This window comes from Equus asinus, chromosome 29, assembly GCF_041296235.1.
Source record: "Equus asinus isolate D_3611 breed Donkey chromosome 29, EquAss-T2T_v2, whole genome shotgun sequence".
NCBI lineage: Eukaryota > Metazoa > Chordata > Mammalia > Perissodactyla > Equidae > Equus > Equus asinus.
The window spans coordinates 3,290,932-3,435,110 of NC_091818.1; positions in this window are offsets into that span (position 1 = coordinate 3,290,932).

Sequence of the window (144,179 nt, forward strand, 5' to 3'; positions counted from 1 at the left end):
AAGGTTATTCACAGAGATCCTATTCTTCGTAATGGCAAGCTCCTGTTTTTTTGTTTTTTTTTTTCCTTAGCTTCAGTTTTTCTGTTCTTTGCAACTTTTAATTGGTTTTGTTTTGGCCCAAGTGCATTGCTGTGCTCACATCTGCTGGCAATGCTCCTGTATTTGCTGTGGAAGTCTGGCCCTGTCCAACGTCCCTTCCCATCTGCCTCTACTCTACCTCGGACGCCTGCACCAGAACAACTGAAGCAGTGGTGAGGAGGCCCAAACCGAGGATTCCACCCAGCCCATACTGGGCCACAGACCCAGAAGGTGCGGACCTCACCACTGCACCACCGGCCGGCCACTTACATGTTCAGTGGCAACGTGCAGTTGAGTGCAATGGGAGTTAAATATACTAGTGAGCCCAACTCTAGCACTGTGTAGATGAGGCTAGGTTGTTTTTCGGGTCCATTGTGATGTCAGAGGATTTGTCATAATTGTGTCTCTGAGGTCCAGCATGCTTCCTGGATACAGGTTTCAGAGCCTGCTTGGAGCAGTCTCATAACTCACCCTTCCCAGTTAGCCCATGCTTGACCTTCGCTGCCGTTTTTCGGCTTGTGAATTTCTCTGACTTTCAAACGTTCCAGCAGAGTCTGTCTAAAGACGGACATCATCTTTCATTGTGGATAATTCAGGTGTGATTTCTGTTCACCTTCCATTTTCTGGGTCCTCTTTTTCTTTTCCATAGTATACTCGTCATGGTCTTTCTCAGCTATCTCCCTTAGACATGCTTATCAGTCCGTTCTCCTTCATTCCGAGTGATTAGTTTGTATTTCTTTAATCGCTGTATGTTCTCTAGGGTGAGGTGTGAGTGCTTTCGTGACTCTTGGTTGTTGTCCTTGAATTTGCACCGGTCACTTGTAGGACTCTTGGCTATCCTAGCCTAGGTCAAACTAAGCACTGAGAACACGTGGTCATGTGGGTTGGTTTGACATCCTGAGATCAGAAACTCCAAATTCGAGGTGGTCCTGGCAACCCCCTTCACGGACACAATGTTTCCAAGACAACTTAGACAAATCGGATGAATTCCACTCTCCAGGAAAGTTATTTTTCTGTCTCTTTTCCGGATTTGGGAAGTTTCGAACTTGACCCCTGATCCTTGAACGTTCCCCTAGATTCCGTCCAGATACGGGCTTACTTAATTTTTATAGGGTGTGCCATTTGTTTGCCCTACATCCTCTACCCTGGCCTGTTTATTTTTCTTGAAACACAACTGTAAAGTTCTAATTTTCGCGCAACTTCCTTACATATGGTGTCAAAACACATAATCAATAATCCTTCTACGGCAAGAGGTAGGGGGAGAGAATTTCGATGGAGGCAAACAGAGCACACTAGCCTGGGAGGGCAGCCTTCACGAAGGAACGAAGCCCTGTGGAAGAGGGTGCTTTTCAGCACCCTTGTAGAGCACTTCCAAACAAAGAGACATACCCCAAGCGTGACAGGGCTCCATTCCTTCAAGGCTTCCAAGACATCTCTTGGGACACATTACCATGTGCCCAGTGGGCCCACGTGACACCAGAGCTTCGGAAAAAGAGACTGACCTTCAAAGAATGCTATGGGCCTTGGAAAGGAGGCATCGATTCTTCTCTTCAATGTCCTCAAGACATCTTTCTTGACTTTGCATTATGCTTAAGGCACGAGGGCACTGTAGGTGTGATGAACGCCAAGTCCGGCCACTTGTTTCCAATGAAGTTGCAAGCTTGAATCAGCATGACCTCCCCATAGACTTGAATAGATGACAATGTTCTCCTCTCCGTGCCTGTCCCTCTATTCTCACTTGTGGCCTAGGGTTCCTTTCTTATCCCTTGCATCAGACTCTGTTTTATCTCTTCTAGTTTCTGTGCCTGCTTTCTGTTTGCCAAACCTGTTTCTGGGTATCTGTCCCTTTAATAGCCTAGCCTAGGCCAATCCTCAGACTGTAACCATGCGGCCACCCTGGGGGACATGTTCACCGTGATGTCATAAGCGACCTCAAAATTCGAAGTTGTCCTGACAACCTCCGTGCACACAGAGTTTCACAGCCATCTCAGACCAGTCTGACTCCTCACCCTGTCTAGGTAGGATAGTTTTCCTTTTTCTGCAATTGTTGTCAGTTTCTATCTTTCTCCTTGAACTTCGAAAGGGCTCCTACATTCTCTCTAGACACTGGTGTCACTCCTGTAAGATTATCCTGGGTTTTATCTCTTATATCTTGGGTAGATGGCAAAATGGGTGGACCTTACCCAGAAAAAGTCCTGGACTCCCTCACAAGTTGAAGTTGCCCAGGGAATGTTCTGATGCACGATGATGGTGTCATCTCGTGGCACTCTGCCAATTCCACCTTGGCAGGTCACAAGTTTTCCTTCCTTCTGCCTTTGGGAAGTGTACCAGATACTTCCATAGATTGTAATATTCTTATGGTTCCTTTTCTTGTGCGTATTGATAACGTATCCTCACAATTGCTGCTTATTTATGATCTCTGCCCGCACCATACCATGAAATCTATATTTCCTAACACTACTAATGTGATATGCACTCGTAATGTGAAACAGTGAGGCCCGGGCCGCCCAAGCGGAATGTGGGCACTTACCTGCTCCACCACAGGGCCGGCCCTGAATTGTACTTTTGGACCAACCTTTTGCCTGAACTTGGGAAGACGTGGGCCTGTTTGGATTATTCGTGAAGGTGATTAGTAATAACATCATGGACGGTAACATTTTCCGTTCGTTCATGGGTTTAGGACTGATCATGTTCTCTTCGTAGTATTCCTCTTCACCTATTTGGAATGGTCTGCCTTTCTGTAGCATCTGTAAGCATTTGGAGGTGATTTTCCATCCTTGGAAGTTCACCTTCCGTAAACTCTTTCCGCCCCCAAAGCTTTATGACATCATTCTGGACCCCTTTTTGGATTTTTGATTTGAGGTGAATTTATAGCCATGGCCCTGCATTAGAACGTACTATAACTTCCAGATTCACATCCTCATTGCTTTAGACTTCTGTGTAGCTTCCATCATCTTCACCAGTGTAAGACTAATCACAGGCCCTCACCACACACTTGTGCCTAATCTTCTCTTTCACCCTCCGTCACCGCCCCTCTTTGCCTCTGGGAGCCCGCATACAAATGTTCAGTGCCACCTGTTGGTTAGTGCTTGCTTTTTCTTCTCCTTGTAAGTGAGATTCTATGGTATTTGAATTTCTCACTGGGGCTTGTTACACTTCCCCTAAAACCCTCACAGCCATTCTGGTGGTCACAAATGGCTGGATTGCATCATTTGTTCCGGCTGAGTGGTATACCATTGTGTGGCTATAGCCCATCTTCCTTCTCCAATCATCCCTTGCTGGACACCAGGGTGCTTTCCAAGTCTTGGATATCAGGAGTAAGACTGTGGTGAACACAGCCATGCACATGTCTTTATGCGGTAGTCTTTCTGACTTTTTTGGATAAGCAAGCGGCAGATTAATAGCTGGGTCATACGGGACATGGATACTTAAATTTCTGAGGCAGTTCCACACCTTTGGCATCGTGGCTGCACCGGGTTACACTCCCACCAGCAGTGCAGGAGGCTTCCCTTCTCTGCACCTCCTCTCTGACACTTGTTATTTCCTGTCTGCTTCCTTCTAGCCATGCTGACCACAGTGAGCTGCCATGGCCTTGCAGTTTGGATTTGCATTTTCCTGAGACTTCATGATGGTGAACAAGTTTTCATGCACCTACTGGCCCTCTTTCTGTCTTCTTCGGAGAAATCTCTGCTTCCATCTTTTGACCAGGTTTTCATTGGCTTGTTTTTTTTCTTGTGGAGACGTGCGAGTTGATTGTATCTTTGGGCTTTTCACCCCTTGTCCGATGTGTGGTTTGCAAACATCCTCTCCCAATTGTTGTGGTGTCTTAGTATTCAGTTGATGGTTTCCTTGAGTGGGCAGAAGTGTGTGCATTTGATGTGGTCCCGTTTGTTTCTTGTTTCCTTTGTTGCCCTTGCCCAGTCAGACATGCTTCTTCCAAATAGGCGGCTCAGACAGATGGCAAAGAGCACTCTGCCTAGGTCTTCTCCTACAAGGTTCACGGTTTCAAGTCTGCCATTCAAGGCTTTAATCCACTTCAGGTGGTGTGTGTGCCAGGTGTAACATCATGGTGTACTCTCGTTGTGTTCCATGTGGCTGTGCAGGCTTCCCAGCACCGTTTATTGTAGAGACTCTCCTTTCTCCGCTGTCTCCACTTGGCTCCCTGGTCCAAAATGGGCTGTCCATGTAAGTTTGAGTTGGGCTCTGGGCTCTCAATTGTTTTGCACGGGTCTTCATGCCTGTTTTGGGGCCCAGACTGTGCCGTTTCGGTACCTAGCGCTTCGTCCTCTATGTTGAAATCAGAAATTGTGACACGTGCTGCTTTGTTCGTTTTCCTGAGGATTCCTTTGCCTAGTCAGGGTCTCGTGTTGCTGGCTAGAAACTTTAGGATTCTCTCTTCTTCTCTGTGGCAAATACTGCTGCAACTTTGACTGGGATTGCATGGAATCCAGAGATTCCTTACTGCGGTATGAACCTTTCAAGTGTGTTAATCCTTCCATTCCTAGATCCCTCGATATCTTTTTTTTTCTTGTGTCTTCTTGAGTTTCTTTCCCCAAAGGTTTGCTAGTTTTTGAATTAACATAGAATTCACCTGTTTTGCTAAGGTTATTCACAGAGATCCTATTCTTCGTAATGGCAAGCTCCTGTTTTTTTGTTTTTTTTTTCCTTAGCTTCAGTTTTTCTGTTCTTTGCAACTTTTAATTGGTTTTGTTTTGGCCCAAGTGCATTGCTGTGCTCACATCTGCTGGCAATGCTCCTGTATTTGCTGTGGAAGTCTGGCCCTGTCCAACGTCCCTTCCCATCTGCCTCTACTCTACCTCGGACGCCTGCACCAGAACAACTGAAGCAGTGGTGAGGAGGCCCAAACCGAGGATTCCACCCAGCCCATACTGGGCCACAGACCCAGAAGGTGCGGACCTCACCACTGCACCACCGGCCGGCCACTTACATGTTCAGTGGCAACGTGCAGTTGAGTGCAATGGGAGTTAAATATACTAGTGAGCCCAACTCTAGCACTGTGTAGATGAGGCTAGGTTGTTTTTCGGGTCCATTGTGATGTCAGAGGATTTGTCATAATTGTGTCTCTGAGGTCCAGCATGCTTCCTGGATACAGGTTTCAGAGCCTGCTTGGAGCAGTCTCATAACTCACCCTTCCCAGTTAGCCCATGCTTGACCTTCGCTGCCGTTTTTTGGCTTGTGAATTTCTCTGACTTTCAAACGTTCCAGCAGAGTCTGTCTAAAGACGGACATCATCTTTCATTGTGGATAATTCAGGTGTGATTTCTGTTCACCTTCCATTTTCTGGGTCCTCTTTTTCTTTTCCATAGTATACTCGTCATGGTCTTTCTCAGCTATCTCCCTTAGACATGCTTATCAGTCCGTTCTCCTTCATTCCGAGGGATTAGTTTGTATTTCGTTAATCGCTGTATGTTCTCTAGGGTGAGGTGTGAGTGCTTTCGTGACTCTTGGTTGTTGTCCTTGAATTTGCACCGGTCACTTGTAGGACTCTTGGCTACCCTAGCCTAGGTCAAACTAAGCACTGAGAACACGTGGTCATGTGGGTTGGTTTGACATCCTGAGATCAGAAACTCCAAATTCGAGGTGGTCCTGGCAACCCCCTTCACGGACACAATGTTTCCAAGACAACTTAGACAAATCGGATGAATTCCACTCTCCAGGAAAGATATTTTTCTGTCTCTTTTCCGGATTTGGGAAGTTTCGAACTTGACCCCTGATCCTTGAACGTTCCCCTAGATTCCGTCCAGATACGGGCTTACTTAATTTTTATAGGGTGTGCCATTTGTTTGCCCTACATCCTCTACCCTGGCCTGTTTATTTTTCTTGAAACACAACTGTAAAGTTCTAATTTTCGTGCAACTTCCTTACATATGGTGTCAAAACACATAATCAATAATCCTTCTACGGCAAGAGGTAGGGGGAGAGAATTTCGATGGAGGCAAACAGAGCACACTAGCCTGGGAGGGCAGCCTTCACGAAGGAACGAAGCCCTGTGGAAGAGGGTGCTTTTCAGCACCCTTGTAGAGCACTTCCAAACAAAGAGACATACCCCAAGCGTGACAGGGCTCCATTCCTTCAAGGCTTCCAAGACATCTCTTGGGACACATTACCATGTGCCCAGTGGGCCCACGTGACACCAGAGCTTCGGAAAAAGAGACTGACCTTCAAAGAATGCTATGGGCCTTGGAAAGGAGGCATCGATTCTTCTCTTCAATGTCCTCAAGACATCTTTCTTGACTTTGCATTATGCTTAAGGCACGAGGGCACTGTAGGTGTGATGAACGCCAAGTCCGGCCACTTGTTTCCAATGAAGTTGCAAGCTTGAATCAGCATGACCTCCCCATAGACTTGAATAGATGACAATGTTCTCCTCTCCGTGCCTGTCCCTCTATTCTCACTTGTGGCCTAGGGTTCCTTTCTTATCCCTTGCATCAGACTCTGTTTTATCTCTTCTAGTTTCTGTGCCTGCTTTCTGTTTGCCAAACCTGTTTCTGGGTATCTGTCCCTTTAATAGCCTAGCCTAGGCCAATCCTCAGACTGTAACCATGCGGCCACCCTGGGGGACATGTTCACCGTGATGTCATAAGCGACCTCAAAATTCGAAGTTGTCCTGACAACCTCCGTGCACACAGAGTTTCACAGCCATCTCAGACCAGTCTGACTCCTCACCCTGTCTAGGTAGGATAGTTTTCCTTTTTCTGCAATTGTTGTCAGTTTCTATCTTTCTCCTTGAACTTCGAAAGGGCTCCTACATTCTCTCTAGACACTGGTGTCACTCCTGTAAGATTATCCTGGGTTTTATCTCTTATATCTTGGGTAGATGGCAAAATGGGTGGACCTTACCCAGAAAAAGTCCTGGACTCCCTCACAAGTTGAAGTTGCCCAGGGAATGTTCTGATGCACGATGATGGTGTCATCTCGTGGCACTCTGCCAATTCCACCTTGGCAGGTCACAAGTTTTCCTTCCTTCTGCCTTTGGGAAGTGTACCAGATACTTCCATAGATTGTAATATTCTTATGGTTCCTTTTCTTGTGCGTATTGATAACGTATCCTCACAATTGCTGCTTATTTATGATCTCTGCCCGCACCATACCATGAAATCTATATTTCCTAACACTACTAATGTGATATGCACTCGTAATGTGAAACAGTGAGGCCCGGGCCGCCCAAGCGGAATGTGGGCACTTACCTGCTCCACCACAGGGCCGGCCCTGAATTGTACTTTTGGACCAACCTTTTGCCTGAACTTGGGAAGACGTGGGCCTGTTTGGATTATTCGTGAAGGTGATTAGTAATAACATCATGGACGGTAACATTTTCCGTTCGTTCATGGGTTTAGGACTGATCATGTTCTCTTCGTAGTATTCCTCTTCACCTATTTGGAATGGTCTGCCTTTCTGTAGCATCTGTAAGCATTTGGAGGTGATTTTCCATCCTTGGAAGTTCACCTTCCGTAAACTCTTTCCGCCCCCAAAGCTTTATGACATCATTCTGGACCCCTTTTTGGATTTTTGATTTGAGGTGAATTTATAGCCATGGCCCTGCATTAGAACGTACTATAACTTCCAGATTCACATCCTCATTGCTTTAGACTTCTGTGTAGCTTCCATCATCTTCACCAGTGTAAGACTAATCACAGGCCCTCACCACACACTTGTGCCTAATCTTCTCTTTCACCCTCCGTCACCGCCCCTCTTTGCCTCTGGGAGCCCGCATACAAATGTTCAGTGCCACCTGTTGGTTAGTGCTTGCTTTTTCTTCTCCTTGTAAGTGAGATTCTATGGTATTTGAATTTCTCACTGGGGCTTGTTACACTTCCCCTAAAACCCTCACAGCCATTCTGGTGGTCACAAATGGCTGGATTGCATCATTTGTTCCGGCTGAGTGGTATACCATTGTGTGGCTATAGCCCATCTTCCTTCTCCAATCATCCCTTGCTGGACACCAGGGTGCTTTCCAAGTCTTGGATATCAGGAGTAAGACTGTGGTGAACACAGCCATGCACATGTCTTTATGCGGTAGTCTTTCTGACTTTTTTGGATAAGCAAGCGGCAGATTAATAGCTGGGTCATACGGGACATGGATACTTAAATTTCTGAGGCAGTTCCACACCTTTGGCATCGTGGCTGCACCGGGTTACACTCCCACCAGCAGTGCAGGAGGCTTCCCTTCTCTGCACCTCCTCTCTGACACTTGTTATTTCCTGTCTGCTTCCTTCTAGCCATGCTGACCACAGTGAGCTGCCATGGCCTTGCAGTTTGGATTTGCATTTTCCTGAGACTTCATGATGGTGAACAAGTTTTCATGCACCTACTGGCCCTCTTTCTGTCTTCTTCGGAGAAATCTCTGCTTCCATCTTTTGACCAGGTTTTCATTGGCTTGTTTTTTTTCTTGTGGAGACGTGCGAGTTGATTGTATCTTTGGGCTTTTCACCCCTTGTCCGATGTGTGGTTTGCAAACATCCTCTCCCAATTGTTGTGGTGTCTTAGTATTCAGTTGATGGTTTCCTTGAGTGGGCAGAAGTGTGTGCATTTGATGTGGTCCCGTTTGTTTCTTGTTTCCTTTGTTGCCCTTGCCCAGTCAGACATGCTTCTTCCAAATAGGCGGCTCAGACAGATGGCAAAGAGCACTCTGCCTAGGTCTTCTCCTACAAGGTTCACGGTTTCAAGTCTGCCATTCAAGGCTTTAATCCACTTCAGGTGGTGTGTGTGCCAGGTGTAACATCATGGTGTACTCTCGTTGTGTTCCATGTGGCTGTGCAGGCTTCCCAGCACCGTTTATTGTAGAGACTCTCCTTTCTCCGCTGTCTCCACTTGGCTCCCTGGTCCAAAATGGGCTGTCCATGTAAGTTTGAGTTGGGCTCTGGGCTCTCAATTGTTTTGCACGGGTCTTCATGCCTGTTTTGGGGCCCAGACTGTGCCGTTTCGGTACCTAGCGCTTCGTCCTCTATGTTGAAATCAGAAATTGTGACACGTGCTGCTTTGTTCGTTTTCCTGAGGATTCCTTTGCCTAGTCAGGGTCTCGTGTTGCTGGCTAGAAACTTTAGGATTCTCTCTTCTTCTCTGTGGCAAATACTGCTGCAACTTTGACTGGGATTGCATGGAATCCAGAGATTCCTTACTGCGGTATGAACCTTTCAAGTGTGTTAATCCTTCCATTCCTAGATCCCTCGATATCTTTTTTTTTCTTGTGTCTTCTTGAGTTTCTTTCCCCAAAGGTTTGCTAGTTTTTGAATTAACATAGAATTCACCTGTTTTGCTAAGGTTATTCACAGAGATCCTATTCTTCGTAATGGCAAGCTCCTGTTTTTTTGTTTTTTTTTTCCTTAGCTTCAGTTTTTCTGTTCTTTGCAACTTTTAATTGGTTTTGTTTTGGCCCAAGTGCATTGCTGTGCTCACATCTGCTGGCAATGCTCCTGTATTTGCTGTGGAAGTCTGGCCCTGTCCAACGTCCCTTCCCATCTGCCTCTACTCTACCTCGGACGCCTGCACCAGAACAACTGAAGCAGTGGTGAGGAGGCCCAAACCGAGGATTCCACCCAGCCCATACTGGGCCACAGACCCAGAAGGTGCGGACCTCACCACTGCACCACCGGCCGGCCACTTACATGTTCAGTGGCAACGTGCAGTTGAGTGCAATGGGAGTTAAATATACTAGTGAGCCCAACTCTAGCACTGTGTAGATGAGGCTAGGTTGTTTTTCGGGTCCATTGTGATGTCAGAGGATTTGTCATAATTGTGTCTCTGAGGTCCAGCATGCTTCCTGGATACAGGTTTCAGAGCCTGCTTGGAGCAGTCTCATAACTCACCCTTCCCAGTTAGCCCATGCTTGACCTTCGCTGCCGTTTTTTGGCTTGTGAATTTCTCTGACTTTCAAACGTTCCAGCAGAGTCTGTCTAAAGACGGACATCATCTTTCATTGTGGATAATTCAGGTGTGATTTCTGTTCACCTTCCATTTTCTGGGTCCTCTTTTTCTTTTCCATAGTATACTCGTCATGGTCTTTCTCAGCTATCTCCCTTAGACATGCTTATCAGTCCGTTCTCCTTCATTCCGAGGGATTAGTTTGTATTTCGTTAATCGCTGTATGTTCTCTAGGGTGAGGTGTGAGTGCTTTCGTGACTCTTGGTTGTTGTCCTTGAATTTGCACCGGTCACTTGTAGGACTCTTGGCTATCCTAGCCTAGGTCAAACTAAGCACTGAGAACACGTGGTCATGTGGGTTGGTTTGACATCCTGAGATCAGAAACTCCAAATTCGAGGTGGTCCTGGCAACCCCCTTCACGGACACAATGTTTCCAAGACAACTTAGACAAATCGGATGAATTCCACTCTCCAGGAAAGATATTTTTCTGTCTCTTTTCCGGATTTGGGAAGTTTCGAACTTGACCCCTGATCCTTGAACGTTCCCCTAGATTCCGTCCAGATACGGGCTTACTTAATTTTTATAGGGTGTGCCATTTGTTTGCCCTACATCCTCTACCCTGGCCTGTTTATTTTTCTTGAAACACAACTGTAAAGTTCTAATTTTCGTGCAACTTCCTTACATATGGTGTCAAAACACATAATCAATAATCCTTCTACGGCAAGAGGTAGGGGGAGAGAATTTCGATGGAGGCAAACAGAGCACACTAGCCTGGGAGGGCAGCCTTCACGAAGGAACGAAGCCCTGTGGAAGAGGGTGCTTTTCAGCACCCTTGTAGAGCACTTCCAAACAAAGAGACATACCCCAAGCGTGACAGGGCTCCATTCCTTCAAGGCTTCCAAGACATCTCTTGGGACACATTACCATGTGCCCAGTGGGCCCACGTGACACCAGAGCTTCGGAAAAAGAGACTGACCTTCAAAGAATGCTATGGGCCTTGGAAAGGAGGCATCGATTCTTCTCTTCAATGTCCTCAAGACATCTTTCTTGACTTTGCATTATGCTTAAGGCACGAGGGCACTGTAGGTGTGATGAACGCCAAGTCCGGCCACTTGTTTCCAATGAAGTTGCAAGCTTGAATCAGCATGACCTCCCCATAGACTTGAATAGATGACAATGTTCTCCTCTCCGTGCCTGTCCCTCTATTCTCACTTGTGGCCTAGGGTTCCTTTCTTATCCCTTGCATCAGACTCTGTTTTATCTCTTCTAGTTTCTGTGCCTGCTTTCTGTTTGCCAAACCTGTTTCTGGGTATCTGTCCCTTTAATAGCCTAGCCTAGGCCAATCCTCAGACTGTAACCATGCGGCCACCCTGGGGGACATGTTCACCGTGATGTCATAAGCGACCTCAAAATTCGAAGTTGTCCTGACAACCTCCGTGCACACAGAGTTTCACAGCCATCTCAGACCAGTCTGACTCCTCACCCTGTCTAGGTAGGATAGTTTTCCTTTTTCTGCAATTGTTGTCAGTTTCTATCTTTCTCCTTGAACTTCGAAAGGGCTCCTACATTCTCTCTAGACACTGGTGTCACTCCTGTAAGATTATCCTGGGTTTTATCTCTTATATCTTGGGTAGATGGCAAAATGGGTGGACCTTACCCAGAAAAAGTCCTGGACTCCCTCACAAGTTGAAGTTGCCCAGGGAATGTTCTGATGCACGATGATGGTGTCATCTCGTGGCACTCTGCCAATTCCACCTTGGCAGGTCACAAGTTTTCCTTCCTTCTGCCTTTGGGAAGTGTACCAGATACTTCCATAGATTGTAATATTCTTATGGTTCCTTTTCTTGTGCGTATTGATAACGTATCCTCACAATTGCTGCTTATTTATGATCTCTGCCCGCACCATACCATGAAATCTATATTTCCTAACACTACTAATGTGATATGCACTCGTAATGTGAAACAGTGAGGCCCGGGCCGCCCAAGCGGAATGTGGGCACTTACCTGCTCCACCACAGGGCCGGCCCTGAATTGTACTTTTGGACCAACCTTTTGCCTGAACTTGGGAAGACGTGGGCCTGTTTGGATTATTCGTGAAGGTGATTAGTAATAACATCATGGACGGTAACATTTTCCGTTCGTTCATGGGTTTAGGACTGATCATGTTCTCTTCGTAGTATTCCTCTTCACCTATTTGGAATGGTCTGCCTTTCTGTAGCATCTGTAAGCATTTGGAGGTGATTTTCCATCCTTGGAAGTTCACCTTCCGTAAACTCTTTCCGCCCCCAAAGCTTTATGACATCATTCTGGACCCCTTTTTGGATTTTTGATTTGAGGTGAATTTATAGCCATGGCCCTGCATTAGAACGTACTATAACTTCCAGATTCACATCCTCATTGCTTTAGACTTCTGTGTAGCTTACATCATCTTCACCAGTGTAAGACTAATCACAGGCCCTCACCACACACTTGTGCCTAATCTTCTCTTTCACCCTCCGTCACCGCCCCTCTTTGCCTCTGGGAGCCCGCATACAAATGTTCAGTGCCACCTGTTGGTTAGTGCTTGCTTTTTCTTCTCCTTATAAGTGAGATTCTATGGTATTTGAATTTCTCACTGGGGCTTGTTACACTTCCCCTAAAACCCTCACAGCCATTCTGGTGGTCACAAATGGCTGGATTGCATCATTTGTTCCGGCTGAGTGGTATACCATTGTGTGGCTATAGCCCATCTTCCTTCTCCAATCATCCCTTGCTGGACACCAGGGTGCTTTCCAAGTCTTGGATATCAGGAGTAAGACTGTGGTGAACACAGCCATGCACATGTCTTTATGCGGTAGTCTTTCTGACTTTTTTGGATAAGCAAGCGGCAGATTAATAGCTGGGTCATACGGGACATGGATACTTAAATTTCTGAGGCAGTTCCACACCTTTGGCATCGTGGCTGCACCGGGTTACACTCCCACCAGCAGTGCAGGAGGCTTCCCTTCTCTGCACCTCCTCTCTGACACTTGTTATTTCCTGTCTGCTTCCTTCTAGCCATGCTGACCACAGTGAGCTGCCATGGCCTTGCAGTTTGGATTTGCATTTTCCTGAGACTTCATGATGGTGAACAAGTTTTCATGCACCTACTGGCCCTCTTTCTGTCTTCTTCGGAGAAATCTCTGCTTCCATCTTTTGACCAGGTTTTCATTGGCTTGTTTTTTTTCTTGTGGAGACGTGCGAGTTGATTGTATCTTTGGGCTTTTCACCCCTTGTCCGATGTGTGGTTTGCAAACATCCTCTCCCAATTGTTGTGGTGTCTTAGTATTCAGTTGATGGTTTCCTTGAGTGGGCAGAAGTGTGTGCATTTGATGTGGTCCCGTTTGTTTCTTGTTTCCTTTGTTGCCCTTGCCCAGTCAGACATGCTTCTTCCAAATAGGCGGCTCAGACAGATGGCAAAGAGCACTCTGCCTAGGTCTTCTCCTACAAGGTTCACGGTTTCAAGTCTGCCATTCAAGGCTTTAATCCACTTCAGGTGGTGTGTGTGCCAGGTGTAACATCATGGTGTACTCTCGTTGTGTTCCATGTGGCTGTGCAGGCTTCCCAGCACCGTTTATTGTAGAGACTCTCCTTTCTCCGCTGTCTCCACTTGGCTCCCTGGTCCAAAATGGGCTGTCCATGTAAGTTTGAGTTGGGCTCTGGGCTCTCAATTGTTTTGCACGGGTCTTCATGCCTGTTTTGGGGCCCAGACTGTGCCGTTTCGGTACCTAGCGCTTCGTCCTCTATGTTGAAATCAGAAATTGTGACACGTGCTGCTTTGTTCGTTTTCCTGAGGATTCCTTTGCCTAGTCAGGGTCTCGTGTTGCTGGCTAGAAACTTCAGGATTCTCTCTTCTTCTCTGTGGCAAATACTGCTGCAACTTTGACTGGGATTGCATGGAATCCAGAGATTCCTTACTGCGGTATGAACCTTTCAAGTGTGTTAATCCTTCCATTCCTAGATCCCTCGATATCTTTTTTTTTCTTGTGTCTTCTTGAGTTTCTTTCCCCAAAGGTTTGCTAGTTTTTGAATTAACATAGAATTCACCTGTTTTGCTAAGGTTATTCACAGAGATCCTATTCTTCGTAATGGCAAGCTCCTGTTTTTTTGTTTTTTTTTTCCTTAGCTTCAGTTTTTCTGTTCTTTGCAACTTTTAATTGGTTTTGTTTTGGCCCAAGTGCATTGCTGTGCTCACATCTGCTGGCAATGCTCCTGTATTTGCTGTGGAAGTCTGGCCCTGTCCAACGTCCCTTCCCATCTGCCTCTACTCTACCTCGGACGCCTGCACCAGAACAACTGAAGCAGTGGTGAGGAGGCCCAAACCGAGGATTCCACCCAGCCCATACTGGGCCACAGACCCAGAAGGTGCGGACCTCACCACTGCACCACCGGCCGGCCACTTACATGTTCAGTGGCAACGTGCAGTTGAGTGCAATGGGAGTTAAATATACTAGTGAGCCCAACTCTAGCACTGTGTAGATGAGGCTAGGTTGTTTTTCGGGTCCATTGTGATGTCAGAGGATTTGTCATAATTGTGTCTCTGAGGTCCAGCATGCTTCCTGGATACAGGTTTCAGAGCCTGCTTGGAGCAGTCTCATAACTCACCCTTCCCAGTTAGCCCATGCTTGACCTTCGCTGCCGTTTTTCGGCTTGTGAATTTCTCTGACTTTCAAACGTTCCAGCAGAGTCTGTCTAAAGACGGACATCATCTTTCATTGTGGATAATTCAGGTGTGATTTCTGTTCACCTTCCATTTTCTGGGTCCTCTTTTTCTTTTCCATAGTATACTCGTCATGGTCTTTCTCAGCTATCTCCCTTAGACATGCTTATCAGTCCGTTCTCCTTCATTCCAAGGGATTAGTTTGTATTTCGTTAATCGCTGTATGTTCTCTAGGGTGAGGTGTGAGTGCTTTCGTGACTCTTGGTTGTTGTCCTTGAATTTGCACCGGTCACTTGTAGGACTCTTGGCTATCCTAGCCTAGGTCAAACTAAGCACTGAGAACACGTGGTCATGTGGGTTGGTTTGACATCCTGAGATCAGAAACTCCAAATTCGAGGTGGTCCTGGCAACCCCCTTCACGGACACAATGTTTCCAAGACAACTTAGACAAATCGGATGAATTCCACTCTCCAGGAAAGATATTTTTCTGTCTCTTTTCCGGATTTGGGAAGTTTCGAACTTGACCCCTGATCCTTGAACGTTCCCCTAGATTCCGTCCAGATACGGGCTTACTTAATTTTTATAGGGTGTGCCATTTGTTTGCCCTACATCCTCTACCCTGGCCTGTTTATTTTTCTTGAAACACAACTGTAAAGTTCTAATTTTCGTGCAACTTCCTTACATATGGTGTCAAAACACATAATCAATAATCCTTCTACGGCAAGAGGTAGGGGGAGAGAATTTCGATGGAGGCAAACAGAGCACACTAGCCTGGGAGGGCAGCCTTCACGAAGGAACGAAGCCCTGTGGAAGAGGGTGCTTTTCAGCACCCTTGTAGAGCACTTCCAAACAAAGAGACATACCCCAAGCGTGACAGGGCTCCATTCCTTCAAGGCTTCCAAGACATCTCTTGGGACACATTACCATGTGCCCAGTGGGCCCACGTGACACCAGAGCTTCGGAAAAAGAGACTGACCTGCAAAGAATGCTATGGGCCTTGGAAAGGAGGCATCGATTCTTCTCTTCAATGTCCTCAAGACATCTTTCTTGACTTTGCATTATGCTTAAGGCACGAGGGCACTGTAGGTGTGATGAACGCCAAGTCCGGCCACTTGTTTCCAATGAAGTTGCAAGCTTGAATCAGCATGACCTCCCCATAGACTTGAATAGATGACAATGTTCTCCTCTCCGTGCCTGTCCCTCTATTCTCACTTGTGGCCTAGGGTTCCTTTCTTATCCCTTGCATCAGACTCTGTTTTATCTCTTCTAGTTTCTGTGCCTGCTTTCTGTTTGCCAAACCTGTTTCTGGGTATCTGTCCCTTTAATAGCCTAGCCTAGGCCAATCCTCAGACTGTAACCATGCGGCCACCCTGGGGGACATGTTCACCGTGATGTCATAAGCGACCTCAAAATTCGAAGTTGTCCTGACAACCTCCGTGCACACAGAGTTTCACAGCCATCTCAGACCAGTCTGACTCCTCACCCTGTCTAGGTAGGATAGTTTTCCTTTTTCTGCAATTGTTGTCAGTTTCTATCTTTCTCCTTGAACTTCGAAAGGGCTCCTACATTCTCTCTAGACACTGGTGTCACTCCTGTAAGATTATCCTGGGTTTTATCTCTTATATCTTGGGTAGATGGCAAAATGGGTGGACCTTACCCAGAAAAAGTCCTGGACTCCCTCACAAGTTGAAGTTGCCCAGGGAATGTTCTGATGCACGATGATGGTGTCATCTCGTGGCACTCTGCCAATTCCACCTTGGCAGGTCACAAGTTTTCCTTCCTTCTGCCTTTGGGAAGTGTACCAGATACTTCCATAGATTGTAATATTCTTATGGTTCCTTTTCTTGTGCGTATTGATAACGTATCCTCACAATTGCTGCTTATTTATGATCTCTGCCCGCACCATACCATGAAATCTATATTTCCTAACACTACTAATGTGATATGCACTCGTAATGTGAAACAGTGAGGCCCGGGCCGCCCAAGCGGAATGTGGGCACTTACCTGCTCCACCACAGGGCCGGCCCTGAATTGTACTTTTGGACCAACCTTTTGCCTGAACTTGGGAAGACGTGGGCCTGTTTGGATTATTCGTGAAGGTGATTAGTAATAACATCATGGACGGTAACATTTTCCGTTCGTTCATGGGTTTAGGACTGATCATGTTCTCTTCGTAGTATTCCTCTTCACCTATTTGGAATGGTCTGCCTTTCTGTAGCATCTGTAAGCATTTGGAGGTGATTTTCCATCCTTGGAAGTTCACCTTCCGTAAACTCTTTCCGCCCCCAAAGCTTTATGACATCATTCTGGACCCCTTTTTGGATTTTTGATTTGAGGTGAATTTATAGCCATGGCCCTGCATTAGAACGTACTATAACTTCCAGATTCACATCCTCATTGCTTTAGACTTCTGTGTAGCTTACATCATCTTCACCAGTGTAAGACTAATCACAGGCCCTCACCACACACTTGTGCCTAATCTTCTCTTTCACCCTCCGTCACCGCCCCCTTTGCCTCTGGGAGCCCGCATACAAATGTTCAGTGCCACCTGTTGGTTAGTGCTTGCTTTTTCTTCTCCTTGTAAGTGAGATTCTATGGTATTTGAATTTCTCACTGGGGCTTGTTACACTTCCCCTAAAACCCTCACAGCCATTCTGGTGATCACAAATGGCTGGATTGCATCATTTGTTCCGGCTGAGTGGTATACCATTGTGTGGCTATAGCCCATCTTCCTTCTCCAATCATCCCTTGCTGGACACCAGGGTGCTTTCCAAGTCTTGGATATCAGGAGTAAGACTGTGGTGAACACAGCCATGCACATGTCTTTATGCGGTAGTCTTTCTGACTTTTTTGGATAAGCAAGCGGCAGATTAATAGCTGGGTCATACGGGACATGGATACTTAAATTTCTGAGGCAGTTCCACACCTTTGGCATCGTGGCTGCACCGGGTTACACTCCCACCAGCAGTGCAGGAGGCTTCCCTTCTCTGCACCTCCTCTCTGACACTTGTTATTTCCTGTCTGCTTCCTTCTAGCCATGCTGACCACAGTGAGCTGCCATGGCCTTGCAGTTTGGATTTGCATTTTCCTGAGACTTAATGATGGTGAACAAGTTTTCATGCACCTACTGGCCCTCTTTCTGTCTTCTTCGGAGAAATCTCTGCTTCCATCTTTTGACCAGGTTTTCATTGGCTTGTTTTTTTTCTTGTGGAGACGTGCGAGTTGATTGTATCTTTGGGCTTTTCACCCCTTGTCCGATGTGTGGTTTGCAAACATCCTCTCCCAATTGTTGTGGTGTCTTAGTATTCAGTTGATGGTTTCCTTGAGTGGGCAGAAGTGTGTGCATTTGATGTGGTCCCGTTTGTTTCTTGTTTCCTTTGTTGCCCTTGCCCAGTCAGACATGCTTCTTCCAAATAGGCGGCTCAGACAGATGGCAAAGAGCACTCTGCCTAGGTCTTCTCCTACAAGGTTCACGGTTTCAAGTCTGCCATTCAAGGCTTTAATCCACTTCAGGTGGTGTGTGTGCCAGGTGTAACATCATGGTGTACTCTCGTTGTGTTCCATGTGGCTGTGCAGGCTTCCCAGCACCGTTTATTGTAGAGACTCTCCTTTCTCCGCTGTCTCCACTTGGCTCCCTGGTCCAAAATGGGCTGTCCATGTAAGTTTGAGTTGGGCTCTGGGCTCTCAATTGTTTTGCACGGGTCTTCATGCCTGTTTTGGGGCCCAGACTGTGCCGTTTCGGTACCTAGCGCTTCGTCCTCTATGTTGAAATCAGAAATTGTGACACGTGCTGCTTTGTTCGTTTTCCTGAGGATTCCTTTGCCTAGTCAGGGTCTCGTGTTGCTGGCTAGAAACTTCAGGATTCTCTCTTCTTCTCTGTGGCAAATACTGCTGCAACTTTGACTGGGATTGCATGGAATCCAGAGATTCCTTACTGCGGTATGAACCTTTCAAGTGTGTTAATCCTTCCATTCCTAGATCCCTCGATATCTTTTTTTTTCTTGTGTCTTCTTGAGTTTCTTTCCCCAAAGGTTTGCTAGTTTTTGAATTAACATAGAATTCACCTGTTTTGCTAAGGTTATTCACAGAGATCCTATTCTTCGTAATGGCAAGCTCCTGTTTTTTGGTTTTTTTTTTCCTTAGCTTCAGTTTTTCTATTCTTTGCAACTTTTAATTGGTTTTGTTTTGGCACAAGTGCATTGCTGTGCTCACATCTGTTGGCAATGCTCCTGTATTTGCTGTGGAAGTCTGGCCCTGTCCAACGTCCCTTCCCATCTGCCTCTACTCTACCTCGGACGCCTGCACCAGAACAACTGAAGCAGTGGTGAGGAGGCCCAAACCGAGGATTCCACCCAGCCCATACTGGGCCACAGACCCAGAAGGTGTGGACCTCACCACTGCACCACCGGCCGGCCACTTACATGTTCAGTGGCAACGTGCAGTTGAGTGCAATGGGAGTTAAATATACTAGTGAGCCCAACTCTAGCACTGTGTAGATGAGGCTAGGTTGTTTTTCGGGTCCATTGTGATGTCAGAGGATTTGTCATAATTGTGTCTCTGAGGTCCAGCATGCTTCCTGGATACAGGTTTCAGAGCCTGCTTGGAGCAGTCTCATAACTCACCCTTCCCAGTTAGCCCATGCTTGACCTTCGCTGCCGTTTTTTGGCTTGTGAATTTCTCTGACTTTCAAACGTTCCAGCAGAGTCTGTCTAAAGACGGACATCATCTTTCATTGTGGATAATTCAGGTGTGATTTCTGTTCACCTTCCATTTTCTGGGTCCTCTTTTTCTTTTCCATAGTATACTCGTCATGGTCTTTCTCAGCTATCTCCCTTAGACATGCTTATCAGTCCGTTCTCCTTCATTCCAAGGGATTAGTTTGTATTTCGTTAATCGCTGTATGTTCTCTAGGGTGAGGTGTGAGTGCTTTCGTGACTCTTGGTTGTTGTCCTTGAATTTGCACCGGTCACTTGTAGGACTCTTGGCTACCCTAGCCTAGGTCAAACTAAGCACTGAGAACACGTGGTCATGTGGGTTGGTTTGACATCCTGAGATCAGAAACTCCAAATTCGAGGTGGTCCTGGCAACCCCCTTCACGGACACAATGTTTCCAAGACAACTTAGACAAATCGGATGAATTCCACTCTCCAGGAAAGATATTTTTCTGTCTCTTTTCCGGATTTGGGAAGTTTCGAACTTGACCCCTGATCCTTGAACGTTCCCCTAGATTCCGTCCAGATACGGGCTTACTTAATTTTTATAGGGTGTGCCATTTGTTTGCCCTACATCCTCTACCCTGGCCTGTTTATTTTTCTTGAAACACAACTGTAAAGTTCTAATTTTCGCGCAACTTCCTTACATATGGTGTCAAAACACATAATCAATAATCCTTCTACGGCAAGAGGTAGGGGGAGAGAATTTCGATGGAGGCAAACAGAGCACACTAGCCTGGGAGGGCAGCCTTCACGAAGGAACGAAGCCCTGTGGAAGAGGGTGCTTTTCAGCACCCTTGTAGAGCACTTCCAAACAAAGAGACATACCCCAAGCGTGACAGGGCTCCATTCCTTCAAGGCTTCCAAGACATCTCTTGGGACACATTACCATGTGCCCAGTGGGCCCACGTGACACCAGAGCTTCGGAAAAAGAGACTGACCTGCAAAGAATGCTATGGGCCTTGGAAAGGAGGCATCGATTCTTCTCTTCAATGTCCTCAAGACATCTTTCTTGACTTTGCATTATGCTTAAGGCACGAGGGCACTGTAGGTGTGATGAACGCCAAGTCCGGCCACTTGTTTCCAATGAAGTTGCAAGCTTGAATCAGCATGACCTCCCCATAGACTTGAATAGATGACAATGTTCTCCTCTCCGTGCCTGTCCCTCTATTCTCACTTGTGGCCTAGGGTTCCTTTCTTATCCCTTGCATCAGACTCTGTTTTATCTCTTCTAGTTTCTGTGCCTGCTTTCTGTTTGCCAAACCTGTTTCTGGGTATCTGTCCCTTTAATAGCCTAGCCTAGGCCAATCCTCAGACTGTAACCATGCGGCCACCCTGGGGGACATGTTCACCGTGATGTCATAAGCGACCTCAAAATTCGAAGTTGTCCTGACAACCTCCGTGCACACAGAGTTTCACAGCCATCTCAGACCAGTCTGACTCCTCACCCTGTCTAGGTAGGATAGTTTTCCTTTTTCTGCAATTGTTGTCAGTTTCTATCTTTCTCCTTGAACTTCGAAAGGGCTCCTACATTCTCTCTAGACACTGGTGTCACTCCTGTAAGATTATCCTGGGTTTTATCTCTTATATCTTGGGTAGATGGCAAAATGGGTGGACCTTACCCAGAAAAAGTCCTGGACTCCCTCACAAGTTGAAGTTGCCCAGGGAATGTTCTGATGCACGATGATGGTGTCATCTCGTGGCACTCTGCCAATTCCACCTTGGCAGGTCACAAGTTTTCCTTCCTTCTGCCTTTGGGAAGTGTACCAGATACTTCCATAGATTGCAATATTCTTATGGTTCCTTTTCTTGTGCGTATTGATAACGTATCCTCACAATTGCTGCTTATTTATGATCTCTGCCCGCACCATACCATGAAATCTATATTTCCTAACACTACTAATGTGATATGCACTCGTAATGTGAAACAGTGAGGCCCGGGCCGCCCAAGCGGAATGTGGGCACTTACCTGCTCCACCACAGGGCCGGCCCTGAATTGTACTTTTGGACCAACCTTTTGCCTGAACTTGGGAAGACGTGGGCCTGTTTGGATTATTCGTGAAGGTGATTAGTAATAACATCATGGACGGTAACATTTTCCGTTCGTTCATGGGTTTAGGACTGATCATGTTCTCTTCGTAGTATTCCTCTTCACCTATTTGGAATGGTCTGCCTTTCTGTAGCATCTGTAAGCATTTGGAGGTGATTTTCCATCCTTGGAAGTTCACCTTCCGTAAACTCTTTCCGCCCCCAAAGCTTTATGACATCATTCTGGACCCCTTTTTGGATTTTTGATTTGAGGTGAATTTATAGCCATGGCCCTGCATTAGAACGTACTATAACTTCCAGATTCACATCCTCATTGCTTTAGACTTCTGTGTAGCTTACATCATCTTCACCAGTGTAAGACTAATCACAGGCCCTCACCACACACTTGTGCCTAATCTTCTCTTTCACCCTCCGTCACCGCCCCTCTTTGCCTCTGGGAGCCCGCATACAAATGTTCAGTGCCACCTGTTGGTTAGTGCTTGCTTTTTCTTCTCCTTGTAAGTGAGATTCTATGGTATTTGAATTTCTCACTGGGGCTTGTTACACTTCCCCTAAAACCCTCACAGCCATTCTGGTGGTCACAAATGGCTGGATTGCATCATTTGTTCCGGCTGAGTGGTACACCATTGTGTGGCTATAGCCCATCTTCCTTCTCCAATCATCCCTTGCTGGACACCAGGGTGCTTTCCAAGTCTTGGATATCAGGAGTAAGACTGTGGTGAACACAGCCATGCACATGTCTTTATGCGGTAGTCTTTCTGACTTTTTTGGATAAGCAAGCGGCAGATTAATAGCTGGGTCATACGGGACATGGATACTTAAATTTCTGAGGCAGTTCCACACCTTTGGCATCGTGGCTGCACCGGGTTACACTCCCACCAGCAGTGCAGGAGGCTTCCCTTCTCTGCACCTCCTCTCTGACACTTGTTATTTCCTGTCTGCTTCCTTCTAGCCATGCTGACCACAGTGAGCTGCCATGGCCTTGCAGTTTGGATTTGCATTTTCCTGAGACTTCATGATGGTGAACAAGTTTTCATGCACCTACTGGCCCTCTTTCTGTCTTCTTCGGAGAAATCTCTGCTTCCATCTTTTGACCAGGTTTTCATTGGCTTGTTTTTTTTCTTGTGGAGACGTGCGAGTTGATTGTATCTTTGGGCTTTTCACCCCTTGTCCGATGTGTGGTTTGCAAACATCCTCTCCCAATTGTTGTGGTGTCTTAGTATTCAGTTGATGGTTTCCTTGAGTGGGCAGAAGTGTGTGCATTTGATGTGGTCCCGTTTGTTTCTTGTTTCCTTTGTTGCCCTTGCTCAGTCAGACATGCTTCTTCCAAATAGGCGGCTCAGACAGATGGCAAAGAGCACTCTGCCTAGGTCTTCTCCTACAAGGTTCACGGTTTCAAGTCTGCCATTCAAGGCTTTAATCCACTTCAGGTGGTGTGTGTGCCAGGTGTAACATCATGGTGTACTCTCGTTGTGTTCCATGTGGCTGTGCAGGCTTCCCAGCACCGTTTATTGTAGAGACTCTCCTTTCTCCGCTGTCTCCACTTGGCTCCCTGGTCCAAAATGGGCTGTCCATGTAAGTTTGAGTTGGGCTCTGGGCTCTCAATTGTTTTGCACGGGTCTTCATGCCTGTTTTGGGGCCCAGACTGTGCCGTTTCGGTACCTAGCGCTTCGTCCTCTATGTTGAAATCAGAAATTGTGACACGTGCTGCTTTGTTCGTTTTCCTGAGGATTCCTTTGCCTAGTCAGGGTCTCGTGTTGCTGGCTAGAAACTTCAGGATTCTCTCTTCTTCTCTGTGGCAAATACTGCTGCAACTTTGACTGGGATTGCATGGAATCCAGAGATTCCTTACTGCGGTATGAACCTTTCAAGTGTGTTAATCCTTCCATTCCTAGATCCCTCGATATCTTTTTTTTTCTTGTGTCTTCTTGAGTTTCTTTCCCCAAAGGTTTGCTAGTTTTTGAGTTAACATAGAATTCACCTGTTTTGCTAAGGTTATTCACAGAGATCCTATTCTTCGTAATGGCAAGCTCCTGTTTTTTTGTTTTTTTTTTCCTTAGCTTCAGTTTTTCTATTCTTTGCAACTTTTAATTGGTTTTGTTTTGGCACAAGTGCATTGCTGTGCTCACATCTGCTGGCAATGCTCCTGTATTTGCTGTGGAAGTCTGGCCCTGTCCAACGTCCCTTCCCATCTGCCTCTACTCTACCTCGGACGCCTGCACCAGAACAACTGAAGCAGTGGTGAGGAGGCCCAAACCGAGGATTCCACCCAGCCCATACTGGGCCACAGACCCAGAAGGTGCGGACCTCACCACTGCACCACCGGCCGGCCACTTACATGTTCAGTGGCAACGTGCAGTTGAGTGCAATGGGAGTTAAATATACTAGTGAGCCCAACTCTAGCACTGTGTAGATGAGGCTAGGTTGTTTTTCGGGTCCATTGTGATGTCAGAGGATTTGTCATAATTGTGTCTCTGAGGTCCAGCATGCTTCCTGGATACAGGTTTCAGAGCCTGCTTGGAGCAGTCTCATAACTCACCCTTCCCAGTTAGCCCATGCTTGACCTTCGCTGCCGTTTTTTGGCTTGTGAATTTCTCTGACTTTCAAACGTTCCAGCAGAGTCTGTCTAAAGACGGACATCATCTTTCATTGTGGATAATTCAGGTGTGATTTCTGTTCACCTTCCATTTTCTGGGTCCTCTTTTTCTTTTCCATAGTATACTCGTCATGGTCTTTCTCAGCTATCTCCCTTAGACATGCTTATCAGTCCGTTCTCCTTCATTCCAAGGGATTAGTTTGTATTTCGTTAATCGCTGTATGTTCTCTAGGGTGAGGTGTGAGTGCTTTCGTGACTCTTGGTTGTTGTCCTTGAATTTGCACCGGTCACTTGTAGAACTCTTGGCTACCCTAGCCAAGGTCAAACTGGGCACTGAGAACACGTGGTCATGTGGGTTGGTTTGACATCCTGAGATCAGAAACTCCAAATTCGAGGTGGTCCTGGCAACCCCCTTCACGGACACAATGTTTCCAAGACAACTTAGACAAATCGGATGAATTCCACTCTCCAGGAAAGATATTTTTCTGTCTCTTTTCCGGATTTGGGAAGTTTCGAACTTGACCCCTGATCCTTGAACGTTCCCCTAGATTCCGTCCAGATACGGGCTTACTTAATTTTTATAGGGTGTGCCATTTGTTTGCCCTACATCCTCTACCCTGGCCTGTTTATTTTTCTTGAAACACAACTGTAAAGTTCTAATTTTCGTGCAACTTCCTTACATATGGTGTCAAAACACATAATCAATAATCCTTCTACGGCAAGAGGTAGGGGGAGAGAATTTCGATGGAGGCAAACAGAGCACACTAGCCTGGGAGGGCAGCCTTCACGAAGGAACGAAGCCCTGTGGAAGAGGGTGCTTTTCAGCACCCTTGTAGAGCACTTCCAAACAAAGAGACATACCCCAAGCGTGACAGGGCTCCATTCCTTCAAGGCTTCCAAGACATCTCTTGGGACACATTACCATGTGCCCAGTGGGCCCACGTGACACCAGAGCTTCGGAAAAAGAGACTGACCTGCAAAGAATGCTATGGGCCTTGGAAAGGAGGCATCGATTCTTCTCTTCAATGTCCTCAAGACATCTTTCTTGACTTTGCATTATGCTTAAGGCACAAGGGCACTGTAGGTGTGATGAACGCCAAGTCCGGCCACTTGTTTCCAATGAAGTTGCAAGCTTGAATCAGCATGACCTCCCCATAGACTTGAATAGATGACAATGTTCTCCTCTCCGTGCCTGTCCCTCTATTCTCACTTGTGGCCTAGGGTTCCTTTCTTATCCCTTGCATCAGACTCTGTTTTATCTCTTCTAGTTTCTGTGCCTGCTTTCTGTTTGCCAAACCTGTTTCTGGGTATCTGTCCCTTTAATAGCCTAGCCTAGGCCAATCCTCAGACTGTAACCATGCGGCCACCCTGGGGGACATGTTCACCGTGATGTCATAAGCGACCTCAAAATTCGAAGTTGTCCTGACAACCTCCGTGCACACAGAGTTTCACAGCCATCTCAGACCAGTCTGACTCCTCACCCTGTCTAGGTAGGATAGTTTTCCTTTTTCTGCAATTGTTGTCAGTTTCTATCTTTCTCCTTGAACTTCGAAAGGGCTCCTACATTCTCTCTAGACACTGGTGTCACTCCTGTAAGATTATCCTGGGTTTTATCTCTTATATCTTGGGTAGATGGCAAAATGGGTGGACCTTACCCAGAAAAAGTCCTGGACTCCCTCACAAGTTGAAGTTGCCCAGGGAATGTTCTGATGCACGATGATGGTGTCATCTCGTGGCACTCTGCCAATTCCACCTTGGCAGGTCACAAGATTTCCTTCCTTCTGCCTTTGGGAAGTGTACCAGATACTTCCATAGATTGTAATATTCTTATGGTTCCTTTTCTTGTGCGTATTGATAACGTATCCTCACAATTGCTGCTTATTTATGATCTCTGCCCGCACCATACCATGAAATCTATATTTCCTAACACTACTAATGTGATATGCACTCGTAATGTGAAACAGTGAGGCCCGGGCCGCCCAAGCAGAATGTGGGCACTTACCTGCTCCACCACAGGGCCGGCCCTGAATTGTACTTTTGGACCAACCTTTTGCCTGAACTTGGGAAGACGTGGGCCTGTTTGGATTATTCGTGAAGGTGATTAGTAATAACATCATGGACGGTAACATTTTCCGTTCGTTCATGGGTTTAGGACTGATCATGTTCTCTTCGTAGTATTCCTCTTCACCTATTTGGAATGGTCTGCCTTTCTGTAGCATCTGTAAGCATTTGGAGGTGATTTTCCATCCTTGGAAGTTCACCTTCCGTAAACTCTTTCCGCCCCCAAAGCTTTATGACATCATTCTGGACCCCTTTTTGGATTTTTGATTTGAGGTGAATTTATAGCCATGACCCTGCATTAGAACGTACTATAACTTCCAGATTCACATCCTCATTGCTTTAGACTTCTGTGTAGCTTCCATCATCTTCACCAGTGTAAGACTAATCACAGGCCCTCACCACACACTTGTGCCTAATCTTCTCTTTCACCCTCCGTCACCGCCCCTCTTTGCCTCTGGGAGCCCGCATACAAATGTTCAGTGCCACCTGTTGGTTAGTGCTTGCTTTTTCTTCTCCTTGTAAGTGAGATTCTATGGTATTTGAATTTCTCACTGGGGCTTGTTACACTTCCCCTAAAACCCTCACAGCCATTCTGGTGGTCACAAATGGCTGGATTGCATCATTTGTTCCGGCTGAGTGGTATACCATTGTGTGGCTATAGCCCATCTTCCTTCTCCAATCATCCCTTGCTGGACACCAGGGTGCTTTCCAAGTCTTGGATATCAGGAGTAAGACTGTGGTGAACACAGCCATGCACATGTCTTTATGCGGTAGTCTTTCTGACTTTTTTGGATAAGCAAGCGGCAGATTAATAGCTGGGTCATACGGGACATGGATACTTAAATTTCTGAGGCAGTTCCACACCTTTGGCATCGTGGCTGCACCGGGTTACACTCCCACCAGCAGTGCAGGAGGCTTCCCTTCTCTCCACCTCCTCTCTGACACTTGTTATTTCCTGTCTGCTTCCTTCTAGCCATGCTGACCACAGTGAGCTGCCATGGCCTTGCAGTTTGGATTTGCATTTTCCTGAGACTTCATGATGGTGAACAAGTTTTCATGCACCTACTGGCCCTCTTTCTGTCTTCTTCGGAGAAATCTCTGCTTCCATCTTTTGACCAGGTTTTCATTGGCTTGTTTTTTTTCTTGTGGAGACGTGCGAGTTGATTGTATCTTTGGGCTTTTCACCCCTTGTCCGATGTGTGGTTTGCAAACATCCTCTCCCAATTGTTGTGGTGTCTTAGTATTCAGTTGATGGTTTCCTTGAGTGGGCAGAAGTGTGTGCATTTGATGTGGTCCCGTTTGTTTCTTGTTTCCTTTGTTGCCCTTGCCCAGTCAGACATGCTTCTTCCAAATAGGCGGCTCAGACAGATGGCAAAGAGCACTCTGCCTAGGTCTTCTCCTACAAGGTTCACGGTTTCAAGTCTGCCATTCAAGGCTTTAATCCATTTCAGGTGGTGTGTGTGCCAGGTGTAACATCATGGTGTACTCTCGTTGTGTTCCATGTGGCTGTGCAGGCTTCCCAGCACCGTTTATTGTAGAGACTCTCCTTTCTCCGCTGTCTCCACTTGGCTCCCTGGTCCAAAATGGGCTGTCCATGTAAGTTTGAGTTGGGCTCTGGGCTCTCAATTGTTTTGCACGGGTCTTCATGCCTGTTTTGGGGCCCAGACTGTGCCGTTTCGGTACCTAGCGCTTCGTCCTCTATGTTGAAATCAGAAATTGTGACACGTGCTGCTTTGTTCGTTTTCCTGAGGATTCCTTTGCCTAGTCAGGGTCTCGTGTTGCTGGCTAGAAACTTCAGGATTCTCTCTTCTTCTCTGTGGCAAATACTGCTGCAACTTTGACTGGGATTGCATGGAATCCAGAGATTCCTTACTGCGGTATGAACCTTTCAAGTGTGTTAATCCTTCCATTCCTAGATCCCTCGATATCTTTTTTTTTCTTGTGTCTTCTTGAGTTTCTTTCCCCAAAGGTTTGCTAGTTTTTGAATTAACATAGAATTCACCTGTTTTGCTAAGGTTATTCACAGAGATCCTATTCTTCGTAATGGCAAGCTCCTGTTTTTTTGTTTTTTTTTTCCTTAGCTTCAGTTTTTCTATTCTTTGCAACTTTTAATTGGTTTTGTTTTGGCACAAGTGCATTGCTGTGCTCACATCTGCTGGCAATGCTCCTGTATTTGCTGTGGAAGTCTGGCCCTGTCCAACGTCCCTTCCCATCTGCCTCTACTCTACCTCGGACGCCTGCACCAGAACAACTGAAGCAGTGGTGAGGAGGCCCAAACCGAGGATTCCACCCAGCCCATACTGGGCCACAGACCCAGAAGGTGCGGACCTCACCACTGCACCACCGGCCGGCCACTTACATGTTCAGTGGCAACGTGCAGTTGAGTGCAATGGGAGTTAAATATACTAGTGAGCCCAACTCTAGCACTGTGTAGATGAGGCTAGGTTGTTTTTCGGGTCCATTGTGATGTCAGAGGATTTGTCATAATTGTGTCTCTGAGGTCCAGCATGCTTCCTGGATACAGGTTTCAGAGCCTGCTTGGAGCAGTCTCATAACTCACCCTTCCCAGTTAGCCCATGCTTGACCTTCGCTGCCGTTTTTTGGCTTGTGAATTTCTCTGACTTTCAAACGTTCCAGCAGAGTCTGTCTAAAGACGGACATCATCTTTCATTGTGGATAATTCAGGTGTGATTTCTGTTCACCTTCCATTTTCTGGGTCCTCTTTTTCTTTTCCATAGTATACTCGTCATGGTCTTTCTCAGCTATCTCCCTTAGACATGCTTATCAGTCCGTTCTCCTTCATTCCAAGGGATTAGTTTGTATTTCGTTAATCGCTGTATGTTCTCTAGGGTGAGGTGTGAGTGCTTTCGTGACTCTTGGTTGTTGTCCTTGAATTTGCACCGGTCACTTGTAGGACTCTTGGCTACCCTAGCCAAGGTCAAACTGAGCACTGAGAACACGTGGTCATGTGGGTTGGTTTGACATCCTGAGATCAGAAACTCCAAATTCGAGGTGGTCCTGGCAACCCCCTTCACGGACACAATGTTTCCAAGACAACTTAGACAAATCGGATGAATTCCACTCTCCAGGAAAGATATTTTTCTGTCTCTTTTCCGGATTTGGGAAGTTTCGAACTTGACCCCTGATCCTTGAACGTTCCCCTAGATTCCGTCCAGATACGGGCTTACTTAATTTTTATAGGGTGTGCCATTTGTTTGCCCTACATCCTCTACCCTGGCCTGTTTATTTTTCTTGAAACACAACTGTAAAGTTCTAATTTTCGCGCAACTTCCTTACATATGGTGTCAAAACACATAATCAATAATCCTTCTACGGCAAGAGGTAGGGGGAGAGAATTTCGATGGAGGCAAACAGAGCACACTAGCCTGGGAGGGCAGCCTTCACGAAGGAACGAAGCCCTGTGGAAGAGGGTGCTTTTCAGCACCCTTGTAGAGCACTTCCAAACAAAGAGACATACCCCAAGCGTGACAGGGCTCCATTCCTTCAAGGCTTCCAAGACATCTCTTGGGACACATTACCATGTGCCCAGTGGGCCCACGTGACACCAGAGCTTCGGAAAAAGAGACTGACCTGCAAAGAATGCTATGGGCCTTGGAAAGGAGGCATCGATTCTTCTCTTCAATGTCCTCAAGACATCTTTCTTGACTTTGCATTATGCTTAAGGCACAAGGGCACTGTAGGTGTGATGAACGCCAAGTCCGGCCACTTGTTTCCAATGAAGTTGCAAGCTTGAATCAGCATGACCTCCCCATAGACTTGAATAGATGACAATGTTCTCCTCTCCGTGCCTGTCCCTCTATTCTCACTTGTGGCCTAGGGTTCCTTTCTTATCCCTTGCATCAGACTCTGTTTTATCTCTTCTAGTTTCTGTGCCTGCTTTCTGTTTGCCAAACCTGTTTCTGGGTATCTGTCCCTTTAATAGCCTAGCCTAGGCCAATCCTCAGACTGTAACCATGCGGCCACCCTGGGGGACATGTTCACCGTGATGTCATAAGCGACCTCAAAATTCGAAGTTCTCCTGACAACCTCCGTGCACACAGAGTTTCACAGCCATCTCAGACCAGTCTGACTCCTCACCCTGTCTAGGTAGGATAGTTTTCCTTTTTCTGCAATTGTTGTCAGTTTCTATCTTTCTCCTTGAACTTCGAAAGGGCTCCTACATTCTCTCTAGACACTGGTTTCACTCCTGTAAGATTATCCTGGGTTTTATCTCTTATATCTTGGGTAGATGGCAAAATGGGTGGACCTTACCCAGAAAAAGTCCTGGACTCCCTCACAAGTTGAAGTTGCCCAGGGAATGTTCTGATGCACGATGATGGTGTCATCTCGTGGCACTCTGCCAATTCCACCTTGGCAGGTCACAAGTTTTCCTTCCTTCTGCCTTTGGGAAGTGTACCAGATACTTCCATAGATTGTAATATTCTTATGGTTCCTTTTCTTGTGCGTATTGATAACGTATCCTCACAATTGCTGCTTATTTATGATCTCTGCCCGCACCATACCATGAAATCTATATTTCCTAACACTACTAATGTGATATGCACTCGTAATGTGAAACAGTGAGGCCCGGGCCGCCCAAGCGGAATGTGGGCACTTACCTGCTCCACCACAGGGCCGGCCCTGAATTGTACTTTTGGACCAACCTTTTGCCTGAACTTGGGAAGACGTGGGCCTGTTTGGATTATTCGTGAAGGTGATTAGTAATAACATCATGGACGGTAACATTTTCCGTTCGTTCATGGGTTTAGGACTGATCATGTTCTCTTCGTAGTATTCCTCTTCACCTATTTGGAATGGTCTGCCTTTCTGTAGCATCTGTAAGCATTTGGAGGTGATTTTCCATCCTTGGAAGTTCACCTTCCGTAAACTCTTTCCGCCCCCAAAGCTTTATGACATCATTCTGGACCCCTTTTTGGATTTTTGATTTGAGGTGAATTTATAGCCATGACCCTGCATTAGAACGTACTATAACTTCCAGATTCACATCCTCATTGCTTTAGACTTCTGTGTAGCTTACATCATCTTCACCAGTGTAAGACTAATCACAGGCCCTCACCACACACTTGTGCCTAATCTTCTCTTTCACCCTCCGTCACCGCCCCTCTTTGCCTCTGGGAGCCCGCATACAAATGTTCAGTGCCACCTGTTGGTTAGTGCTTGCTTTTTCTTCGCCTTGTAAGTGAGATTCTATGGTATTTGAATTTCTCACTGGGGCTTGTTACACTTCCCCTAAAACCCTCACAGCCATTCTGGTGGTCACAAATGGCTGGATTGCATCATTTGTTCCGGCTGAGTGGTATACCATTGTGTGGCTATAGCCCATCTTCCTTCTCCAATCATCCCTTGCTGGACACCAGGGTGCTTTCCAAGTCTTGGATATCAGGAGTAAGACTGTGGTGAACACAGCCATGCACATGTCTTTATGCGGTAGTCTTTCTGACTTTTTTGGATAAGCAAGCGGCAGATTAATAGCTGGGTCATACGGGACATGGATACTTAAATTTCTGAGGCAGTTCCACACCTTTGGCATCGTGGCTGCACCGGGTTACACTCCCACCAGCAGTGCAGGAGGCTTCCCTTCTCTGCACCTCCTCTCTGACACTTGTTATTTCCTGTCTGCTTCCTTCTAGCCATGCTGACCACAGTGAGCTGCCATGGCCTTGCAGTTTGGATTTGCATTTTCCTGAGACTTCATGATGGTGAACAAGTTTTCATGCACCTACTGGCCCTCTTTCTGTCTTCTTCGGAGAAATCTCTGCTTCCATCTTTTGACCAGGTTTTCATTGGCTTGTTTTTTTTCTTGTGGAGACGTGCGAGTTGATTGTATCTTTGGGCTTTTCACCCCTTGTCCGATGTGTGGTTTGCAAACATCCTCTCCCAATTGTTGTGGTGTCTTAGTATTCAGTTGATGGTTTCCTTGAGTGGGCAGAAGTGTGTGCATTTGATGTGGTCCCGTTTGTTTCTTGTTTCCTTTGTTGCCCTTGCCCAGTCAGACATGCTTCTTCCAAATAGGCGGCTCAGACAGATGGCAAAGAGCACTCTGCCTAGGTCTTCTCCTACAAGGTTCACGGTTTCAAGTCTGCCATTCAAGGCTTTAATCCACTTCAGGTGGTGTGTGTGCCAGGTGTAACATCATGGTGTACTCTCGTTGTGTTCCATGTGGCTGTGCAGGCTTCCCAGCACCGTTTATTGTAGAGACTCTCCTTTCTCCGCTGTCTCCACTTGGCTCCCTGGTCCAAAATGGGCTGTCCATGTAAGTTTGAGTTGGGCTCTGGGCTCTCAATTGTTTTGCACGGGTCTTCATGCCTGTTTTGGGGCCCAGACTGTGCCGTTTCGGTACCTAGCGCTTCGTCCTCTATGTTGAAATCAGAAATTGTGACACGTGCTGCTTTGTTCGTTTTCCTGAGGATTCCTTTGCCTAGTCAGGGTCTCGTGTTGCTGGCTAGAAACTTCAGGATTCTCTCTTCTTCTCTGTGGCAAATACTGCTGCAACTTTGACTGGGATTGCATGGAATCCAGAGATTCCTTACTGCGGTATGAACCTTTCAAGTGTGTTAATCCTTCCATTCCTAGATCCCTCGATATCTTTTTTTTTCTTGTGTCTTCTTGAGTTTCTTTCCCCAAAGGTTTGCTAGTTTTTGAATTAACATAGAATTCACCTGTTTTGCTAAGGTTATTCACAGAGATCCTATTCTTCGTAATGGCAAGCTCCTGTTTTTTTGTTTTTTTTTTCCTTAGCTTCAGTTTTTCTATTCTTTGCAACTTTTAATTGGTTTTGTTTTGGCACAAGTGCATTGCTGTGCTCACATCTGCTGGCAATGCTCCTGTATTTGCTGTGGAAGTCTGGCCCTGTCCAACGTCCCTTCCCATCTGCCTCTACTCTACCTCGGACGCCTGCACCAGAACAACTGAAGCAGTGGTGAGGAGGCCCAAACCGAGGATTCCACCCAGCCCATACTGGGCCACAGACCCAGAAGGTGCGGACCTCACCACTGCACCACCGGCCGGCCACTTACATGTTCAGTGGCAACGTGCAGTTGAGTGCAACGGGAGTTAAATATACTAGTGAGCCCAACTCTAGCACTGTGTAGATGAGGCTAGGTTGTTTTTCGGGTCCATTGTGATGTCAGAGGATTTGTCATAATTGTGTCTCTGAGGTCCAGCATGCTTCCTGGATACAGGTTTCAGAGCCTGCTTGGAGCAGTCTCATAACTCACCCTTCCCAGTTAGCCCATGCTTGACCTTCGCTGCCGTTTTTCGGCTTGTGAATTTCTCTGACTTTCAAACGTTCCAGCAGAGTCTGTCTAAAGACGGACATCATCTTTCATTGTGGATAATTCAGGTGTGATTTCTGTTCACCTTCCATTTTCTGGGTCCTCTTTTTCTTTTCCATAGTATACTCGTCATGGTCTTTCTCAGCTATCTCCCTTAGACATGCTTATCAGTCCGTTCTCCTTCATTCCAAGGGATTAGTTTGTATTTCGTTAATCGCTGTATGTTCTCTAGGGTGAGGTGTGAGTGCTTTCGTGACTCTTGGTTGTTGTCCTTGAATTTGCACCGGTCACTTGTAGGACTCTTGGCTACCCTAGCCAAGGTCAAACTGAGCACTGAGAACACGTGGTCATGTGGGTTGGTTTGACATCCTGAGATCAGAAACTCCAAATTCGAGGTGGTCCTGGCAACCCCCTTCACGGACACAATGTTTCCAAGACAACTTAGACAAATCGGATGAATTCCACTCTCCAGGAAAGATATTTTTCTGTCTCTTTTCCGGATTTGGGAAGTTTCGAACTTGACCCCTGATCCTTGAACGTTCCCCTAGATTCCGTCCAGATACGGGCTTACTTAATTTTTATAGGGTGTGCCATTTGTTTGCCCTACATCCTCTACCCTGGCCTGTTTATTTTTCTTGAAACACAACTGTAAAGTTCTAATTTTCGTGCAACTTCCTTACATATGGTGTCAAAACTCATAATCAATAATCCTTCTACGGCAAGAGGTAGGGGGAGAGAATTTCGATGGAGGCAAACAGAGCACACTAGCCTGGGAGGGCAGCCTTCACGAAGGAACGAAGCCCTGTGGAAGAGGGTGCTTTTCAGCACCCTTGTAGAGCACTTCCAAACAAAGAGACATACCCCAAGCGTGACAGGGCTCCATTCCTTCAAGGCTTCCAAGACATCTCTTGGGACACATTACCATGTGCCCAGTGGGCCCACGTGACACCAGAGCTTCGGAAAAAGAGACTGACCTGCAAAGAATGCTATGGGCCTTGGAAAGGAGGCATCGATTCTTCTCTTCAATGTCCTCAAGACATCTTTCTTGACTTTGCATTATGCTTAAGGCACGAGGGCACTGTAGGTGTGATGAACGCCAAGTCCGGCCACTTGTTTCCAATGAAGTTGCAAGCTTGAATCAGCATGACCTCCCCATAGACTTGAATAGATGACAATGTTCTCCTCTCCGTGCCTGTCCCTCTATTCTCACTTGTGGCCTAGGGTTCCTTTCTTATCCCTTGCATCAGACTCTGTTTTATCTCTTCTAGTTTCTGTGCCTGCTTTCTGTTTGCCAAACCTGTTTCTGGGTATCTGTCCCTTTAATAGCCTAGCCTAGGCCAATCCTCAGACTGTAACCATGCGGCCACCCTGGGGGACATGTTCACCGTGATGTCATAAGCGACCTCAAAATTCGAAGTTGTCCTGACAACCTCCGTGCACACAGAGTTTCACAGCCATCTCAGACCAGTCTGACTCCTCACCCTGTCTAGGTAGGATAGTTTTCCTTTTTCTGCAATTGTTGTCAGTTTCTATCTTTCTCCTTGAACTTCGAAAGGGCTCCTACATTCTCTCTAGACACTGGTGTCACTCCTGTAAGATTATCCTGGGTTTTATCTCTTATATCTTGGGTAGATGGCAAAATGGGTGGACCTTACCCAGAAAAAGTCCTGGACTCCCTCACAAGTTGAAGTTGCCCAGGGAATGTTCTGATGCACGATGATGGTGTCATCTCGTGGCACTCTGCCAATTCCACCTTGGCAGGTCACAAGATTTCCTTCCTTCTGCCTTTGGGAAGTGTACCAGATACTTCCATAGATTGTAATATTCTTATGGTTCCTTTTCTTGTGCGTATTGATAACGTATCCTCACAATTGCTGCTTATTTATGATCTCTGCCCGCACCATACCATGAAATCTATATTTCCTAACACTACTAATGTGATATGCACTCGTAATGTGAAACAGTGAGGCCCGGGCCGCCCAAGCGGAATGTGGGCACTTACCTGCTCCACCACAGGGCCGGCCCTGAATTGTACTTTTGGACCAACCTTTTGCCTGAACTTGGGAAGACGTGGGCCTGTTTGGATTATTCGTGAAGGTGATTAGTAATAACATCATGGACGGTAACATTTTCCGTTCGTTCATGGGTTTAGGACTGATCATGTTCTCTTCGTAGTATTCCTCTTCACCTATTTGGAATGGTCTGCCTTTCTGTAGCATCTGTAAGCATTTGGAGGTGATTTTCCATCCTTGGAAGTTCACCTTCCGTAAACTCTTTCCACCCCCAAAGCTTTATGACATCATTCTGGACCCCTTTTTGGATTTTTGATTTGAGGTGAATTTATAGCCATGACCCTGCATTAGAACGTACTATAACTTCCAGATTCACATCCTCATTGCTTTAGACTTCTGTGTAGCTTACATCATCTTCACCAGTGTAAGACTAATCACAGGCCCTCACCACACACTTGTGCCTAATCTTCTCTTTCACCCTCCGTCACCGCCCCTCTTTGCCTCTGGGAGCCCGCATACAAATGTTCAGTGCCACCTGTTGGTTAGTGCTTGCTTTTTCTTCGCCTTGTAAGTGAGATTCTATGGTATTTGAATTTCTCACTGGGGCTTGTTACACTTCCCCTAAAACCCTCACAGCCATTCTGGTGGTCACAAATGGCTGGATTGCATCATTTGTTCCGGCTGAGTGGTATACCATTGTGTGGCTATAGCCCATCTTCCTTCTCCAATCATCCCTTGCTGGACACCAGGGTGCTTTCCAAGTCTTGGATATCAGGAGTAAGACTGTGGTGAACACAGCCATGCACATGTCTTTATGCGGTAGTCTTTCTGACTTTTTTGGATAAGCAAGCGGCAGATTAATAGCTGGGTCATACGGGACATGGATACTTAAATTTCTGAGGCAGTTCCACACCTTTGGCATCGTGGCTGCACCGGGTTACACTCCCACCAGCAGTGCAGGAGGCTTCCCTTCTCTGCACCTCCTCTCTGACACTTGTTATTTCCTGTCTGCTTCCTTCTAGCCATGCTGACCACAGTGAGCTGCCATGGCCTTGCAGTTTGGATTTGCATTTTCCTGAGACTTCATGATGGTGAACAAGTTTTCATGCACCTACTGGCCCTCTTTCTGTCTTCTTCGGAGAAATCTCTGCTTCCATCTTTTGACCAGGTTTTCATTGGCTTGTTTTTTTTCTTGTGGAGACGTGCGAGTTGATTGTATCTTTGGGCTTTTCACCCCTTGTCCGATGTGTGGTTTGCAAACATCCTCTCCCAATTGTTGTGGTGTCTTAGTATTCAGTTGATGGTTTCCTTGAGTGGGCAGAAGTGTGTGCATTTGATGTGGTCCCGTTTGTTTCTTGTTTCCTTTGTTGCCCTTGCCCAGTCAGACATGCTTCTTCCAAATAGGCGGCTCAGACAGATGGCAAAGAGCACTCTGCCTAGGTCTTCTCCTACAAGGTTCACGGTTTCAAGTCTGCCATTCAAGGCTTTAATCCATTTCAGGTGGTGTGTGTGCCAGGTGTAACATCATGGTGTACTCTCGTTGTGTTCCATGTGGCTGTGCAGGCTTCCCAGCACCGTTTATTGTAGAGACTCTCCTTTCTCCGCTGTCTCCACTTGGCTCCCTGGTCCAAAATGGGCTGTCCATGTAAGTTTGAGTTGGGCTCTGGGCTCTCAATTGTTTTGCACGGGTCTTCATGCCTGTTTTGGGGCCCAGACTGTGCCGTTTCGGTACCTAGCGCTTCGTCCTCTATGTTGAAATCAGAAATTGTGACACGTGCTGCTTTGTTCGTTTTCCTGAGGATTCCTTTGCCTAGTCAGGGTCTCGTGTTGCTGGCTAGAAACTTCAGGATTCTCTCTTCTTCTCTGTGGCAAATACTGCTGCAACTTTGACTGGGATTGCATGGAATCCAGAGATTCCTTACTGCGGTATGAACCTTTCAAGTGTGTTAATCCTTCCATTCCTAGATCCCTCGATATCTTTTTTTTTCTTGTGTCTTCTTGAGTTTCTTTCCCCAAAGGTTTGCTAGTTTTTGAATTAACATAGAATTCACCTGTTTTGCTAAGGTTATTCACAGAGATCCTATTCTTCGTAATGGCAAGCTCCTGTTTTTTTGTTTTTTTTTTCCTTAGCTTCAGTTTTTCTATTCTTTGCAACTTTTAATTGGTTTTGTTTTGGCACAAGTGCATTGCTGTGCTCACATCTGCTGGCAATGCTCCTGTATTTGCTGTGGAAGTCTGGCCCTGTCCAACGTCCCTTCCCATCTGCCTCTACTCTACCTCGGACGCCTGCACCAGAACAACTGAAGCAGTGGTGAGGAGGCCCAAACCGAGGATTCCACCCAGCCCATACTGGGCCACAGACCCAGAAGGTGCGGACCTCACCACTGCACCACCGGCCGGCCACTTACATGTTCAGTGGCAACGTGCAGTTGAGTGCAACGGGAGTTAAATATACTAGTGAGCCCAACTCTAGCACTGTGTAGATGAGGCTAGGTTGTTTTTCGGGTCCATTGTGATGTCAGAGGATTTGTCATAATTGTGTCTCTGAGGTCCAGCATGCTTCCTGGATACAGGTTTCAGAGCCTGCTTGGAGCAGTCTCATAACTCACCCTTCCCAGTTAGCCCATGCTTGACCTTCGCTGCCGTTTTTTGGCTTGTGAATTTCTCTGACTTTCAAACGTTCCAGCAGAGTCTGTCTAAAGACGGACATCATCTTTCATTGTGGATAATTCAGGTGTGATTTCTGTTCACCTTCCATTTTCTGGGTCCTCTTTTTCTTTTCCATAGTATACTCGTCATGGTCTTTCTCAGCTATCTCCCTTAGACATGCTTATCAGTCCGTTCTCCTTCATTCCAAGGGATTAGTTTGTATTTCTTTAATCGCTGTATGTTCTCTAGGGTGAGGTGTGAGTGCTTTCGTGACTCTTGGTTGTTGTCCTTGAATTTGCACCGGTCACTTGTAGGACTCTTGGCTATCCTAGCCTAGGTCAAACTAAGCACTGAGAACACGTGGTCATGTGGGTTGGTTTGACATCCTGAGATCAGAAACTCCAAATTCGAGGTGGTCCTGGCAACCCCCTTCACGGACACAATGTTTCCAAGACAACTTAGACAAATCGGATGAATTCCACTCTCCAGGAAAGATATTTTTCTGTCTCTTTTCCGGATTTGGGAAGTTTCGAACTTGACCCCTGATCCTTGAACGTTCCCCTAGATTCCGTCCAGATACGGGCTTACTTAATTTTTATAGGGTGTGCCATTTGTTTGCCCTACATCCTCTACCCTGGCCTGTTTATTTTTCTTGAAACACAACTGTAAAGTTCTAATTTTCGTGCAACTTCCTTACATATGGTGTCAAAACACATAATCAATAATCCTTCTACGGCAAGAGGTAGGGGGAGAGAATTTCGATGGAGGCAAACAGAGCACACTAGCCTGGGAGGGCAGCCTTCACGAAGGAACGAAGCCCTGTGGAAGAGGGTGCTTTTCAGCACCCTTGTAGAGCACTTCCAAACAAAGAGACATACCCCAAGCGTGACAGGGCTCCATTCCTTCAAGGCTTCCAAGACATCTCTTGGGACACATTACCATGTGCCCAGTGGGCCCACGTGACACCAGAGCTTCGGAAAAAGAGACTGACCTGCAAAGAATGCTATGGGCCTTGGAAAGGAGGCATCGATTCTTCTCTTCAATGTCCTCAAGACATCTTTCTTGACTTTGCATTATGCTTAAGGCACGAGGGCACTGTAGGTGTGATGAACGCCAAGTCCGGCCACTTGTTTCCAATGAAGTTGCAAGCTTGAATCAGCATGACCTCCCCATAGACTTGAATAGATGACAATGTTCTCCTCTCCGTGCCTGTCCCTCTATTCTCACTTGTGGCCTAGGGTTCCTTTCTTATCCCTTGCATCAGACTCTGTTTTATCTCTTCTAGTTTCTGTGCCTGCTTTCTGTTTGCCAAACCTGTTTCTGGGTATCTGTCCCTTTAATAGCCTAGCCTAGGCCAATCCTCAGACTGTAACCATGCGGCCACCCTGGGGGACATGTTCACCGTGATGTCATAAGCGACCTCAAAATTCGAAGTTGTCCTGACAACCTCCGTGCACACAGAGTTTCACAGCCATCTCAGACCAGTCTGACTCCTCACCCTGTCTAGGTAGGATAGTTTTCCTTTTTCTGCAATTGTTGTCAGTTTCTATCTTTCTCCTTGAACTTCGAAAGGGCTCCTACATTCTCTCTAGACACTGGTTTCACTCCTGTAAGATTATCCTGGGTTTTATCTCTTATATCTTGGGTAGATGGCAAAATGGGTGGACCTTACCCAGAAAAAGTCCTGGACTCCCTCACAAGTTGAAGTTGCCCAGGGAATGTTCTGATGCACAATGATGGTGTCATCTCGTGGCACTCTGCCAATTCCACCTTGGCAGGTCACAAGATTTCCTTCCTTCTGCCTTTGGGAAGTGTACCAGATACTTCCATAGATTGCAATATTCTTATGGTTCCTTTTCTTGTGCGTATTGATAACGTATCCTCACAATTGCTGCTTATTTATGATCTCTGCCCGCACCATACCATGAAATCTATATTTCCTAACACTACTAATGTGATATGCACTCGTAATGTGAAACAGTGAGGCCCGGGCCGCCCAAGCAGAATGTGGGCACTTACCTGCTCCACCACAGGGCCGGCCCTGAATTGTACTTTTGGACCAACCTTTTGCCTGAACTTGGGAAGACGTGGGCCTGTTTGGATTATTCGTGAAGGTGATTAGTAATAACATCATGGACGGTAACATTTTCCGTTCGTTCATGGGTTTAGGACTGATCATGTTCTCTTCGTAGTATTCCTCTTCACCTATTTGGAATGGTCTGCCTTTCTGTAGCATCTGTAAGCATTTGGAGGTGATTTTCCATCCTTGGAAGTTCACCTTCCGTAAACTCTTTCCGCCCCCAAAGCTTTATGACATCATTCTGGACCCCTTTTTGGATTTTTGATTTGAGGTGAATTTATAGCCATGACCCTGCATTAGAACGTACTATAACTTCCAGATTCACATCCTCATTGCTTTAGACTTCTGTGTAGCTTACATCATCTTCACCAGTGTAAGACTAATCACAGGCCCTCACCACACACTTGTGCCTAATCTTCTCTTTCACCCTCCGTCACCGCCCCTCTTTGCCTCTGGGAGCCCGCATACAAATGTTCAGTGCCACCTGTTGGTTAGTGCTTGCTTTTTCTTCTCCTTGTAAGTGAGATTCTATGGTATTTGAATTTCTCACTGGGGCTTGTTACACTTCCCCTAAAACCCTCACAGCCATTCTGGTGATCACAAATGGCTGGATTGCATCATTTGTTCCGGCTGAGTGGTATACCATTGTGTGGCTATAGCCCATCTTCCTTCTCCAATCATCCCTTGCTGGACACCAGGGTGCTTTCCAAGTCTTGGATATCCGGAGTAAGACTGTGGTGAACACAGCCATGCACATGTCTTTATGCGGTAGTCTTTCTGACTTTTTTGGATAAGCAAGCGGCAGATTAATAGCTGGGTCATACGGGACATGGATACTTAAATTTCTGAGGCAGTTCCACACCTTTGGCATCGTGGCTGCACCGGGTTACACTCCCACCAGCAGTGCAGGAGGCTTCCCTTCTCTCCACCTCCTCTCTGACACTTGTTATTTCCTGTCTGCTTCCTTCTAGCCATGCTGACCACAGTGAGCTGCCATGGCCTTGCAGTTTGGATTTGCATTTTCCTGAGACTTCATGATGGTGAACAAGTTTTCATGCACCTACTGGCCCTCTTTCTGTCTTCTTCGGAGAAATCTCTGCTTCCATCTTTTGACCAGGTTTTCATTGGCTTGTTTTTTTTCTTGTGGAGACGTGCGAGTTGATTGTATCTTTGGGCTTTTCACCCCTTGTCCGATGTGTGGTTTGCAAACATCCTCTCCCAATTGTTGTGGTGTCTTAGTATTCAGTTGATGGTTTCCTTGAGTGGGCAGAAGTGTGTGCATTTGATGTGGTCCCGTTTGTTTCTTGTTTCCTTTGTTGCCCTTGCCCAGTCAGACATGCTTCTTCCAAATAGGCGGCTCAGACAGATGGCAAAGAGCACTCTGCCTAGGTCTTCTCCTACAAGGTTCACGGTTTCAAGTCTGCCATTCAAGGCTTTAATCCATTTCAGGTGGTGTGTGTGCCAGGTGTAACATCATGGTGTACTCTCGTTGTGTTCCATGTGGCTGTGCAGGCTTCCCAGCACCGTTTATTGTAGAGACTCTCCTTTCTCCGCTGTCTCCACTTGGCTCCCTGGTCCAAAATGGGCTGTCCATGTAAGTTTGAGTTGGGCTCTGGGCTCTCAATTGTTTTGCATGGGTCTTCATGCCTGTTTTGGGGCCCAGACTGTGCCGTTTCGGTACCTAGCGCTTCGTCCTCTATGTTGAAATCAGAAATTGTGACACGTGCTGCTTTGTTCGTTTTCCTGAGGATTCCTTTGCCTAGTCAGGGTCTCGTGTTGCTGGCTAGAAACTTCAGGATTCTCTCTTCTTCTCTGTGGCAAATACTGCTGCAACTTTGACTGGGATTGCATGGAATCCAGAGATTCCTTACTGCGGTATGAACCTTTCAAGTGTGTTAATCCTTCCATTCCTAGATCCCTCGATATCTTTTTTTTTCTTGTGTCTTCTTGAGTTTCTTTCCCCAAAGGTTTGCTAGTTTTTGAATTAACATAGAATTCACCTGTTTTGCTAAGGTTATTCACAGAGATCCTATTCTTCGTAATGGCAAGCTCCTGTTTTTTTGTTTTTTTTTTCCTTAGCTTCAGTTTTTCTATTCTTTGCAACTTTTAATTGGTTTTGTTTTGGCACAAGTGCATTGCTGTGCTCACATCTGCTGGCAATGCTCCTGTATTTGCTGTGGAAGTGTGGCCCTGTCCAACGTCCCTTCCCATCTGCCTCTACTCTACCTCGGACGCCTGCACCAGAACAACTGAAGCAGTGGTGAGGAGGCCCAAACCGAGGATTCCACCCAGCCCATACTGGGCCACAGACCCAGAAGGTGCGGACCTCACCACTGCACCACCGGCCGGCCACTTACATGTTCAGTGGCAACGTGCAGTTGAGTGCAACGGGAGTTAAATATACTAGTGAGCCCAACTCTAGCACTGTGTAGATGAGGCTAGGTTGTTTTTCGGGTCCATTGTGATGTCAGAGGATTTGTCATAATTGTGTCTCTGAGGTCCAGCATGCTTCTTGGATACAGGTTTCAGAGCCTGCTTGGAGCAGTCTCATAACTCACCCTTCCCAGTTAGCCCATGCTTGACCTTCGCTGCCGTTTTTTGGCTTGTGAATTTCTCTGACTTTCAAACGTTCCAGCAGAGTCTGTCTAAAGACGGACATCATCTTTCATTGTGGATAATTCAGGTGTGATTTCTGTTCACCTTCCATTTTCTGGGTCCTCTTTTTCTTTTCCATAGTATACTCGTCATGGTCTTTCTCAGCTATCTCCCTTAGACATGCTTATCAGTCCGTTCTCCTTCATTCCAAGGGATTAGTTTGTATTTCGTTAATCGCTGTATGTTCTCTAGGGTGAGGTGTGAGTGCTTTCGTGACTCTTGGTTGTTGTCCTTGAATTTGCACCGGTCACTTGTAGGACTCTTGGCTATCCTAGCCTAGGTCAAACTAAGCACTGAGAACACGTGGTCATGTGGGTTGGTTTGACATCCTGAGATCAGAAACTCCAAATTCGAGGTGGTCCTGGCAACCCCCTTCACGGACACAATGTTTCCAAGACAACTTAGACAAATCGGATGAATTCCACTCTCCAGGAAAGATATTTTTCTGTCTCTTTTCCGGATTTGGGAAGTTTCGAACTTGACCCCTGATCCTTGAACGTTCCCCTAGATTCCGTCCAGATACGGGCTTACTTAATTTTTATAGGGTGTGCCATTTGTTTGCCCTACATCCTCTACCCTGGCCTGTTTATTTTTCTTGAAACACAACTGTAAAGTTCTAATTTTCGTGCAACTTCCTTACATGTGGTGTCAAAACACATAATCAATAATCCTTCTACGGCAAGAGGTAGGGGGAGAGAATTTCGATGGAGGCAAACAGAGCACACTAGCCTGGGAGGGCAGCCTTCACGAAGGAACGAAGCCCTGTGGAAGAGGGTGCTTTTCAGCACCCTTGTAGAGCACTTCCAAACAAAGAGACATACCCCAAGCGTGACAGGGCTCCATTCCTTCAAGGCTTCCAAGACATCTCTTGGGACACATTACCATGTGCCCAGTGGGCCCACGTGACACCAGAGCTTCGGAAAAAGAGACTGACCTGCAAAGAATGCTATGGGCCTTGGAAAGGAGGCATCGATTCTTCTCTTCAATGTCCTCAAGACATCTTTCTTGACTTTGCATTATGCTTAAGGCACGAGGGCACTGTAGGTGTGATGAACGCCAAGTCCGGCCACTTGTTTCCAATGAAGTTGCAAGCTTGAATCAGCATGACCTCCCCATAGACTTGAATAGATGACAATGTTCTCCTCTCCGTGCCTGTCCCTCTATTCTCACTTGTGGCCTAGGGTTCCTTTCTTATCCCTTGCATCAGACTCTGTTTTATCTCTTCTAGTTTCTGTGCCTGCTTTCTGTTTGCCAAACCTGTTTCTGGGTATCTGTCCCTTTAATAGCCTAGCCTAGGCCAATCCTCAGACTGTAACCATGCGGCCACCCTGGGGGACATGTTCACCGTGATGTCATAAGCGACCTCAAAATTCGAAGTTGTCCTGACAACCTCCGTGCACACAGAGTTTCACAGCCATCTCAGACCAGTCTGACTCCTCACCCTGTCTAGGTAGGATAGTTTTCCTTTTTCTGCAATTGTTGTCAGTTTCTATCTTTCTCCTTGAACTTCGAAAGGGCTCCTACATTCTCTCTAGACACTGGTTTCACTCCTGTAAGATTATCCTGGGTTTTATCTCTTATATCTTGGGTAGATGGCAAAATGGGTGGACCTTACCCAGAAAAAGTCCTGGACTCCCTCACAAGTTGAAGTTGCCCAGGGAATGTTCTGATGCACAATGATGGTGTCATCTCGTGGCACTCTGCCAATTCCACCTTGGCAGGTCACAAGATTTCCTTCCTTCTGCCTTTGGGAAGTGTACCAGATACTTCCATAGATTGCAATATTCTTATGGTTCCTTTTCTTGTGCGTATTGATAACGTATCCTCACAATTGCTGCTTATTTATGATCTCTGCCCGCACCATACCATGAAATCTATATTTCCTAACACTACTAATGTGATATGCACTCGTAATGTGAAACAGTGAGGCCCGGGCCGCCCAAGCGGAATGTGGGCACTTACCTGCTCCACCACAGGGCCGGCCCTGAATTGTACTTTTGGACCAACCTTTTGCCTGAACTTGGGAAGACGTGGGCCTGTTTGGATTATTCGTGAAGGTGATTAGTAATAACATCATGGACGGTAACATTTTCCGTTCGTTCATGGGTTTAGGACTGATCATGTTCTCTTCGTAGTATTCCTCTTCACCTATTTGGAATGGTCTGCCTTTCTGTAGCATCTGTAAGCATTTGGAGGTGATTTTCCATCCTTGGAAGTTCACCTTCTGTAAACTCTTTCCGCCCCCAAAGCTTTATGACATCATTCTGGACCCCTTTTTGGATTTTTGATTTGAGGTGAATTTATAGCCATGACCCTGCATTAGAACGTACTATAACTTCCAGATTCACATCCTCATTGCTTTAGACTTCTGTGTAGCTTACATCATCTTCACCAGTGTAAGACTAATCACAGGCCCTCACCACACACTTGTGCCTAATCTTCTCTTTCACCCTCCGTCACCGCCCCTCTTTGCCTCTGGGAGCCCGCATACAAATGTTCAGTGCCACCTGTTGGTTAGTGCTTGCTTTTTCTTCTCCTTGTAAGTGAGATTCTATGGTATTTGAATTTCTCACTGGGGCTTGTTACACTTCCCCTAAAACCCTCACAGCCATTCTGGTGGTCACAAATGGCTGGATTGCATCATTTGTTCCGGCTGAGTGGTATACCATTGTGTGGCTATAGCCCATCTTCCTTCTCCAATCATCCCTTGCTGGACACCAGGCTGCTTTCCAAGTCTTGGATATCAGGAGTAAGACTGTGGTGAACACAGCCATGCACATGTCTTTATGCGGTAGTCTTTCTGACTTTTTTGGATAAGCAAGCGGCAGATTAATAGCTGGGTCATACGGGACATGGATACTTAAATTTCTGAGGCAGTTCCACACCTTTGGCATCGTGGCTGCACCGGGTTACACTCCCACCAGCAGTGCAGGAGGCTTCCCTTCTCTGCACCTCCTCTCTGACACTTGTTATTTCCTGTCTGCTTCCTTCTAGCCATGCTGACCACAGTGAGCTGCCATGGCCTTGCAGTTTGGATTTGCATTTTCCTGAGACTTCATGATGGTGAACAAGTTTTCATGCACCTACTGGCCCTCTTTCTGTCTTCTTCGGAGAAATCTCTGCTTCCATCTTTTGACCAGGTTTTCATTGGCTTGTTTTTTTTCTTGTGGAGACGTGCGAGTTGATTGTATCTTTGGGCTTTTCACCCCTTGTCCGATGTGTGGTTTGCAAACATCCTCTCCCAATTGTTGTGGTGTCTTAGTATTCAGTTGATGGTTTCCTTGAGTGGGCAGAAGTGTGTGCATTTGATGTGGTCCCGTTTGTTTCTTGTTTCCTTTGTTGCCCTTGCCCAGTCAGACATGCTTCTTCCAAATAGGCGGCTCAGACAGATGGCAAAGAGCACTCTGCCTAGGTCTTCTCCTACAAGGTTCACGGTTTCAAGTCTGCCATTCAAGGCTTTAATCCATTTCAGGTGGTGTGTGTGCCAGGTGTAACATCATGGTGTACTCTCGTTGTGTTCCATGTGGCTGTGCAGGCTTCCCAGCACCGTTTATTGTAGAGACTCTCCTTTCTCCGCTGTCTCCACTTGGCTCCCTGGTCCAAAATGGGCTGTCCATGTAAGTTTGAGTTGGGCTCTGGGCTCTCAATTGTTTTGCATGGGTCTTCATGCCTGTTTTGGGGCCCAGACTGTGCCGTTTCGGTACCTAGCGCTTCGTCCTCTATGTTGAAATCAGAAATTGTGACACGTGCTGCTTTGTTCGTTTTCCTGAGGATTCCTTTGCCTAGTCAGGGTCTCGTGTTGCTGGCTAGAAACTTCAGGATTCTCTCTTCTTCTCTGTGGCAAATACTGCTGCAACTTTGACTGGGATTGCATGGAATCCAGAGATTCCTTACTGCGGTATGAACCTTTCAAGTGTGTTAATCCTTCCATTCCTAGATCCCTCGATATCTTTTTTTTTCTTGTGTCTTCTTGAGTTTCTTTCCCCAAAGGTTTGCTAGTTTTTGAATTAACATAGAATTCACCTGTTTTGCTAAGGTTATTCACAGAGATCCTATTCTTCGTAATGGCAAGCTCCTGTTTTTTTGTTTTTTTTTTCCTTAGCTTCAGTTTTTCTATTCTTTGCAACTTTTAATTGGTTTTGTTTTGGCACAAGTGCATTGCTGTGCTCACATCTGCTGGCAATGCTCCTGTATTTGCTGTGGAAGTGTGGCCCTGTCCAACGTCCCTTCCCATCTGCCTCTACTCTACCTCGGACGCCTGCACCAGAACAACTGAAGCAGTGGTGAGGAGGCCCAAACCGAGGATTCCACCCAGCCCATACTGGGCCACAGACCCAGAAGGTGCGGACCTCACCACTGCACCACCGGCCGGCCACTTACATGTTCAGTGGCAACGTGCAGTTGAGTGCAACGGGAGTTAAATATACTAGTGAGCCCAACTCTAGCACTGTGTAGATGAGGCTAGGTTGTTTTTCGGGTCCATTGTGATGTCAGAGGATTTGTCATAATTGTGTCTCTGAGGTCCAGCATGCTTCTTGGATACAGGTTTCAGAGCCTGCTTGGAGCAGTCTCATAACTCACCCTTCCCAGTTAGCCCATGCTTGACCTTCGCTGCCGTTTTTTGGCTTGTGAATTTCTCTGACTTTCAAACGTTCCAGCAGAGTCTGTCTAAAGACGGACATCATCTTTCATTGTGGATAATTCAGGTGTGATTTCTGTTCACCTTCCATTTTCTGGGTCCTCTTTTTCTTTTCCATAGTATACTCGTCATGGTCTTTCTCAGCTATCTCCCTTAGACATGCTTATCAGTCCGTTCTCCTTCATTCCAAGGGATTAGTTTGTATTTCGTTAATCGCTGTATGTTCTCTAGGGTGAGGTGTGAGTGCTTTCGTGACTCTTGGTTGTTGTCCTTGAATTTGCACCGGTCACTTGTAGGACTCTTGGCTATCCTAGCCTAGGTCAAACTAAGCACTGAGAACACGTGGTCATGTGGGTTGGTTTGACATCCTGAGATCAGAAACTCCAAATTCGAGGTGGTCCTGGCAACCCCCTTCACGGACACAATGTTTCCAAGACAACTTAGACAAATCGGATGAATTCCACTCTCCAGGAAAGATATTTTTCTGTCTCTTTTCCGGATTTGGGAAGTTTCGAACTTGACCCCTGATCCTTGAACGTTCCCCTAGATTCCGTCCAGATACGGGCTTACTTAATTTTTATAGGGTGTGCCATTTGTTTGCCCTACATCCTCTACCCTGGCCTGTTTATTTTTCTTGAAACACAACTGTAAAGTTCTAATTTTCGTGCAACTTCCTTACATGTGGTGTCAAAACACATAATCAATAATCCTTCTACGGCAAGAGGTAGGGGGAGAGAATTTCGATGGAGGCAAACAGAGCACACTAGCCTGGGAGGGCAGCCTTCACGAAGGAACGAAGCCCTGTGGAAGAGGGTGCTTTTCAGCACCCTTGTAGAGCACTTCCAAACAAAGAGACATACCCCAAGCGTGACAGGGCTCCATTCCTTCAAGGCTTCCAAGACATCTCTTGGGACACATTACCATGTGCCCAGTGGGCCCACGTGACACCAGAGCTTCGGAAAAAGAGACTGACCTGCAAAGAATGCTATGGGCCTTGGAAAGGAGGCATCGATTCTTCTCTTCAATGTCCTCAAGACATCTTTCTTGACTTTGCATTATGCTTAAGGCACGAGGGCACTGTAGGTGTGATGAACGCCAAGTCCGGCCACTTGTTTCCAATGAAGTTGCAAGCTTGAATCAGCATGACCTCCCCATAGACTTGAATAGATGACAATGTTCTCCTCTCCGTGCCTGTCCCTCTATTCTCACTTGTGGCCTAGGGTTCCTTTCTTATCCCTTGCATCAGACTCTGTTTTATCTCTTCTAGTTTCTGTGCCTGCTTTCTGTTTGCCAAACCTGTTTCTGGGTATCTGTCCCTTTAATAGCCTAGCCTAGGCCAATCCTCAGACTGTAACCATGCGGCCACCCTGGGGGACATGTTCACCGTGATGTCATAAGCGACCTCAAAATTCGAAGTTGTCCTGACAACCTCCGTGCACACAGAGTTTCACAGCCATCTCAGACCAGTCTGACTCCTCACCCTGTCTAGGTAGGATAGTTTTCCTTTTTCTGCAATTGTTGTCAGTTTCTATCTTTCTCCTTGAACTTCGAAAGGGCTCCTACATTCTCTCTAGACACTGGTTTCACTCCTGTAAGATTATCCTGGGTTTTATCTCTTATATCTTGGGTAGATGGCAAAATGGGTGGACCTTACCCAGAAAAAGTCCTGGACTCCCTCACAAGTTGAAGTTGCCCAGGGAATGTTCTGATGCACAATGATGGTGTCATCTCGTGGCACTCTGCCAATTCCACCTTGGCAGGTCACAAGATTTCCTTCCTTCTGCCTTTGGGAAGTGTACCAGATACTTCCATAGATTGCAATATTCTTATGGTTCCTTTTCTTGTGCGTATTGATAACGTATCCTCACAATTGCTGCTTATTTATGATCTCTGCCCGCACCATACCATGAAATCTATATTTCCTAACACTACTAATGTGATATGCACTCGTAATGTGAAACAGTGAGGCCCGGGCCGCCCAAGCGGAATGTGGGCACTTACCTGCTCCACCACAGGGCCGGCCCTGAATTGTACTTTTGGACCAACCTTTTGCCTGAACTTGGGAAGACGTGGGCCTGTTTGGATTATTCGTGAAGGTGATTAGTAATAACATCATGGACGGTAACATTTTCCGTTCGTTCATGGGTTTAGGACTGATCATGTTCTCTTCGTAGTATTCCTCTTCACCTATTTGGAATGGTCTGCCTTTCTGTAGCATCTGTAAGCATTTGGAGGTGATTTTCCATCCTTGGAAGTTCACCTTCTGTAAACTCTTTCCGCCCCCAAAGCTTTATGACATCATTCTGGACCCCTTTTTGGATTTTTGATTTGAGGTGAATTTATAGCCATGACCCTGCATTAGAACGTACTATAACTTCCAGATTCACATCCTCATTGCTTTAGACTTCTGTGTAGCTTACATCATCTTCACCAGTGTAAGACTAATCACAGGCCCTCACCACACACTTGTGCCTAATCTTCTCTTTCACCCTCCGTCACCGCCCCTCTTTGCCTCTGGGAGCCCGCATACAAATGTTCAGTGCCACCTGTTGGTTAGTGCTTGCTTTTTCTTCTCCTTGTAAGTGAGATTCTATGGTATTTGAATTTCTCACTGGGGCTTGTTACACTTCCCCTAAAACCCTCACAGCCATTCTGGTGGTCACAAATGGCTGGATTGCATCATTTGTTCCGGCTGAGTGGTATACCATTGTGTGGCTATAGCCCATCTTCCTTCTCCAATCATCCCTTGCTGGACACCAGGCTGCTTTCCAAGTCTTGGATATCAGGAGTAAGACTGTGGTGAACACAGCCATGCACATGTCTTTATGCGGTAGTCTTTCTGACTTTTTTGGATAAGCAAGCGGCAGATTAATAGCTGGGTCATACGGGACATGGATACTTAAATTTCTGAGGCAGTTCCACACCTTTGGCATCGTGGCTGCACCGGGTTACACTCCCACCAGCAGTGCAGGAGGCTTCCCTTCTCTGCACCTCCTCTCTGACACTTGTTATTTTCTGTCTGCTTCCTTCTAGCCATGCTGACCACAGTGAGCTGCCATGGCCTTGCAGTTTGGATTTGCATTTTCCTGAGACTTCATGATGGTGAACAAGTTTTCATGCACCTACTGGCCCTCTTTCTGTCTTCTTCGGAGAAATCTCTGCTTCCATCTTTTGACCAGGTTTTCATTGGCTTGTTTTTTTTCTTGTGGAGACGTGCGAGTTGATTGTATCTTTGGGCTTTTCACCCCTTGTCCGATGTGTGGTTTGCAAACATCCTCTCCCAATTGTTGTGGTGTCTTAGTATTCAGTTGATGGTTTCCTTGAGTGGGCAGAAGTGTGTGCATTTGATGTGGTCCCGTTTGTTTCTTGTTTCCTTTGTTGCCCTTGCCCAGTCAGACATGCTTCTTCCAAATAGGCGGCTCAGACAGATGGCAAAGAGCACTCTGCCTAGGTCTTCTCCTACAAGGTTCACGGTTTCAAGTCTGCCATTCAAGGCTTTAATCCATTTCAGGTGGTGTGTGTGCCAGGTGTAACATCATGGTGTACTCTCGTTGTGTTCCATGTGGCTGTGCAGGCTTCCCAGCACCGTTTATTGTAGAGACTCTCCTTTCTCCGCTGTCTCCACTTGGCTCCCTGGTCCAAAATGGGCTGTCCATGTAAGTTTGAGTTGGGCTCTGGGCTCTCAATTGTTTTGCATGGGTCTTCATGCCTGTTTTGGGGCCCAGACTGTGCCGTTTCGGTACCTAGCGCTTCGTCCTCTATGTTGAAATCAGAAATTGTGACACGTGCTGCTTTGTTCGTTTTCCTGAGGATTCCTTTGCCTAGTCAGGGTCTCGTGTTGCTGGCTAGAAACTTCAGGATTCTCTCTTCTTCTCTGTGGCAAATACTGCTGCAACTTTGACTGGGATTGCATGGAATCCAGAGATTCCTTACTGCGGTATGAAGCTTTCAAGTGTGTTAATCCTTCCATTCCTAGATCCCTCGATATCTTTTTTTTTCTTGTGTCTTCTTGAGTTTCTTTCCCCAAAGGTTTGCTAGTTTTTGAATTAACATAGAATTCACCTGTTTTGCTAAGGGTATTCACAGAGATCCTATTCTTCGTAATGGCAAGCTCCTGTTTTTTTGTTTTTTTTTTCCTTAGCTTCAGGTTTTCTATTCTTTGCAACTTTTTTTTTTTTTTTTTTTTTTTAAGATTTTATTTTTTCCTTTTTCTCCCCAAAGCCCCCCGGTAGATAGTTGTGTATTCTTCGTTGTGGGTTCCTCTAGTTGTGGCATGTGGGACGCTGCCTCAGCGTGGTCTGACAAGCAGTGCCATGTCCGCACCCAGGATTCGAACCGACGAAACACTGGGCCGCCTGCAGCGGAGCGCGCGAACTTAACCACTCGGCCACGGGGCCAGCCCCTATTCTTTGCAACTTTTAATTGGTTTTGTTTTGGCACAAGTGCATTGCTGTGCTCACATCTGCTGGCAATGCTCCTGTATTTGCTGTGGAAGTCTGGCCCTGTCCAACGTCCCTTCCCATCTGCCTCTACTCTACCTCGGACGCCTGCACCAGAACAACTGAAGCAGTGGTGAGAAGGCCCAAACCGAGGATTCCACCCAGCCCATACTGGGCCACAGACCCAGAAGGTGCGGACCTCACCACTGCACCACCGGCCGGCCACTTACATGTTCAGTGGCAACGTGCAGTTGAGTGCAACGGGAGTTAAATATACTAGTGAGCCCAACTCTAGCACTGTGTAGATGAGGCTAGGTTGTTTTTCGGGTCCATTGTGATGTCAGAGGATTTGTCATAATTGTGTCTCTGAGGTCCAGCATGCTTCCTGGATACAGGTTTCAGAGCCTGCTTGGAGCAGTCTCATAACTCACCCTTCCCAGTTAGCCCATGCTTGACCTTCGCTGCCGTTTTTTGCCTTGTGCATTTCTCTGACTTTCAAACGTTCCAGCAGAGTCTGTCTAAAGACGGACATCATCTTTCATTGTGGATAATTCAGGTGTGATTTCTGTTCACCTTCCATTTTCTGGGTCCTCTTTTTCTTTTCCATAGTATACTCGTCATGGTCTTTCTCAGCTATCTCCCTTAGACATGCTTATCAGTCCGTTCTCCTTCATTCCGAGGGATTAGTTTGTATTTCTTTAATCGCTGTATGTTCTCTAGGGTGAGGTGTGAGTGCTTTCGTGACTCTTGGTTGTTGTCCTTGAATTTGCACCGGTCACTTGTAGGACTCTTGGCTACCCTAGCCTAGGTCAAACTAAGCACTGAGAACACGTGGTCATGTGGGTTGGTTTGACATCCTGAGATCAGAAACTCCAAATTCGAGGTGGTCCTGGCAACCCCCTTCACGGACACAATGTTTCCAAGACAACTTAGACAAATCGGATGAATTCCACTCTCCAGGAAAGATATTTTTCTGTCTCTTTTCCGGATTTGGGAAGTTTCGAACTTGACCCCTGATCCTTGAACGTTCCCCTAGATTCCGTCCAGATACGGGCTTACTTAATTTTTATAGGGTGTGCCATTTGTTTGCCCTACATCCTCTACCCTGGCCTGTTTATTTTTCTTGAAACACAACTGTAAAGTTCTAATTTTCGTGCAACTTCCTTACATATGGTGTCAAAACACATAATCAATAATCCTTCTACGGCAAGAGGTAGGGGGAGAGAATTTCGATGGAGGCAAACAGAGCACACTAGCCTGGGAGGGCAGCCTTCACGAAGGAACGAAGCCCTGTGGAAGAGGGTGCTTTTCAGCACCCTTGTAGAGCACTTCCAAACAAAGAGACATACCCCAAGCGTGACAGGGCTCCATTCCTTCAAGGCTTCCAAGACATCTCTTGGGACACATTACCATGTGCCCAGTGGGCCCACGTGACACCAGAGCTTCGGAAAAAGAGACTGACCTGCAAAGAATGCTATGGGCCTTGGAAAGGAGGCATCGATTCTTCTCTTCAATGTCCTCAAGACATCTTTCTTGACTTTGCATTATGCTTAAGGCACAAGGGCACTGTAGGTGTGATGAACGCCAAGTCCGGCCACTTGTTTCCAATGAAGTTGCAAGCTTGAATCAGCATGACCTCCCCATAGACTTGAATAGATGACAATGTTCTCCTCTCCGTGCCTGTCCCTCTATTCTCACTTGTGGCCTAGGGTTCCTTTCTTATCCCTTGCATCAGACTCTGTTTTATCTCTTCTAGTTTCTGTGCCTGCTTTCTGTTTGCCAAACCTGTTTCTGGGTATCTGTCCCTTTAATAGCCTAGCCTAGGCCAATCCTCAGACTGTAACCATGCGGCCACCCTGGGGGACATGTTCACCGTGATGTCATAAGCGACCTCAAAATTCGAAGTTGTCCTGACAACCTCCGTGCACACAGAGTTTCACAGCCATCTCAGACCAGTCTGACTCCTCACCCTGTCTAGGTAGGATAGTTTTCCTTTTTCTGCAATTGTTGTCAGTTTCTATCTTTCTCCTTGAACTTCGAAAGGGCTCCTACATTCTCTCTAGACACTGGTGTCACTCCTGTAAGATTATCCTGGGTTTTATCTCTTATATCTTGGGTAGATGGCAAAATGGGTGGACCTTACCCAGAAAAAGTCCTGGACTCCCTCACAAGTTGAAGTTGCCCAGGGAATGTTCTGATGCCCAATGATGGTGTCATCTCGTGGCACTCTGCCAATTCCACCTTGGCAGGTCACAAGTTTTCCTTCCTTCTGCCTTTGGGAAGTGTACCAGATACTTCCATAGATTGTAATATTCTTATGGTTCCTTTTCTTGTGCGTATTGATAACGTATCCTCACAATTGCTGCTTATTTATGATCTCTGCCCGCACCATACCATGAAATCTATATTTCCTAACACTACTAATGTGATATGCACTCGTAATGTGAAACAGTGAGGCCCGGGCCGCCCAAGCGGAATGTGGGCACTTACCTGCTCCACCACAGGGCCGGCCCTGAATTGTACTTTTGGACCAACCTTTTGCCTGAACTTGGGAAGACGTGGGCCTGTTTGGATTATTCGTGAAGGTGATTAGTAATAACATCATGGACGGTAACATTTTCCGTTCGTTCATGGGTTTAGGACTGATCATGTTCTCTTCGTAGTATTCCTCTTCACCTATTTGGAATGGTCTGCCTTTCTGTAGCATCTGTAAGCATTTGGAGGTGATTTTCCATCCTTGGAAGTTCACCTTCCGTAAACTCTTTCCGCCCCCAAAGCTTTATGACATCATTCTGGACCCCTTTTTGGATTTTTGATTTGAGGTGAATTTATAGCCATGACCCTGCATTAGAACGTACTATAACTTCCAGATTCACATCCTCATTGCTTTAGACTTCTGTGTAGCTTACATCATCTTCACCAGTGTAAGACTAATCACAGGCCCTCACCACACACTTGTGCCTAATCTTCTCTTTCACCCTCCGTCACCGCCCCTCTTTGCCTCTGGGAGCCCGCATACAAATGTTCAGTGCCACCTGTTGGTTAGTGCTTGCTTTTTCTTCGCCTTGTAAGTGAGATTCTATGGTATTTGAATTTCTCACTGGGGCTTGTTACACTTCCCCTAAAACCCTCACAGCCATTCTGGTGGTCACAAATGGCTGGATTGCATCATTTGTTCCGGCTGAGTGGTATACCATTGTGTGGCTATAGCCCATCTTCCTTCTCCAATCATCCCTTGCTGGACACCAGGGTGCTTTCCAAGTCTTGGATATCCGGAGTAAGACTGTGGTGAACACAGCCATGCACATGTCTTTATGCGGTAGTCTTTCTGACTTTTTTGGATAAGCAAGCGGCAGATTAATAGCTGGGTCATACGGGACATGGATACTTAAATTTCTGAGGCAGTTCCACACCTTTGGCATCGTGGCTGCACCGGGTTACACTCCCACCAGCAGTGCAGGAGGCTTCCCTTCTCTCCACCTCCTCTCTGACACTTGTTATTTCCTGTCTGCTTCCTTCTAGCCATGCTGACCACAGTGAGCTGCCATGGCCTTGCAGTTTGGATTTGCATTTTCCTGAGACTTCATGATGGTGAACAAGTTTTCATGCACCTACTGGCCCTCTTTCTGTCTTCTTCGGAGAAATCTCTGCTTCCATCTTTTGACCAGGTTTTCATTGGCTTGTTTTTTTTCTTGTGGAGACGTGCGAGTTGATTGTATCTTTGGGCTTTTCACCCCTTGTCCGATGTGTGGTTTGCAAACATCCTCTCCCAATTGTTGTGGTGTCTTAGTATTCAGTTGATGGTTTCCTTGAGTGGGCAGAAGTGTGTGCATTTGATGTGGTCCCGTTTGTTTCTTGTTTCCTTTGTTGCCCTTGCCCAGTCAGACATGCTTCTTCCAAATAGGCGGCTCAGACAGATGGCAAAGAGCACTCTGCCTAGGTCTTCTCCTGCAAGGTTCACGGTTTCAAGTCTGCCATTCAAGGCTTTAATCCATTTCAGGTGGTGTGTGTGCCAGGTGTAACATCATGGTGTACTCTCGTTGTGTTCCATGTGGCTGTGCAGGCTTCCCAGCACCGTTTATTGTAGAGACTCTCCTTTCTCCGCTGTCTCCACTTGGCTCCCTGGTCCAAAATGGGCTGTCCATGTAAGTTTGAGTTGGGCTCTGGGCTCTCAATTGTTTTGCATGGGTCTTCATGCCTGTTTTGGGGCCCAGACTGTGCCGTTTCGGTACCTAGCGCTTCGTCCTCTATGTTGAAATCAGAAATTGTGACACGTGCTGCTTTGTTCGTTTTCCTGAGGATTCCTTTGCCTAGTCAGGGTCTCGTGTTGCTGGCTAGAAACTTCAGGATTCTCTCTTCTTCTCTGTGGCAAATACTGCTGCAACTTTGACTGGGATTGCATGGAATCCAGAGATTCCTTACTGCGGTATGAACCTTTCAAGTGTGTTAATCCTTCCATTCCTAGATCCCTCGATATCTTTTTTTTTTCTTGTGTCTTCTTGAGTTTCTTTCCCCAAAGGTTTGCTAGTTTTTGAATTAACATAGAATTCACCTGTTTTGCTAAGGTTATTCTCAGAGATCCTATTCTTCGTAATGGCAAGCTCCTGTTTTTTTGTTTTTTTTTTCCTTAGCTTCAGTTTTTCTATTCTTTGCAACTTTTAATTGGTTTTGTTTTGGCACAAGTGCATTGCTGTGCTCACATCTGCTGGCAATGCTCCTGTATTTGCTGTGGAAGTCTGGCCCTGTCCAACGTCCCTTCCCATCTGCCTCTACTCTACCTCGGACGCCTGCACCAGAACAACTGAAGCAGTGGTGAGGAGGCCCAAACCGAGGATTCCACCCAGCCCATACTGGGCCACAGACCCAGAAGGTGCGGACCTCACCACTGCACCACCGGCCGGCCACTTACATGTTCAGTGGCAACGTGCAGTTGAGTGCAACGGGAGTTAAATATACTAGTGAGCCCAACTCTAGCACTGTGTAGATGAGGCTAGGTTGTTTTTCGGGTCCATTGTGATGTCAGAGGATTTGTCATAATTGTGTCTCTGAGGTCCAGCATGCTTCCTGGATACAGGTTTCAGAGCCTGCTTGGAGCAGTCTCATAACTCACCCTTCCCAGTTAGCCCATGCTTGACCTTCGCTGCCGTTTTTTGGCTTGTGAATTTCTCTGACTTTCAAACGTTCCAGCAGAGTCTGTCTAAAGACGGACATCATCTTTCATTGTGGATAATTCAGGTGTGATTTCTGTTCACCTTCCATTTTCTGGGTCCTCTTTTTCTTTTCCATAGTATACTCGTCATGGTCTTTCTCAGCTATCTCCCTTAGACATGCTTATCAGTCCGTTCTCCTTCATTCCGAGGGATTAGTTTGTATTTCTTTAATCGCTGTATGTTCTCTAGGGTGAGGTGTGAGTGCTTTCGTGACTCTTGGTTGTTGTCCTTGAATTTGCACCGGTCACTTGTAGGACTCTTGGCTACCCTAGCCTAGGTCAAACTAAGCACTGAGAACACGTGGTCATGTGGGTTGGTTTGACATCCTGAGATCAGAAACTCCAAATTCGAGGTGGTCCTGGCAACCCCCTTCACGGACACAATGTTTCCAAGACAACTTAGACAAATCGGATGAATTCCACTCTCCAGGAAAGATATTTTTCTGTCTCTTTTCCGGATTTGGGAAGTTTCGAACTTGACCCCTGATCCTTGAACGTTCCCCTAGATTCCGTCCAGATACGGGCTTACTTAATTTTTATAGGGTGTGCCATTTGTTTGCCCTACATCCTCTACCCTGGCCTGTTTATTTTTCTTGAAACACAACTGTAAAGTTCTAATTTTCGTGCAACTTCCTTACATGTGGTGTCAAAACACATAATCAATAATCCTTCTACGGCAAGAGGTAGGGGGAGAGAATTTCGATGGAGGCAAACAGAGCACACTAGCCTGGGAGGGCAGCCTTCACGAAGGAACGAAGCCCTGTGGAAGAGGGTGCTTTTCAGCACCCTTGTAGAGCACTTCCAAACAAAGAGACATACCCCAAGCGTGACAGGGCTCCATTCCTTCAAGGCTTCCAAGACATCTCTTGGGACACATTACCATGTGCCCAGTGGGCCCACGTGACACCAGAGCTTCGGAAAAAGAGACTGACCTGCAAAGAATGCTATGGGCCTTGGAAAGGAGGCATCGATTCTTCTCTTCAATGTCCTCAAGACATCTTTCTTGACTTTGCATTATGCTTAAGGCACAAGGGCACTGTAGGTGTGATGAACGCCAAGTCCGGCCACTTGTTTCCAATGAAGTTGCAAGCTTGAATCAGCATGACCTCCCCATAGACTTGAATAGATGACAATGTTCTCCTCTCCGTGCCTGTCCCTCTATTCTCACTTGTGGCCTAGGGTTCCTTTCTTATCCCTTGCATCAGACTCTGTTTTATCTCTTCTAGTTTCTGTGCCTGCTTTCTGTTTGCCAAACCTGTTTCTGGGTATCTGTCCCTTTAATAGCCTAGCCTAGGCCAATCGTCAGACTGTAACCATGCGGCCACCCTGGGGGACATGTTCACCGTGATGTCATAAGCGACCTCAAAATTCGAAGTTGTCCTGACAACCTCCGTGCACACAGAGTTTCACAGCCATCTCAGACCAGTCTGACTCCTCACCCTGTCTAGGTAGGATAGTTTTCCTTTTTCTGCAATTGTTGTCAGTTTCTATCTTTCTCCTTGAACTTCGAAAGGGCTCCTACATTCTCTCTAGACACTGGTGTCACTCCTGTAAGATTATCCTGGGTTTTATCTCTTATATCTTGGGTAGATGGCAAAATGGGTGGACCTTACCCAGAAAAAGTCCTGGACTCCCTCACAAGTTGAAGTTGCCCAGGGAATGTTCTGATGCCCAATGATGGTGTCATCTCGTGGCACTCTGCCAATTCCACCTTGGCAGGTCACAAGTTTTCCTTCCTTCTGCCTTTGGGAAGTGTACCAGATACTTCCATAGATTGTAATATTCTTATGGTTCCTTTTCTTGTGCGTATTGATAACGTATCCTCACAATTGCTGCTTATTTATGATCTCTGCCCGCACCATACCATGAAATCTATATTTCCTAACACTACTAATGTGATATGCACTCGTAATGTGAAACAGTGAGGCCCGGGCCGCCCAAGCGGAATGTGGGCACTTACCTGCTCCACCACAGGGCCGGCCCTGAATTGTACTTTTGGACCAACCTTTTGCCTGAACTTGGGAAGACGTGGGCCTGTTTGGATTATTCGTGAAGGTGATTAGTAATAACATCATGGACGGTAACATTTTCCGTTCGTTCATGGGTTTAGGACTGATCATGTTCTCTTCGTAGTATTCCTCTTCACCTATTTGGAACGGTCTGCCTTTCTGTAGCATCTGTAAGCATTTGGAGGTGATTTTCCATCCTTGGAAGTTCACCTTCCGTAAACTCTTTCCGCCCCCAAAGCTTTATGACATCATTCTGGACCCCTTTTTGGATTTTTGATTTGAGGTGAATTTATAGCCATGACCCTGCATTAGAACGTACTATAACTTCCAGATTCACATCCTCATTGCTTTAGACTTCTGTGTAGCTTACATCATCTTCACCAGTGTAAGACTAATCACAGGCCCTCACCACACACTTGTGCCTAATCTTCTCTTTCACCCTCCGTCACCGCCCCTCTTTGCCTCTGGGAGCCCGCATACAAATGTTCAGTGCCACCTGTTGGTTAGTGCTTGCTTTTTCTTCGCCTTGTAAGTGAGATTCTATGGTATTTGAATTTCTCACTGGGGCTTGTTACACTTCCCCTAAAACCCTCACAGCCATTCTGGTGGTCACAAATGGCTGGATTGCATCATTTGTTCCGGCTGAGTGGTATACCATTGTGTGGCTATAGCCCATCTTCCTTCTCCAATCATCCCTTGCTGGACACCAGGGTGCTTTCCAAGTCTTGGATATCCGGAGTAAGACTGTGGTGAACACAGCCATGCACATGTCTTTATGCGGTAGTCTTTCTGACTTTTTTGGATAAGCAAGCGGCAGATTAATAGCTGGGTCATACGGGACATGGATACTTAAATTTCTGAGGCAGTTCCACACCTTTGGCATCGTGGCTGCACCGGGTTACACTCCCACCAGCAGTGCAGGAGGCTTCCCTTCTCTCCACCTCCTCTCTGACACTTGTTATTTCCTGTCTGCTTCCTTCTAGCCATGCTGACCACAGTGAGCTGCCATGGCCTTGCAGTTTGGATTTGCATTTTCCTGAGACTTCATGATGGTGAACAAGTTTTCATGCACCTACTGGCCCTCTTTCTGTCTTCTTCGGAGAAATCTCTGCTTCCATCTTTTGACCAGGTTTTCATTGGCTTGTTTTTTTTCTTGTGGAGACGTGCGAGTTGATTGTATCTTTGGGCTTTTCACCCCTTGTCCGATGTGTGGTTTGCAAACATCCTCTCCCAATTGTTGTGGTGTCTTAGTATTCAGTTGATGGTTTCCTTGAGTGGGCAGAAGTGTGTGCATTTGATGTGGTCCCGTTTGTTTCTTGTTTCCTTTGTTGCCCTTGCCCAGTCAGACATGCTTCTTCCAAATAGGCGGCTCAGACAGATGGCAAAGAGCACTCTGCCTAGGTCTTCTCCTGCAAGGTTCACGGTTTCAAGTCTGCCATTCAAGGCTTTAATCCATTTCAGGTGGTGTGTGTGCCAGGTGTAACATCATGGTGTACTCTCGTTGTGTTCCATGTGGCTGTGCAGGCTTCCCAGCACCGTTTATTGTAGAGACTCTCCTTTCTCCGCTGTCTCCACTTGGCTCCCTGGTCCAAAATGGGCTGTCCATGTAAGTTTGAGTTGGGCTCTGGGCTCTCAATTGTTTTGCATGGGTCTTCATGCCTGTTTTGTGGCCCAGACTGTGCCGTTTCGGTACCTAGCGCTTCGTCCTCTATGTTGAAATCAGAAATTGTGACACGTGCTGCTTTGTTCGTTTTCCTGAGGATTCCTTTGCCTAGTCAGGGTCTCGTGTTGCTGGCTAGAAACTTCAGGATTCTCTCTTCTTCTCTGTGGCAAATACTGCTGCAACTTTGACTGGGATTGCATGGAATCCAGAGATTCCTTACTGCGGTATGAACCTTTCAAGTGTGTTAATCCTTCCATTCCTAGATCCCTCGATATCTTTTTTTTTCTTTTGTCTTCTTGAGTTTCTTTCCCCAAAGGTTTGCTAGTTTTTGAATTAACATAGAATTCACCTGTTTTGCTAAGGTTATTCTCAGAGATCCTATTCTTCGTAATGGCAAGCTCCTGTTTTTTTGTTTTTTTTTTCCTTAGCTTCAGTTTTTCTATTCTTTGCAACTTTTAATTGGTTTTGTTTTGGCACAAGTGCATTGCTGTGCTCACATCTGCTGGCAATGCTCCTGTATTTGCTGTGGAAGTCTGGCCCTGTCCAACGACCTTCCCATCTGCCTCTACTCTACCTCGGACGCCTGCACCAGAACAACTGAAGCAGTGGTGAGGAGGCCCAAACCGAGGATTCCACCCAGCCCATACTGGGCCACAGACCCAGAAGGTGCGGACCTCACCACTGCACCACCGGCCGGCCACTTACATGTTCAGTGGCAACGTGCAGTTGAGTGCAACGGGAGTTAAATATACTAGTGAGCCCAACTCTAGCACTGTGTAGATGAGGCTAGGTTGTTTTTCGGGTCCATTGTGATGTCAGAGGATTTGTCATAATTGTGTCTCTGAGGTCCAGCATGCTTCCTGGATACAGGTTTCAGAGCCTGCTTGGAGCAGTCTCATAACTCACCCTTCCCAGTTAGCCCATGCTTGACCTTCGCTGCCGTTTTTTGCCTTGTGCATTTCTCTGACTTTCAAACGTTCCAGCAGAGTCTGTCTAAAGACGGACATCATCTTTCATTGTGGATAATTCAGGTGTGATTTCTGTTCACCTTCCATTTTCTGGGTCCTCTTTTTCTTTTCCATAGTATACTCGTCATGGTCTTTCTCAGCTATCTCCCTTAGACATGCTTATCAGTCCGTTCTCCTTCATTCCGAGGGATTAGTTTGTATTTCTTTAATCGCTGTATGTTCTCTAGGGTGAGGTGTGAGTGCTTTCGTGACTCTTGGTTGTTGTCCTTGAATTTGCACCGGTCACTTGTAGGACTCTTGGCTACCCTAGCCTAGGTCAAACTAAGCACTGAGAACACGTGGTCATGTGGGTTGGTTTGACATCCTGAGATCAGAAACTCCAAATTCGAGGTGGTCCTGGCAACCCCCTTCACGGACACAATGTTTCCAAGACAACTTAGACAAATCGGATGAATTCCACTCTCCAGGAAAGATATTTTTCTGTCTCTTTTCCGGATTTGGGAAGTTTCGAACTTGACCCCTGATCCTTGAACGTTCCCCTAGATTCCGTCCAGATACGGGCTTACTTAATTTTTATAGGGTGTGCCATTTGTTTGCCCTACATCCTCTACCCTGGCCTGTTTATTTTTCTTGAAACACAACTGTAAAGTTCTAATTTTCGTGCAACTTCCTTACATGTGGTGTCAAAACACATAATCAATAATCCTTCTACGGCAAGAGGTAGGGGGAGAGAATTTCGATGGAGGCAAACAGAGCACACTAGCCTGGGAGGGCAGCCTTCACGAAGGAACGAAGCCCTGTGGAAGAGGGTGCTTTTCAGCACCCTTGTAGAGCACTTCCAAACAAAGAGACATACCCCAAGCGTGACAGGGCTCCATTCCTTCAAGGCTTCCAAGACATCTCTTGGGACACATTACCATGTGCCCAGTGGGCCCACGTGACACCAGAGCTTCGGAAAAAGAGACTGACCTGCAAAGAATGCTATGGGCCTTGGAAAGGAGGCATCGATTCTTCTCTTCAATGTCCTCAAGACATCTTTCTTGACTTTGCATTATGCTTAAGGCACAAGGGCACTGTAGGTGTGATGAACGCCAAGTCCGGCCACTTGTTTCCAATGAAGTTGCAAGCTTGAATCAGCATGACCTCCCCATAGACTTGAATAGATGACAATGTTCTCCTCTCCGTGCCTGTCCCTCTATTCTCACTTGTGGCCTAGGGTTCCTTTCTTATCCCTTGCATCAGACTCTGTTTTATCTCTTCTAGTTTCTGTGCCTGCTTTCTGTTTGCCAAACCTGTTTCTGGGTATCTGTCCCTTTAATAGCCTAGCCTAGGCCAATCGTCAGACTGTAACCATGCGGCCACCCTGGGGGACATGTTCACCGTGATGTCATAAGCGACCTCAAAATTCGAAGTTGTCCTGACAACCTCCGTGCACACAGAGTTTCACAGCCATCTCAGACCAGTCTGACTCCTCACCCTGTCTAGGTAGGATAGTTTTCCTTTTTCTGCAATTGTTGTCAGTTTCTATCTTTCTCCTTGAACTTCGAAAGGGCTCCTACATTCTCTCTAGACACTGGTGTCACTCCTGTAAGATTATCCTGGGTTTTATCTCTTATATCTTGGGTAGATGGCAAAATGGGTGGACCTTACCCAGAAAAAGTCCTGGACTCCCTCACAAGTTGAAGTTGCCCAGGGAATGTTCTGATGCCCAATGATGGTGTCATCTCGTGGCACTCTGCCAATTCCACCTTGGCAGGTCACAAGTTTTCCTTCCTTCTGCCTTTGGGAAGTGTACCAGATACTTCCATAGATTGTAATATTCTTATGGTTCCTTTTCTTGTGCGTATTGATAACGTATCCTCACAATTGCTGCTTATTTATGATCTCTGCCCGCACCATACCATGAAATCTATATTTCCTAACACTACTAATGTGATATGCACTCGTAATGTGAAACAGTGAGGCCCGGGCCGCCCAAGCGGAATGTGGGCACTTACCTGCTCCACCACAGGGCCGGCCCTGAATTGTACTTTTGGACCAACCTTTTGCCTGAACTTGGGAAGACGTGGGCCTGTTTGGATTATTCGTGAAGGTGATTAGTAATAACATCATGGACGGTAACATTTTCCGTTCGTTCATGGGTTTAGGACTGATCATGTTCTCTTCGTAGTATTCCTCTTCACCTATTTGGAACGGTCTGCCTTTCTGTAGCATCTGTAAGCATTTGGAGGTGATTTTCCATCCTTGGAAGTTCACCTTCCGTAAACTCTTTCCGCCCCCAAAGCTTTATGACATCATTCTGGACCCCTTTTTGGATTTTTGATTTGAGGTGAATTTATAGCCATGACCCTGCATTAGAACGTACTATAACTTCCAGATTCACATCCTCATTGCTTTAGACTTCTGTGTAGCTTACATCATCTTCACCAGTGTAAGACTAATCACAGGCCCTCACCACACACTTGTGCCTAATCTTCTCTTTCACCCTCCGTCACCGCCCCTCTTTGCCTCTGGGAGCCCGCATACAAATGTTCAGTGCCACCTGTTGGTTAGTGCTTGCTTTTTCTTCTCCTTGTAAGTGAGATTCTATGGTATTTGAATTTCTCACTGGGGCTTGTTACACTTCCCCTAAAACCCTCACAGCCATTCTGGTGGTCACAAATGGCTGGATTGCATCATTTGTTCCGGCTGAGTGGTATACCATTGTGTGGCTATAGCCCATCTTCCTTCTCCAATCATCCCTTGCTGGACACCAGGGTGCTTTCCAAGTCTTGGATATCAGGAGTAAGACTGTGGTGAACACAGCCATGCACATGTCTTTATGCGGTAGTCTTTCTGACTGTTTTGGATAAGCAAGCGGCAGATTAATAGCTGGGTCATACGGGACATGGATACTTAAACTTCTGAGGCAGTTCCACACCTTTGGCATCGTGGCTGCACCGGGTTACACTCCCACCAGCAGTGCAGGAGGCTTCCCTTCTCTCCACCTCCTCTCTGACACTTGTTATTTCCTGTCTGCTTCCTTCTAGCCATGCTGACCACAGTGAGCTGCCATGGCCTTGCAGTTTGGATTTGCATTTTCCTGAGACTTCATGATGGTGAACAAGTTTTCATGCACCTACTGGCCCTCTTTCTGTCTTCTTCGGAGAAATCTCTGCTTCCATCTTTTGACCAGGTTTTCATTGGCTTGTTTTTTTTCTTGTGGAGACGTGCGAGTTGATTGTATCTTTGGGCTTTTCACCCCTTGTCCGATGTGTGGTTTGCAAACATCCTCTCCCAATTGTTGTGGTGTCTTAGTATTCAGTTGATGGTTTCCTTGAGTGGGCAGAAGTGTGTGCATTTGATGTGGTCCCGTTTGTTTCTTGTTTCCTTTGTTGCCCTTGCCCAGTCAGACATGCTTCTTCCAAATAGGCGGCTCAGACAGATGGCAAAGAGCACTCTGCCTAGGTCTTCTCCTACAAGGTTCACGGTTTCAAGTCTGCCATTCAAGGCTTTAATCCATTTCAGGTGGTGTGTGTGCCAGGTGTAACATCATGGTGTACTCTCGTTGTGTTCCATGTGGCTGTGCAGGCTTCCCAGCACCGTTTATTGTAGAGACTCTCCTTTCTCCGCTGTCTCCACTTGGCTCCCTGGTCCAAAATGGGCTGTCCATGTAAGTTTGAGTTGGGCTCTGGGCTCTCAATTGTTTTGCATGGGTCTTCATGCCTGTTTTGGGGCCCAGACTGTGCCGTTTCGGTACCTAGCGCTTCGTCCTCTATGTTGAAATCAGAAATTGTGACACGTGCTGCTTTGTTCGTTTTCCTGAGGATTCCTTTGCCTAGTCAGGGTCTCGTGTTGCTGGCTAGAAACTTTAGGATTCTCTCTTCTTCTCTGTGGCAAATACTGCTGCAACTTTGACTGGGATTGCATGGAATCCAGAGATTCCTTACTGCGGTATGAACCTTTCAAGTGTGTTAATCCTTCCATTCCTAGATCCCTCGATATCTTTTTTTTTCTTGTGTCTTCTTGAGTTTCTTTCCCCAAAGGTTTGCTAGTTTTTGAATTAACATAGAATTCACCTGTTTTGCTAAGGTTATTCACAGAGATCCTATTCTTCGTAATGACAAGCTCCTGTTTTTTTGTTTTTTTTTTCCTTAGCTTCAGTTTTTCTATTCTTTGCAACTTTTAATTGGTTTTGTTTTGGCACAAGTGCATTGCTGTGCTCACATCTGCTGGCAATGCTCCTGTATTTGCTGTGGAAGTCTGGCCCTGTCCAACGTCCCTTCCCATCTGCCTCTACTCTACCTCGGACGCCTGCACCAGAACAACTGAAGCAGTGGTGAGGAGGCCCAAACCGAGGATTCCACCCAGCCCATACTGGGCCACAGACCCAGAAGGTGCGGACCTCACCACTGCACCACCGGCCGGCCACTTACATGTTCAGTGGCAACGTGCAGTTGAGTGCAACGGGAGTTAAATATACTAGTGAGCCCAACTCTAGCACTGTGTAGATGAGGCTAGGTTGTTTTTCGGGTCCATTGTGATGTCAGAGGATTTGTCATAATTGTGTCTCTGAGGTCCAGCATGCTTCCTGGATACAGGTTTCAGAGCCTGCTTGGAGCAGTCTCATAACTCACCCTTCCCAGTTAGCCCATGCTTGACCTTCGCTGCCGTTTTTTGGCTTGTGAATTTCTCTGACTTTCAAACGTTCCAGCAGAGTCTGTCTAAAGACGGACATCATCTTTCATTGTGGATAATTCAGGTGTGATTTCTGTTCACCTTCCATTTTCTGGGTCCTCTTTTTCTTTTCCATAGTATACTCGTCATGGTCTTTCTCAGCTATCTCCCTTAGACATGCTTATCAGTCCGTTCTCCTTCATTCCGAGGGATTAGTTTGTATTTCTTTAATCGCTGTATGTTCTCTAGGGTGAGGTGTGAGTGCTTTCGTGACTCTTGGTTGTTGTCCTTGAATTTGCACCGGTCACTTGTAGGACTCTTGGCTACCCTAGCCTAGGTCAAACTAAGCACTGAGAACACGTGGTCATGTGGGTTGGTTTGACATCCTGAGATCAGAAACTCCAAATTCGAGGTGGTCCTGGCAACCCCCTTCACGGACACAATGTTTCCAAGACAACTTAGACAAATCGGATGAATTCCACTCTCCAGGAAAGATATTTTTCTGTCTCTTTTCCGGATTTGGGAAGTTTCGAACTTGACCCCTGATCCTTGAACGTTCCCCTAGATTCCGTCCAGATACGGGCTTACTTAATTTTTATAGGGTGTGCCATTTGTTTGCCCTACATCCTCTACCCTGGCCTGTTTATTTTTCTTGAAACACAACTGTAAAGTTCTAATTTTCGTGCAACTTCCTTACATGTGGTGTCAAAACACATAATCAATAATCCTTCTACGGCAAGAGGTAGGGGGAGAGAATTTCGATGGAGGCAAACAGAGCACACTAGCCTGGGAGGGCAGCCTTCACGAAGGAACGAAGCCCTGTGGAAGAGGGTGCTTTTCAGCACCCTTGTAGAGCACTTCCAAACAAAGAGACATACCCCAAGCGTGACAGGGCTCCATTCCTTCAAGGCTTCCAAGACATCTCTTGGGACACATTACCATGTGCCCAGTGGGCCCACGTGACACCAGAGCTTCGGAAAAAGAGACTGACCTGCAAAGAATGCTATGGGCCTTGGAAAGGAGGCATCGATTCTTCTCTTCAATGTCCTCAAGACATCTTTCTTGACTTTGCATTATGCTTAAGGCACAAGGGCACTGTAGGTGTGATGAACGCCAAGTCCGGCCACTTGTTTCCAATGAAGTTGCAAGCTTGAATCAGCATGACCTCCCCATAGACTTGAATAGATGACAATGTTCTCCTCTCCGTGCCTGTCCCTCTATTCTCACTTGTGGCCTAGGGTTCCTTTCTTATCCCTTGCATCAGACTCTGTTTTATCTCTTCTAGTTTCTGTGCCTGCTTTCTGTTTGCCAAACCTGTTTCTGGGTATCTGTCCCTTTAATAGCCTAGCCTAGGCCAATCCTCAGACTGTAACCATGCGGCCACCCTGGGGGACATGTTCACCGTGATGTCATAAGCGACCTCAAAATTCGAAGTTGTCCTGACAACCTCCGTGCACACAGAGTTTCACAGCCATCTCAGACCAGTCTGACTCCTCACCCTGTCTAGGTAGGATAGTTTTCCTTTTTCTGCAATTGTTGTCAGTTTCTATCTTTCTCCTTGAACTTCGAAAGGGCTCCTACATTCTCTCTAGACACTGGTGTCACTCCTGTAAGATTATCCTGGGTTTTATCTCTTATATCTTGGGTAGATGGCAAAATGGGTGGACCTTACCCAGAAAAAGTCCTGGACTCCCTCACAAGTTGAAGTTGCCCAGGGAATGTTCTGATGCACGATGATGGTGTCATCTCGTGGCACTCTGCCAATTCCACCTTGGCAGGTCACAAGTTTTCCTTCCTTCTGCCTTTGGGAAGTGTACCAGATACTTCCATAGATTGTAATATTCTTATGGTTCCTTTTCTTGTGCGTATTGATAACGTATCCTCACAATTGCTGCTTATTTATGATCTCTGCCCGCACCATACCATGAAATCTATATTTCCTAACACTACTAATGTGATATGCACTCGTAATGTGAAACAGTGAGGCCCGGGCCGCCCAAGCGGAATGTGGGCACTTACCTGCTCCACCACAGGGCCGGCCCTGAATTGTACTTTTGGACCAACCTTTTGCCTGAACTTGGGAAGACGTGGGCCTGTTTGGATTATTCGTGAAGGTGATTAGTAATAACATCATGGACGGTAACATTTTCCGTTCGTTCATGGGTTTAGGACTGATCATGTTCTCTTCGTAGTATTCCTCTTCACCTATTTGGAATGGTCTGCCTTTCTGTAGCATCTGTAAGCATTTGGAGGTGATTTTCCATCCTTGGAAGTTCACCTTCTGTAAACTCTTTCCGCCCCCAAAGCTTTATGACATCATTCTGGACCCCTTTTTGGATTTTTGATTTGAGGTGAATTTATAGCCATGACCCTGCATTAGAACGTACTATAACTTCCAGATTCACATCCTCATTGCTTTAGACTTCTGTGTAGCTTACATCATCTTCACCAGTGTAAGACTAATCACAGGCCCTCACCACACACTTGTGCCTAATCTTCTCTTTCACCGTCCGTCACCGCCCCTCTTTGCCTCTGGGAGCCCGCATACAAATGTTCAGTGCCACCTGTTGGTTAGTGCTTGCTTTTTCTTCGCCTTGTAAGTGAGATTCTATGGTATTTGAATTTCTCACTGGGGCTTGTTACACTTCCCCTAAAACCCTCACAGCCATTCTGGTGGTCACAAATGGCTGGATTGCATCATTTGTTCCGGCTGAGTGGTATACCATTGTGTGGCTATAGCCCATCTTCCTTCTCCAATCATCCCTTGCTGGACACCAGGGTGCTTTCCAAGTCTTGGATATCCGGAGTAAGACTGTGGTGAACACAGCCATGCACATGTCTTTATGCGGTAGTCTTTCTGACTTTTTTGGATAAGCAAGCGGCAGATTAATAGCTGGGTCATACGGGACATGGATACTTAAATTTCTGAGGCAGTTCCACACCTTTGGCATCGTGGCTGCACCGGGTTACACTCCCACCAGCAGTGCAGGAGGCTTCCCTTCTCTCCACCTCCTCTCTGACACTTGTTATTTCCTGTCTGCTTCCTTCTAGCCATGCTGACCACAGTGAGCTGCCATGGCCTTGCAGTTTGGATTTGCATTTTCCTGAGACTTCATGATGGTGAACAAGTTTTCATGCACCTACTGGCCCTCTTTCTGTCTTCTTCGGAGAAATCTCTGCTTCCATCTTTTGACCAGGTTTTCATTGGCTTGTTTTTTTTCTTGTGGAGACGTGCGAGTTGATTGTATCTTTGGGCTTTTCACCCCTTGTCCGATGTGTGGTTTGCAAACATCCTCTCCCAATTGTTGTGGTGTCTTAGTATTCAGTTGATGGTTTCCTTGAGTGGGCAGAAGTGTGTGCATTTGATGTGGTCCCGTTTGTTTCTTGTTTCCTTTGTTGCCCTTGCCCAGTCAGACATGCTTCTTCCAAATAGGCGGCTCAGACAGATGGCAAAGAGCACTCTGCCTAGGTCTTCTCCTACAAGGTTCACGGTTTCAAGTCTGCCATTCAAGGCTTTAATCCATTTCAGGTGGTGTGTGTGCCAGGTGTAACATCATGGTGTACTCTCGTTGTGTTCCATGTGGCTGTGCAGGCTTCCCAGCACCGTTTATTGTAGAGACTCTCCTTTCTCCGCTGTCTCCACTTGGCTCCCTGGTCCAAAATGGGCTGTCCATGTAAGTTTGAGTTGGGCTCTGGGCTCTCAATTGTTTTGCATGGGTCTTCATGCCTGTTTTGGGGCCCAGACTGTGCCGTTTCGGTACCTAGCGCTTCGTCCTCTATGTTGAAATCAGAAATTGTGACACGTGCTGCTTTGTTCGTTTTCCTGAGGATTCCTTTGCCTAGTCAGGGTCTCGTGTTGCTGGCTAGAAACTTTAGGATTCTCTCTTCTTCTCTGTGGCAAATACTGCTGCAACTTTGACTGGGATTGCATGGAATCCAGAGATTCCTTACTGCGGTATGAACCTTTCAAGTGTGTTAATCCTTCCATTCCTAGATCCCTCGATATCTTTTTTTTTCTTGTGTCTTCTTGAGTTTCTTTCCCCAAAGGTTTGCTAGTTTTTGAATTAACATAGAATTCACCTGTTTTGCTAAGGTTATTCACAGAGATCCTATTCTTCGTAATGGCAAGCTCCTGTTTTTTTGTTTTTTTTTTCCTTAGCTTCAGTTTTTCTATTCTTTGCAACTTTTAATTGGTTTTGTTTTGGCACAAGTGCATTGCTGTGCTCACATCTGCTGGCAATGCTCCTGTATTTGCTGTGGAAGTCTGGCCCTGTCCAACGTCCCTTCCCATCTGCCTCTACTCTACCTCGGACGCCTGCACCAGAACAACTGAAGCAGTGGTGAGGAGGCCCAAACCGAGGATTCCACCCAGCCCATACTGGGCCACAGACCCAGAAGGTGCGGACCTCACCACTGCACCACCGGCCGGCCACTTACATGTTCAGTGGCAACGTGCAGTTGAGTGCAACGGGAGTTAAATATACTAGTGAGCCCAACTCTAGCACTGTGTAGATGAGGCTAGGTTGTTTTTCGGGTCCATTGTGATGTCAGAGGATTTGTCATAATTGTGTCTCTGAGGTCCAGCATGCTTCCTGGATACAGGTTTCAGAGCCTGCTTGGAGCAGTCTCATAACTCACCCTTCCCAGTTAGCCCATGCTTGACCTTCGCTGCCGTTTTTTGGCTTGTGAATTTCTCTGACTTTCAAACGTTCCAGCAGAGTCTGTCTAAAGACGGACATCATCTTTCATTGTGGATAATTCAGGTGTGATTTCTGTTCACCTTCCATTTTCTGGGTCCTCTTTTTCTTTTCCATAGTATACTCGTCATGGTCTTTCTCAGCTATCTCCCTTAGACATGCTTATCAGTCCGTTCTCCTTCATTCCGAGGGATTAGTTTGTATTTCTTTAATCGCTGTATGTTCTCTAGGGTGAGGTGTGAGTGCTTTCGTGACTCTTGGTTGTTGTCCTTGAATTTGCACCAGTCACTTGTAGGACTCTTGGCTACCCTAGCCTAGGTCAAACTAAGAACTGAGAACACGTGGTCATGTGGGTTGGTTTGACATCCTGAGATCAGAAACTCCAAATTCGAGGTGGTCCTGGCAACCCCCTTCACGGACACAATGTTTCCAAGACAACTTAGACAAATCGGATGAATTCCACTCTCCAGGAAAGATATTTTTCTGTCTCTTTTCCGGATTTGGGAAGTTTCGAACTTGACCCCTGATCCTTGAACGTTCCCCTAGATTCCGTCCAGATACGGGCTTACTTAATTTTTATAGGGTGTGCCATTTGTTTGCCCTACATCCTCTACCCTGGCCTGTTTATTTTTCTTGAAACACAACTGTAAAGTTCTAATTTTCGTGCAACTTCCTTACATGTGGTGTCAAAACACATAATCAATAATCCTTCTACGGCAAGAGGTAGGGGGAGAGAATTTCGATGGAGGCAAACAGAGCACACTAGCCTGGGAGGGCAGCCTTCACGAAGGAACGAAGCCCTGTGGAAGAGGGTGCTTTTCAGCACCCTTGTAGAGCACTTCCAAACAAAGAGACATACCCCAAGCGTGACAGGGCTCCATTCCTTCAAGGCTTCCAAGACATCTCTTGGGACACATTACCATGTGCCCAGTGGGCCCACGTGACACCAGAGCTTCGGAAAAAGAGACTGACCTGCAAAGAATGCTATGGGCCTTGGAAAGGAGGCATCGATTCTTCTCTTCAATGTCCTCAAGACATCTTTCTTGACTTTGCATTATGCTTAAGGCACAAGGGCACTGTAGGTGTGATGAACGCCAAGTCCGGCCACTTGTTTCCAATGAAGTTGCAAGCTTGAATCAGCATGACCTCCCCATAGACTTGAATAGATGACAATGTTCTCCTCTCCGTGCCTGTCCCTCTATTCTCACTTGTGGCCTAGGGTTCCTTTCTTATCCCTTGCATCAGACTCTGTTTTATCTCTTCTAGTTTCTGTGCCTGCTTTCTGTTTGCCAAACCTGTTTCTGGGTATCTGTCCCTTTAATAGCCTAGCCTAGGCCAATCCTCAGACTGTAACCATGCGGCCACCCTGGGGGACATGTTCACCGTGATGTCATAAGCGACCTCAAAATTCGAAGTTGTCCTGACAACCTCCGTGCACACAGAGTTTCACAGCCATCTCAGACCAGTCTGACTCCTCACCCTGTCTAGGTAGGATAGTTTTCCTTTTTCTGCAATTGTTGTCAGTTTCTATCTTTCTCCTTGAACTTCGAAAGGGCTCCTACATTCTCTCTAGACACTGGTGTCACTCCTGTAAGATTATCCTGGGTTTTATCTCTTATATCTTGGGTAGATGGCAAAATGGGTGGACCTTACCCAGAAAAAGTCCTGGACTCCCTCACAAGTTGAAGTTGCCCAGGGAATGTTCTGATGCACGATGATGGTGTCATCTCGTGGCACTCTGCCAATTCCACCTTGGCAGGTCACAAGTTTTCCTTCCTTCTGCCTTTGGGAAGTGTACCAGATACTTCCATAGATTGTAATATTCTTATGGTTCCTTTTCTTGTGCGTATTGATAACGTATCCTCACAATTGCTGCTTATTTGTGATCTCTGCCCGCACCATACCATGAAATCTATATTTCCTAACACTACTAATGTGATATGCACTCGTAATGTGAAACAGTGAGGCCCGGGCCGCCCAAGCGGAATGTGGGCACTTACCTGCTCCACCACAGGGCCGGCCCTGAATTGTACTTTTGGACCAACCTTTTGCCTGAACTTGGGAAGACGTGGGCCTGTTTGGATTATTCGTGAAGGTGATTAGTAATAACATCATGGACGGTAACATTTTCCGTTCGTTCATGGGTTTAGGACTGATCATGTTCTCTTCGTAGTATTCCTCTTCACCTATTTGGAATGGTCTGCCTTTCTGTAGCATCTGTAAGCATTTGGAGGTGATTTTCCATCCTTGGAAGTTCACCTTCTGTAAACTCTTTCCGCCCCCAAAGCTTTATGACATCATTCTGGACCCCTTTTTGGATTTTTGATTTGAGGTGAATTTATAGCCATGACCCTGCATTAGAACGTACTATAACTTCCAGATTCACATCCTCATTGCTTTAGACTTCTGTGTAGCTTACATCATCTTCACCAGTGTAAGACTAATCACAGGCCCTCACCACACACTTGTGCCTAATCTTCTCTTTCACCCTCCGTCACCGCCCCTCTTTGCCTCTGGGAGCCCGCATACAAATGTTCAGTGCCACCTGTTGGTTAGTGCTTGCTTTTTCTTCGCCTTGTAAGTGAGATTCTATGGTATTTGAATTTCTCACTGGGGCTTGTTACACTTCCCCTAAAACCCTCACAGCCATTCTGGTGGTCACAAATGGCTGGATTGCATCATTTGTTCCGGCTGAGTGGTATACCATTGTGTGGCTATAGCCCATCTTCCTTCTCCAATCATCCCTTGCTGGACACCAGGGTGCTTTCCAAGTCTTGGATATCAGGAGTAAGACTGTGGTGAACACAGCCATGCACATGTCTTTATGCGGTAGTCTTTCTGACTTTTTTGGATAAGCAAGCGGCAGATTAATAGCTGGGTCATACGGGACATGGATACTTAAATTTCTGAGGCAGTTCCACACCTTTGGCATCGTGGCTGCACCGGGTTACACTCCCACCAGCAGTGCAGGAGGCTTCCCTTCTCTCCACCTCCTCTCTGACACTTGTTATTTCCTGTCTGCTTCCTTCTAGCCATGCTGACCACAGTGAGCTGCCATGGCCTTGCAGTTTGGATTTGCATTTTCCTGAGACTTCATGATGGTGAACAAGTTTTCATGCACCTACTGGCCCTCTTTCTGTCTTCTTCGGAGAAATCTCTGCTTCCATCTTTTGACCAGGTTTTCATTGGCTTGTTTTTTTTCTTGTGGAGACGTGCGAGTTGATTGTATCTTTGGGCTTTTCACCCCTTGTCCGATGTGTGGTTTGCAAACATCCTCTCCCAATTGTTGTGGTGTCTTAGTATTCAGTTGATGGTTTCCTTGAGTGGGCAGAAGTGTGTGCATTTGATGTGGTCCCGTTTGTTTCTTGTTTCCTTTGTTGCCCTTGCCCAGTCAGACATGCTTCTTCCAAATAGGCGGCTCAGACAGATGGCAAAGAGCACTCTGCCTAGGTCTTCTCCTACAAGGTTCACGGTTTCAAGTCTGCCATTCAAGGCTTTAATCCATTTCAGGTGGTGTGTGTGCCAGGTGTAACATCATGGTGTACTCTCGTTGTGTTCCATGTGGCTGTGCAGGCTTCCCAGCACCGTTTATTGTAGAGACTCTCCTTTCTCCGCTGTCTCCACTTGGCTCCCTGGTCCAAAATGGGCTGTCCATGTAAGTTTGAGTTGGGCTCTGGGCTCTCAATTGTTTTGCATGGGTCTTCATGCCTGTTTTGGGGCCCAGACTGTGCCGTTTCGGTACCTAGCGCTTCGTCCTCTATGTTGAAATCAGAAATTGTGACACGTGCTGCTTTGTTCGTTTTCCTGAGGATTCCTTTGCCTAGTCAGGGTCTCGTGTTGCTGGCTAGAAACTTTAGGATTCTCTCTTCTTCTCTGTGGCAAATACTGCTGCAACTTTGACTGGGATTGCATGGAATCCAGAGATTCCTTACTGCGGTATGAACCTTTCAAGTGTGTTAATCCTTCCATTCCTAGATCCCTCGATATCTTTTTTTTTCTTGTGTCTTCTTGAGTTTCTTTCCCCAAAGGTTTGCTAGTTTTTGAATTAACATAGAATTCACCTGTTTTGCTAAGGTTATTCACAGAGATCCTATTCTTCGTAATGGCAAGCTCCTGTTTTTTTGTTTTTTTTTTCCTTAGCTTCAGTTTTTCTATTCTTTGCAACTTTTAATTGGTTTTGTTTTGGCACAAGTGCATTGCTGTGCTCACATCTGCTGGCAATGCTCCTGTATTTGCTGTGGAAGTCTGGCCCTGTCCAACGTCCCTTCCCATCTGCCTCTACTCTACCTCGGACGCCTGCACCAGAACAACTGAAGCAGTGGTGAGGAGGCCCAAACCGAGGATTCCACCCAGCCCATACTGGGCCACAGACCCAGAAGGTGCGGACCTCACCACTGCACCACCGGCCGGCCACTTACATGTTCAGTGGCAACGTGCAGTTGAGTGCAACGGGAGTTAAATATACTAGTGAGCCCAACTCTAGCACTGTGTAGATGAGGCTAGGTTGTTTTTCGGGTCCATTGTGATGTCAGAGGATTTGTCATAATTGTGTCTCTGAGGTCCAGCATGCTTCCTGGATACAGGTTTCAGAGCCTGCTTGGAGCAGTCTCATAACTCACCCTTCCCAGTTAGCACATGCTTGACCTTCGCTGCCGTTTTTTGGCTTGTGAATTTCTCTGACTTTCAAACGTTCCAGCAGAGTCTGTCTAAAGACGGACATCATCTTTCATTGTGGATAATTCAGGTGTGATTTCTGTTCACCTTCCATTTTCTGGGTCCTCTTTTTCTTTTCCATAGTATACTCGTCATGGTCTTTCTCAGCTATCTCCCTTAGACATGCTTATCAGTCCGTTCTCCTTCATTCCGAGGGATTAGTTTGTATTTCTTTAATCGCTGTATGTTCTCTAGGGTGAGGTGTGAGTGCTTTCGTGACTCTTGGTTGTTGTCCTTGAATTTGCACCGGTCACTTGTAGGACTCTTGGCTACCCTAGCCTAGGTCAAACTAAGAACTGAGAACACGTGGTCATGTGGGTTGGTTTGACATCCTGAGATCAGAAACTCCAAATTCGAGGTGGTCCTGGCAACCCCCTTCACGGACACAATGTTTCCAAGACAACTTAGACAAATCGGATGAATTCCACTCTCCAGGAAAGATATTTTTCTGTCTCTTTTCCGGATTTGGGAAGTTTCGAACTTGACCCCTGATCCTTGAACGTTCCCCTAGATTCCGTCCAGATACGGGCTTACTTAATTTTTATAGGGTGTGCCATTTGTTTGCCCTACATCCTCTACCCTGGCCTGTTTATTTTTCTTGAAACACAACTGTAAAGTTCTAATTTTCGTGCAACTTCCTTACATGTGGTGTCAAAACACATAATCAATAATCCTTCTACGGCAAGAGGTAGGGGGAGAGAATTTCGATGGAGGCAAACAGAGCACACTAGCCTGGGAGGGCAGCCTTCACGAAGGAACGAAGCCCTGTGGAAGAGGGTGCTTTTCAGCACCCTTGTAGAGCACTTCCAAACAAAGAGACATACCCCAAGCGTGACAGGGCTCCATTCCTTCAAGGCTTCCAAGACATCTTTTGGGACACATTACCATGTGCCCAGTGGGCCCACGTGACACCAGAGCTTCGGAAAAAGAGACTGACCTGCAAAGAATGCTATGGGCCTTGGAAAGGAGGCATCGATTCTTCTCTTCAATGTCCTCAAGACATCTTTCTTGACTTTGCATTATGCTTAAGGCACAAGGGCACTGTAGGTGTGATGAACGCCAAGTCCGGCCACTTGTTTCCAATGAAGTTGCAAGCTTGAATCAGCATGACCTCCCCATAGACTTGAATAGATGACAATGTTCTCCTCTCCGTGCCTGTCCCTCTATTCTCACTTGTGGCCTAGGGTTCCTTTCTTATCCCTTGCATCAGACTCTGTTTTATCTCTTCTAGTTTCTGTGCCTGCTTTCTGTTTGCCAAACCTGTTTCTGGGTATCTGTCCCTTTAATAGCCTAGCCTAGGCCAATCCTCAGACTGTAACCATGCGGCCACCCTGGGGGACATGTTCACCGTGATGTCATAAGCGACCTCAAAATTCGAAGTTGTCCTGACAACCTCCGTGCACACAGAGTTTCACAGCCATCTCAGACCAGTCTGACTCCTCACCCTGTCTAGGTAGGATAGTTTTCCTTTTTCTGCAATTGTTGTCAGTTTCTATCTTTCTCCTTGAACTTCGAAAGGGCTCCTACATTCTCTCTAGACACTGGTGTCACTCCTGTAAGATTATCCTGGGTTTTATCTCTTATATCTTGGGTAGATGGCAAAATGGGTGGACCTTACCCAGAAAAAGTCCTGGACTCCCTCACAAGTTGAAGTTGCCCAGGGAATGTTCTGATGCACGATGATGGTGTCATCTCGTGGCACTCTGCCAATTCCACCTTGGCAGGTCACAAGTTTTCCTTCCTTCTGCCTTTGGGAAGTGTACCAGATACTTCCATAGATTGTAATATTCTTATGGTTCCTTTTCTTGTGCGTATTGATAACGTATCCTCACAATTGCTGCTTATTTGTGATCTCTGCCCGCACCATACCATGAAATCTATATTTCCTAACACTACTAATGTGATATGCACTCGTAATGTGAAACAGTGAGGCCCGGGCCGCCCAAGCGGAATGTGGGCACTTACCTGCTCCACCACAGGGCCGGCCCTGAATTGTACTTTTGGACCAACCTTTTGCCTGAACTTGGGAAGACGTGGGCCTGTTTGGATTATTCGTGAAGGTGATTAGTAATAACATCATGGACGGTAACATTTTCCGTTCGTTCATGGGTTTAGGACTGATCATGTTCTCTTCGTAGTATTCCTCTTCACCTATTTGGAATGGTCTGCCTTTCTGTAGCATCTGTAAGCATTTGGAGGTGATTTTCCATCCTTGGAAGTTCACCTTCCGTAAACTCTTTCCGCCCCCAAAGCTTTATGACATCATTCTGGACCCCTTTTTGGATTTTTGATTTGAGGTGAATTTATAGCCATGACCCTGCATTAGAACGTACTATAACTTCCAGATTCACATCCTCATTGCTTTAGACTTCTGTGTAGCTTACATCATCTTCACCAGTGTAAGACTAATCACAGGCCCTCACCACACACTTGTGCCTAATCTTCTCTTTCACCCTCCGTCACCGCCCCTCTTTGCCTCTGGGAGCCCGCATACAAATGTTCAGTGCCACCTGTTGGTTAGTGCTTGCTTTTTCTTCTCCTTGTAAGTGAGATTCTATGGTATTTGAATTTCTCACTGGGGCTTGTTACACTTCCCCTAAAACCCTCACAGCCATTCTGGTGGTCACAAATGGCTGGATTGCATCATTTGTTCCGGCTGAGTGGTATACCATTGTGTGGCTATAGCCCATCTTCCTTCTCCAATCATCCCTTGCTGGACACCAGGGTGCTTTCCAAGTCTTGGATACCCGGAGTAAGACTGTGGTGAACACAGCCATGCACATGTCTTTATGCGGTAGTCTTTCTGACTGTTTTGGATAAGCAAGCGGCAGATTAATAGCTGGGTCATACGGGACATGGATACTTAAACTTCTGAGGCAGTTCCACACCTTTGGCATCGTGGCTGCACCGGGTTACACTCCCACCAGCAGTGCAGGAGGCTTCCCTTCTCTGCACCTCCTCTCTGACACTTGTTATTTCCTGTCTGCTTCCTTCTAGCCATGCTGACCACAGTGAGCTGCCATGGCCTTGCAGTTTGGATTTGCATTTTCCTGAGACTTCATGATGGTGAACAAGTTTTCATGCACCTACTGGCCCTCTTTCTGTCTTCTTCGGAGAAATCTCTGCTTCCATCTTTTGACCAGGTTTTCATTGGCTTGTTTTTTTTCTTGTGGAGACGTGCGAGTTGATTGTATCTTTGGGCTTTTCACCCCTTGTCCGATGTGTGGTTTGCAAACATCCTCTCCCAATTGTTGTGGTGTCTTAGTATTCAGTTGATGGTTTCCTTGAGTGGGCAGAAGTGTGTGCATTTGATGTGGTCCCGTTTGTTTCTTGTTTCCTTTGTTGCCCTTGCCCAGTCAGACATGCTTCTTCCAAATAGGCGGCTCAGACAGATGGCAAAGAGCACTCTGCCTAGGTCTTCTCCTACAAGGTTCACGGTTTCAAGTCTGCCATTCAAGGCTTTAATCCATTTCAGGTGGTGTGTGTGCCAGGTGTAACATCATGGCGTACTCTCGTTGTGTTCCATGTGGCTGTGCAGGCTTCCCAGCACCGTTTATTGTAGAGACTCTCCTTTCTCCGCTGTCTCCACTTGGCTCCCTGGTCCAAAATGGGCTGTCCATGTAAGTTTGAGTTGGGCTCTGGGCTCTCAATTGTTTTGCATGGGTCTTCATGCCTGTTTTGGGGCCCAGACTGTGCCGTTTCGGTACCTAGCGCTTCGTCCTCTATGTTGAAATCAGAAATTGTGACACGTGCTGCTTTGTTCGTTTTCCTGAGGATTCCTTTGCCTAGTCAGGGTCTCGTGTTGCTGGCTAGAAACTTCAGGATTCTCTCTTCTTCTCTGTGGCAAATACTGCTGCAACTTTGACTGGGATTGCATGGAATCCAGAGATTCCTTACTGCGGTATGAACCTTTCAAGTGTGTTAATCCTTCCATTCCTAGATCCCTCGATATCTTTTTTTTTCTTTTGTCTTCTTGAGTTTCTTTCCCCAAAGGTTTGCTAGTTTTTGAATTAACATAGAATTCACCTGTTTTGCTAAGGTTATTCTCAGAGATCCTATTCTTCGTAATGGCAAGCTCCTGTTTTTTTGTTTTTTTTTTCCTTAGCTTCAGTTTTTCTATTCTTTGCAACTTTTAATTGGTTTTGTTTTGGCACAAGTGCATTGCTGTGCTCACATCTGCTGGCAATGCTCCTGTATTTGCTGTGGAAGTCTGGCCCTGTCCAACGTCCCTTCCCATCTGCCTCTACTCTACCTCGGACGCCTGCACCAGAAAAACTGAAGCAGTGGTGAGGAGGCCCAAACCGAGGATTCCACCCAGCCCATACTGGGCCACAGACCCAGAAGGTGCGGACCTCACCACTGCACCACCGGCCGGCCACTTACATGTTCAGTGGCAACGTGCAGTTGAGTGCAATGGGAGTTAAATATACTAGTGAGCCCAACTCTAGCACTGTGTAGATGAGGCTAGGTTGTTTTTCGGGTCCATTGTGATGTCAGAGGATTTGTCATAATTGTGTCTCTGAGGTCCAGCATGCTTCCTGGATACAGGTTTCAGAGCCTGCTTGGAGCAGTCTCATAACTCACCCTTCCCAGTTAGCCCATGCTTGACCTTCGCTGCCGTTTTTTGGCTTGTGAATTTCTCTGACTTTCAAACGTTCCAGCAGAGTCTGTCTAAAGACGGACATCATCTTTCATTGTGGATAATTCAGGTGTGATTTCTGTTCACCTTCCATTTTCTGGGTCCTCTTTTTCTTTTCCATAGTATACTCGTCATGGTCTTTCTCAGCTATCTCCCTTAGACATGCTTATCAGTCCGTTCTCCTTCATTCCAAGGGATTAGTTTGTATTTCTTTAATCGCTGTATGTTCTCTAGGGTGAGGTGTGAGTGCTTTCGTGACTCTTGGTTGTTGTCCTTGAATTTGCACCGGTCACTTGTAGGACTCTTGGCTACCCTAGCCTAGGTCAAACTAAGCACTGAGAACACGTGGTCATGTGGGTTGGTTTGACATCCTGAGATCAGAAACTCCAAATTCGAGGTGGTCCTGGCAACCCCCTTCACGGACACAATGTTTCCAAGACAACTTAGACAAATCGGATGAATTCCACTCTCCAGGAAAGATATTTTTCTGTCTCTTTTCCGGATTTGGGAAGTTTCGAACTTGACCCCTGATCCTTGAACGTTCCCCTAGATTCCGTCCAGATACGGGCTTACTTAATTTTTATAGGGTGTGCCATTTGTTTGCCCTACATCCTCTACCCTGGCCTGTTTATTTTTCTTGAAACACAACTGTAAAGTTCTAATTTTCGTGCAACTTCCTTACATGTGGTGTCAAAACACATAATCAATAATCCTTCTACGGCAAGAGGTAGGGGGAGAGAATTTCGATGGAGGCAAACAGAGCACACTAGCCTGGGAGGGCAGCCTTCACGAAGGAACGAAGCCCTGTGGAAGAGGGTGCTTTTCAGCACCCTTGTAGAGCACTTCCAAACAAAGAGACATACCCCAAGCGTGACAGGGCTCCATTCCTTCAAGGCTTCCAAGACATCTCTTGGGACACATTACCATGTGCCCAGTGGGCCCACGTGACACCAGAGCTTCGGAAAAAGAGACTGACCTTCAAAGAATGCTATGGGCCTTGGAAAGGAGGCATCGATTCTTCTCTTCAATGTCCTCAAGACATCTTTCTTGACTTTGCATTATGCTTAAGGCACAAGGGCACTGTAGGTGTGATGAACGCCAAGTCCGGCCACTTGTTTCCAATGAAGTTGCAAGCTTGAATCAGCATGACCTCCCCATAGACTTGAATAGATGACAATGTTCTCCTCTCCGTGCCTGTCCCTCTATTCTCACTTGTGGCCTAGGGTTCCTTTCTTATCCCTTGCATCAGACTCTGTTTTATCTCTTCTAGTTTCTGTGCCTGCTTTCTGTTTGCCAAACCTGTTTCTGGGTATCTGTCCCTTTAATAGCCTAGCCTAGGCCAATCCTCAGACTGTAACCATGCGGCCACCCTGGGGGACATGTTCACCGTGATGTCATAAGCGACCTCAAAATTCGAAGTTGTCCTGACAACCTCCGTGCACACAGAGTTTCACAGCCATCTCAGACCAGTCTGACTCCTCACCCTGTCTAGGTAGGATAGTTTTCCTTTTTCTGCAATTGTTGTCAGTTTCTATCTTTCTCCTTGAACTTCGAAAGGGCTCCTACATTCTCTCTAGACACTGGTGTCACTCCTGTAAGATTATCCTGGGTTTTATCTCTTATATCTTGGGTAGATGGCAAAATGGGTGGACCTTACCCAGAAAAAGTCCTGGACTCCCTCACAAGTTGAAGTTGCCCAGGGAATGTTCTGATGCACGATGATGGTGTCATCTCGTGGCACTCTGCCAATTCCACCTTGGCAGGTCACAAGATTTCCTTCCTTCTGCCTTTGGGAAGTGTACCAGATACTTCCATAGATTGTAATATTCTTATGGTTCCTTTTCTTGTGCGTATTGATAACGTATCCTCACAATTGCTGCTTATTTATGATCTCTGCCCGCACCATACCATGAAATCTATATTTCCTAACACTACTAATGTGATATGCACTCGTAATGTGAAACAGTGAGGCCCGGGCCGCCCAAGCGGAATGTGGGCACTTACCTGCTCCACCACAGGGCCGGCCCTGAATTGTACTTTTGGACCAACCTTTTGCCTGAACTTGGGAAGACGTGGGCCTGTTTGGATTATTCGTGAAGGTGATTAGTAATAACATCATGGACGGTAACATTTTCCGTTCGTTCATGGGTTTAGGACTGATCATGTTCTCTTCGTAGTATTCCTCTTCACCTATTTGGAATGGTCTGCCTTTCTGTAGCATCTGTAAGCATTTGGAGGTGATTTTCCATCCTTGGAAGTTCACCTTCCGTAAACTCTTTCCGCCCCCAAAGCTTTATGACATCATTCTGGACCCCTTTTTGGATTTTTGATTTGAGGTGAATTTATAGCCATGACCCTGCATTAGAACGTACTATAACTTCCAGATTCACATCCTCATTGCTTTAGACTTCTGTGTAGCTTACATCATCTTCACCAGTGTAAGACTAATCACAGGCCCTCACCACACACTTGTGCCTAATCTTCTCTTTCACCCTCCGTCACCGCCCCTCTTTGCCTCTGGGAGCCCGCATACAAATGTTCAGTGCCACCTGTTGGTTAGTGCTTGCTTTTTCTTCTCCTTGTAAGTGAGATTCTATGGTATTTGAATTTCTCACTGGGGCTTGTTACACTTCCCCTAAAACCCTCACAGCCATTCTGGTGGTCACAAATGGCTGGATTGCATCATTTGTTCCGGCTGAGTGGTATACCATTGTGTGGCTATAGCCCATCTTCCTTCTCCAATCATCCCTTGCTGGACACCAGGGTGCTTTCCAAGTCTTGGATACCCGGAGTAAGACTGTGGTGAACACAGCCATGCACATGTCTTTATGCGGTAGTCTTTCTGACTGTTTTGGATAAGCAAGCGGCAGATTAATAGCTGGGTCATACGGGACATGGATACTTAAACTTCTGAGGCAGTTCCACACCTTTGGCATCGTGGCTGCACCGGGTTACACTCCCACCAGCAGTGCAGGAGGCTTCCCTTCTCTGCACCTCCTCTCTGACACTTGTTATTTCCTGTCTGCTTCCTTCTAGCCATGCTGACCACAGTGAGCTGCCATGGCCTTGCAGTTTGGATTTGCATTTTCCTGAGACTTCATGATGGTGAACAAGTTTTCATGCACCTACTGGCCCTCTTTCTGTCTTCTTCGGAGAAATCTCTGCTTCCATCTTTTGACCAGGTTTTCATTGGCTTGTTTTTTTTCTTGTGGAGACGTGCGAGTTGATTGTATCTTTGGGCTTTTCACCCCTTGTCCGATGTGTGGTTTGCAAACATCCTCTCCCAATTGTTGTGGTGTCTTAGTATTCAGTTGATGGTTTCCTTGAGTGGGCAGAAGTGTGTGCATTTGATGTGGTCCCGTTTGTTTCTTGTTTCCTTTGTTGCCCTTGCCCAGTCAGACATGCTTCTTCCAAATAGGCGGCTCAGACAGATGGCAAAGAGCACTCTGCCTAGGTCTTCTCCTACAAGGTTCACGGTTTCAAGTCTGCCATTCAAGGCTTTAATCCACTTCAGGTGGTGTGTGTGCCAGGTGTAACATCATGGTGTACTCTCGTTGTGTTCCATGTGGCTGTGCAGGCTTCCCAGCACCGTTTATTGTAGAGACTCTCCTTTCTCTGCTGTCTCCACTTGGCTCCCTGGTCCAAAATGGGCTGTCCATGTAAGTTTGAGTTGGGCTCTGGGCTCTCAATTGTTTTGCATGGGTCTTCATGCCTGTTTTGGGGCCCAGACTGTGCCGTTTCGGTACCTAGCGCTTCGTCCTCTATGTTGAAATCAGAAATTGTGAAACGTGCTGCTTTGTTCGTTTTCCTGAGGATTCCTTTGCCTAGTCAGGGTCTCGTGTTGCTGGCTAGAAACTTCAGGATTCTCTCTTCTTCTCTGTGGCAAATACTGCTGCAACTTTGACTGGGATTGCATGGAATCCAGAGATTCCTTACTGCGGTATGAACCTTTCAAGTGTGTTAATCCTTCCATTCCTAGATCCCTCGATATCTTTTTTTTTCTTGTGTCTTCTTGAGTTTCTTTCGCCAAAGGTTTGCTAGTTTTTGAATTAACATAGAATTCACCTGTTTTGCTAAGGTTATTCACAGAGATCCTATTCTTCGTAATGGCAAGCTCCTGTTTTTTTATTTTTTTTTTCCTTAGCTTCAGTTTTTCTGTTCTTTGCAACTTTTAATTGGTTTTGTTTTGGCACAAGTGCATTGCTGTGCTCACATCTGCTGGCAATGCTCCTGTATTTGCTGTGGAAGTCTGGCCCTGTCCAACGTCCCTTCCCATCTGCCTCTACTCTACCTCGGACGCCTGCACCAGAACAACTGAAGCAGTGGTGAGGAGGCCCAAACCGAGGATTCCACCCAGCCCCTACTGGGCCACAGACCCAGAAGGTGCGGACCTCACCACTGCACCACCGGCCGGCCACTTACATGTTCAGTGGCAACGTGCAGTTGAGTGCAATGGGAGTTAAATATACTAGTGAGCCCAACTCTAGCACTGTGTAGATGAGGCTAGGTTGTTTTTCGGGTCCATTGTGATGTCAGAGGATTTGTCATAATTGTGTCTCTGAGGTCCAGCATGCTTCCTGGATACAGGTTTCAGAGCCTGCTTGGAGCAGTCTCATAACTCACCCTTCCCAGTTAGCCCATGCTTGACCTTCGCTGCCGTTTTTTGCCTTGTGAATTTCTCTGACTTTCAAACGTTCCAGCAGAGTCTGTCTAAAGACGGACATCATCTTTCATTGTGGATAATTCAGGTGTGATTTCTGTTCACCTTCCATTTTCTGGGTCCTCTTTTTCTTTTCCATAGTATACTCGTCATGGTCTTTCTCAGCTATCTCCCTTAGACATGCTTATCAGTCCGTTCTCCTTCATTCCAAGGGATTAGTTTGTATTTCGTTAATCGCTGTATGTTCTCTAGGGTGAGGTGTGAGTGCTTTCGTGACTCTTGGTTGTTGTCCTTGAATTTGCACCGGTCACTTGTAGGACTCTTGGCTACCCTAGCCTAGGTCAAACTAAGCACTGAGAACACGTGGTCATGTGGGTTGGTTTGACATCCTGAGATCAGAAACTCCAAATTCGAGGTGGTCCTGGCAACCCCCTTCACGGACACAATGTTTCCAAGACAACTTAGACAAATCGGATGAATTCCACTCTCCAGGAAAGATATTTTTCTGTCTCTTTTCCGGATTTGGGAAGTTTCGAACTTGACCCCTGATCCTTGAACGTTCCCCTAGATTCCGTCCAGATACGGGCTTACTTAATTTTTATAGGGTGTGCCATTTGTTTGCCCTACATCCTCTACCCTGGCCTGTTTATTTTTCTTGAAACACAACTGTAAAGTTCTAATTTTCGTGCAACTTCCTTACATGTGGTGTCAAAACACATAATCAATAATCCTTCTACGGCAAGAGGTAGGGGGAGAGAATTTCGATGAAGGCAAACAGAGCACACTAGCCTGGGAGGGCAGCCTTCACGAAGGAACGAAGCCCTGTGGAAGAGGGTGCTTTTCAGCACCCTTGTAGAGCACTTCCAAACAAAGAGACATACCCCAAGCGTGACAGGGCTCCATTCCTTCAAGGCTTCCAAGACATCTCTTGGGACACATTACCATGTGCCCAGTGGGCCCACGTGACACCAGAGCTTCGGAAAAAGAGACTGACCTTCAAAGAATGCTATGGGCCTTGGAAAGGAGGCATCGATTCTTCTCTTCAATGTCCTCAAGACATCTTTCTTGACTTTGCATTATGCTTAAGGCACAAGGGCACTGTAGGTGTGATGAACGCCAAGTCCGGCCACTTGTTTCCAATGAAGTTGCAAGCTTGAATCAGCATGACCTCCCCATAGACTTGAATAGATGACAATGTTCTCCTCTCCGTGCCTGTCCCTCTATTCTCACTTGTGGCCTAGGGTTCCTTTCTTATCCCTTGCATCAGACTCTGTTTTATCTCTTCTAGTTTCTGTGCCTGCTTTCTGTTTGCCAAACCTGTTTCTGGGTATCTGTCCCTTTAATAGCCTAGCCTAGGCCAATCCTCAGACTGTAACCATGCGGCCACCCTGGGGGACATGTTCACCGTGATGTCATAAGCGACCTCAAAATTCGAAGTTGTCCTGACAACCTCCGTGCACACAGAGTTTCACAGCCATCTCAGACCAGTCTGACTCCTCACCCTGTCTAGGTAGGATAGTTTTCCTTTTTCTGCAATTGTTGTCAGTTTCTATCTTTCTCCTTGAACTTCGAAAGGGCTCCTACATTCTCTCTAGACACTGGTGTCACTCCTGTAAGATTATCCTGGGTTTTATCTCTTATATCTTGGGTAGATGGCAAAATGGGTGGACCTTACCCAGAAAAAGTCCTGGACTCCCTCACAAGTTGAAGTTGCCCAGGGAATGTTCTGATGCACGATGATGGTGTCATCTCGTGGCACTCTGCCAATTCCACCTTGGCAGGTCACAAGTTTTCCTTCCTTCTGCCTTTGGGAAGTGTACCAGATACTTCCATAGATTGTAATATTCTTATGGTTCCTTTTCTTGTGCGTATTGATAACGTATCCTCACAATTGCTGCTTATTTATGATCTCTGCCCGCACCATACCATGAAATCTATATTTCCTAACACTACTAATGTGATATGCACTCGTAATGTGAAACAGTGAGGCCCGGGCCGCCCAAGCGGAATGTGGGCACTTACCTGCTCCACCACAGGGCCGGCCCTGAATTGTACTTTTGGACCAACCTTTTGCCTGAACTTGGGAAGACGTGGGCCTGTTTGGATTATTCGTGAAGGTGATTAGTAATAACATCATGGACGGTAACATTTTCCGTTCGTTCATGGGTTTAGGACTGATCATGTTCTCTTCGTAGTATTCCTCTTCACCTATTTGGAATGGTCTGCCTTTCTGTAGCATCTGTAAGCATTTGGAGGTGATTTTCCATCCTTGGAAGTTCACCTTCCGTAAACTCTTTCCGCCCCCAAAGCTTTATGACATCATTCTGGACCCCTTTTTGGATTTTTGATTTGAGGTGAATTTATAGCCATGACCCTGCATTAGAACGTACTATAACTTCCAGATTCACATCCTCATTGCTTTAGACTTCTGTGTAGCTTACATCATCTTCACCAGTGTAAGACTAATCACAGGCCCTCACCACACACTTGTGCCTAATCTTCTCTTTCACCCTCCGTCACCGCCCCTCTTTGCCTTTGGGAGCCCGCATACAAATGTTCAGTGCCACCTGTTGGTTAGTGCTTGCTTTTTCTTCTCCTTGTAAGTGAGATTCTATGGTATTTGAATTTCTCACTGGGGCTTTTTACACTTCCCCTAAAACCCTCACAGCCATTCTGGTGGTCACAAATGGCTGGATTGCATCATTTGTTCCGGCTGAGTGGTATACCATTGTGTGGCTATAGCCCATCTTCCTTCTCCAATCATCCCTTGCTGGACACCAGGCTGCTTTCCAAGTCTTGGATATCAGGAGTAAGACTGTGGTGAACACAGCCATGCACATGTCTTTATGCGGTAGTCTTTCTGACTTTTTTGGATAAGCAAGCGGCAGATTAATAGCTGGGTCATACGGGACATGGATACTTAAATTTCTGAGGCAGTTCCACACCTTTGGCATCGTTGCTGCACCGGGTTACACTCCCACCAGCAGTGCAGGAGGCTTCCCTTCTCTGCACCTCCTCTCTGACACTTGTTATTTCCTGTCTGCTTCCTTCTAGCCATGCTGACCACAGTGAGCTGCCATGGCCTTGCAGTTTGGATTTGCATTTTCCTGAGACTTCATGATGGTGAACAAGTTTTCATGCACCTACTGGCCCTCTTTCTGTCTTCTTCGGAGAAATCTCTGCTTCCATCTTTTGACCAGGTTTTCATTGGCTTGTTTTTTTTCTTGTGGAGACGTGCGAGTTGATTGTATCTTTGGGCTTTTCACCCCTTGTCCGATGTGTGGTTTGCAAACATCCTCTCCCAATTGTTGTGGTGTCTTAGTATTCAGTTGATGGTTTCCTTGAGTGGGCAGAAGTGTGTGCATTTGATGTGGTCCCGTTTGTTTCTTGTTTCCTTTGTTGCCCTTGCCCAGTCAGACATGCTTCTTCCAAATAGGCGGCTCAGACAGATGGCAAAGAGCACTCTGCCTAGGTCTTCTCCTACAAGGTTCACGGTTTCAAGTCTGCCATTCAAGGCTTTAATCCACTTCAGGTGGTGTGTGTGCCAGGTGTAACATCATGGTGTACTCTCGTTGTGTTCCATGTGGCTGTGCAGGCTTCCCAGCACCGTTTATTGTAGAGACTCTCCTTTCTCCACTGTCTCCACTTGGCTCCCTGGTCCAAAATGGGCTGTCCATGTAAGTTTGAGTTGGGCTCTGGGCTCTCAATTGTTTTGCATGGGTCTTCATGCCTGTTTTGGGGCCCAGACTGTGCCGTTTCGGTACCTAGCGCTTCGTCCTCTATGTTGAAATCAGAAATTGTGACACGTGCTGCTTTGTTCGTTTTCCTGAGGATTCCTTTGCCTAGTCAGGGTCTCGTGTTGCTGGCTAGAAACTTCAGGATTCTCTCTTCTTCTCTGTGGCAAATACTGCTGCAACTTTGACTGGGATTGCATGGAATCCAGAGATTCCTTACTGCGGTATGAACCTTTCAAGTGTGTTAATCCTTCCATTCCTAGATCCCTCGATATCTTTTTTTTTCTTGTGTCTTCTTGAGTTTCTTTCCCCAAAGGTTTGCTAGTTTTTGAATTAACATAGAATTCACCTGTTTTGCTAAGGGTATTCACAGAGATCCTATTCTTCGTAATGGCAAGCTCCTGTTTTTTTGTTTTTTTTTTTCCTTAGCTTCAGTTTTTCTATTCTTTGCAACTTTTAATTGGTTTTGTTTTGGCACAAGTGCATTGCTGTGCTCACATCTGCTGGCAATGCTCCTGTATTTGCTGTGGAAGTCTGGCCCTGTCCAACGTCCCTTCCCATCTGCCTCTACTCTACCTCGGACGCCTGCACCAGAACAACTGAAGCAGTGGTGAGGAGGCCCAAACCGAGGATTCCACCCAGCCCATACTGGGCCACAGACCCAGAAGGTGCGGACCTCACCACTGCACCACCGGCCGGCCACTTACATGTTCAGTGGCAACGTGCAGTTGAGTGCAACGGGAGTTAAATATACTAGTGAGCCCAACTCTAGCACTGTGTAGATGAGGCTAGGTTGTTTTTCGGGTCCATTGTGATGTCAGAGGATTTGTCATAATTGTGTCTCTGAGGTCCAGCATGCTTCCTGGATACAGGTTTCAGAGCCTGCTTGGAGCAGTCTCATAACTCACCCTTCCCAGTTAGCCCATGCTTGACCTTCGCTGCCGTTTTTTGGCTTGTGAATTTCTCTGACTTTCAAACGTTCCAGCAGAGTCTGTCTAAAGACGGACATCATCTTTCATTGTGGATAATTCAGGTGTGATTTCTGTTCACCTTCCATTTTCTGGGTCCTCTTTTTCTTTTCCATAGTATACTCGTCATGGTCTTTCTCAGCTATCTCCCTTAGACATGCTTATCAGTCCGTTCTCCTTCATTCCAAGGGATTAGTTTGTATTTCTTTAATCGCTGTATGTTCTCTAGGGTGAGGTGTGAGTGCTTTCGTGACTCTTGGTTGTTGTCCTTGAATTTGCACCGGTCACTTGTAGGACTCTTGGCTACCCTAGCCTAGGTCAAACTAAGCACTGAGAACACGTGGTCATGTGGGTTGGTTTGACATCCTGAGATCAGAAACTCCAAATTCGAGGTGGTCCTGGCAACCCCCTTCACGGACACAATGTTTCCAAGACAACTTAGACAAATCGGATGAATTCCACTCTCCAGGAAAGATATTTTTCTGTCTCTTTTCCGGATTTGGGAAGTTTCGAACTTGACCCCTGATCCTTGAACGTTCCCCTAGATTCCGTCCAGATACGGGCTTACTTAATTTTTATAGGGTGTGCCATTTGTTTGCCCTACATCCTCTACCCTGGCCTGTTTATTTTTCTTGAAACACAACTGTAAAGTTCTAATTTTCGTGCAACTTCCTTACATGTGGTGTCAAAACACATAATCAATAATCCTTCTACGGCAGGAGGTAGGGGGAGAGAATTTCGATGGAGGCAAACAGAGCACACTAGCCTGGGAGGGCAGCCTTCACGAAGGAACGAAGCCCTGTGGAAGAGGGTGCTTTTCAGCACCCTTGTAGAGCACTTCCAAACAAAGAGACATACCCCAAGCGTGACAGGGCTCCATTCCTTCAAGGCTTCCAAGACATCTCTTGGGACACATTACCATGTGCCCAGTGGGCCCACGTGACACCAGAGCTTCGGAAAAAGAGACTGACCTTCAAAGAATGCTATGGGCCTTGGAAAGGAGGCATCGATTCTTCTCTTCAATGTCCTCAAGACATCTTTCTTGACTTTGCATTATGCTTAAGGCACAAGGGCACTGTAGGTGTGATGAACGCCAAGTCCGGCCACTTGTTTCCAATGAAGTTGCAAGCTTGAATCAGCATGACCTCCCCATAGACTTGAATAGATGACAATGTTCTCCTCTCCGTGCCTGTCCCTCTATTCTCACTTGTGGCCTAGGGTTCCTTTCTTATCCCTTGCATCAGACTCTGTTTTATCTCTTCTAGTTTCTGTGCCTGCTTTCTGTTTGCCAAACCTGTTTCTGGGTATCTGTCCCTTTAATAGCCTAGCCTAGGCCAATCCTCAGACTGTAACCATGCGGCCACCCTGGGGGACATGTTCACCGTGATGTCATAAGCGACCTCAAAATTCGAAGTTGTCCTGACAACCTCCGTGCACACAGAGTTTCACAGCCATCTCAGACCAGTCTGACTCCTCACCCTGTCTAGGTAGGATAGTTTTCCTTTTTCTGCAATTGTTGTCAGTTTCTATCTTTCTCCTTGAACTTCGAAAGGGCTCCTACATTCTCTCTAGACACTGGTGTCACTCCTGTAAGATTATCCTGGGTTTTATCTCTTATATCTTGGGTAGATGGCAAAATGGGTGGACCTTACCCAGAAAAAGTCCTGGACTCCCTCACAAGTTGAAGTTGCCCAGGGAATGTTCTGATGCACGATGATGGTGTCATCTCGTGGCACTCTGCCAATTCCACCTTGGCAGGTCACAAGTTTTCCTTCCTTCTGCCTTTGGGAAGTGTACCAGATACTTCCATAGATTGTAATATTCTTATGGTTCCTTTTCTTGTGCGTATTGATAACGTATCCTCACAATTGCTGCTTATTTATGATCTCTGCCCGCACCATACCATGAAATCTATATTTCCTAACACTACTAATGTGATATGCACTCGTAATGTGAAACAGTGAGGCCCGGGCCGCCCAAGCGGAATGTGGGCACTTACCTGCTCCACCACAGGGCCGGCCCTGAATTGTACTTTTGGACCAACCTTTTGCCTGAACTTGGGAAGACGTGGGCCTGTTTGGATTATTCGTGAAGGTGATTAGTAATAACATCATGGACGGTAACATTTTCCGTTCGTTCATGGGTTTAGGACTGATCATGTTCTCTTCGTAGTATTCCTCTTCACCTATTTGGAATGGTCTGCCTTTCTGTAGCATCTGTAAGCATTTGGAGGTGATTTTCCATCCTTGGAAGTTCACCTTCCGTAAACTCTTTCCGCCCCCAAAGCTTTATGACATCATTCTGGACCCCTTTTTGGATTTTTGATTTGAGGTGAATTTATAGCCATGACCCTGCATTAGAACGTACTATAACTTCCAGATTCACATCCTCATTGCTTTAGACTTCTGTGTAGCTTACATCATCTTCACCAGTGTAAGACTAATCACAGGCCCTCACCACACACTTGTGCCTAATCTTCTCTTTCACCCTCCGTCACCGCCCCTCTTTGCCTCTGGGAGCCCGCATACAAATGTTCAGTGCCACCTGTTGGTTAGTGCTTGCTTTTTCTTCTCCTTGTAAGTGAGATTCTATGGTATTTGAATTTCTCACTGGGGCTTGTTACACTTCCCCTAAAACCCTCACAGCCATTCTGGTGGTCACAAATGGCTGGATTGCATCATTTGTTCCGGCTGAGTGGTATACCATTGTGTGGCTATAGCCCATCTTCCTTCTCCAATCATCCCTTGCTGGACACCAGGGTGCTTTCCAAGTCTTGGATATCAGGAGTAAGACTGTGGTGAACACAGCCATGCACATGTCTTTATGCGGTAGTCTTTCTGACTTTTTTGGATAAGCAAGCGGCAGATTAATAGCTGGGTCATACGGGACATGGATACTTAAATTTCTGAGGCAGTTCCACACCTTTGGCATCGTGGCTGCACCGGGTTACACTCCCACCAGCAGTGCAGGAGGCTTCCCTTCTCTGCACCTCCTCTCTGACACTTGTTATTTCCTGTCTGCTTCCTTCTAGCCATGCTGACCACAGTGAGCTGCCATGGCCTTGCAGTTTGGATTTGCATTTTCCTGAGACTTAATGATGGTGAACAAGTTTTCATGCACCTACTGGCCCTCTTTCTGTCTTCTTCGGAGAAATCTCTGCTTCCATCTTTTGACCAGGTTTTCATTGGCTTGTTTTTTTTCTTGTGGAGACGTGCGAGTTGATTGTATCTTTGGGCTTTTCACCCCTTGTCCGATGTGTGGTTTGCAAACATCCTCTCCCAATTGTTGTGGTGTCTTAGTATTCAGTTGATGGTTTCCTTGAGTGGGCAGAAGTGTGTGCATTTGATGTGGTCCCGTTTGTTTCTTGTTTCCTTTGTTGCCCTTGCCCAGTCAGACATGCTTCTTCCAAATAGGCGGCTCAGACAGATGGCAAAGAGCACTCTGCCTAGGTCTTCTCCTACAAGGTTCACGGTTTCAAGTCTGCCATTCAAGGCTTTAATCCACTTCAGGTGGTGTGTGTGCCAGGTGTAACATCATGGTGTACTCTCGTTGTGTTCCATGTGGCTGTGCAGGCTTCCCAGCACCGTTTATTGTAGAGACTCTCCTTTCTCTGCTGTCTCCACTTGGCTCCCTGGTCCAAAATGGGCTGTCCATGTAAGTTTGAGTTGGGCTCTGGGCTCTCAATTGTTTTGCATGGGTCTTCATGCCTGTTTTGGGGCCCAGACTGTGCCGTTTCGGTACCTAGCGCTTCGTCCTCTATGTTGAAATCAGAAATTGTGAAACGTGCTGCTTTGTTCGTTTTCCTGAGGATTCCTTTGCCTAGTCAGGGTCTCGTGTTGCTGGCTAGAAACTTCAGGATTCTCTCTTCTTCTCTGTGGCAAATACTGCTGCAACTTTGACTGGGATTGCATGGAATCCAGAGATTCCTTACTGCGGTATGAACCTTTCAAGTGTGTTAATCCTTCCATTCCTAGATCCCTCGATATCTTTTTTTTTCTTGTGTCTTCTTGAGTTTCTTTCGCCAAAGGTTTGCTAGTTTTTGAATTAACATAGAATTCACCTGTTTTGCTAAGGTTATTCACAGAGATCCTATTCTTCGTAATGGCAAGCTCCTGTTTTTTTATTTTTTTTTTCCTTAGCTTCAGTTTTTCTGTTCTTTGCAACTTTTAATTGGTTTTGTTTTGGCACAAGTGCATTGCTGTGCTCACATCTGCTGGCAATGCTCCTGTATTTGCTGTGGAAGTCTGGCCCTGTCCAACGTCCCTTCCCATCTGCCTCTACTCTACCTCGGACGCCTGCACCAGAACAACTGAAGCAGTGGTGAGGAGGCCCAAACCGAGGATTCCACCCAGCCCCTACTGGGCCACAGACCCAGAAGGTGCGGACCTCACCACTGCACCACCGGCCGGCCACTTACATGTTCAGTGGCAACGTGCAGTTGAGTGCAATGGGAGTTAAATATACTAGTGAGCCCAACTCTAGCACTGTGTAGATGAGGCTAGGTTGTTTTTCGGGTCCATTGTGATGTCAGAGGATTTGTCATAATTGTGTCTCTGAGGTCCAGCATGCTTCCTGGATACAGGTTTCAGAGCCTGCTTGGAGCAGTCTCATAACTCACCCTTCCCAGTTAGCCCATGCTTGACCTTCGCTGCCGTTTTTTGGCTTGTGAATTTCTCTGACTTTCAAACGTTCCAGCAGAGTCTGTCTAAAGACGGACATCATCTTTCATTGTGGATAATTCAGGTGTGATTTCTGTTCACCTTCCATTTTCTGGGTCCTCTTTTTCTTTTCCATAGTATACTCGTCATGGTCTTTCTCAGCTATCTCCCTTAGACATGCTTATCAGTCCGTTCTCCTTCATTCCAAGGGATTAGTTTGTATTTCGTTAATCGCTGTATGTTCTCTAGGGTGAGGTGTGAGTGCTTTCGTGACTCTTGGTTGTTGTCCTTGAATTTGCACCGGTCACTTGTAGGACTCTTGGCTACCCTAGCCTAGGTCAAACTAAGCACTGAGAACACGTGGTCATGTGGGTTGGTTTGACATCCTGAGATCAGAAACTCCAAATTCGAGGTGGTCCTGGCAACCCCCTTCACGGACACAATGTTTCCAAGACAACTTAGACAAATCGGATGAATTCCACTCTCCAGGAAAGATATTTTTCTGTCTCTTTTCCGGATTTGGGAAGTTTCGAACTTGACCCCTGATCCTTGAACGTTCCCCTAGATTCCGTCCAGATACGGGCTTACTTAATTTTTATAGGGTGTGCCATTTGTTTGCCCTACATCCTCTACCCTGGCCTGTTTATTTTTCTTGAAACACAACTGTAAAGTTCTAATTTTCGTGCAACTTCCTTACATGTGGTGTCAAAACACATAATCAATAATCCTTCTACGGCAAGAGGTAGGGGGAGAGAATTTCGATGAAGGCAAACAGAGCACACTAGCCTGGGAGGGCAGCCTTCACGAAGGAACGAAGCCCTGTGGAAGAGGGTGCTTTTCAGCACCCTTGTAGAGCACTTCCAAACAAAGAGACATACCCCAAGCGTGACAGGGCTCCATTCCTTCAAGGCTTCCAAGACATCTCTTGGGACACATTACCATGTGCCCAGTGGGCCCACGTGACACCAGAGCTTCGGAAAAAGAGACTGACCTTCAAAGAATGCTATGGGCCTTGGAAAGGAGGCATCGATTCTTCTCTTCAATGTCCTCAAGACATCTTTCTTGACTTTGCATTATGCTTAAGGCACAAGGGCACTGTAGGTGTGATGAACGCCAAGTCCGGCCACTTGTTTCCAATGAAGTTGCAAGCTTGAATCAGCATGACCTCCCCATAGACTTGAATAGATGACAATGTTCTCCTCTCCGTGCCTGTCCCTCTATTCTCACTTGTGGCCTAGGGTTCCTTTCTTATCCCTTGCATCAGACTCTGTTTTATCTCTTCTAGTTTCTGTGCCTGCTTTCTGTTTGCCAAACCTGTTTCTGGGTATCTGTCCCTTTAATAGCCTAGCCTAGGCCAATCCTCAGACTGTAACCATGCGGCCACCCTGGGGGACATGTTCACCGTGATGTCATAAGCGACCTCAAAATTCGAAGTTGTCCTGACAACCTCCGTGCACACAGAGTTTCACAGCCATCTCAGACCAGTCTGACTCCTCACCCTGTCTAGGTAGGATAGTTTTCCTTTTTCTGCAATTGTTGTCAGTTTCTATCTTTCTCCTTGAACTTCGAAAGGGCTCCTACATTCTCTCTAGACACTGGTGTCACTCCTGTAAGATTATCCTGGGTTTTATCTCTTATATCTTGGGTAGATGGCAAAATGGGTGGACCTTACCCAGAAAAAGTCCTGGACTCCCTCACAAGTTGAAGTTGCCCAGGGAATGTTCTGATGCACGATGATGGTGTCATCTCGTGGCACTCTGCCAATTCCACCTTGGCAGGTCACAAGTTTTCCTTCCTTCTGCCTTTGGGAAGTGTACCAGATACTTCCATAGATTGTAATATTCTTATGGTTCCTTTTCTTGTGCGTATTGATAACGTATCCTCACAATTGCTGCTTATTTATGATCTCTGCCCGCACCATACCATGAAATCTATATTTCCTAACACTACTAATGTGATATGCACTCGTAATGTGAAACAGTGAGGCCCGGGCCGCCCAAGCGGAATGTGGGCACTTACCTGCTCCACCACAGGGCCGGCCCTGAATTGTACTTTTGGACCAACCTTTTGCCTGAACTTGGGAAGACGTGGGCCTGTTTGGATTATTCGTGAAGGTGATTAGTAATAACATCATGGACGGTAACATTTTCCGTTCGTTCATGGGTTTAGGACTGATCATGTTCTCTTCGTAGTATTCCTCTTCACCTATTTGGAATGGTCTGCCTTTCTGTAGCATCTGTAAGCATTTGGAGGTGATTTTCCATCCTTGGAAGTTCACCTTCCGTAAACTCTTTCCGCCCCCAAAGCTTTATGACATCATTCTGGACCCCTTTTTGGATTTTTGATTTGAGGTGAATTTATAGCCATGACCCTGCATTAGAACGTACTATAACTTCCAGATTCACATCCTCATTGCTTTAGACTTCTGTGTAGCTTACATCATCTTCACCAGTGTAAGACTAATCACAGGCCCTCACCACACACTTGTGCCTAATCTTCTCTTTCACCCTCCGTCACCGCCCCTCTTTGCCTTTGGGAGCCCGCATACAAATGTTCAGTGCCACCTGTTGGTTAGTGCTTGCTTTTTCTTCTCCTTGTAAGTGAGATTCTATGGTATTTGAATTTCTCACTGGGGCTTTTTACACTTCCCCTAAAACCCTCACAGCCATTCTGGTGGTCACAAATGGCTGGATTGCATCATTTGTTCCGGCTGAGTGGTATACCATTGTGTGGCTATAGCCCATCTTCCTTCTCCAATCATCCCTTGCTGGACACCAGGCTGCTTTCCAAGTCTTGGATATCAGGAGTAAGACTGTGGTGAACACAGCCATGCACATGTCTTTATGCGGTAGTCTTTCTGACTTTTTTGGATAAGCAAGCGGCAGATTAATAGCTGGGTCATACGGGACATGGATACTTAAATTTCTGAGGCAGTTCCACACCTTTGGCATCGTGGCTGCACCGGGTTACACTCCCACCAGCAGTGCAGGAGGCTTCCCTTCTCTGCACCTCCTTTCTGACACTTGTTATTTCCTGTCTGCTTCCTTCTAGCCATGCTGACCACAGTGAGCTGCCATGGCCTTGCAGTTTGGATTTGCATTTTCCTGAGACTTCATGATGGTGAACAAGTTTTCATGCACCTACTGGCCCTCTTTCTGTCTTCTTCGGAGAAATCTCTGCTTCCATCTTTTGACCAGGTTTTCATTGGCTTGTTTTTTTTCTTGTGGAGACGTGCGAGTTGATTGTATCTTTGGGCTTTTCACCCCTTGTCCGATGTGTGGTTTGCAAACATCCTCTCCCAATTGTTGTGGTGTCTTAGTATTCAGTTGATGGTTTCCTTGAGTGGGCAGAAGTGTGTGCATTTGATGTGGTCCCGTTTGTTTCTTGTTTCCTTTGTTGCCCTTGCCCAGTCAGACATGCTTCTTCCAAATAGGCGGCTCAGACAGATGGCAAAGAGCACTCTGCCTAGGTCTTCTCCTACAAGGTTCACGGTTTCAAGTCTGCCATTCAAGGCTTTAATCCACTTCAGGTGGTGTGTGTGCCAGGTGTAACATCATGGTGTACTCTCGTTGTGTTCCATGTGGCTGTGCAGGCTTCCCAGCACCGTTTATTGTAGAGACTCTCCTTTCTCCACTGTCTCCACTTGGCTCCCTGGTCCAAAATGGGCTGTCCATGTAAGTTTGAGTTGGGCTCTGGGCTCTCAATTGTTTTGCATGGGTCTTCATGCCTGTTTTGGGGCCCAGACTGTGCCGTTTCGGTACCTAGCGCTTCGTCCTCTATGTTGAAATCAGAAATTGTGACACGTGCTGCTTTGTTCGTTTTCCTGAGGATTCCTTTGCCTAGTCAGGGTCTCGTGTTGCTGGCTAGAAACTTCAGGATTCTCTCTTCTTCTCTGTGGCAAATACTGCTGCAACTTTGACTGGGATTGCATGGAATCCAGAGATTCCTTACTGCGGTATGAACCTTTCAAGTGTGTTAATCCTTCCATTCCTAGATCCCTCGATATCTTTTTTTTTCTTGTGTCTTCTTGAGTTTCTTTCCCCAAAGGTTTGCTAGTTTTTGAATTAACATAGAATTCACCTGTTTTGCTAAGGGTATTCACAGAGATCCTATTCTTCGTAATGGCAAGCTCCTGTTTTTTTGTTTTTTTTTTTCCTTAGCTTCAGTTTTTCTATTCTTTGCAACTTTTAATTGGTTTTGTTTTGGCACAAGTGCATTGCTGTGCTCACATCTGCTGGCAATGCTCCTGTATTTGCTGTGGAAGTCTGGCCCTGTCCAACGTCCCTTCCCATCTGCCTCTACTCTACCTCGGACGCCTGCACCAGAACAACTGAAGCAGTGGTGAGGAGGCCCAAACCGAGGATTCCACCCAGCCCATACTGGGCCACAGACCCAGAAGGTGCGGACCTCACCACTGCACCACCGGCCGGCCACTTACATGTTCAGTGGCAACGTGCAGTTGAGTGCAACGGGAGTTAAATATACTAGTGAGCCCAACTCTAGCACTGTGTAGATGAGGCTAGGTTGTTTTTCGGGTCCATTGTGATGTCAGAGGATTTGTCATAATTGTGTCTCTGAGGTCCAGCATGCTTCCTGGATACAGGTTTCAGAGCCTGCTTGGAGCAGTCTCATAACTCACCCTTCCCAGTTAGCCCATGCTTGACCTTCGCTGCCGTTTTTTGGCTTGTGAATTTCTCTGACTTTCAAACGTTCCAGCAGAGTCTGTCTAAAGACGGACATCATCTTTCATTGTGGATAATTCAGGTGTGATTTCTGTTCACCTTCCATTTTCTGGGTCCTCTTTTTCTTTTCCATAGTATACTCGTCATGGTCTTTCTCAGCTATCTCCCTTAGACATGCTTATCAGTCCGTTCTCCTTCATTCCAAGGGATTAGTTTGTATTTCTTTAATCGCTGTATGTTCTCTAGGGTGAGGTGTGAGTGCTTTCGTGACTCTTGGTTGTTGTCCTTGAATTTGCACCGGTCACTTGTAGGACTCTTGGCTACCCTAGCCTAGGTCAAACTAAGCACTGAGAACACGTGGTCATGTGGGTTGGTTTGACATCCTGAGATCAGAAACTCCAAATTCGAGGTGGTCCTGGCAACCCCCTTCACGGACACAATGTTTCCAAGACAACTTAGACAAATCGGATGAATTCCACTCTCCAGGAAAGATATTTTTCTGTCTCTTTTCCGGATTTGGGAAGTTTCGAACTTGACCCCTGATCCTTGAACGTTCCCCTAGATTCCGTCCAGATACGGGCTTACTTAATTTTTATAGGGTGTGCCATTTGTTTGCCCTACATCCTCTACCCTGGCCTGTTTATTTTTCTTGAAACACAACTGTAAAGTTCTAATTTTCGTGCAACTTCCTTACATGTGGTGTCAAAACACATAATCAATAATCCTTCTACGGCAGGAGGTAGGGGGAGAGAATTTCGATGGAGGCAAACAGAGCACACTAGCCTGGGAGGGCAGCCTTCACGAAGGAACGAAGCCCTGTGGAAGAGGGTGCTTTTCAGCACCCTTGTAGAGCACTTCCAAACAAAGAGACATACCCCAAGCGTGACAGGGCTCCATTCCTTCAAGGCTTCCAAGACATCTCTTGGGACACATTACCATGTGCCCAGTGGGCCCACGTGACACCAGAGCTTCGGAAAAAGAGACTGACCTTCAAAGAATGCTATGGGCCTTGGAAAGGAGGCATCGATTCTTCTCTTCAATGTCCTCAAGACATCTTTCTTGACTTTGCATTATGCTTAAGGCACAAGGGCACTGTAGGTGTGATGAACGCCAAGTCCGGCCACTTGTTTCCAATGAAGTTGCAAGCTTGAATCAGCATGACCTCCCCATAGACTTGAATAGATGACAATGTTCTCCTCTCCGTGCCTGTCCCTCTATTCTCACTTGTGGCCTAGGGTTCCTTTCTTATCCCTTGCATCAGACTCTGTTTTATCTCTTCTAGTTTCTGTGCCTGCTTTCTGTTTGCCAAACCTGTTTCTGGGTATCTGTCCCTTTAATAGCCTAGCCTAGGCCAATCCTCAGACTGTAACCATGCGGCCACCCTGGGGGACATGTTCACCGTGATGTCATAAGCGACCTCAAAATTCGAAGTTGTCCTGACAACCTCCGTGCACACAGAGTTTCACAGCCATCTCAGACCAGTCTGACTCCTCACCCTGTCTAGGTAGGATAGTTTTCCTTTTTCTGCAATTGTTGTCAGTTTCTATCTTTCTCCTTGAACTTCGAAAGGGCTCCTACATTCTCTCTAGACACTGGTGTCACTCCTGTAAGATTATCCTGGGTTTTATCTCTTATATCTTGGGTAGATGGCAAAATGGGTGGACCTTACCCAGAAAAAGTCCTGGACTCCCTCACAAGTTGAAGTTGCCCAGGGAATGTTCTGATGCACGATGATGGTGTCATCTCGTGGCACTCTGCCAATTCCACCTTGGCAGGTCACAAGTTTTCCTTCCTTCTGCCTTTGGGAAGTGTACCAGATACTTCCATAGATTGTAATATTCTTATGGTTCCTTTTCTTGTGCGTATTGATAACGTATCCTCACAATTGCTGCTTATTTATGATCTCTGCCCGCACCATACCATGAAATCTATATTTCCTAACACTACTAATGTGATATGCACTCGTAATGTGAAACAGTGAGGCCCGGGCCGCCCAAGCGGAATGTGGGCACTTACCTGCTCCACCACAGGGCCGGCCCTGAATTGTACTTTTGGACCAACCTTTTGCCTGAACTTGGGAAGACGTGGGCCTGTTTGGATTATTCGTGAAGGTGATTAGTAATAACATCATGGACGGTAACATTTTCCGTTCGTTCATGGGTTTAGGACTGATCATGTTCTCTTCGTAGTATTCCTCTTCACCTATTTGGAATGGTCTGCCTTTCTGTAGCATCTGTAAGCATTTGGAGGTGATTTTCCATCTTGGAAGTTCACCTTCCGTAAACTCTTTCCGCCCCCAAAGCTTTATGACATCATTCTGGACCCCTTTTTGGATTTTTGATTTGAGGTGAATTTATAGCCATGACCCTGCATTAGAACGTACTATAACTTCCAGATTCACATCCTCATTGCTTTAGACTTCTGTGTAGCTTACATCATCTTCACCAGTGTAAGACTAATCACAGTCCCTCACCACACACTTGTGCCTAATCTTCTCTTTCACCCTCCGTCACCGCCCCTCTTTGCCTCTGGGAGCCCGCATACAAATGTTCAGTGCCACCTGTTGGTTAGTGCTTGCTTTTTCTTCTCCTTGTAAGTGAGATTCTATGGTATTTGAATTTCTCACTGGGGCTTGTTACACTTCCCCTAAAACCCTCACAGCCATTCTGGTGGTCACAAATGGCTGGATTGCATCATTTGTTCCGGCTGAGTGGTATACCATTGTGTGGCTATAGCCCATCTTCCTTCTCCAATCATCCCTTGCTGGACACCAGGGTGCTTTCCAAGTCTTGGATATCAGGAGTAAGACTGTGGTGAACACAGCCATGCACATGTCTTTATGCGGTAGTCTTTCTGACTTTTTTGGATAAGCAAGCGGCAGATTAATAGCTGGGTCATACGGGACATGGATACTTAAACTTCTGAGGCAGTTCCACACCTTTGGCATCGTGGCTGCACCGGGTTACACTCCCACCAGCAGTGCAGGAGGCTTCCCTTCTCTGCACCTCCTCTCTGACACTTGTTATTTCCTGTCTGCTTCCTTCTAGCCATGCTGACCACAGTGAGCTGCCATGGCCTTGCAGTTTGGATTTGCATTTTCCTGAGACTTCATGATGGTGAACAAGTTTTCATGCACCTACTGGCCCTCTTTCTGTCTTCTTCGGAGAAATCTCTGCTTCCATCTTTTGACCAGGTTTTCATTGGCTTGTTTTTTTTCTTGTGGAGACGTGCGAGTTGATTGTATCTTTGGGCTTTTCACCCCTTGTCCGATGTGTGGTTTGCAAACATCCTCTCCCAATTGTTGTGGTGTCTTAGTATTCAGTTGATGGTTTCCTTGAGTGGGCAGAAGTGTGTGCATTTGATGTGGTCCCGTTTGTTTCTTGTTTCCTTTGTTGCCCTTGCCCAGTCAGACATGCTTCTTCCAAATAGGCGGCTCAGACAGATGGCAAAGAGCACTCTGCCTAGGTCTTCTCCTACAAGGTTCACGGTTTCAAGTCTGCCATTCAAGGCTTTAATCCATTTCAGGTGGTGTGTGTGCCAGGTGTAACATCATGGCGTACTCTCGTTGTGTTCCATGTGGCTGTGCAGGCTTCCCAGCACCGTTTATTGTAGAGACTCTCCTTTCTCCGCTGTCTCCACTTGGCTCCCTGGTCCAAAATGGGCTGTCCATGTAAGTTTGAGTTGGGCTCTGGGCTCTCAATTGTTTTGCATGGGTCTTCATGCCTGTTTTGGGGCCCAGACTGTGCCGTTTCGGTACCTAGCGCTTCGTCCTCTATGTTGAAATCAGAAATTGTGACACGTGCTGCTTTGTTCGTTTTCCTGAGGATTCCTTTGCCTAGTCAGGGTCTCGCGTTGCTGGCTAGAAACTTTAGGATTCTCTCTTCTTCTCTGTGGCAAATACTGCTGCAACTTTGACTGGGATTGCATGGAATCCAGAGATTCCTTACTGCGGTATGAACCTTTCAAGTGTGTTAATCCTTCCATTCCTAGATCCCTCGATATCTTTTTTTTTCTTGTGTCTTCTTGAGTTTCTTTCCCCAAAGGTTTGCTAGTTTTTGAATTAACATAGAATTCACCTGTTTTGCTAAGGTTATTCACAGAGATCCTATTCTTCGTAATGGCAAGCTCCTGTTTTTTTGTTTTTTTTTTCCTTAGCTTCAGTTTTTCTGTTCTTTGCAACTTTTAATTGGTTTTGTTTTGGCACAAGTGCATTGCTGTGCTCACATCTGCTGGCAATGCTCCTGTATTTGCTGTGGAAGTCTGGCCCTGTCCAACGTCCCTTCCCATCTGCCTCTACTCTACCTCGGACGCCTGCACCAGAACAACTGAAGCAGTGGTGAGGAGGCCCAAACCGAGGATTCCACCCAGCCCATACTGGGCCACAGACCCAGAAGGTGCGGACCTCACCACTGCACCACCGGCCGGCCACTTACATGTTCAGTGGCAACGTGCAGTTGAGTGCAACGGGAGTTAAATATACTAGTGAGCCCAACTCTAGCACTGTGTAGATGAGGCTAGGTTGTTTTTCGGGTCCATTGTGATGTCAGAGGATTTGTCATAATTGTGTCTCTGAGGTCCAGCATGCTTCCTGGATACAGGTTTCAGAGCCTGCTTGGAGCAGTCTCATAACTCACCCTTCCCAGTTAGCCCATGCTTGACCTTCGCTGCCGTTTTTTGGCTTGTGAATTTCTCTGACTTTCAAACGTTCCAGCAGAGTCTGTCTAAAGACGGACATCATCTTTCATTGTGGATAATTCAGGTGTGATTTCTGTTCACCTTCCATTTTCTGGGTCCTCTTTTTCTTTTCCATAGTATACTCGTCATGGTCTTTCTCAGCTATCTCCCTTAGACATGCTTATCAGTCCGTTCTCCTTCATTCCAAGGGATTAGTTTGTATTTCGTTAATCGCTGTATGTTCTCTAGGGTGAGGTGTGAGTGCTTTCGTGACTCTTGGTTGTTGTCCTTGAATTTGCACCGGTCACTTGTAGGACTCTTGGCTACCCTAGCCTAGGTCAAACTAAGCACTGAGAACACGTGGTCATGTGGGTTGGTTTGACATCCTGAGATCAGAAACTCCAAATTCGAGGTGGTCCTGGCAACCCCCTTCACGGACACAATGTTTCCAAGACAACTTAGACAAATCGGATGAATTCCACTCTCCAGGAAAGATATTTTTCTGTCTCTTTTCCGGATTTGGGATGTTTCGAACTTGACCCCTGATCCTTGAACGTTCCCCTAGATTCCGTCCAGATACGGGCTTACTTAATTTTTATAGGGTGTGCCATTTGTTTGCCCTACATCCTCTACCCTGGCCTGTTTATTTTTCTTGAAACACAACTGTAAAGTTCTAATTTTCGTGCAACTTCCTTACATATGGTGTCAAAACACATAATCAATAATCCTTCTACGGCAAGAGGTAGGGGGAGAGAATTTCGATGGAGGCAAACAGAGCACACTAGCCTGGGAGGGCAGCCTTCACGAAGGAACGAAGCCCTGTGGAAGAGGGTGCTTTTCAGCACCCTTGTAGAGCACTTCCAAACAAAGAGACATACCCCAAGCGTGACAGGGCTCCATTCCTTCAAGGCTTCCAAGACATCTCTTGGGACACATTACCATGTGCCCAGTGGGCCCACGTGACACCAGAGCTTCGGAAAAAGAGACTGACCTGCAAAGAATGCTATGGGCCTTGGAAAGGAGGCATCGATTCTTCTCTTCAATGTCCTCAAGACATCTTTCTTGACTTTGCATTATGCTTAAGGCACAAGGGCACTGTAGGTGTGATGAACGCCAAGTCCGGCCACTTGTTTCCAATGAAGTTGCAAGCTTGAATCAGCATGACCTCCCCATAGACTTGAATAGATGACAATGTTCTCCTCTCCGTGCCTGTCCCTCTATTCTCACTTGTGGCCTAGGGTTCCTTTCTTATCCCTTGCATCAGACTCTGTTTTATCTCTTCTAGTTTCTGTGCCTGCTTTCTGTTTGCCAAACCTGTTTCTGGGTATCTGTCCCTTTAATAGCCTAGCCTAGGCCAATCCTCAGACTGTAACCATGCGGCCACCCTGGGGGACATGTTCACCGTGATGTCGTAAGCGACCTCAAAATTCGAAGTTGTCCTGACAACCTCCGTGCACACAGAGTTTCACAGCCATCTCAGACCAGTCTGACTCCTCACCCTGTCTAGGTAGGATAGTTTTCCTTTTTCTGCAAATGTTGTCAGTTTCTATCTTTCTCCTTGAACTTCGAAAGGGCTCCTACATTCTCTCTAGACACTGGTGTCACTCCTGTAAGATTATCCTGGGTTTTATCTCTTATATCTTGGGTAGATGGCAAAATGGGTGGACCTTACCCAGAAAAAGTCCTGGACTCCCTCACAAGTTGAAGTTGCCCAGGGAATGTTCTGATGCACAATGATGGTGTCATCTCGTGGCACTCTGCCAATTCCACCTTGGCAGGTCACAAGTTTTCCTTCCTTCTGCCTTTGGGAAGTGTACCAGATACTTCCATAGATTGTAATATTCTTATGGTTCCTTTTCTTGTGCGTATTGATAACGTATCCTCACAATTGCTGCTTATTTATGATCTGTGCCCGCACCATACCATGAAATCTATATTTCCTAACACTACTAATGTGATATGCACTCGTAATGTGAAACAGTGAGGCCCGGGCCGCCCAAGCGGAATGTGGGCACTTACCTGCTCCACCACAGGGCCGGCCCTGAATTGTACTTTTGGACCAACCTTTTGCCTGAACTTGGGAAGACGTGGGCCTGTTTGGATTATTCGTGAAGGTGATTAGTAATAACATCATGGACGGTAACATTTTCCGTTCGTTCATGGGTTTAGGACTGATCATGTTCTCTTCGTAGTATTCCTCTTCACCTATTTGGAATGGTCTGCCTTTCTGTAGCATCTGTAAGCATTTGGAGGTGATTTTCCATCCTTGGAAGTTCACCTTCTGTAAACTCTTTCCGCCCCCAAAGCTTTATGACATCATTCTGGACCCCTTTTTGGATTTTTGATTTGAGGTGAATTTATAGCCATGACCCTGCATTAGAACATACTATAACTTCCAGATTCACATCCTCATTGCTTTAGACTTCTGTGTAGCTTACATCATCTTCACCAGTGTAAGACTAATCACAGGCCCTCACCACACACTTGTGCCTAATCTTCTCTTTCACCCTCCGTCACCACCCCTCTTTGCCTCTGGGAGCCCGCATACAAATGTTCAGTGCCACCTGTTGGTTAGTGCTTGCTTTTTCTTCGCCTTGTAAGTGAGATTCTATGGTATTTGAATTTCTCACTGGGGCTTGTTACACTTCCCCTAAAACCCTCACAGCCATTCTGGTGGTCACAAACGGCTGGATTGCATCATTTGTTCCGGCTGAGTGGTATACCATTGTGTGGCTATAGCCCATCTTCCTTCTCCAATCATCCCTTGCTGGACACCAGGGTGCTTTCCAAGTCTTGGATATCAGGAGTAAGACTGTGGTGAACACAGCCATGCACATGTCTTTATGCGGTAGTCTTTCTGACTTTTTTGGATAAGCAAGCGGCAGATTAATAGCTGGGTCATACGGGACATGGATACTTAAACTTCTGAGGCAGTTCCACACCTTTGGCATCGTGGCTGCACCGGGTTACACTCCCACCAGCAGTGCAGGAGGCTTCCCTTCTCTCCACCTCCTCTCTGACACTTGTTATTTCCTGTCTGCTTCCTTCTAGCCATGCTGACCACAGTGAGCTGCCATGGCCTTGCAGTTTGGATTTGCATTTTCCTGAGACTTCATGATGGTGAACAAGTTTTCATGCACCTACTCGCCCTCTTTCTGTCTTCTTCGGAGAAATCTCTGCTTCCATCTTTTGACCAGGTTTTCATTGGCTTGTTTTTTTTCTTGTGGAGACGTGCGAGTTGATTGTATCTTTGGGCTTTTCACCCCTTGTCCGATGTGTGGTTTGCAAACATCCTCTCCCAATTGTTGTGGTGTCTTAGTATTCAGTTGATGGTTTCCTTGAGTGGGCAGAAGTGTGTGCATTTGATGTGGTCCCGTTTGTTTCTTGTTTCCTTTGTTGCCCTTGCCCAGTCAGACATGCTTCTTCCAAATAGGCGGCTCAGACAGATGGCAAAGAGCACTCTGCCTAGGTCTTCTCCTACAAGGTTCACGGTTTCAAGTCTGCCATTCAAGGCTTTAATCCATTTCAGGTGGTGTGTGTGCCAGGTGTAACATCATGGCGTACTCTCGTTGTGTTCCATGTGGCTGTGCAGGCTTCCCAGCACCGTTTATTGTAGAGACTCTCCTTTCTCCGCTGTCTCCACTTGGCTCCCTGGTCCAAAATGGGCTGTCCATGTAAGTTTGAGTTGGGCTCTGGGCTCTCAATTGTTTTGCATGGGTCTTCATGCCTGTTTTGGGGCCCAGACTGTGCCGTTTCGGTACCTAGCGCTTCGTCCTCTATGTTGAAATCAGAAATTGTGACACGTGCTGCTTTGTTCGTTTTCCTGAGGATTCCTTTGCCTAGTCAGGGTCTCGCGTTGCTGGCTAGAAACTTTAGGATTCTCTCTTCTTCTCTGTGGCAAATACTGCTGCAACTTTGACTGGGATTGCATGGAATCCAGAGATTCCTTACTGCGGTATGAACCTTTCAAGTGTGTTAATCCTTCCATTCCTAGATCCCTCGATATCTTTTTTTTTCTTGTGTCTTCTTGAGTTTCTTTCCCCAAAGGTTTGCTAGTTTTTGAATTAACATAGAATTCACCTGTTTTGCTAAGGTTATTCACAGAGATCCTATTCTTCGTAATGGCAAGCTCCTGTTTTTTTGTTTTTTTTTTCCTTAGCTTCAGTTTTTCTGTTCTTTGCAACTTTTAATTGGTTTTGTTTTGGCACAAGTGCATTGCTGTGCTCACATCTGCTGGCAATGCTCCTGTATTTGCTGTGGAAGTCTGGCCCTGTCCAACGTCCCTTCCCATCTGCCTCTACTCTACCTCGGACGCCTGCACCAGAACAACTGAAGCAGTGGTGAGGAGGCCCAAACCGAGGATTCCACCCAGCCCATACTGGGCCACAGACCCAGAAGGTGCGGACCTCACCACTGCACCACCGGCCGGCCACTTACATGTTCAGTGGCAACGTGCAGTTGAGTGCAACGGGAGTTAAATATACTAGTGAGCCCAACTCTAGCACTGTGTAGATGAGGCTAGGTTGTTTTTCGGGTCCATTGTGATGTCAGAGGATTTGTCATAATTGTGTCTCTGAGGTCCAGCATGCTTCCTGGATACAGGTTTCAGAGCCTGCTTGGAGCAGTCTCATAACTCACCCTTCCCAGTTAGCCCATGCTTGACCTTCGCTGCCGTTTTTTGGCTTGTGAATTTCTCTGACTTTCAAACGTTCCAGCAGAGTCTGTCTAAAGACGGACATCATCTTTCATTGTGGATAATTCAGGTGTGATTTCTGTTCACCTTCCATTTTCTGGGTCCTCTTTTTCTTTTCCATAGTATACTCGTCATGGTCTTTCTCAGCTATCTCCCTTAGACATGCTTATCAGTCCGTTCTCCTTCATTCCAAGGGATTAGTTTGTATTTCGTTAATCGCTGTATGTTCTCTAGGGTGAGGTGTGAGTGCTTTCGTGACTCTTGGTTGTTGTCCTTGAATTTGCACCGGTCACTTGTAGGACTCTTGGCTACCCTAGCCTAGGTCAAACTAAGCACTGAGAACACGTGGTCATGTGGGTTGGTTTGACATCCTGAGATCAGAAACTCCAAATTCGAGGTGGTCCTGGCAACCCCCTTCACGGACACAATGTTTCCAAGACAACTTAGACAAATCGGATGAATTCCACTCTCCAGGAAAGATATTTTTCTGTCTCTTTTCCGGATTTGGGATGTTTCGAACTTGACCCCTGATCCTTGAACGTTCCCCTAGATTCCGTCCAGATACGGGCTTACTTAATTTTTATAGGGTGTGCCATTTGTTTGCCCTACATCCTCTACCCTGGCCTGTTTATTTTTCTTGAAACACAACTGTAAAGTTCTAATTTTCGTGCAACTTCCTTACATATGGTGTCAAAACACATAATCAATAATCCTTCTACGGCAAGAGGTAGGGGGAGAGAATTTCGATGGAGGCAAACAGAGCACACTAGCCTGGGAGGGCAGCCTTCACGAAGGAACGAAGCCCTGTGGAAGAGGGTGCTTTTCAGCACCCTTGTAGAGCACTTCCAAACAAAGAGACATACCCCAAGCGTGACAGGGCTCCATTCCTTCAAGGCTTCCAAGACATCTCTTGGGACACATTACCATGTGCCCAGTGGGCCCACGTGACACCAGAGCTTCGGAAAAAGAGACTGACCTGCAAAGAATGCTATGGGCCTTGGAAAGGAGGCATCGATTCTTCTCTTCAATGTCCTCAAGACATCTTTCTTGACTTTGCATTATGCTTAAGGCACAAGGGCACTGTAGGTGTGATGAACGCCAAGTCCGGCCACTTGTTTCCAATGAAGTTGCAAGCTTGAATCAGCATGACCTCCCCATAGACTTGAATAGATGACAATGTTCTCCTCTCCGTGCCTGTCCCTCTATTCTCACTTGTGGCCTAGGGTTCCTTTCTTATCCCTTGCATCAGACTCTGTTTTATCTCTTCTAGTTTCTGTGCCTGCTTTCTGTTTGCCAAACCTGTTTCTGGGTATCTGTCCCTTTAATAGCCTAGCCTAGGCCAATCCTCAGACTGTAACCATGCGGCCACCCTGGGGGACATGTTCACCGTGATGTCGTAAGCGACCTCAAAATTCGAAGTTGTCCTGACAACCTCCGTGCACACAGAGTTTCACAGCCATCTCAGACCAGTCTGACTCCTCACCCTGTCTAGGTAGGATAGTTTTCCTTTTTCTGCAATTGTTGTCAGTTTCTATCTTTCTCCTTGAACTTCGAAAGGGCTCCTACATTCTCTCTAGACACTGGTGTCACTCCTGTAAGATTATCCTGGGTTTTATCTCTTATATCTTGGGTAGATGGCAAAATGGGTGGACCTTACCCAGAAAAAGTCCTGGACTCCCTCACAAGTTGAAGTTGCCCAGGGAATGTTCTGATGCACGATGATGGTGTCATCTCGTGGCACTCTGCCAATTCCACCTTGGCAGGTCACAAGTTTTCCTTCCTTCTGCCTTTGGGAAGTGTACCAGATACTTCCATAGATTGTAATATTCTTATGGTTCCTTTTCTTGTGCGTATTGATAACGTATCCTCACAATTGCTGCTTATTTATGATCTGTGCCCGCACCATACCATGAAATCTATATTTCCTAACACTACTAATGTGATATGCACTCGTAATGTGAAACAGTGAGGCCCGGGCCGCCCAAGCGGAATGTGGGCACTTACCTGCTCCACCACAGGGCCGGCCCTGAATTGTACTTTTGGACCAACCTTTTGCCTGAACTTGGGAAGACGTGGGCCTGTTTGGATTATTCGTGAAGGTGATTAGTAATAACATCATGGACGGTAACATTTTCCGTTCGTTCATGGGTTTAGGACTGATCATGTTCTCTTCGTAGTATTCCTCTTCACCTATTTGGAATGGTCTGCCTTTCTGTAGCATCTGTAAGCATTTGGAGGTGATTTTCCATCCTTGGAAGTTCACCTTCTGTAAACTCTTTCCGCCCCCAAAGCTTTATGACATCATTCTGGACCCCTTTTTGGATTTTTGATTTGAGGTGAATTTATAGCCATGACCCTGCATTAGAACGTACTATAACTTCCAGATTCACATCCTCATTGCTTTAGACTTCTGTGTAGCTTACATCATCTTCACCAGTGTAAGACTAATCACAGGCCCTCACCACACACTTGTGCCTAATCTTCTCTTTCACCCTCCGTCACCACCCCTCTTTGCCTCTGGGAGCCCGCATACAAATGTTCAGTGCCACCTGTTGGTTAGTGCTTGCTTTTTCTTCGCCTTGTAAGTGAGATTCTATGGTATTTGAATTTCTCACTGGGGCTTGTTACACTTCCCCTAAAACCCTCACAGCCATTCTGGTGGTCACAAACGGCTGGATTGCATCATTTGTTCCGGCTGAGTGGTATACCATTGTGTGGCTATAGCCCATCTTCCTTCTCCAATCATCCCTTGCTGGACACCAGGGTGCTTTCCAAGTCTTGGATATCAGGAGTAAGACTGTGGTGAACACAGCCATGCACATGTCTTTATGCGGTAGTCTTTCTGACTTTTTTGGATAAGCAAGCGGCAGATTAATAGCTGGGTCATACGGGACATGGATACTTAAACTTCTGAGGCAGTTCCACACCTTTGGCATCGTGGCTGCACCGGGTTACACTCCCACCAGCAGTGCAGGAGGCTTCCCTTCTCTCCACCTCCTCTCTGACACTTGTTATTTCCTGTCTGCTTCCTTCTAGCCATGCTGACCACAGTGAGCTGCCATGGCCTTGCAGTTTGGATTTGCATTTTCCTGAGACTTCATGATGGTGAACAAGTTTTCATGCACCTACTGGCCCTCTTTCTGTCTTCTTCGGAGAAATCTCTGCTTCCATCTTTTGACCAGGTTTTCATTGGCTTGTTTTTTTTCTTGTGGAGACGTGCGAGTTGATTGTATCTTTGGGCTTTTCACCCCTTGTCCGATGTGTGGTTTGCAAACATCCTCTCCCAATTGTTGTGGTGTCTTAGTATTCAGTTGATGGTTTCCTTGAGTGGGCAGAAGTGTGTGCATTTGATGTGGTCCCGTTTGTTTCTTGTTTCCTTTGTTGCCCTTGCCCAGTCAGACATGCTTCTTCCAAATAGGCGGCTCAGACAGATGGCAAAGAGCACTCTGCCTAGGTCTTCTCCTACAAGGTTCACGGTTTCAAGTCTGCCATTCAAGGCTTTAATCCATTTCAGGTGGTGTGTGTGCCAGGTGTAACATCATGGCGTACTCTCGTTGTGTTCCATGTGGCTGTGCAGGCTTCCCAGCACCGTTTATTGTAGAGACTCTCCTTTCTCCGCTGTCTCCACTTGGCTCCCTGGTCCAAAATGGGCTGTCCATGTAAGTTTGAGTTGGGCTCTGGGCTCTCAATTGTTTTGCATGGGTCTTCATGCCTGTTTTGGGGCCCAGACTGTGCCGTTTCGGTACCTAGCGCTTCGTCCTCTATGTTGAAATCAGAAATTGTGACACGTGCTGCTTTGTTCGTTTTCCTGAGGATTCCTTTGCCTAGTCAGGGTCTCGCGTTGCTGGCTAGAAACTTTAGGATTCTCTCTTCTTCTCTGTGGCAAATACTGCTGCAACTTTGACTGGGATTGCATGGAATCCAGAGATTCCTTACTGCGGTATGAACCTTTCAAGTGTGTTAATCCTTCCATTCCTAGATCCCTCGATATCTTTTTTTTTCTTGTGTCTTCTTGAGTTTCTTTCCCCAAAGGTTTGCTAGTTTTTGAATTAACATAGAATTCACCTGTTTTGCTAAGGTTATTCACAGAGATCCTATTCTTCGTAATGGCAAGCTCCTGTTTTTTTGTTTTTTTTTTCCTTAGCTTCAGTTTTTCTGTTCTTTGCAACTTTTAATTGGTTTTGTTTTGGCACAAGTGCATTGCTGTGCTCACATCTGCTGGCAATGCTCCTGTATTTGCTGTGGAAGTCTGGCCCTGTCCAACGTCCCTTCCCATCTGCCTCTACTCTACCTCGGACGCCTGCACCAGAACAACTGAAGCAGTGGTGAGGAGGCCCAAACCGAGGATTCCACCCAGCCCATACTGGGCCACAGACCCAGAAGGTGCGGACCTCACCACTGCACCACCGGCCGGCCACTTACATGTTCAGTGGCAACGTGCAGTTGAGTGCAACGGGAGTTAAATATACTAGTGAGCCCAACTCTAGCACTGTGTAGATGAGGCTAGGTTGTTTTTCGGGTCCATTGTGATGTCAGAGGATTTGTCATAATTGTGTCTCTGAGGTCCAGCATGCTTCCTGGATACAGGTTTCAGAGCCTGCTTGGAGCAGTCTCATAACTCACCCTTCCCAGTTAGCCCATGCTTGACCTTCGCTGCCGTTTTTTGGCTTGTGAATTTCTCTGACTTTCAAACGTTCCAGCAGAGTCTGTCTAAAGACGGACATCATCTTTCATTGTGGATAATTCAGGTGTGATTTCTGTTCACCTTCCATTTTCTGGGTCCTCTTTTTCTTTTCCATAGTATACTCGTCATGGTCTTTCTCAGCTATCTCCCTTAGACATGCTTATCAGTCCGTTCTCCTTCATTCCAAGGGATTAGTTTGTATTTCTTTAATCGCTGTATGTTCTCTAGGGTGAGGTGTGAGTGCTTTCGTGACTCTTGGTTGTTGTCCTTGAATTTGCACCGGTCACTTGTAGGACTCTTGGCTACCCTAGCCTAGGTCAAACTAAGCACTGAGAACACGTGGTCATGTGGGTTGGTTTGACATCCTGAGATCAGAAACTCCAAATTCGAGGTGGTCCTGGCAACCCCCTTCACGGACACAATGTTTCCAAGACAACTTAGACAAATCGGATGAATTCCACTCTCCAGGAAAGATATTTTTCTGTCTCTTTTCCGGATTTGGGAAGTTTCGAACTTGACCCCTGATCCTTGAACGTTCCCCTAGATTCCGTCCAGATACGGGCTTACTTAATTTTTATAGGGTGTGCCATTTGTTTGCCCTACATCCTCTACCCTGGCCTGTTTATTTTTCTTGAAACACAACTGTAAAGTTCTAATTTTCGTGCAACTTCCTTACATGTGGTGTCAAAGCACATAATCAATAATCCTTCTACGGCAAGAGGTAGGGGGAGAGAATTTCGATGGAGGCAAACAGAGCACACTAGCCTGGGAGGGCAGCCTTCACGAAGGAACGAAGCCCTGTGGAAGAGGGTGCTTTTCAGCACCCTTGTAGAGCACTTCCAAACAAAGAGACATACCCCAAGCGTGACAGGGCTCCATTCCTTCAAGGCTTCCAAGACATCTCTTGGGACACATTACCATGTGCCCAGTGGGCCCACGTGACACCAGAGCTTCGGAAAAAGAGACTGACCTGCAAAGAATGCTATGGGCCTTGGAAAGGAGGCATCGATTCTTCTCTTCAATGTCCTCAAGACATCTTTCTTGACTTTGCATTATGCTTAAGGCACAAGGGCACTGTAGGTGTGATGAACGCCAAGTCCGGCCACTTGTTTCCAATGAAGTTGCAAGCTTGAATCAGCATGACCTCCCCATAGACTTGAATAGATGACAATGTTCTCCTCTCCGTGCCTGTCCCTCTATTCTCACTTGTGGCCTAGGGTTCCTTTCTTATCCCTTGCATCAGACTCTGTTTTATCTCTTCTAGTTTCTGTGCCTGCTTTCTGTTTGCCAAACCTGTTTCTGGGTATCTGTCCCTTTAATAGCCTAGCCTAGGCCAATCCTCAGACTGTAACCATGCGGCCACCCTGGGGGACATGTTCACCGTGATGTCATAAGCGACCTCAAAATTCGAAGTTGTCCTGACAACCTCCGTGCACACAGAGTTTCACAGCCATCTCAGACCAGTCTGACTCCTCACCCTGTCTAGGTAGGATAGTTTTCCTTTTTCTGCAATTGTTGTCAGTTTCTATCTTTCTCCTTGAACTTCGAAAGGGCTCCTACATTCTCTCTAGACACTGGTTTCACTCCTGTAAGATTATCCTGGGTTTTATCTCTTATATCTTGGGTAGATGGCAAAATGGGTGGACCTTACCCAGAAAAAGTCCTGGACTCCCTCACAAGTTGAAGTTGCCCAGGGAATGTTCTGATGCACAATGATGGTGTCATCTCGTGGCACTCTGCCAATTCCACCTTGGCAGGTCACAAGTTTTCCTTCCTTCTGCCTTTGGGAAGTGTACCAGATACTTCCATAGATTGTAATATTCTTATGGTTCCTTTTCTTGTGCGTATTGATAACGTATCCTCACAATTGCTGCTTATTTATGATCTCTGCCCGCACCATACCATGAAATCTATATTTCCTAACACTACTAATGTGATATGCACTCGTAATGTGAAACAGTGAGGCCCGGGCCGCCCAAGCGGAATGTGGGCACTTACCTGCTCCACCACAGGGCCGGCCCTGAATTGTACTTTTGGACCAACCTTTTGCCTGAACTTGGGAAGACGTGGGCCTGTTTGGATTATTCGTGAAGGTGATTAGTAATAACATCATGGACGGTAACATTTTCCGTTCGTTCATGGGTTTAGGACTGATCATGTTCTCTTCGTAGTATTCCTCTTCACCTATTTGGAATGGTCTGCCTTTCTGTAGCATCTGTAAGCATTTGGAGGTGATTTTCCATCCTTGGAAGTTCACCTTCTGTAAACTCTTTCCGCCCCCAAAGCTTTATGACATCATTCTGGACCCCTTTTTGGATTTTTGATTTGAGGTGAATTTATAGCCATGACCCTGCATTAGAACGTACTATAACTTCCAGATTCACATCCTCATTGCTTTAGACTTCTGTGTAGCTTACATCATCTTCACCAGTGTAAGACTAATCACAGGCCCTCACCACACACTTGTGCCTAATCTTCTCTTTCACCCTCCGTCACCGCCCCTCTTTGCCTCTGGGAGCCCGCATACAAATGTTCAGTGCCACCTGTTGGTTAGTGCTTGCTTTTTCTTCGCCTTGTAAGTGAGATTCTATGGTATTTGAATTTCTCACTGGGGCTTGTTACACTTCCCCTAAAACCCTCACAGCCATTCTGGTGGTCACAAACGGCTGGATTGCATCATTTGTTCCGGCTGAGTGGTATACCATTGTGTGGCTATAGCCCATCTTCCTTCTCCAATCATCCCTTGCTGGACACCAGGGTGCTTTCCAAGTCTTGGATATCAGGAGTAAGACTGTGGTGAACACAGCCATGCACATGTCTTTATGCGGTAGTCTTTCTGACTTTTTTGGATAAGCAAGCGGCAGATTAATAGCTGGGTCATACGGGACATGGATACTTAAATATCTGAGGCAGTTCCACACCTTTGGCATCGTGGCTGCACCGGGTTACACTCCCACCAGCAGTGCAGGAGGCTTCCCTTCTCTCCACCTCCTCTCTGACACTTGTTATTTCCTGTCTGCTTCCTTCTAGCCATGCTGACCACAGTGAGCTGCCATGGCCTTGCAGTTTGGATTTGCATTTTCCTGAGACTTCATGATGGTGAACAAGTTTTCATGCACCTACTGGCCCTCTTTCTGTCTTCTTCGGAGAAATCTCTGCTTCCATCTTTTGACCAGGTTTTCATTGGCTTGTTTTTTTTCTTGTGGAGACGTGCGAGTTGATTGTATCTTTGGGCTTTTCACCCCTTGTCCGATGTGTGGTTTGCAAACATCCTCTCCCAATTGTTGTGGTGTCTTAGTATTCAGTTGATGGTTTCCTTGAGTGGGCAGAAGTGTCTGCATTTGATGTGGTCCCGTTTGTTTCTTGTTTCCTTTGTTGCCCTTGCCCAGTCAGACATGCTTCTTCCAAATAGGCGGCTCAGACAGATGGCAAAGAGCACTCTGCCTAGGTCTTCTCCTACAAGGTTCACGGTTTCAAGTCTGCCATTCAAGGCTTTAATCCACTTCAGGTGGTGTGTGTGCCAGGTGTAACATCATGGTGTACTCTCGTTGTGTTCCATGTGGCTGTGCAGGCTTCCCAGCACCGTTTATTGTAGAGACTCTCCTTTCTCCGCTGTCTCCACTTGGCTCCCTGGTCCAAAATGGGCTGTCCATGTAAGTTTGAGTTGGGCTCTGGGCTCTCAATTGTTTTGCATGGGTCTTCATGCCTGTTTTGGGGCCCAGACTGTGCCGTTTCGGTACCTCGCGCTTCGTCCTCTATGTTGAAATCAGAAATTGTGACACGTGCTGCTTTGTTCGTTTTCCTGAGGATTCCTTTGCCTAGTCAGGGTCTCGTGTTGCTGGCTAGAAACTTTAGGATTCTCTCTTCTTCTCTGTGGCAAATACTGCTGCAACTTTGACTGGGATTGCATGGAATCCAGAGATTCCTTACTGCGGTATGAACCTTTCAAGTGTGTTAATCCTTCCATTCCTAGATCCCTCGATATCTTTTTTTTTTCTTGTGTCTTCTTGAGTTTCTTTCCCCAAGGGTTTGCTAGTTTTTGAATTAACATAGAATTCACCTGTTTTGCTAAGGTTATTCACAGAGATCCTATTCTTCGTAATGGCAAGCTCCTGTTTTTTTGTTTTTTTTTTCCTTAGCTTCAGTTTTTCTATTCTTTGCAACTTTTAATTGGTTTTGTTTTGGCACAAGTGCATTGCTGTGCTCACATCTGCTGGCAATGCTCCTGTATTTGCTGTGGAAGTCTGGCCCTGTCCAACGTCCCTTCCCATCTGCCTCTACTCTACCTCGGACGCCTGCACCAGAACAACTGAAGCAGTGGTGAGGAGGCCCAAACCGAGGATTCCACCCAGCCCATACTGGGCCACAGACCCAGAAGGTGCGGACCTCACCACTGCACCACCGGCCGGCCACTTACATGTTCAGTGGCAACGTGCAGTTGAGTGCAACGGGAGTTAAATATACTAGTGAGCCCAACTCTAGCACTGTGTAGATGAGGCTAGGTTGTTTTTCGGGTCCATTGTGATGTCAGAGGATTTGTCATAATTGTGTCTCTGAGGTCCAGCATGCTTCCTGGATACAGGTTTCAGAGCCTGCTTGGAGCAGTCTCATAACTCACCCTTCCCAGTTAGCCCATGCTTGACCTTCGCTGCCGTTTTTTGGCTTGTGAATTTCTCTGACTTTCAAACGTTCCAGCAGAGTCTGTCTAAAGACGGACATCATCTTTCATTGTGGATAATTCAGGTGTGATTTCTGTTCACCTTCCATTTTCTGGGTCCTCTTTTCCTTTTCCATAGTATACTCGTCATGGTCTTTCTCAGCTATCTCCCTTAGACATGCTTATCAGTCCGTTCTCCTTCATTCCAAGGGATTAGTTTGTATTTCTTTAATCGCTGTATGTTCTCTAGGGTGAGGTGTGAGTGCTTTCGTGACTCTTGGTTGTTGTCCTTGAATTTGCACCGGTCACTTGTAGGACTCTTGGCTACCCTAGCCTAGGTCAAACTAAGCACTGAGAACACGTGGTCATGTGGGTTGGTTTGACATCCTGAGATCAGAAACTCCAAATTCGAGGTGGTCCTGGCAACCCCCTTCACGGACACAATGTTTCCAAGACAACTTAGACAAATCGGATGAATTCCACTCTCCAGGAAAGATATTTTTCTGTCTCTTTTCCGGATTTGGGAAGTTTCGAACTTGACCCCTGATCCTTGAACGTTCCCCTAGATTCCGTCCAGATACGGGCTTACTTAATTTTTATAGGGTGTGCCATTTGTTTGCCCTACATCCTCTACCCTGGCCTGTTTATTTTTCTTGAAACACAACTGTAAAGTTCTAATTTTCGTGCAACTTCCTTACATATGGTGTCAAAACACATAATCAATAATCCTTCTACGGCAAGAGGTAGGGGGAGAGAATTTCGATGGAGGCAAACAGAGCACACTAGCCTGGGAGGGCAGCCTTCACGAAGGAACGAAGCCCTGTGGAAGAGGGTGCTTTTCAGCACCCTTGTAGAGCACTTCCAAACAAAGAGACATACCCCAAGCGTGACAGGGCTCCATTCCTTCAAGGCTTCCAAGACATCTCTTGGGACACATTACCATGTGCCCAGTGGGCCCACGTGACACCAGAGCTTCGGAAAAAGAGACTGACCTTCAAAGAATGCTATGGGCCTTGGAAAGGAGGCATCGATTCTTCTCTTCAATGTCCTCAAGACATCTTTCTTGACTTTGCATTATGCTTAAGGCACAAGGGCACTGTAGGTGTGATGAACGCCAAGTCCGGCCACTTGTTTCCAATGAAGTTGCAAGCTTGAATCAGCATGACCTCCCCATAGACTTGAATAGATGACAATGTTCTCCTCTCCGTGCCTGTCCCTCTATTCTCACTTGTGGCCTAGGGTTCCTTTCTTATCCCTTGCATCAGACTCTGTTTTATCTCTTCTAGTTTCTGTGCCTGCTTTCTGTTTGCCAAACCTGTTTCTGGGTATCTGTCCCTTTAATAGCCTAGCCTAGGCCAATCCTCAGACTGTAACCATGCGGCCACCCTGGGGGACATGTTCACCGTGATGTCATAAGCGACCTCAAAATTCGAAGTTGTCCTGACAACCTCCGTGCACACAGAGTTTCACAGCCATCTCAGACCAGTCTGACTCCTCACCCTGTCTAGGTAGGATAGTTTTCCTTTTTCTGCAATTGTTGTCAGTTTCTATCTTTCTCCTTGAACTTCGAAAGGGCTCCTACATTCTCTCTAGACACTGGTGTCACTCCTGTAAGATTATCCTGGGTTTTATCTCTTATATCTTGGGTAGATGGCAAAATGGGTGGACCTTACCCAGAAAAAGTCCTGGACTCCCTCACAAGTTGAAGTTGCCCAGGGAATGTTCTGATGCACAATGATGGTGTCATCTCGTGGCACTCTGCCAATTCCACCTTGGCAGGTCACAAGTTTTCCTTCCTTCTGCCTTTGGGAAGTGTACCAGATACTTCCATAGATTGTAATATTCTTATGGTTCCTTTTCTTGTGCGTATTGATAACGTATCCTCACAATTGCTGCTTATTTATGATCTCTGCCCGCACCATACCATGAAATCTATATTTCCTAACACTACTAATGTGATATGCACTCGTAATGTGAAACAGTGAGGCCCGGGCCGCCCAAGCGGAATGTGGGCACTTACCTGCTCCACCACAGGGCCGGCCCTGAATTGTACTTTTGGACCAACCTTTTGCCTGAACTTGGGAAGACGTGGGCCTGTTTGGATTATTCGTGAAGGTGATTAGTAATAACATCATGGACGGTAACATTTTCCGTTCGTTCATGGGTTTAGGACTGATCATGTTCTCTTCGTAGTATTCCTCTTCACCTATTTGGAATGGTCTGCCTTTCTGTAGCATCTGTAAGCATTTGGAGGTGATTTTCCATCCTTGGAAGTTCACCTTCTGTAAACTCTTTCCGCCCCCAAAGCTTTATGACATCATTCTGGACCCCTTTTTGGATTTTTGATTTGAGGTGAATTTATAGCCATGACCCTGCATTAGAACGTACTATAACTTCCAGATTCACATCCTCATTGCTTTAGACTTCTGTGTAGCTTACATCATCTTCACCAGTGTAAGACTAATCACAGGCCCTCACCACACACTTGTGCCTAATCTTCTCTTTCACCCTCCGTCACCGCCCCTCTTTGCCTCTGGGAGCCCGCATACAAATGTTCAGTGCCACCTGTTGGTTAGTGCTTGCTTTTTCTTCTCCTTGTAAGTGAGATTCTATGGTATTTGAATTTCTCACTGGGGCTTGTTACACTTCCCCTAAAACCCTCACAGCCATTCTGGTGGTCACAAACGGCTGGATTGCATCATTTGTTCCGGCTGAGTGGTATACCATTGTGTGGCTATAGCCCATCTTCCTTCTCCAATCATCCCTTGCTGGACACCAGGGTGCTTTCCAAGTCTTGGATATCAGGAGTAAGACTGTGGTGAACACAGCCATGCACATGTCTTTATGCGGTAGTCTTTCTGACTTTTTTGGATAAGCAAGCGGCAGATTAATAGCTGGGTCATACGGGACATGGATACTTAAACTTCTGAGGCAGTTCCACACCTTTGGCATCGTGGCTGCACCGGGTTACACTCCCACCAGCAGTGCAGGAGGCTTCCCTTCTCTGCACCTCCTCTCTGACACTTGTTATTTCCTGTCTGCTTCCTTCTAGCCATGCTGACCACAGTGAGCTGCCATGGCCTTGCAGTTTGGATTTGCATTTTCCTGAGACTTCATGATGGTGAACAAGTTTTCATGCACCTACTGGCCCTCTTTCTGTCTTCTTCGGAGAAATCTCTGCTTCCATCTTTTGACCAGGTTTTCATTGGCTTGTTTTTTTTCTTGTGGAGACGTGCGAGTTGATTGTATCTTTGGGCTTTTCACCCCTTGTCCGATGTGTGGTTTGCAAACATCCTCTCCCAATTGTTGTGGTGTCTTAGTATTCAGTTGATGGTTTCCTTGAGTGGGCAGAAGTGTGTGCATTTGATGTGGTCCCGTTTGTTTCTTGTTTCCTTTGTTGCCCTTGCCCAGTCAGACATGCTTCTTCCAAATAGGCGGCTCAGACAGATGGCAAAGAGCACTCTGCCTAGGTCTTCTCCTACAAGGTTCACGGTTTCAAGTCTGCCATTCAAGGCTTTAATCCATTTCAGGTGGTGTGTGTGCCAGGTGTAACATCATGGCGTACTCTCGTTGTGTTCCATGTGGCTGTGCAGGCTTCCCAGCACCGTTTATTGTAGAGACTCTCCTTTCTCCGCTGTCTCCACTTGGCTCCCTGGTCCAAAATGGGCTGTCCATGTAAGTTTGAGTTGGGCTCTGGGCTCTCAATTGTTTTGCATGGGTCTTCATGCCTGTCTTGGGGCCCAGACTGTGCCGTTTCGGTACCTAGCGCTTCGTCCTCTATGTTGAAATCAGAAATTGTGACACGTGCTGCTTTGTTCGTTTTCCTGAGGATTCCTTTGCCTAGTCAGGGTCTCGTGTTGCTGGCTAGAAACTTTAGGATTCTCTCTTCTTCTCTGTGGCAAATACTGCTGCAACTTTGACTGGGATTGCATGGAATCCAGAGATTCCTTACTGCGGTATGAACCTTTCAAGTGTGTTAATCCTTCCATTCCTAGATCCCTCGATATCTTTTTTTTTCTTGTGTCTTCTTGAGTTTCTTTCCCCAAAGGTTTGCTAGTTTTTGAATTAACATAGAATTCACCTGTTTTGCTAAGGTTATTCACAGAGATCCTATTCTTCGTAATGGCAAGCTCCTGTTTTTTTTGTTTTTTTTTTCCTTAGCTTCAGTTTTTCTATTCTTTGCAACTTTTAATTGGTTTTGTTTTGGCACAAGTGCATTGCTGTGCTCACATCTGCTGGCAATGCTCCTGTATTTGCTGTGGAAGTCTGGCCCTGTCCAACGTCCCTTCCCATCTGCCTCTACTCTACCTCGGACGCCTGCACCAGAACAACTGAAGCAGTGGTGAGGAGGCCCAAACCGAGGATTCCACCCAGCCCATACTGGGCCACAGACCCAGAAGGTGCGGACCTCACCACTGCACCACCGGTCGGCCACTTACATGTTCAGTGGCAACGTGCAGTTGAGTGCAACGGGAGTTAAATATACTAGTGAGCCCAACTCTAGCACTGTGTAGATGAGGCTAGGTTGTTTTTCGGGTCCATTGTGATGTCAGAGGATTTGTCATAATTGTGTCTCTGAGGTCCAGCATGCTTCCTGGATACAGGTTTCAGAGCCTGCTTGGAGCAGTCTCATAACTCACCCTTCCCAGTTAGCCCATGCTTGACCTTCGCTGCCGTTTTTTGGCTTGTGAATTTCTCTGACTTTCAAACGTTCCAGCAGAGTCTGTCTAAAGACGGACATCATCTTTCATTGTGGATAATTCAGGTGTGATTTCTGTTCACCTTCCATTTTCTGGGTCCTCTTTTCCTTTTCCATAGTATACTCGTCATGGTCTTTCTCAGCTATCTCCCTTAGACATGCTTATCAGTCCGTTCTCCTTCATTCCAAGGGATTAGTTTGTATTTCTTTAATCGCTGTATGTTCTCTAGGGTGAGGTGTGAGTGCTTTCGTGACTCTTGGTTGTTGTCCTTGAATTTGCACCGGTCACTTGTAGGACTCTTGGCTACCCTAGCCTAGGTCAAACTAAGCACTGAGAACACGTGGTCATGTGGGTTGGTTTGACATCCTGAGATCAGAAACTCCAAATTCGAGGTGGTCCTGGCAACCCCCTTCACGGACACAATGTTTCCAAGACAACTTAGACAAATCGGATGAATTCCACTCTCCAGGAAAGATATTTTTCTGTCTCTTTTCCGGATTTGGGAAGTTTCGAACTTGACCCCTGATCCTTGAACGTTCCCCTAGATTCCGTCCAGATACGGGCTTACTTAATTTTTATAGGGTGTGCCATTTGTTTGCCCTACATCCTCTACCCTGGCCTGTTTATTTTTCTTGAAACACAACTGTAAAGTTCTAATTTTCGTGCAACTTCCTTACATATGGTGTCAAAACACATAATCAATAATCCTTCTACGGCAAGAGGTAGGGGGAGAGAATTTCGATGGAGGCAAACAGAGCACACTAGCCTGGGAGGGCAGCCTTCACGAAGGAACGAAGCCCTGTGGAAGAGGGTGCTTTTCAGCACCCTTGTAGAGCACTTCCAAACAAAGAGACATACCCCAAGCGTGACAGGGCTCCATTCCTTCAAGGCTTCCAAGACATCTCTTGGGACACATTACCATGTGCCCAGTGGGCCCACGTGACACCAGAGCTTCGGAAAAAGAGACTGACCTGCAAAGAATGCTATGGGCCTTGGAAAGGAGGCATCGATTCTTCTCTTCAATGTCCTCAAGACATCTTTCTTGACTTTGCATTATGCTTAAGGCACAAGGGCACTGTAGGTGTGATGAACGCCAAGTCCGGCCACTTGTTTCCAATGAAGTTGCAAGCTTGAATCAGCATGACCTCCCCATAGACTTGAATAGATGACAATGTTCTCCTCTCCGTGCCTGTCCCTCTATTCTCACTTGTGGCCTAGGGTTCCTTTCTTATCCCTTGCATCAGACTCTGTTTTATCTCTTCTAGTTTCTGTGCCTGCTTTCTGTTTGCCAAACCTGTTTCTGGGTATCTGTCCCTTTAATAGCCTAGCCTAGGCCAATCCTCAGACTGTAACCATGCGGCCACCCTGGGGGACATGTTCACCGTGATGTCATAAGCGACCTCAAAATTCGAAGTTGTCCTGACAACCTCCGTGCACACAGAGTTTCACAGCCATCTCAGACCAGTCTGACTCCTCACCCTGTCTAGGTAGGATAGTTTTCCTTTTTCTGCAATTGTTGTCAGTTTCTATCTTTCTCCTTGAACTTCGAAAGGGCTCCTACATTCTCTCTAGACACTGGTTTCACTCCTGTAAGATTATCCTGGGTTTTATCTCTTATATCTTGGGTAGATGGCAAAATGGGTGGACCTTACCCAGAAAAAGTCCTGGACTCCCTCACAAGTTGAAGTTGCCCAGGGAATGTTCTGATGCACAATGATGGTGTCATCTCGTGGCACTCTGCCAATTCCACCTTGGCAGGTCACAAGATTTCCTTCCTTCTGCCTTTGGGAAGTGTACCAGATACTTCCATAGATTGTAATATTCTTATGGTTCCTTTTCTTGTGCGTATTGATAACGTATCCTCACAATTGCTGCTTATTTATGATCTCTGCCCGCACCATACCATGAAATCTATATTTCCTAACACTACTAATGTGATATGCACTCGTAATGTGAAACAGTGAGGCCCGGGCCGCCCAAGCGGAATGTGGGCACTTACCTGCTCCACCACAGGGCCGGCCCTGAATTGTACTTTTGGACCAACCTTTTGCCTGAACTTGGGAAGACGTGGGCCTGTTTGGATTATTCGTGAAGGTGATTAGTAATAACATCATGGACGGTAACATTTTCCGTTCGTTCATGGGTTTAGGACTGATCATGTTCTCTTCGTAGTATTCCTCTTCACCTATTTGGAATGGTCTGCCTTTCTGTAGCATCTGTAAGCATTTGGAGGTGATTTTCCATCCTTGGAAGTTCACCTTCTGTAAACTCTTTCCGCCCCCAAAGCTTTATGACATCATTCTGGACCCCTTTTTGGATTTTTGATTTGAGGTGAATTTATAGCCATGACCCTGCATTAGAACGTACTATAACTTCCAGATTCACATCCTCATTGCTTTAGACTTCTGTGTAGCTTACATCATCTTCACCAGTGTAAGACTAATCACAGGCCCTCACCACACACTTGTGCCTAATCTTCTCTTTCACCCTCCGTCACCGCCCCTCTTTGCCTCTGGGAGCCCGCATACAAATGTTCAGTGCCACCTGTTGGTTAGTGCTTGCTTTTTCTTCGCCTTGTAAGTGAGATTCTATGGTATTTGAATTTCTCACTGGGGCTTGTTACACTTCCCCTAAAACCCTCACAGCCATTCTGGTGGTCACAAACGGCTGGATTGCATCATTTGTTCCGGCTGAGTGGTATACCATTGTGTGGCTATAGCCCATCTTCCTTCTCCAATCATCCCTTGCTGGACACCAGGGTGCTTTCCAAGTCTTGGATATCAGGAGTAAGACTGTGGTGAACACAGCCATGCACATGTCTTTATGCGGTAGTCTTTCTGACTTTTTTGGATAAGCAAGCGGCAGATTAATAGCTGGGTCATACGGGACATGGATACTTAAACTTCTGAGGCAGTTCCACACCTTTGGCATCGTGGCTGCACCGGGTTACACTCCCACCAGCAGTGCAGGAGGCTTCCCTTCTCTCCACCTCCTCTCTGACACTTGTTATTTCCTGTCTGCTTCCTTCTAGCCATGCTGACCACAGTGAGCTGCCATGGCCTTGCAGTTTGGATTTGCATTTTCCTGAGACTTCATGATGGTGAACAAGTTTTCATGCACCTACTGGCCCTCTTTCTGTCTTCTTCGGAGAAATCTCTGCTTCCATCTTTTGACCAGGTTTTCATTGGCTTGTTTTTTTTCTTGTGGAGACGTGCGAGTTGATTGTATCTTTGGGCTTTTCACCCCTTGTCCGATGTGTGGTTTGCAAACATCCTCTCCCAATTGTTGTGGTGTCTTAGTATTCAGTTGATGGTTTCCTTGAGTGGGCAGAAGTGTGTGCATTTTATGTGGTCCCGTTTGTTTCTTGTTTCCTTTGTTGCCCTTGCCCAGTCAGACATGCTTCTTCCAAATAGGCGGCTCAGACAGATGGCAAAGAGCACTCTGCCTAGGTCTTCTCCTACAAGGTTCACGGTTTCAAGTCTGCCATTCAAGGCTTTAATCCACTTCAGGTGGTGTGTGTGCCAGGTGTAACATCATGGTGTACTCTCGTTGTGTTCCATGTGGCTGTGCAGGCTTCCCAGCACCGTTTATTGTAGAGACTCTCCTTTCTCCGCTGTCTCCACTTGGCTCCCTGGTCCAAAATGGGCTGTCCATGTAAGTTTGAGTTGGGCTCTGGGCTCTCAATTGTTTTGCATGGGTCTTCATGCCTGTTTTGGGGCCCAGACTGTGCCGTTTCGGTACCTAGCGCTTCGTCCTCTATGTTGAAATCAGAAATTGTGACACGTGCTGCTTTGTTCGTTTTCCTGAGGATTCCTTTGCCTAGTCAGGGTCTCGTGTTGCTGGCTAGAAACTTTAGGATTCTCTCTTCTTCTCTGTGGCAAATACTGCTGCAACTTTGACTGGGATTGCATGGAATCCAGAGATTCCTTACTGCGGTATGAACCTTTCAAGTGTGTTAATCCTTCCATTCCTAGATCCCTCGATATCTTTTTTTTTCTTGTGTCTTCTTGAGTTTCTTTCCCCAAAGGTTTGCTAGTTTTTGAATTAACATAGAATTCACCTGTTTTGCTAAGGTTATTCACAGAGATCCTATTCTTCGTAATGGCAAGCTCCTGTTTTTTTGTTTTTTTTTTCCTTAGCTTCAGTTTTTCTATTCTTTGCAACTTTTAATTGGTTTTGTTTTGGCACAAGTGCATTGCTGTGCTCACATCTGCTGGCAATGCTCCTGTATTTGCTGTGGAAGTCTGGCCCTGTCCAACGTCCCTTCCCATCTGCCTCTACTCTACCTCGGACGCCTGCACCAGAACAACTGAAGCAGTGGTGAGGAGGCCCAAACCGAGGATTCCACCCAGCCCATACTGGGCCACAGACCCAGAAGGTGCGGACCTCACCACTGCACCACCGGCCGGCCACTTACATGTTCAGTGGCAACGTGCAGTTGAGTGCAACGGGAGTTAAATATACTAGTGAGCCCAACTCTAGCACTGTGTAGATGAGGCTAGGTTGTTTTTCGGGTCCATTGTGATGTCAGAGGATTTGTCATAATTGTGTCTCTGAGGTCCAGCATGCTTCCTGGATACAGGTTTCAGAGCCTGCTTGGAGCAGTCTCATAACTCACCCTTCCCAGTTAGCCCATGCTTGACCTTCGCTGCCGTTTTTTGGCTTGTGAATTTCTCTGACTTTCAAACGTTCCAGCAGAGTCTGTCTAAAGACGGACATCATCTTTCATTGTGGATAATTCAGGTGTGATTTCTGTTCACCTTCCATTTTCTGGGTCCTCTTTTTCTTTTCCATAGTATACTCGTCATGGTCTTTCTCAGCTATCTCCCTTAGACATGCTTATCAGTCCGTTCTCCTTCATTCCAAGGGATTAGTTTGTATTTCTTTAATCGCTGTATGTTCTCTAGGGTGAGGTGTGAGTGCTTTCGTGACTCTTGGTTGTTGTCCTTGAATTTGCACCGGTCACTTGTAGGACTCTTGGCTACCCTAGCCTAGGTCAAACTAAGCACTGAGAACACGTGGTCATGTGGGTTGGTTTGACATCCTGAGATCAGAAACTCCAAATTCGAGGTGGTCCTGGCAACCCCCTTCACGGACACAATGTTTCCAAGACAACTTAGACAAATCGGATGAATTCCACTCTCCAGGAAAGATATTTTTCTGTCTCTTTTCCGGATTTGGGAAGTTTCGAACTTGACCCCTGATCCTTGAACGTTCCCCTAGATTCCGTCCAGATACGGGCTTACTTAATTTTTATAGGGTGTGCCATTTGTTTGCCCTACATCCTCTACCCTGGCCTGTTTATTTTTCTTGAAACACAACTGTAAAGTTCTAATTTTCGTGCAACTTCCTTACATATGGTGTCAAAACACATAATCAATAATCCTTCTACGGCAAGAGGTAGGGGGAGAGAATTTCGATGGAGGCAAACAGAGCACACTAGCCTGGGAGGGCAGCCTTCACGAAGGAACGAAGCCCTGTGGAAGAGGGTGCTTTTCAGCACCCTTGTAGAGCACTTCCAAACAAAGAGACATACCCCAAGTGTGACAGGGCTCCATTCCTTCAAGGCTTCCAAGACATCTCTTGGGACACATTACCATGTGCCCAGTGGGCCCACGTGACACCAGAGCTTCGGAAAAAGAGACTGACCTTCAAAGAATGCTATGGGCCTTGGAAAGGAGGCATCGATTCTTCTCTTCAATGTCCTCAAGACATCTTTCTTGACTTTGCATTATGCTTAAGGCACAAGGGCACTGTAGGTGTGATGAACGCCAAGTCCGGCCACTTGTTTCCAATGAAGTTGCAAGCTTGAATCAGCATGACCTCCCCATAGACTTGAATAGATGACAATGTTCTCCTCTCCGTGCCTGTCCCTCTATTCTCACTTGTGGCCTAGGGTTCCTTTCTTATCCCTTGCATCAGACTCTGTTTTATCTCTTCTAGTTTCTGTGCCTGCTTTCTGTTTGCCAAACCTGTTTCTGGGTATCTGTCCCTTTAATAGCCTAGCCTAGGCCAATCCTCAGACTGTAACCATGCGGCCACCCTGGGGGACATGTTCACCGTGATGTCGTAAGCGACCTCAAAATTCAAAGTTGTCCTGACAACCTCCGTGCACACAGAGTTTCACAGCCATCTCAGACCAGTCTGACTCCTCACCCTGTCTAGGTAGGATAGTTTTCCTTTTTCTGCAATTGTTGTCAGTTTCTATCTTTCTCCTTGAACTTCGAAAGGGCTCCTACATTCTCTCTAGACACTGGTGTCACTCCTGTAAGATTATCCTGGGTTTTATCTCTTATATCTTGGGTAGATGGCAAAATGGGTGGACCTTACCCAGAAAAAGTCCTGGACTCCCTCACAAGTTGAAGTTGCCCAGGGAATGTTCTGATGCACAATGATGGTGTCATCTCGTGGCACTCTGCCAATTCCACCTTGGCAGGTCACAAGTTTTCCTTCCTTCTGCCTTTGGGAAGTGTACCAGATACTTCCATAGATTGTAATATTCTTATGGTTCCTTTTCTTGTGCGTATTGATAACGTATCCTCACAATTGCTGCTTATTTATGATCTCTGCCCGCACCATACCATGAAATCTATATTTCCTAACACTACTAATGTGATATGCACTCGTAATGTGAAACAGTGAGGCCCGGGCCGCCCAAGCGGAATGTGGGCACTTACCTGCTCCACCACAGGGCCGGCCCTGAATTGTACTTTTGGACCAACCTTTTGCCTGAACTTGGGAAGACGTGGGCCTGTTTGGATTATTCGTGAAGGTGATTAGTAATAACATCATGGACGGTAACATTTTCCGTTCGTTCATGGGTTTAGGACTGATCATGTTCTCTTCGTAGTATTCCTCTTCACCTATTTGGAATGGTCTGCCTTTCTGTAGCATCTGTAAGCATTTGGAGGTGATTTTCCATCCTTGGAAGTTCACCTTCTGTAAACTCTTTCCGCCCCCAAAGCTTTATGACATCATTCTGGACCCCTTTTTGGATTTTTGATTTGAGGTGAATTTATAGCCATGACCCTGCATTAGAACGTACTATAACTTCCAGATTCACATCCTCATTGCTTTAGACTTCTGTGTAGCTTACATCATCTTCACCAGTGTAAGACTAATCACAGGCCCTCACCACACACTTGTGCCTAATCTTCTCTTTCACCCTCCGTCACCGCCCCTCTTTGCCTCTGGGAGCCCGCATACAAATGTTCAGTGCCACCTGTTGGTTAGTGCTTGCTTTTTCTTCGCCTTGTAAGTGAGATTCTATGGTATTTGAATTTCTCACTGGGGCTTGTTACACTTCCCCTAAAACCCTCACAGCCATTCTGGTGGTCACAAACGGCTGGATTGCATCATTTGTTCCGGCTGAGTGGTATACCATTGTGTGGCTATAGCCCATCTTCCTTCTCCAATCATCCCTTGCTGGACACCAGGGTGCTTTCCAAGTCTTGGATATCAGGAGTAAGACTGTGGTGAACACAGCCATGCACATGTCTTTATGCGGTAGTCTTTCTGACTTTTTTGGATAAGCAAGCGGCAGATTAATAGCTGGGTCATACGGGACATGGATACTTAAACTTCTGAGGCAGTTCCACACCTTTGGCATCGTGGCTGCACCGGGTTACACTCCCACCAGCAGTGCAGGAGGCTTCCCTTCTCTCCACCTCCTCTCTGACACTTGTTATTTCCTGTCTGCTTCCTTCTAGCCATGCTGACCACAGTGAGCTGCCATGGCCTTGCAGTTTGGATTTGCATTTTCCTGAGACTTCATGATGGTGAACAAGTTTTCATGCACCTACTGGCCCTCTTTCTGTCTTCTTCGGAGAAATCTCTGCTTCCATCTTTTGACCAGGTTTTCATTGGCTTGTTTTTTTTCTTGTGGAGACGTGCGAGTTGATTGTATCTTTGGGCTTTTCACCCCTTGTCCGATGTGTGGTTTGCAAACATCCTCTCCCAATTGTTGTGGTGTCTTAGTATTCAGTTGATGGTTTCCTTGAGTGGGCAGAAGTGTGTGCATTTGATGTGGTCCCGTTTGTTTCTTGTTTCCTTTGTTGCCCTTGCCCAGTCAGACATGCTTCTTCCAAATAGGCGGCTCAGACAGATGGCAAAGAGCACTCTGCCTAGGTCTTCTCCTACAAGGTTCACGGTTTCAAGTCTGCCATTCAAGGCTTTAATCCACTTCAGGTGGTGTGTGTGCCAGGTGTAACATCATGGTGTACTCTCGTTGTGTTCCATGTGGCTGTGCAGGCTTCCCAGCACCGTTTATTGTAGAGACTCTCCTTTCTCCGCTGTCTCCACTTGGCTCCCTGGTCCAAAATGGGCTGTCCATGTAAGTTTGAGTTGGGCTCTGGGCTCTCAATTGTTTTGCATGGGTCTTCATGCCTGTTTTGGGGCCCAGACTGTGCCGTTTCGGTACCTAGCGCTTCGTCCTCTATGTTGAAATCAGAAATTGTGACACGTGCTGCTTTGTTCGTTTTCCTGAGGATTCCTTTGCCTAGTCAGGGTCTCGTGTTGCTGGCTAGAAACTTTAGGATTCTCTCTTCTTCTCTGTGGCAAATACTGCTGCAACTTTGACTGGGATTGCATGGAATCCAGAGATTCCTTACTGCGGTATGAACCTTTCAAGTGTGTTAATCCTTCCATTCCTAGATCCCTCGATATCTTTTTTTTTCTTGTGTCTTCTTGAGTTTCTTTCCCCAAAGGTTTGCTAGTTTTTGAATTAACATAGAATTCACCTGTTTTGCTAAGGTTATTCACAGAGATCCTATTCTTCGTAATGGCAAGCTCCTGTTTTTTTTGTTTTTTTTTTCCTTAGCTTCAGTTTTTCTATTCTTTGCAACTTTTAATTGGTTTTGTTTTGGCACAAGTGCATTGCTGTGCTCACATCTGCTGGCAATGCTCCTGTATTTGCTGTGGAAGTCTGGCCCTGTCCAACGTCCCTTCCCATCTGCCTCTACTCTACCTCGGACGCCTGCACCAGAACAACTGAAGCAGTGGTGAGGAGGCCCAAACCGAGGATTCCACCCAGCCCATACTGGGCCACAGACCCAGAAGGTGCGGACCTCACCACTGCACCACCGGCCGGCCACTTACATGTTCAGTGGCAACGTGCAGTTGAGTGCAACGGGAGTTAAATATACTAGTGAGCCCAACTCTAGCACTGTGTAGATGAGGCTAGGTTGTTTTTCGGGTCCATTGTGATGTCAGAGGATTTGTCATAATTGTGTCTCTGAGGTCCAGCATGCTTCCTGGATACAGGTTTCAGAGCCTGCTTGGAGCAGTCTCATAACTCACCCTTCCCAGTTAGCCCATGCTTGACCTTCGCTGCCGTTTTTTGGCTTGTGAATTTCTCTGACTTTCAAACGTTCCAGCAGAGTCTGTCTAAAGACGGACATCATCTTTCATTGTGGATAATTCAGGTGTGATTTCTGTTCACCTTCCATTTTCTGGGTCCTCTTTTTCTTTTCCATAGTATACTCGTCATGGTCTTTCTCAGCTATCTCCCTTAGACATGCTTATCAGTCCGTTCTCCTTCATTCCAAGGGATTAGTTTGTATTTCTTTAATCGCTGTATGTTCTCTAGGGTGAGGTGTGAGTGCTTTCGTGACTCTTGGTTGTTGTCCTTGAATTTGCACCGGTCACTTGTAGGACTCTTGGCTACCCTAGCCTAGGTCAAACTAAGCACTGAGAACACGTGGTCATGTGGGTTGGTTTGACATCCTGAGATCAGAAACTCCAAATTCGAGGTGGTCCTGGCAACCCCCTTCACGGACACAATGTTTCCAAGACAACTTAGACAAATCGGATGAATTCCACTCTCCAGGAAAGATATTTTTCTGTCTCTTTTCCGGATTTGGGAAGTTTCGAACTTGACCCCTGATCCTTGAACGTTCCCCTAGATTCCGTCCAGATACGGGCTTACTTAATTTTTATAGGGTGTGCCATTTGTTTGCCCTACATCCTCTACCCTGGCCTGTTTATTTTTCTTGAAACACAACTGTAAAGTTCTAATTTTCGTGCAACTTCCTTACATGTGGTGTCAAAACACATAATCAATAATCCTTCTACGGCAAGAGGTAGGGGGAGAGAATTTCGATGGAGGCAAACAGAGCACACTAGCCTGGGAGGGCAGCCTTCACGAAGGAACGAAGCCCTGTGGAAGAGGGTGCTTTTCAGCACCCTTGTAGAGCACTTCCAAACAAAGAGACATACCCCAAGCGTGACAGGGCTCCATTCCTTCAAGGCTTCCAAGACATCTCTTGGGACACATTACCATGTGCCCAGTGGGCCCACGTGACACCAGAGCTTCGGAAAAAGAGACTGACCTTCAAAGAATGCTATGGGCCTTGGAAAGGAGGCATCGATTCTTCTCTTCAATGTCCTCAAGACATCTTTCTTGACTTTGCATTATGCTTAAGGCACAAGGGCACTGTAGGTGTGATGAACGCCAAGTCCGGCCACTTGTTTCCAATGAAGTTGCAAGCTTGAATCAGCATGACCTCCCCATAGACTTGAATAGATGACAATGTTCTCCTCTCCGTGCCTGTCCCTCTATTCTCACTTGTGGCCTAGGGTTCCTTTCTTATCCCTTGCATCAGACTCTGTTTTATCTCTTCTAGTTTCTGTGCCTGCTTTCTGTTTGCCAAACCTGTTTCTGGGTATCTGTCCCTTTAATAGCCTAGCCTAGGCCAATCCTCAGACTGTAACCATGCGGCCACCCTGGGGGACATGTTCACCGTGATGTCATAAGCGACCTCAAAATTCGAAGTTGTCCTGACAACCTCCGTGCACACAGAGTTTCACAGCCATCTCAGACCAGTCTGACTCCTCACCCTGTCTAGGTAGGATAGTTTTCCTTTTTCTGCAATTGTTGTCAGTTTCTATCTTTCTCCTTGAACTTCGAAAGGGCTCCTACATTCTCTCTAGACACTGGTGTCACTCCTGTAAGATTATCCTGGGTTTTATCTCTTATATCTTGGGTAGATGGCAAAATGGGTGGACCTTACCCAGAAAAAGTCCTGGACTCCCTCACAAGTTGAAGTTGCCCAGGGAATGTTCTGATGCCCAATGATGGTGTCATCTCGTGGCACTCTGCCAATTCCACCTTGGCAGGTCACAAGATTTCCTTCCTTCTGCCTTTGGGAAGTGTACCAGATACTTCCATAGATTGTAATATTCTTATGGTTCCTTTTCTTGTGCGTATTGATAACGTATCCTCACAATTGCTGCTTATTTATGATCTCTGCCCGCACCATACCATGAAATCTATATTTCCTAACACTACTAATGTGATATGCACTCGTAATGTGAAACAGTGAGGCCCGGGCCGCCCAAGCGGAATGTGGGCACTTACCTGCTCCACCACAGGGCCGGCCCTGAATTGTACTTTTGGACCAACCTTTTGCCTGAACTTGGGAAGACGTGGGCCTGTTTGGATTATTCGTGAAGGTGATTAGTAATAACATCATGGACGGTAACATTTTCCGTTCGTTCATGGGTTTAGGACTGATCATGTTCTCTTCGTAGTATTCCTCTTCACCTATTTGGAATGGTCTGCCTTTCTGTAGCATCTGTAAGCATTTGGAGGTGATTTTCCATCCTTGGAAGTTCACCTTCTGTAAACTCTTTCCGCCCCCAAAGCTTTATGACATCATTCTGGACCCCTTTTTGGATTTTTGATTTGAGGTGAATTTATAGCCATGACCCTGCATTAGAACGTACTATAACTTCCAGATTCACGTCCTCATTGCTTTAGACTTCTGTGTAGCTTACATCATCTTCACCAGTGTAAGACTAATCACAGGCCCTCACCACACACTTGTGCCTAATCTTCTCTTTCACCCTCCGTCACCGCCCCTCTTTGCCTCTGGGAGCCCGCATACAAATGTTCAGTGCCACCTGTTGGTTAGTGCTTGCTTTTTCTTCTCCTTGTAAGTGAGATTCTATGGTATTTGAATTTCTCACTGGGGCTTGTTACACTTCCCCTAAAACCCTCACAGCCATTCTGGTGGTCACAAACGGCTGGATTGCATCATTTGTTCCGGCTGAGTGGTATACCATTGTGTGGCTATAGCCCATCTTCCTTCTCCAATCATCCCTTGCTGGACACCAGGGTGCTTTCCAAGTCTTGGATATCCGGAGTAAGACTGTGGTGAACACAGCCATGCACATGTCTTTATGCGGTAGTCTTTCTGACTTTTTTGGATAAGCAAGCGGCGGATTAATAGCTGGGTCATACGGGACATGGATACTTAAACTTCTGAGGCAGTTCCACACCTTTGGCATCGTGGCTGCACCGGGTTACACTCCCACCAGCAGTGCAGGAGGCTTCCCTTCTCTCCACCTCCTCTCTGACACTTGTTATTTCCTGTCTGCTTCCTTCTAGCCATGCTGACCACAGTGAGCTGCCATGGCCTTGCAGTTTGGATTTGCATTTTCCTGAGACTTCATGATGGTGAACAAGTTTTCATGCACCTACTGGCCCTCTTTCTGTCTTCTTCGGAGAAATCTCTGCTTCCATCTTTTGACCAGGTTTTCATTGGCTTGTTTTTTTTCTTGTGGAGACGTGCGAGTTGATTGTATCTTTGGGCTTTTCACCCCTTGTCCGATGTGTGGTTTGCAAACATCCTCTCCCAATTGTTGTGGTGTCTTAGTATTCAGTTGATGGTTTCCTTGAGTGGGCAGAAGTGTGTGCATTTGATGTGGTCCCGTTTGTTTCTTGTTTCCTTTGTTGCCCTTGCCCAGTCAGACATGCTTCTTCCAAATAGGCGGCTCAGACAGATGGCAAAGAGCACTCTGCCTAGGTCTTCTCCTACAAGGTTCACGGTTTCAAGTCTGCCATTCAAGGCTTTAATCCACTTCAGGTGGTGTGTGTGCCAGGTGTAACATCATGGTGTACTCTCGTTGTGTTCCATGTGGCTGTGCAGGCTTCCCAGCACCGTTTATTGTAGAGACTCTCCTTTCTCCGCTGTCTCCACTTGGCTCCCTGGTCCAAAATGGGCTGTCCATGTAAGTTTGAGTTGGGCTCTGGGCTCTCAATTGTTTTGCATGGGTCTTCATGCCTGTTTTGGGGCCCAGACTGTGCCGTTTCGGTACCTAGCGCTTCGTCCTCTATGTTGAAATCAGAAATTGTGACACGTGCTGCTTTGTTCGTTTTCCTGAGGATTCCTTTGCCTAGTCAGGGTCTCGTGTTGCTGGCTAGAAACTTTAGGATTCTCTCTTCTTCTCTGTGGCAAATACTGCTGCAACTTTGACTGGGATTGCATGGAATCCAGAGATTCCTTACTGCGGTATGAACCTTTCAAGTGTGTTAATCCTTCCATTCCTAGATCCCTCGATATCTTTTTTTTTCTTGTGTCTTCTTGAGTTTCTTTCCCCAAAGGTTTGCTAGTTTTTGAATTAACATAGAATTCACCTGTTTTGCTAAGGGTATTCACAGAGATCCTATTCTTCGTAATGGCAAGCTCCTGTTTTTTTGTTTTTTTTTTCCTTAGCTTCAGTTTTTCTATTCTTTGCAACTTTTAATTGGTTTTGTTTTGGCACAAGTGCATTGCTGTGCTCACATCTGCTGGCAATGCTCCTGTATTTGCTGTGGAAGTCTGGCCCTGTCCAACGTCCCTTCCCATCTGCCTCTACTCTACCTCGGACGCCTGCACCAGAACAACTGAAGCAGTGGTGAGGAGGCCCAAACCGAGGATTCCACCCAGCCCATACTGGGCCACAGACCCAGAAGGTGCGGACCTCACCACTGCACCACCGGCCGGCCACTTACATGTTCAGTGGCAACGTGCAGTTGAGTGCAACGGGAGTTAAATATACTAGTGAGCCCAACTCTAGCACTGTGTAGATGAGGCTAGGTTGTTTTTAGGGTCCATTGTGATGTCAGAGGATTTGTCATAATTGTGTCTCTGAGGTCCAGCATGCTTCCTGGATACAGGTTTCAGAGCCTGCTTGGAGCAGTCTCATAACTCACCCTTCCCAGTTAGCCCATGCTTGACCTTCGCTGCCGTTTTTTGGCTTGTGAATTTCTCTGACTTTCAAACGTTCCAGCAGAGTCTGTCTAAAGACGGACATCATCTTTCATTGTGGATAATTCAGGTGTGATTTCTGTTCACCTTCCATTTTCTGGGTCCTCTTTTTCTTTTCCATAGTATACTCGTCATGGTCTTTCTCAGCTATCTCCCTTAGACATGCTTATCAGTCCGTTCTCCTTCATTCCAAGGGATTAGTTTGTATTTCTTTAATCGCTGTATGTTCTCTAGGGTGAGGTGTGAGTGCTTTCGTGACTCTTGGTTGTTGTCCTTGAATTTGCACCGGTCACTTGTAGGACTCTTGGCTACCCTAGCCTAGGTCAAACTAAGCACTGAGAACACGTGGTCATGTGGGTTGGTTTGACATCCTGAGATCAGAAACTCCAAATTCGAGGTGGTCCTGGCAACCCCCTTCACGGACACAATGTTTCCAAGACAACTTAGACAAATCGGATGAATTCCACTCTCCAGGAAAGATATTTTTCTGTCTCTTTTCCGGATTTGGGAAGTTTCGAACTTGACCCCTGATCCTTGAACGTTCCCCTAGATTCCGTCCAGATACGGGCTTACTTAATTTTTATAGGGTGTGCCATTTGTTTGCCCTACATCCTCTACCCTGGCCTGTTTATTTTTCTTGAAACACAACTGTAAAGTTCTAATTTTCGTGCAACTTCCTTACATATGGTGTCAAAACACATAATCAATAATCCTTCTACGGCAAGAGGTAGGGGGAGAGAATTTCGATGGAGGCAAACAGAGCACACTAGCCTGGGAGGGCAGCCTTCACAAAGGAACGAAGCCCTGTGGAAGAGGGTGCTTTTCAGCACCCTTGTAGAGCACTTCCAAACAAAGAGACATACCCCAAGCGTGACAGGGCTCCATTCCTTCAAGGCTTCCAAGACATCTCTTGGGACACATTACCATGTGCCCAGTGGGCCCATGTGACACCAGAGCTTCGGAAAAAGAGACTGACCTTCAAAGAATGCTATGGGCCTTGGAAAGGAGGCATCGATTCTTCTCTTCAATGTCCTCAAGACATCTTTCTTGACTTTGCATTATGCTTAAGGCACAAGGGCACTGTAGGTGTGATGAACGCCAAGTCCGGCCACTTGTTTCCAATGAAGTTGCAAGCTTGAATCAGCATGACCTCCCCATAGACTTGAATAGATGACAATGTTCTCCTCTCCGTGCCTGTCCCTCTATTCTCACTTGTGGCCTAGGGTTCCTTTCTTATCCCTTGCATCAGACTCTGTTTTATCTCTTCTAGTTTCTGTGCCTGCTTTCTGTTTGCCAAACCTGTTTCTGGGTATCTGTCCCTTTAATAGCCTAGCCTAGGCCAATCCTCAGACTGTAACCATGCGGCCACCCTGGGGGACATGTTCACCGTGATGTCATAAGCGACCTCAAAATTCGAAGTTGTCCTGACAACCTCCGTGCACACAGAGTTTCACAGCCATCTCAGACCAGTCTGACTCCTCACCCTGTCTAGGTAGGATAGTTTTCCTTTTTCTGCAATTGTTGTCAGTTTCTATCTTTCTCCTTGAACTTCGAAAGGGCTCCTACATTCTCTCTAGACACTGGTGTCACTCCTGTAAGATTATCCTGGGTTTTATCTCTTATATCTTGGGTAGATGGCAAAATGGGTGGACCTTACCCAGAAAAAGTCCTGGACTCCCTCACAAGTTGAAGTTGCCCAGGGAATGTTCTGATGCACAATGATGGTGTCATCTCGTGGCACTCTGCCAATTCCACCTTGGCAGGTCACAAGTTTTCCTTCCTTCTGCCTTTGGGAAGTGTACCAGATACTTCCATAGATTGTAATATTCTTATGGTTCCTTTTCTTGTGCGTATTGATAACGTATCCTCACAATTGCTGCTTATTTATGATCTCTGCCCGCACCATACCATGAAATCTATATTTCCTAACACTACTAATGTGATATGCACTCGTAATGTGAAACAGTGAGGCCCGGGCCGCCCAAGCGGAATGTGGGCACTTACCTGCTCCACCACAGGGCCGGCCCTGAATTGTACTTTTGGACCAACCTTTTGCCTGAACTTGGGAAGACGTGGGCCTGTTTGGATTATTCGTGAAGGTGATTAGTAATAACATCATGGACGGTAACATTTTCCGTTCGTTCATGGGTTTAGGACTGATCATGTTCTCTTCGTAGTATTCCTCTTCACCTATTTGGAATGGTCTGCCTTTCTGTAGCATCTGTAAGCATTTGGAGGTGATTTTCCATCCTTGGAAGTTCACCTTCTGTAAACTCTTTCCGCCCCCAAAGCTTTATGACATCATTCTGGACCCCTTTTTGGATTTTTGATTTGAGGTGAATTTATAGCCATGACCCTGCATTAGAACGTACTATAACTTACAGATTCACATCCTCATTGCTTTAGACTTCTGTGTAGCTTACATCATCTTCACCAGTGTAAGACTAATCACAGGCCCTCACCACACACTTGTGCCTAATCTTCTCTTTCACCCTCCGTCACCGCCCCTCTTTGCCTCTGGGAGCCCGCATACAAATGTTCAGTGCCACCTGTTGGTTAGTGCTTGCTTTTTCTTCTCCTTGTAAGTGAGATTCTATGGTATTTGAATTTCTCACTGGGGCTTGTTACACTTCCCCTAAAACCCTCACAGCCATTCTGGTGGTCACAAACGGCTGGATTGCATCATTTGTTCCGGCTGAGTGGTATACCATTGTGTGGCTATAGCCCATCTTCCTTCTCCAATCATCCCTTGCTGGACACCAGGGTGCTTTCCAAGTCTTGGATATCAGGAGTAAGACTGTGGTGAACACAGCCATGCACATGTCTTTATGCGGTAGTCTTTCTGACTTTTTTGGATAAGCAAGCGGCAGATTAATAGCTGGGTCATACGGGACATGGATACTTAAACTTCTGAGGCAGTTCCACACCTTTGGCATCGTGGCTGCACCGGGTTACACTCCCACCAGCAGTGCAGGAGGCTTCCCTTCTCTGCACCTCCTCTCTGACACTTGTTATTTCCTGTCTGCTTCCTTCTAGCCATGCTGACCACAGTGAGCTGCCATGGCCTTGCAGTTTGGATTTGCATTTTCCTGAGACTTCATGATGGTGAACAAGTTTTCATGCACCTACTGGCCCTCTTTCTGTCTTCTTCGGAGAAATCTCTGCTTCCATATTTTGACCAGGTTTTCATTGGCTTGTTTTTTTTCTTGTGGAGACGTGCGAGTTGATTGTATCTTTGGGCTTTTCACCCCTTGTCCGATGTGTGGTTTGCAAACATCCTCTCCCAATTGTTGTGGTGTCTTAGTATTCAGTTGATGGTTTCCTTGAGTGGGCAGAAGTGTGTGCATTTTATGTGGTCCCGTTTGTTTCTTGTTTCCTTTGTTGCCCTTGCCCAGTCAGACATGCTTCTTCCAAATAGGCGGCTCAGACAGATGGCAAAGAGCACTCTGCCTAGGTCTTCTCCTACAAGGTTCACGGTTTCAAGTCTGCCATTCAAGGCTTTAATCCACTTCAGGTGGTGTGTGTGCCAGGTGTAACATCATGGTGTACTCTCGTTGTGTTCCATGTGGCTGTGCAGGCTTCCCAGCACCGTTTATTGTAGAGACTCTCCTTTCTCCGCTGTCTCCACTTGGCTCCCTGGTCCAAAATGGGCTGTCCATGTAAGTTTGAGTTGGGCTCTGGGCTCTCAATTGTTTTGCATGGGTCTTCATGCCTGTTTTGGGGCCCAGACTGTGCCGTTTCGGTACCTCGCGCTTCGTCCTCTATGTTGAAATCAGAAATTGTGACACGTGCTGCTTTGTTCGTTTTCCTGAGGATTCCTTTGCCTAGTCAGGGTCTCGTGTTGCTGGCTAGAAACTTTAGGATTCTCTCTTCTTCTCTGTGGCAAATACTGCTGCAACTTTGACTGGGATTGCATGGAATCCAGAGATTCCTTACTGCGGTATGAACCTTTCAAGTGTGTTAATCCTTCCATTCCTAGATCCCTCGATATCTTTTTTTTTCTTGTGTCTTCTTGAGTTTCTTTCCCCAAAGGTTTGCTAGTTTTTGAATTAACATAGAATTCACCTGTTTTGCTAAGGGTATTCACAGAGATCCTATTCTTCGTAATGGCAAGCTCCTGTTTTTTTGTTTTTTTTTTCCTTAGCTTCAGTTTTTCTATTCTTTGCAACTTTTAATTGGTTTTGTTTTGGCACAAGTGCATTGCTGTGCTCACATCTGCTGGCAATGCTCCTGTATTTGCTGTGGAAGTCTGGCCCTGTCCAACGTCCCTTCCCATCTGCCTCTACTCTACCTCGGACGCCTGCACCAGAACAACTGAAGCAGTGGTGAGGAGGCCCAAACCGAGGATTCCACCCAGCCCATACTGGGCCACAGACCCAGAAGGTGCGGACCTCACCACTGCACCACCGGCCGGCCACTTACATGTTCAGTGGCAACGTGCAGTTGAGTGCAACGGGAGTTAAATATACTAGTGAGCCCAACTCTAGCACTGTGTAGATGAGGCTAGGTTGTTTTTCGGGTCCATTGTGATGTCAGAGGATTTGTCATAATTGTGTCTCTGAGGTCCAGCATGCTTCCTGGATACAGGTTTCAGAGCCTGCTTGGAGCAGTCTCATAACTCACCCTTCCCAGTTAGCCCATGCTTGACCTTCGCTGCCGTTTTTTGGCTTGTGAATTTCTCTGACTTTCAAACGTTCCAGCAGAGTCTGTCTAAAGACGGACATCATCTTTCATTGTGGATAATTCAGGTGTGATTTCTGTTCACCTTCCATTTTCTGGGTCCTCTTTTTCTTTTCCATAGTATACTCGTCATGGTCTTTCTCCGCTATCTCCCTTAGACATGCTTATCAGTCCGTTCTCCTTCATTCCAAGGGATTAGTTTGTATTTCTTTAATCGCTGTATGTTCTCTAGGGTGAGGTGTGAGTGCTTTCGTGACTCTTGGTTGTTGTCCTTGAATTTGCACCGGTCACTTGTAGGACTCTTGGCTACCCTAGCCTAGGTCAAACTAAGCACTGAGAACACGTGGTCATGTGGGTTGGTTTGACATCCTGAGATCAGAAACTCCAAATTCGAGGTGGTCCTGGCAACCCCCTTCACGGACACAATGTTTCCAAGACAACTTAGACAAATCGGATGAATTCCACTCTCCAGGAAAGATATTTTTCTGTCTCTTTTCCGGATTTGGGAAGTTTCGAACTTGACCCCTGATCCTTGAACGTTCCCCTAGATTCCGTCCAGATACGGGCTTACTTAATTTTTATAGGGTGTGCCATTTGTTTGCCCTACATCCTCTACCCTGGCCTGTTTATTTTTCTTGAAACACAACTGTAAAGTTCTAATTTTCGTGCAACTTCCTTACATGTGGTGTCAAAACACATAATCAATAATCCTTCTACGGCAAGAGGTAGGGGGAGAGAATTTCGATGGAGGCAAACAGAGCACACTAGCCTGGGAGGGCAGCCTTCACGAAGGAACGAAGCCCTGTGGAAGAGGGTGCTTTTCAGCACCCTTGTAGAGCACTTCCAAACAAAGAGACATACCCCAAGCGTGACAGGGCTCCATTCCTTCAAGGCTTCCAAGACATCTCTTGGGACACATTACCATGTGCCCAGTGGGCCCACGTGACACCAGAGCTTCGGAAAAAGAGACTGACCTTCAAAGAATGCTATGGGCCTTGGAAAGGAGGCATCGATTCTTCTCTTCAATGTCCTCAAGACATCTTTCTTGACTTTGCATTATGCTTAAGGCACAAGGGCACTGTAGGTGTGATGAACGCCAAGTCCGGCCACTTGTTTCCAATGAAGTTGCAAGCTTGAATCAGCATGACCTCCCCATAGACTTGAATAGATGACAATGTTCTCCTCTCCGTGCCTGTCCCTCTATTCTCACTTGTGGCCTAGGGTTCCTTTCTTATCCCTTGCATCAGACTCTGTTTTATCTCTTCTAGTTTCTGTGCCTGCTTTCTGTTTGCCAAACCTGTTTCTGGGTATCTGTCCCTTTAATAGCCTAGCCTAGGCCAATCCTCAGACTGTAACCATGCGGCCACCCTGGGGGACATGTTCACCGTGATGTCATAAGCGACCTCAAAATTCGAAGTTGTCCTGACAACCTCCGTGCACACAGAGTTTCACAGCCATCTCAGACCAGTCTGACTCCTCACCCTGTCTAGGTAGGATAGTTTTCCTTTTTCTGCAATTGTTGTCAGTTTCTATCTTTCTCCTTGAACTTCGAAAGGGCTCCTACATTCTCTCTAGACACTGGTGTCACTCCTGTAAGATTATCCTGGGTTTTATCTCTTATATCTTGGGTAGATGGCAAAATGGGTGGACCTTACCCAGAAAAAGTCCTGGACTCCCTCACAAGTTGAAGTTGCCCAGGGAATGTTCTGATGCACAATGATGGTGTCATCTCGTGGCACTCTGCCAATTCCACCTTGGCAGGTCACAAGTTTTCCTTCCTTCTGCCTTTGGGAAGTGTACCAGATACTTCCATAGATTGTAATATTCTTATGGTTCCTTTTCTTGTGCGTATTGATAACGTATCCTCACAATTGCTGCTTATTTATGATCTCTGCCCGCACCATACCATGAAATCTATATTTCCTAACACTACTAATGTGATATGCACTCGTAATGTGAAACAGTGAGGCCCGGGCCGCCCAAGCGGAATGTGGGCACTTACCTGCTCCACCACAGGGCCGGCCCTGAATTGTACTTTTGGACCAACCTTTTGCCTGAACTTGGGAAGACGTGGGCCTGTTTGGATTATTCGTGAAGGTGATTAGTAATAACATCATGGACGGTAACATTTTCCGTTCGTTCATGGGTTTAGGACTGATCATGTTCTCTTCGTAGTATTCCTCTTCACCTATTTGGAATGGTCTGCCTTTCTGTAGCATCTGTAAGCATTTGGAGGTGATTTTCCATCCTTGGAAGTTCACCTTCTGTAAACTCTTTCCGCCCCCAAAGCTTTATGACATCATTCTGGACCCCTTTTTGGATTTTTGATTTGAGGTGAATTTATAGCCATGACCCTGCATTAGAACGTACTATAACTTACAGATTCACGTCCTCATTGCTTTAGACTTCTGTGTAGCTTACATCATCTTCACCAGTGTAAGACTAATCACAGGCCCTCACCACACACTTGTGCCTAATCTTCTCTTTCACCCTCCGTCACCGCCCCTCTTTGCCTCTGGGAGCCCGCATACAAATGTTCAGTGCCACCTGTTGGTTAGTGCTTGCTTTTTCTTCTCCTTGTAAGTGAGATTCTATGGTATTTGAATTTCTCACTGGGGCTTGTTACACTTCCCCTAAAACCCTCACAGCCATTCTGGTGGTCACAAACGGCTGGATTGCATCATTTGTTCCGGCTGAGTGGTATACCATTGTGTGGCTATAGCCCATCTTCCTTCTCCAATCATCCCTTGCTGGACACCAGGGTGCTTTCCAAGTCTTGGATATCAGGAGTAAGACTGTGGTGAACACAGCCATGCACATGTCTTTATGCGGTAGTCTTTCTGACTTTTTTGGATAAGCAAGCGGCAGATTAATAGCTGGGTCATACGGGACATGGATACTTAAACTTCTGAGGCAGTTCCACACCTTTGGCATCGTGGCTGCACCGGGTTACACTCCCACCAGCAGTGCAGGAGGCTTC